Below are 144,179 nucleotides of genomic sequence, written 5' to 3'. Positions count from 1 at the left end.
TAATTTATTAGATGACCTAAGGTTTCAAGCTGGAATATAGGTATGTACCATATCTTGTATTTAAGGGCAGTAGTGTGGTTTATATATTAAGTTTATAGTTTGTGAGTAAGAGTGGGCTGGGTGTAATATAGGTAATGGGGGAATTCAAGCCGATTTAATGTTTTAATGGCTAGGGAGTGATATGTGCAAGTTGGCATGTTGGTGGCAAATGTTACTATTTTGTAGTAGCAGGATTGTAATTTGGTCATGAGTGATGTGTGTAGCTTGGACAAAAATGGGACGCAATGGAGGAGGAAGGGAGAAGTAGACTGTTTACAAGCTTTGTTTTGGTAGATGTATTTAGGAAGATTTTATGCCTATAGACCTTCCCTAGCTTGAAGTGGGTCTTTTTGACAGTGCTGAGTATGTGGTTCTCAAAAGAGAGTTTGTCATCAGTTGTAATGCCTAGTAGTTTTGCTGTTTTAACAAGGTCAGTTTCAGTATTGTTAAGTGAGACTATCTTAAAGTCAAGAGTTACGGGTTTAGAAGACAATAGTAAAAGATTTACTTTTTTGGGATTGAGTAGCAGTTGTGCATCTCTTAGCCAGGATTCTATGGATGTAAATGCCTTTTAAGTTAAGGTATGGAGCTCTGAGAGATTGTTAGAAGATATGATAAAGGTCGAATAATATGCATATTGGATAAGGGTGCTTTGTTGGGATGCTTTATGGAGATTGTTAATGAATATATTAAAAAGCAAAGGGCCAAAAATAGAACCTTGGGAAACTCCTGTGTTGTTGGCTAGATATTTTGCTTGTTTATTTTGCCATTTGACAGATTGTTTACTACTATGAAGGTAGTTTTGGAACCAAGTAATAGTATGTGTGGAGCAGTTTAGAGACTCAGATTGTAAGAGCAGTTTATGGTGTGATACCGCATCAAAAGCTTTTGATAGGTCGAACAGAATAACAGTGGTTAATAGACAGACTGGTTGCAATTCTAGCTGCCTTGCTATAATATAGTTCTAGTTTTGTGATGAGGGGACATCATACAGTAAGAACCTACTATTACGTATGGGCAGTTTACTATCATCTCTCTCTGACCAGCCTGATAGACGTGGGCATCCTGAGGCAATGTACCAATTGTCTGATGTATACCGACAACCACTTACTCAGTGCTTTATGTGAGAGATGTAGTTACACTATGAAATTGGAGGCAAGAATCTCACATAAGGACAAATACGATGTCAAATAGGTTGTCAGTACACACACACAGACACACACTTCCCACATTAAATAAGACAAAACACATAAACCCACATATGCGGAGGTACCCACTAGTAACTTAAGTAAAATCAGAGGCCTCCCAAACTGAAACCACCTGCACACGTAGCAATGCAAAAGACAACTACAACACATAATAACACATACACACCAGTGTCTCAACAAATAAGCCCATAAGGTGTAACACCACAACACCTAATGTATTGGTCATAGGTGGCTCCATCGTGAGGCACACAGATGTTCCCCTCACCAGGCTGGATAAGAAGCTTGTTACAGTTAGCTGCCTGTCAGGTGCCAGGATCTGTCAAGTCACTCAAGCACTCAAGTCACTCAGCCACAAGTACTGGTATGACTTTGTCATATCCATGTGGTGGTGAATGACCTGTGACATGCCTCACTGGACTATACAAAGAGAGATGTGACTGAACTCTCAGATTATGTGTCACAGGCACATATAAGCCTAGCCTTAAACAGCATTCTGCCTTCTCCAAGGATGATGCCACAAAACAAACAAAAAATGATTGACTTTAACAATTGGCTTAGCTTCTGGTGTTAGTCCAAGGGGATCCAGTATTTGTCAGCCTGGGAAGCCATGGTCAACAAGCCATGCTGTTTTACCAGAGATGGTCTGCACCTGAGTCCTCTAGGCTTTAGGATACTGGCAAAGGCATTGGCCACCTGTATTTTTCCTTTTTTAGGCAGTGTCAAAATAACCAACCTCCCAACATAACATAATCATCTTGCTGCTTAATCCTAGGAGTCTAAACATGAAACTGCACTCTCTGGAAGCACTCCTCACTTTGGAAGATGTTGACATTTGTGAAGTTACCGAGACATGGTTCAAAGGTGCGGAAAGCACTTCATCTCTGCAGGGCTGCAATGCCTTCCATACGTTCAGACCACAAACTGAGCATGAAAGAACCAAAGGAGGAGGAGGTATATACATCTTCGCTAAGGATAAGTTCACATTGACACTGGTGAAACAGTATGACTCTGTCTTGAGCTACTCCATGTCCAATTAACTATAAGCAAAGCCCCCTACCACATTATAGCTAGCTATAAGTCCTCCACCATGAAACAGGAAAGCATAACTCATGCTTTCTTATGGGTGATTTTAATTATCCTACTGCTGATTGGGAAACAATCATGACCACAAACATGCTGGCTCAGAGTTTCTTGGACTTTGGCAGTGCAAATGCTCAGAAACAGCTATCCAACACAACCACAAGAGGCTCAAATGTCGGCACATAGTACTCACTAACATGGGAGAGCACTGCAGCCCCCCCATGTGATGTCCTCCCTGGTAAGATCGCACCATAAATCAGTCTCAGTTCATGTAATTCTAAGACCAGATACCCCAATCAAGCTCAAAAATGCTTAAGAAGTTTTTAAAGACAAACTACCATCTACTAAGTGATGGTATAAGAAGTTTCAAAGCCACCTCAAACACAGATAACATGGACTCCTATGCAGAGGTTTACACCAATGCCCTGTATATCTACTTAAGAAGTTGTATAGAATTGGCTGTACCTGACCCGATTAAATCCAGGTCTTTGTGAAAAACAAGCCACCCTGGTAGACCCATAGAATAAACAGGTTATATAACAAGAGTAAGAAACTAATGTCCAAGAACAAGAGGAAACTGCCTCTGCAGGGGAAGAAATCCCTCTCTAGCTTAAACCAACACATTAGGAATCTTGTCAAGTCCTCTAGACCTAATTACATAGTAAAAATCCCTCCCTAGCTAAGAATTATCACAAGACATTCTTTAACTATGTCAGAAATCTAAAAGCGAATGCCCAGCTCTGTGCAGAACCTGTTGTGGATAGTACCATCCATACTCAAGCAGAGATAATAGCCAACCTGCTAGCTGACAGATTTGGAGCAAACTTCACACCCCTGTCCCTTCCAGTCATCTCTCAAATTATACCTGGCACCATTCCTCAGCCTATTATTTCAAAAGAGCAGGTCATCTCGGTGCTCTCCAAGGCCAAAAATACAACATCAATGGGACCAGACAGCATCCCAGGTTGCCTATTAAGCAACTTAAAACATGACCTAGTAGACTTAGTGGATCCCTGTTTAACCACAGCATGCAAACTGGCTATATTCCGCTGGACTGGGGGACAGCAACAGTAATCCCTCTGCACAAAGGGGGACCATCAACTGGCCCTGGGAATTATAGGCCCATAAGATTGACTAGCATTATCTGGAAGGCATGGAAAAAATCATTGTGGAGCTTATTAACAAAGACATAGGCAATTTCCAAACTCTGTACACAAACCAGTTTGAATTTGTTAGAGGTAGATCATGCCTGTTAAACATGGTTGACATCTTTGAGAAAGCCACCAAGGCTCTGGATGAGGGAAAAACTGATTACTACCTATCTTGACCTAGCGAAGGTATTTGACACAATCCCTCACTTAGGTATTATAGAAAAACTCTTCCAATTGGGAATTAACCCTCACATTACTAGATGGGTAACCAACTGGCTCACTAACAGGACACATCCTGTCAAGGTGGGTAACCTTTTTGCACACAGTGCAGACTAGAGAAGTTGTGACTGCAGCTGAGCTACAAAATATAAGTATCATCTTGATTTTTTTGATTATTTTTACAGATTACTGTTTTTACAATTTAATATATATAAAGCACTTTGTCTATTCAGTATCTTCACAAATCCTTATCTGTTTAAAAACTTTCATTTGTCTCTAGTGCTTGCTGTCTTGTAGGCTATTGTGTAAACTGAAACATTTCCTCTGTGTAATTATCTCTTGGCTAGTGGGGCTGGTTCTTTTGTGTTCTTGTAAAAAAAAAAAAAAAAAAAAAGTTTCTGTCTTTTGCACACAGTGCAGACTAGAGAAGTTGTGACTGCAGCTGAGCTACAAAATATAAGTATCATCTTGATTTTTTTTTGATTATTTTTACAGATTACTGTTTTTACAATTTAATATATATAAAGCACTTTGTCTATTCAGTATCTTCACAAATCCTTATCTGTTTAAAAACTTTCATTTGTCTCTAGTGCTTGCTGTCTTGTAGGCTATTTTGTCCATACTTGGTGGCTTTGCAGTTGCCTGCCCCTACTGTGACACACCTCCCAGTCTAGTGTCATTAGCTCATTCTGCTTAATACAGAGAGAACATTTGATAAGGCCTTCTGTTCCTCCTTTTTCCCTTTCAAAAAGTAAAACAAAACTTTTTTTTTCTCTTTCGCCTGAACCTTCTTGTGTTCTGACTGTCCTTCTCAAACATTTTGCAAATATACAGTATATTTTCAGAGCATTTGTTATAACTGTATTTGCTATAACTGATTTAAGTATTTTTTCTGGCTTTTTGATTATTTACTGCTTAGCGACTGCATTTTAGCCTGTTTATACAGCTCTGCATTCTATTTAAACGGTTTTTGTGTTGATTAACTGTTTTGCACTTTTAAAAAGTTAGTTATTGCTTAATTTTACCTGTAGGCTAACACACTCAAGTGTGCTAGCCGCTTAAAAGCATTTATAGCATTTACTGTCTGTTTTTCCTCTGTTTTCTGCAAAAAAGAAAAAAAAAAAAAAAAAATCTTGTTTCCCGCCTTACTGAACTAGAATAGTCCAGTCTTCAGAGTTTGCTGATCTCTGGGCTTTGTCTTGGTTCCTGTGCTATTCCATATCCTTATTTGGATAAAAGGAAGCGTCTTTGTTCACCAGTGGGAGTGGGGAGCACTGAGCGCCCTATTTGTCCCTAGAGGAGTGGTTCCAGCCAGAAACTTGTAGTCTATTGGCCATTTTGGGTCAATTCCTAGCTCTTTTCAGGCCCCTGTAATAAAGCCCGCTTTAGCGCGCTTTTCGCTTGTATTCAACTCAGCACAGCTCCTCGTGGTGTACTGCAGAGTTCTACAAGCAGCAGAGAGCAAAAGAGTGACTTTTTCCTGATTTAAGTATTTTTCTGGCTTTTGATTATTTACTGCTTAGCGACTGCTTTTTCGTCTGTTTATACAGCTCTGCATTCTATTTAAACTGTTTTTGTGTTGATTAACTGTTTTGCACTTTTAAAAAAGTTATTTGTTGCTTAATTTTACTTGTAGGCTAACACACTCAAGTGCGCTAGCCGTTTAAAAGCATTTATAGCATTTACTGTCTGTTTTTCTTCTGTTTTCTGCAAAAAAGAAAAAAAAAAACAAAAAAAAAAAAATCTTGTTTTCCCACCTTACTGAACTAGAATAGTCCAGTCTTCAGAGTTTGCTGATCTCTGGGCTTTGGCTTGGTTCCTGTGCTATTCCATATCCTTATTTGGATAAAGGGAAGCTTCTTTGTTCACCAGTGGGAGTGGGGAGCACTGAGAAGCCTATTTGTCCCTGGAGCAGTGGTTCCAGCCAGAAACTTGTAGTCTATTGGCCATTTTGGGTCAATTCCTAGGTCTTTTCAACCCCCTGCTATAAAGCCCACTTTAGCGCGCTTTTGCGTGATTTAGCGCGGAGTTGCCCATAGAGCACCATCGGGCAGCGCCGGTTAAACAAGGTTAAACTATTTCTGGCTCCGTAAAGTCTGCTCTTCAATTTTTCCCTTAGAACTTCTCTACTTGCAATCTAAACAGTCTATTCTCTATCTCAATAGCTCAGCACTTGCTCCTTAAGCATTTTATATAGGTAAAGTACTTGTATACTAAACCAAGTACTACATTAGCCTAGAATCCCCTTGAATACCCATTTCCCTATAGGTCCCTTCTGACTCAGTTACACAGCAAACTTTTTCACTTTTTCTAGCATGTCGAAGGGTCAGTTGCTAGCGTCCTCTCCTGTTCAGCTGGTGAATCTGGGCATCTTGAGGCAATGTTACAATTGCCTCATGTACACAGACAACCCACTCCTTCTCCCACAAAACACAAATACATGTGAGAGATGCAACTATATAGCCAAACTGGAGGCTGAGCTCTCTCAACTCAGGACTGGCAAGACCAGACAGGAGGAGAAGGAAACCACGCACACCACAAACCCAGTTTCACATAGAACTATCACAACTGCAAAACAAACACATAGACACACAAAGACATACTCGGAGGCACTGATCAAAAATCTACCAAAACTACAGAGGCCTCCAAAGCAGACACCCAAGCAACTGCCACCTCAAGACATAAGACATGCAACACATAGTTCTCAAAGTCAGTGTGCTAAACAGTCACAGCCCTTAAGGCCAAACACAATGCCAGACACACTTGTTATAGGTGACTCCATAGTCAGACACACTGACGTCCCTCTCACCAGACTGAACAAGGAAAAGATCACAGTTAGCTGCCTGTCAGGTGCTAGAATCCGCCACATAACACAAGCACTCAGGTCACTCCACAGCAAGTACAAGTATGACTCAGTCATTGTCCATGCCGGTGTGAACGACCTGAGACGTACCTCCCTGGACTACATGAAAAGAGACATAGAGGAGCTCTCAGATTATGTAGCCCAGGCCGGTATGACCCTGACTCTGAGCAGTATCCTACCCTCACCAAGAATGATGCCACAATACAGAGACAAAATGATCAGCTTTAATAATTGGCTTAATTACTGGTGTCATTCTAAGGGGATCCAATGTCTGTCTGCCTGGGATGACATGCTTGACAAGCCACGCTGCTTCGCAAGGGACGGCTTGCACCTGTCACTCCTGGGCTTCCGGATATTGGCAAAGGCTCTTGCCACCCCATAGTGCCTTTTTTAGGCAAGGCTCAAATGATAAACCTACCGCCCTAGAAAACAAAAATGGAGAAAAACTAAGGGTAATACTACTCAATGCCAGAAGTCTAAACCTCAAGATGCACGCCCTCGAAGCCCTCCTCAGTATGGAGAACATCGATGTTTGTGCTGTGACTGAAACCTGGTTCAAGGCTCCTGAGAGCACCCCAGCACTATCAGGTTATACCTCATATCATGCGTTCCGGCCCCAAAATCCGGACCGAACCACAAAAGGAGGGGGAGTATCCATATTCATAAAGAATACCCACACCTCCAGGTTAGTGGTAACGCACGAAGCATCGGAGACCATCCAGGTGCAATTAACCATAGGTAAAACTGCCCTACAGTTTGTAACATGCTACAGACCACCTTCTCAAACTCAGGAAACCCACACAGCCTTCCTGAAGACACTGGAGAGTATAAATGTCTCTCCAAACACCATCATATTGGGTGACTTCAACTACCCAAACATAGACTGGGAACATTACTCAAGCCCCAACACCCTAGCCCAAAGGTTCCTTGAGTTCATAAACTCAAATGCTATGGAACAACTAGTCACCATTCCCACAAGAGGAGAAAATATACTAGACCTGATCATCACAAACATGGGGACAAAATGCTCCACACCGGAAGTATATCCCTCATTGGTGAGATCAGACCATAAATTAATCTCACTGGAGATCCACATCACGCCCCCACCCCCAGCAAAAAAGACCACAGTGAAGAACTTCTCAAAAGCAAACTTCACACTTCTTAAAACTGGAGTGGTATCCTTCAATGCCCCTGAGCCAGTGGAAACCACAACCCACGCTGCTGAAACCCTTACAAATGCCTTCTACGAGCACCTCCAGGAATGTATGGATCAAGCAATCCCTAATAAAATCAAGACCCTTTCCACCAAAGGCAGGCGCCCAGTCTGGTGGACTCCAGCCATAAACAAACTCTACAACAAGAGGAGAAAGCTACTACATGACAGAGCAAAATCCTTAAATGGGAAGGCATCTCTGATCAATACTAGCAAAAAACTACGATCACTCATAAAATCATCCAAGGCCAACTTTGAGAGAAAAATCGCTAATGACACAAAAGACAATCATAAAGCCTTCTTTAGCTATGTTAGAAACCTGGGTGGAAACTCCCAGATATGCTCAGAATTAGTCCAAAATGATAAAAAATCACTGAACCCACAGACATTGCCAACATACTGGCAGACAGGTTCAGTGCAAATTTCTCCCTCCCTCCCCCAAAAGGAGAAATATCTATCCCACCAGAGTCTAGCCTCCCAAACATCTCAGATGCCCAGGTGAGAGCTGCTCTCTCTAAAGCAAAAACACAGCATCAATGGGACCGGACGGTGTCCCCGGATGTGTGCTACACGAACTCAATGAGGAACTAAACCCACACATAAGGCTGCTGTTTAATCTTAGCCTTACTACAGGATACGTACCCAAAGAATGGCGACGGCAACTGTGGTCCCACTCCACAAAGGCGGTGCTTCTACGGACCCTGGAAATTACCGCCCCATAAGCTTGACGAGCCTTGTCTGCAAAGCTATGGAGAGGATCATAATGGAACTCATAAATAAAGACATTGGGGACCTACAGACACTGGATCCTACCCAATTTGGCTTTGTCAAGGGCAGATCCTGCCTCTTGAACTTGGTCGACTTTTGAAACAGTCACTAAGGCCATTGATGAGGGTAAGGCAGTTCACACAGCCTACCTTGACCTAGCAAAAGCGTTCGACACAATACCCCACTCGGGCATCATAGAAAAGCTCACCAGCTTAGATGTAAACCCATATGTCACAAGATGGGTTGCAAACTGTCTCAAGGACAGAACACACAGGGTTAGAGTTGCTGGTGCCATGTCAGACTCTAAGCCGGTCACGAGCAGTGTCCCACAGGGCTCAGTCCTGGGCCCCCTCTTGTTCGTCATTTATTTTTCTGAAGTGCAGGCAAACATAGGGGGATTGTGGTTGACAAAATTTGCAGATGACTGCAAACTGGGCACCATAATTGACACTCCATCAGACACAAACATCCTCCAGAAAGGTCTCATAGAAATGGATAACTGGTGCCAGAGCCATGGCCTTAAGCTAAATGCCAAAAAATGTATAGTCATACCCTTTGGGAAAAACAAGGTAACCCCTAATTACCACATAGGTGGTAATCCATTAAACACGGAAGAAGTTATCAGGGACCTGGGGACCCAAGTTGACAGTAACCTCTCTTTTGACACTCACATTGCCAAAGTGGTTAGGAAGACCTTCTACATTGCCCACCTGATCATGAAGGGATTCACATCCAGATCAGGAGAGGTCATTGTACCCCTGTACTCTTCACTTATCAGACCAATGATTGAGTACAACGCCCCATTGAATATACCTTACCCGACACCTGCAGCAGTTGGAAAGACCCCAAAAGTTCCTCACCAAAAGGATAAAGGGGCTCAAACATATGTCATACGATGCCCGACTGAAGAAACTCCAGCTCTATTCAGTCGCATACCGTCTGCTCAGAGGTGATCTGTGCCTGACATACAAGGCCATGTCCAACCCGGAATTAATGGACATGCTCCACCTCAAAAATCCAAATCCACCAGAGCCACGAGCAAGAGACTTAAACCTCAACACGGATATAAATAGGACGTGCTGGAGGGACAGATTCATCACCCAGAGACTCCCTACACTATGGAACAGAATCCCAGTCCATGTGAGGCAGAGCCCCTCACTGACTCTGTTCAAGAGAAATCTTGACGAGTGGATGGGAGATCGTAGGTTTACCCCGGGAATCATCTCTGTATCACTGCTGGACAGAGGCACAGCAAATTAATGGGTATAGTATTCTCATCTTAAGGGGTGGTGAAAGCCACACACACTCTGGCTAGGCTTATAAATGCCCTAGGGCAGATAGCCTAGTATGAACCTATGAACCTATGAACCTATCCCTTCTAGCAAAACACCAATCACCAGTGGAGTACCACCGGGTTCTGTACTGGGCCCCTTACTTTTCAGAATTTATTTCTCAGAAGTCCAGACAAACATGTACAGCCTGTGGTTGAGCAAGTTTACTAATGATTGCAAATTGGGAGCAATCATTGAGACCCCCATGATGTTAATATACTGCAGACATGGTTAACACAGACAAATGACTGGTGCCAAAGTCATGGATTAAAGCTAAATGCAAAAAAAATGCATTATTATTCCCTTTGGGAAAGCTGACATCCCTGCTAATTACATTATAGACAGCACCACCCTAAGTGTAGACTCAGTGGTACTTGAGATCTGGGTACTCAGGTTGATAGCAATCTGAACTTTGACCATCACGTGTCCACAGTAGTAAGGAAATCCTTCAATGTGGCACTTCTTATAAGTAAAGACATCACATCTAGATCTCAGGATGTTATAATTCCATTATCGTCAGCCCTAATCAGATCAATAATTGAGTACAATTCTCCCTTTTGCATATGCCTCAACAGACACCTACAACAATTGGAGTGACCACAGAGGTTTTTCTCCAAGAAATTGCAGGGTACATAAAACAAGTCTTATATGGAAAGACTGAAAGCATTGTCACTGCATTCTGTCTCCTACAGGTTGCTATGGGATGACCTGTGACTAGCTTATATGGCAGACTTTGACCCATCCCTGATGGAAATGGTATGCATTCATAAATCAAACTGCAGAAGGGTCACTTGCTCAAGGGATCTGAACCTAGCCTCTGACATGAACAGGTCATGCTGGAGAGATAGATTCATCTCCCAGAGACTGTCACTTCTCTGGAACAAGCTTCTAACTGATATGAAACAAAGCCCCTCTCAGAATGTCTTCAAACGCAACCAATATCAATGGATGAATCACTGCAAATTCACTCCTGGGGTGGCACCCATGCCCCTCATGGACAGAGAAAGTCAGTAATAACTAATATAGGACCTTATCTCTGTGAACTTTACTCACATAATCACTGACATTTGAAGGAACTTGAGATAAATATGGCTAGGCTTGTAAGGGCTCTAGGACCGTTAGGCTAGTAACCTTCTATGAAAATATGAACCTATGAATATTGGTAAGAATTAGTGAGACATATGGTAAAGAAGGTAGAAGGTATGCATTTGCTAGAACAACTCTGGTGGAGTTGCTGGGGATTTTTTGGGATCTGTATGCCATGCTGGATTTTTGATGTATTTTATTACGCAATTTTGTATATGAAGACCACATTTCAGTTAATCATCAGTTGTGAAGCCTAGCAAGTTGGTATGAGATAGGACTTGTATATGTATGTGATTGAGGGAAGTTATTTTAAAGCTGTTTTTGAGAGGTGCTAGAAATATGTGGAGAAATACTAATAGCTTGATTTTATTGGGATTTAGAAATAGTTGGTTTTTACAGAGACAATGTTTAATGGAGCTGAAAGCATTTTGAGTAATGGAGTGCAAATGGGGAAGACTGCTTGATAAGCAGATGAGGGTGGAGTTTTGAGTATTGGGTGAGGGAAGTCTGTTGGAAGATGTATGTAACTTGCTAATAAAGATGCAACAGAGAAGAGGTTCAAGGATAGAGCCTTGGGACACAGCAGCATTAACCGGGAGAAAAGAAGAACATGTAGATATCTGCGTTACAGATTTTGCCAGTGAGAAAGGTAGCTAGTAAACCATCTGAGTGTTGTATTAGACAGATTAAGTGCAGACATTTTAGAAAGTAATTGGGAGTGATATACTATGTCAAAGACTTTGGAGTGATCTAACAACAGGGAAGAGGCAAAGTTATTTTTATCTCTAGCTTTGATGATGATATTTAAGAAGGCAACCAGGACAGATGTTGTACTATAGTATGGGTGAAAACTGTGTTGGGTAGAGCTCAGTAGATGTTCTTGAAGAAGGTATTGTAAGAATTGCTGATGTATATACTTTTCTAGAATTTTAGAGAGGGGGGATAAGATAGCAATAGGCCCAAAGTTTGTTATTTCATAAGAGTTATCACCTTTGTGAAAAGGTATGGTGTAGAATTTTTTTCCCTCGAGATGGGGCATGTGATTCTTGAATGGATCTATTGATCAAGATGGAGACTGGATAAGTAATGGAAGCAGCTGCAAGCTTTAGACATTCTATATGTAGGTTGCCAGTGGAAGGTGAGCAAGGTTTGACCTTAATGAGTAGTGATGCTGGGTATGACATTGTTCTGATGAAGTCCCAAGTTTGTGGTAGAGACAAAACGCTTAACCTGTATTTATTAAAGTTCTGTTTGTCATTTTATTTGCTTGGATGCCTGTTTTTTTAATACAGAATACATGCTTTTCCAGGAGTATGGAGCCAGTTTTGTTCATTTTGTTTACTGGTGGCTCTTTTCCAGCATTGTTTTGCTATTTGGTTTTGTGTCTTCATCTAGTTGGACTATTTTACTGGATTATGGTGACTGGAAGTAACCTTTCGAATACTGAATCAGTGTCTTTGGAAACTGGTGGTGATCTCACTCAATTAGTGATGATGTTGTCCCAGCAAGTTGCCTCCATTGATAGGAAAATTGGTGAACTACAAAAAACACAATGCATTGTGACATCCAGAAGGACAGAGGCAGTGACATTTCAGTCAAGATTAGCCAATCTGGGTAACTTTACAGAACCAAACCAATTGGGAATGGACATTCCTGTGCATTTACAACAACAGGAACTTATATCTAAGCCTAAGAACACACACAGCCAGGAGAGAAATGGTTTCAACTTTAAAAACTGGATTAAGAAGGATATTACCTTTTCAAGACATGACTTGAGTACTATGGTTCAGGAAACACCTAAGACATTTGACAAAAAGCTATTTGAACTTGAAACTAAATTATCAAAGGCACATAACTTACAATGTGATAATTTGTTTTTAAAGGAAAGTCTTAGCAATCAACATGTACCTAAAGGCCTCATACTGTATAAATATCCGAATGGATTAACTTCTGCAGATATTGAGATGGAAGAACTTTTTAAACTGTTTGATGGTTTTGGCTTTGATTTAATGTGTTTTATTATTAAATGTAATGAAAAACATATTAATGCTTTGTTTAGTGAACTAGAAAGACTGAATGATGAAATTGTAACAGATTTATTGCTTGAATTTAACACTGAACGATATGATGGCATTTTTAATAAGGTAGAAAAAAATGCTAATTTGAATTTAAGCTAGAAACACAAGAAGTTACAGAAGGATAATCAGGGATATAAGGCCCAGAAAATGAACCCCATCCCTAAATCCTACATAGTAGATATAGAACAAAGTACAATTAATAACAACAGTGTTAGAGGAGCTGTGAGGTATGAGAACAGACACCCTGACCCACAGAATGACTTTGAAACATATTTTCAGGATGAATATGTGGAACAAGATAACACATATTATAATAATCATTTCCCCCACTAAGAAGGTCTGAATGCCTGGAAAATAAGAATAAAAATAGGCAAAACTTTTTTTAGACCAGAACCAATTTCACGAGAGGCAGGGGGAGGGGAGAATGTGGAGGAAGTAAAATGCAATGACATTACACCCCTGAGTCAAAACACTAGGATTATAAGTACACATGATGGTAAATTTAATTCATTTAATGGTTTTAACATATTTATTTATACACATATCGTTGCTGGAGCCTGTGTCTAACAGAGCTGTTTTCAAACTATCTGGAAATATACAGAACTAAGTATATTTTTTTGGTTCTTCAGAATTGTGTACTGTAAATTGTTGCTGGACTAATTTTATTCAGAGTTGTGCACTGTTATTTTTGATTCACTGTATAGTTTTCAGATTCATAGGTTCATAGGTTGGTACTAGGCTATCAGCCCTAGGGCCTATACAAGCCTAGCCATAACAATTCCCTGGCTATTTCTTCCCACACTATTTACTTCCCTGGACTCCTGTCTAACAGGGCGACTGACGTGATTCCCGGGGTAAATTTCCTTTTTCCCATCCAATCGTCAAGGTTCCTTTTGAAGAGGGCCAAAGAGGCACTCTGCTTGACATGTATGGGCAATCTATTCCAGAGTCTGGGGAGTCTCTGGGTCAGGAACCTATCCCTCCAGCTTGTTTTGTTTATTGTGATGACAAGGTTTAGATCCCTGGAGCATGTGGCTCTGAGGGATTGGGATTTCTTTAAGTGTACATGTCCAACAGCTCTGGGTTTGACATGGCCTTGTATGTTAAGCAGAGATCGCCTCTGAGTAGACGATATGCGACAGAGTATAGCTGGAGTTTTTTAAGGTGGTCAGCGTAGGGCATCTGCTTTAGGCCTGTGATTCTTTTAGTGAGGTATTTCTGCGACCTTTCCAGTTGTTGCAGATGTCTTGAGAGGTACATACCAAATGGGGCATTGTATTCTATAATGGGTCTAATGAGGGATGAGTACAGTGGGACAATGACCTCCTTTTTTCTGGATGAAAAGCCCTTAGTGATGAGGTGTGTCACATAGAACAATTTCCTGACTGTTGTGGCGATGTGGTTATCGAAGGTGAGACCACTGTCCACCTGTGTCCCTAAGTCTCTTATCACACTTTCAGTGTTTAGTGTACTGCCACCTATATGGTAATTCACGGATACATGTTTTTTCCCAAAGGGGATAACTATACATTTCTTGGCATTGAGCTTGAGCCCATGGCTCTGGCACCAAGCATCTGTTTCTGTAAGGCCCTTTTGTAGAGTATCCACATCATTTGGTGATTCAATAATGGCTCCCAGTTTGCAGTCATCTGCAAACTTTGTTAGCTAGAGTCCCTTAGTGTTGGCCTGTACTTCAGAGAAGTAGATGCCAAACAAGAGCGGTCCCAGGACTGAACCCTGAGGTACTCCACTTGTCACTTGTCTGGAGATGGATTTGGAGCTGGCTACTTTTACAGTGTGGGTTCTATCAGTAAGCCAGTTAGCAACCCATTGGGTGATGTAGGGATTAATGCCCAGCTTAGTAAGTTTATCTATGATTCCAGAGTGGGGGATGGTGTCAAAGGCCTTGGAAAGGTCTAGATAGGCTGTGTGGACCACCTTACCCTTGTCCATGGCTCTGGAGACTGATTTGAAGAAGTCAATCAGGTTCAGGAGACACGATCTGCCCTTCACGAACCCAAACTGGGTGGGGTCCAGTGTTTGAAGGTTGCCAATGTCTTTGTTTATAAGTTCCATGATAATACACTCCATGGTCTTGCCGATAAGGCTTGTCAGACTGATGGGACGGTAGTTTCCGGGATCCAAGGTGGATCCCCCCTTATGGAGTGGGATAACTGTAGCTCTGTGCCACTTAGTGGGCATGAAACCTGAGATGAGGCTATGATTAAACATGACACTTAGGTGAGGTGCCAGTTCATATTGTAGTTCATGTAGTACACAGCCTGGGATGTCATCTGGTCCCATGGATGCTGTATTCTTAGCTTTAGAGAGTGCGTTTTGTACCTGTGTGGCCGTTATTACTGGAATTTGGCAATCTTCCGGTATTGAGATGGGCCATTTAGGGGTGAGAGGGGGGTGAAGTTGGCACTGAATCGATCTGCCAGGATATTGGCAATCAGTATATTTAATGCCATTCTGTTTTAGCTCAGAGCAGATCTGAGCATTGTCATTTAGATTCTTGACATAGTTATAGAATGCCTTGTGGTTGTCTTTGGAATCTTTGGCAATTTTATTTTCGTAACTAGCTTTGGAGGATTTTATGAGGGATCTCAGTTTCTTTCTGAGGCTGGTAAGGGAGTTTTTTGCATCCTGGGATTTTCCTATTTTCTGCAACAGTTTCTTCCTTTTGTTGTAAAGTTTGTTTATGGCAGGGGACCACCAGATTGGCTTCCTTTTTTGGATGAGAGCATCTTGGTTCTATTTGGGATGGCACGATTCATGCATGAGTGGATGTGCTCGTACAGTGCCTTAATGTAGGATTCAGCAGTTGAACTTTCAGTTCCCGTCTGCATGGGTGTCATGAAGTTTGTCACTTCTGACTTGAGTAGCATGAAGTTGGCTTTGGAGAAGTTTTTTATGGAGGTTTCCTTACTGGGGGGAGGGGGTGGGATGTGGATGTTAAGGGTGATTAGCTTATGGTCAGACCTGACTAACGAGGGGTGACCATAGGTGTGGAGCATCAATTTCCCATGTTGGTAATGACCAGGTCTAGGATATTGGAGCCCCTGGTGGGAGTATGGATTAGTTGATCCAGGGCATTGGAATTTATGAATTCCAAGAACCGTTGGGCAAAGGTGTTGGTACATGAGTAGTTTTCCCAGTTAATGGCAGGGTAGTTAATATCACCCAGTATTAGGGTGTTTGGTTCTATCTTAATATTTTCCAGTATATTTAGAAAGGTGTAGTGAGAATCTTGGGGTATAGTGGGGGATCTGTAGCAAGCTACAATTTGGATTGCAGTCTTACCTAGTGTTAGTTGCACCTGGAGAATTTCAGATGCATTGTGTTGGGCAACTAGCCTAGTGGTGTGAATATCCTTGGTGAATATTGACACTCCTCCACCTTTAGTGTTTCGGTCCTGGTTTGGTGGCCGAAAAGTGTGGTAAGAGTTGTAGCCTGGTATTGCAAGGGTGCTCTCTGGAGCCTTGAACCAGGTCTCAGTTACTGCACAGATATCGATGTTCTCAATTTTTAGGAGTGCCTTGAGAGAGTGCATTTTGAGGTTTAGACTTCTAGCATTGAGTAGCATTACCTTCAGATTTTGCGTGCTTGTACCTGTTACGGTGGTGGTTTTGTCCTTTGAACTTTGCCTAAAAAAGGCACTATAGGGGTGGCAAGAGCCTTAGCCAGTAACCTGAATCCCAGGGGCGACAGGTGCAGACCATCTCTGGCAAAGCATCGTGGTCTGTCAATCATGTCGTCCCAGGCAGACGGATACTGGATCCCCTTTGAATGATACCAGAAGCTTAGCCAATTGTTGAAGTCAATCATTTTGTCCTTGTATTGTGGTATAATTCTGGGCGAAGGCAGGATGCTACTCAGGGCTAGGGTCATACCTGCCTGGGCCACATGATCCGAGAGCTCTTCCATGTCTCTTTTTCATGTAGTCCGGGAGGTATGTCTCAAGTCATTCACTCCAATATGGACAATGACAGAGTCATATCTGTACTTGTTGTGGAGTGACTTGAGTGCATGCATTATGTGGCGGATCCTGGCACCCGACAGGCAGCTGACTGTCATTTTCTCCTTGTTCAACCTGGTGAGAGGGACATCAGTGTGCCGGACTATAGAGTCACCTATGACTAAAGTGTTAGGTACATTGTCTTGCCTTAGGGGCTGTTGCTGGGTAGCACACTGGTGTTGTGAACTATGTGACACTTTGGTTGTGATTGGTGTTTGTTTGCGTTTCAGCTTCAGAGGTCCTTGGTGCTTGGGCAGGTTACAGTTAAGTGCCTCTGCATATGTGGATTTAGTGTTGCTATATGTGGGTGTTGGTGGTGTGGGTTTAGAAGGGCTATATGTTGCTTGAGGTGTAGTGTGGGTGTTAACCTTCTCCTCTTGACTGTCTAGCACAATCTTGGGTGGAGAGAGCTTTGCTTCCATTTTGGATATGTAAGTGCATCTCTCACAGGTTGTAGTGTTGGCTGGTAGGAGGAGAGGGTTGTCTGTGTACATGAGGCAATTGCTGCATTGCCCCAGTATGCCAAGATTCACCAGGTGGACAGGAGAAATCACCGGAAGCTGACCCTTGGACATGCCTGGTTTGGTGCTTTTTTTTTTTTTTTGTAAAGTACAGGAAGCTATTTTCCCTTACCTTAGCAAGGTACTTTGCAATTATAAGCTCCTTATTAACAAGGAGAGTTGAGTGCTTGTATCAGTTTAAGGCTTCCTAGTGCTTTCCAGCAGGTATTAGAGAAAGTGCTAGTTACAGGGATGCTTAAAGGTAAGATAAAAAAAATGCACACTGCAGTGTGCACTAGACAAGTTAGATGTGAAAGTAGGTAACTTAAGTTTTACCTGTTTAAAAGTTACTATTTTTAAAACAGCAAGATGGGTTGAAAGTGGTGGTCACTTTTGTATTCTGGTACTATGGATCTCTGCTGTTCCACCTCTCCCTATTTTCTGCTGTGTCTTAATTTGGTATAACTGGCTTTTACAGCTTGTGTCATCTGACTATCTGAAGGAGTACTTGCATAATAATAGACCCTGTTAGTTAACAGCCTGCATTTCATTGCTGGAACCTGTGTCTAACAGAGCTGTTTTCAAACTATCTGGAAATATACAGAGATAAGTATATTGTTTTGGTTCTTCAGAACTGTGTACTGTAAATTGTTGCTGGAATAATTTTATTCAGAGTTGTGCACTGTTATTTTTGATTCACGGTATAGTTTTTCAGATTTCTGCTGAAAGTGTTTTGTCCCACCCACCCTTCCTATCTCTGGTTTGTTGTTTAAATTTGGTGGCTTTTGCAGTTGCCCGCCCCACTGTAGATTTGATCTGGGACACTCCCATCTCTTTACCACATTCTACCTAATACACTCCTTCTGCACCTGTCTTTAGTCATTTTTATTTTAATTACATTTTTTTAAACTGTGTTTGATCTAATATTGTGACATAATCAAGTGTGCTAGCTTGCTCTGCATCTCTGCATTTGAATTGTTTTTACTGCTGTTTTAGCTAGTTTTCTGTAAAAAAAAAAAAAAAAAAACTGTAAGCCTGTTTCCTACCTTTCCTGTAACTAGTGTAGTCCAGATACAGATTTGCTGTATCTAGGACTGTATGTAAGCTTCAGTGCCCCCCCCCCCCCCAAGTCTTTCTGTGTTGGAGGGAAGCCTTCTAGCTTGTCAGTGGGAGTGGTAAGCACTAGGTAACCTGTCTATCACATAAGGAGTGCTTCTGGCCCAGAAATTGTATTTATTGGCCGTCTGGGCAATCTTTTCCATCTCTCTCAACTTTCTGATTTGAAAGCCTGCATTTGCACTTGTTTCTTTCCTGTAACTAGTCTAGTGCAGATAAAGATTCTTAGTTTTAGCACTTGAATTTGCTTATTCATGCTCAGCACTAGTTCAGAATTTGTTGTAAGCACTAAATAAGCTACTAATTACTATAGCACTAAACCTTCCTCATTACCTAGAGAAAAACAGTTTTTGCACTTACTTTTCTCACCTGCTTAGAGAAAAACAGCTCTTGTACTCACTTTCTTCACTTGTCTAGAGGAAAATAGTTTTTTATTCAGGCATGTCCAAGGGTCAGCTCTCAGTGTTCTCCCCTGTCTATCTGATGAATCTGGGCATCTTGGGGCAATGTAGAAATTGCCTCATGTACACAGACAACCCTCTACTCCTACCACCCAACACCACAACCTGTGAGAGATGCACTTATCTAGCCAAACTGGAGGTAAAGCTCTCTCCAACCAAGACCGAACTTGACATTCAAGAGGAGACGGTAAACACTTGCACCACACCACACTTATCACATAGTCTCACTAAATCTACACCACCAAAATCCACACATAGAAACACAAAAACATTCGCGGAGGCTCTCAATAATAATCTGCCCAAGCAACAAAGACATCCAAAGCAGAAACGCAAGCAACTTCCACCCCCCAACACAACCCAAATGACACATAGCCCACAGACTCAGTGTGCCACTCAACCACAGCCAATAAGGCAAAACAACGTATCCAACACACTAGTCATAGGTGACTCTATAGTCAGGCACACTGATGTCCCACTCAGCAGGCTAAACAAGAAGAAGGTGTCGGGTGCCAGGATCTGCCACATAACCCACACACTCAGGTCACTCCACAACAAGTACAAATATGACTCTGTCATTGTCCATGTTGGTGTGAACGACCTGAGATGTACTTCCCTGGACTACATGAAAAGAGACATGGAAAAGCTCTCTGATCTTGTAGCCCAGGCAATTATGACCCTAGCCCTGAGTAGCATTCTGCCATTGCCCAGAATGATACTGCAGTACAAGGACAAAATGATTGACTTCAACAATTGGCTAAGCTTCTGGTGTCATTCTAAGGGGATCCAGTATCTGTCTGCTTGCGATGACATGGTTGACAGACCACGATGCTTTGCCAGAGATGGCCTGCACCTGTCGCCCCTGGGATTCCAGATACTGGCTAAGGCTCTTGCTGCCCCTATAGTGCCTTTTTTAGGCAAGGTTCAAACGACAAATTCACCACCGTAACAGGAACAGGCAAGCAAAAACTGAGGGTAATGCTACTCAATGCTAGAAGTCTAAATCTCAAAATGCACTCACTCAAGGCACTCCTTAAAATGGAGAAAATTGATATCTGTGCAGTGACTGAGACCTGGTTCAAGGCTCAGGAGAGCACCCCTGCACTACCAGGCTATAACTCATGCCAAACTTTTTGGCCATGTAACCTGGACCAGAACACCAAAGGTGGAGGTGTGTCCATATTCATTAAGGATATCCACACCGCCAGGCTAGTTGCTCAGCATAATGTATCCGAGGTTATCCAAGTGCAACTAACTCTGGGCAAAACTGCAATCCAAATTGTAGCTTGCTACAGATCCCCCACCATGCCCCAAGATTCCCATTCCTCTTTTCTTGATGTACTGGAAAATATTGGGGTTCAACCAAACACTCTAATAATGGGCGATTTTAACTACCCCACCATTAACTGGGAAAACTACTCGTGTACCAACTCCTTCACACAATGCTTTCTGGAATTCATAAACTCCAATGCCCTGGATCAACTTATCCACACCCCCACCAGCGGCAACAATATCCTAGATCTAGTGATTACCAACATGAGTGACTGGTGTTCCACACCTGAAGTCAACTCCTCGTTGGTCCGATCCGACCATAAGCTAATCACCCTTGATATCCACATCCCGCTCCCCCCCCCATTAAGGAAATCATGGTAAAAAATTTCTCCAAAGCCAACTTAATGCTTCTTAAGACAGAAGTGGTGAACTTCATGACATCCATGCAGATGGACAATACAGTTACGACTGCTGAATCCTACACAAATGCACTCTATAAGCACTTACATGAGTGCATGGATCATGCTATCCCAAACAGAACCAAGATGCTATCTTCCAAAAAAAGGAAGCCAATCTGGTGGTCCCCTGCCATAAACAAACTGTACAATAGAAGGAAAAACTTGTTGCAAAAGAGAGTAAAATCCAATGAGTGGAGAAGCTCCCTGGTCAGTGTCAGTAAGAAGCTGAGATCCCTTATAAAATTCTCCAAAGCTAGCTACGAAAACAAACTCACCACTGATTCTAAGGACAACCACAAAGCATTCTATAGCTATGTCAAGAATCTCAATGGTAACACCCATATCTGCTCTGAGTTACAGCACAACGGCACAAAAATTACAGAACCAACTGATATTTTCAACATCCTGGCAGATAGGTTCAGTGCTAACTTTACCCCCCCACCCCCTAAAGGGCCAATATATATACAGGAAGAATGCAGAGTCTGTCTAATCACAACTACACAGGTAAAAGCTGCACTCTATAAAGCCAAAAACACAGCATCCATGGGACTGGACAACATCCCAGGCTGCATTTTACACTAATTTCCCCACCTAAGCACCATGTTCAATCATAGCCTCACATCAGGCTTTATGCCCACTGAATGGTGTACAGCAACAGTTATCCCACTCCACAAAGGGGGAGCCGTCACTGATCCTGGGAGCTATCACCCTATTAGCCTGATGAGCCTGGTCTGCAAGGCCATGGAACATATTATCATGGAACTCATAAATAAAGACATTGGTAACCTCCAAACTCTGGATTCCACCCAGTTTGGGTTTGTGAAAGGCAGATCATGCCTCCTGAACCTGATTGACTTCTTTGAGGCAGTCACCAAAGCCGTAGATGAGGGTAAGGTGGTTCACACAGCCTATCTTGACCTCGCAAAGGCTTTCGACACCATCCCCCATTCTGGAATTATAGCTAAACTCACTAGGTATAAATCCCTACTTCACAAGATGGGTTGCCAACTGGCTCACTGACAGAACCCACACTGTAAAAGTTGCACACTCCAAATCTGACCTCAAACCAGTGACAAGTGGAGTACCACAGGGTTCAGTCCTGGAACCTCTCCTGTTTGGTATCTACTTCTCTAAAGTACAGGCTAACACAGAAGGCCTCTGGCTAACAAAGTTCGCAGATGACTGCAAACTAGGAACCATAGTTGAGTTCCCAAATGATGTGGAAATTCTACAGAAGGGCCTCACTGAGACAGACTCCTGGTGTCAGAGCCATGGCCTCAAGCTCAATGCCAAAAAGTGCATTGTCATCCCCTTTGGTAAAAACTCTGTACCCATGAACTACTACATAGACAGCAGTCTACTTAACACCGAATGTGTGATGAGACCTTGGGACCCAGGTGGACAGAAGTCTGTCCTTTGATAGTCACATCACCACAGTAGTCAGGAAGTCCTTCTACATGGCACACCTCATCATAAAACAGTTCTCATTCAGGAAGAAAGAGGTCATTGTTCCCCTCTACTCGACACTCATTAGAGCCATTATAGAGTACAATGCCCCTTCTGGAATGTACCTCACAAGACATCTGCAGCAGCTGGAAAGGCCACAGAAGTACATCACAAAGAGGATTACTGGCCTCAAACAGATGCCCTACACTGACCGTCTCAAAAAACTCTAGCTTTACTTCATAGCATATTGCCTACTCCGAGGTGATCACTGCCTAACATATAAAGCTATGTCAAACCCAGAGCTGTTGGACATGCTACACCTAAAGAAATCCCAATCCCTCTGAGCCACATGGTCTAGGGACCTAAACCTTGTCACCACAATAAACAGGACATGCTGGAGGGATAGATTCCTGTCCCAGAGACTTCCCATACTCTGGAACAGGCTACCCATCTATGTCAAGCAAAGTTCTTCATTAGCACTCTTCAAGAAAAATCTTGATGAGTGGATGGGAAATAGGAAATATACCCTGGGGATCACTGCTTGACAGTGGCACAGGAAAATAACTTTCTTGGGTGGCATAAGCCAGGAAATCTTGTTGTCTAGGCTTATGTATGCCCTCAGACCGATAGCCTAGTACCTACCTATGAACCTATGAACATTTGCAACTGAATGAAACATTCTTCACCCTGTTTAACAAAGGTTTTAAATTTGTTCCCTCCTTTATAATAGGTTTGGTGGATACTATTACTAAATTAAAACTATTTACATGAAAACTTAATTTACAGCTTATGTTCCAGGATCAGGAGACACCAGGGATGGGAACCTTATTATTCAAGAGGAAGAGTTGATTCAACCTCCCTTTACACCCACTTATTCAGGCCTTTGAGAATGTGTGTGCTGCAGATATCTATTCTACTTTTACAAATCCCAGTTTTTATACCAATAAGAAAAACAGGTTTAACTTGCCTAAGAATGAGCACAAATTGATGCAAGACTGATTATGTTAACTCTTTGACCAAGGTTTTTTCAGATAGTACGAAATATCTTATTTCCCCTAAAAATGAAGTTTTTATAGCCTATAAAAAGATTCATTTATTGACTGAAGACACACTTTTTCAGGGTGCCATTTCTGAAGAGTTTTACGACTTTTTAAAAGCTGACCATCCATTGATCTCGGTGGTCTTTGGGATACCAAAGGTACACAAGAATATTTATGACCCACCTTTTAGGATTATCTCAGCCAGTGGTAGTCCCACCCACCCCCTCAGTTTTTTTATTAATAGATTATTGAAGAATGGTTTCGACCCTATTACATACCTCTTGAAGGACTCACTTTTTAACTAAAATCAATAAAGATTGGTTTTCTGAAGGTTGTGGTTTTTCAACTATCGATGTAATTGATTTATTTACATCTATACCCCATGAGGAGGGTCTTGGACTTTTTATAATGCTATCAGGAATCTTACAGCTTTTAGTGATACATTAATTAATTGTATTATGTTAGTCATGGAATTTTTACTTAAAAATAATTATTTTATGTTCGAGGATGTGTTTTATAAACAAATCCATGGTGTGGTAATGGGGGCAAATTGTGCCCCCTTGTACGCTAATATGCTCTTATATTCTTGGGAGCTTAAATATGTCCTCATTTCAAAATTCTCTTCACAATGGCTATGTTATTTTTAGATACCTGGATGATATTTTTGTTTTATGGAGAGGATCGTCTAACCAACCCCTATTATTTGTGGATTATTTGAATAGTTTGTGTCCATTTTTTAAATTTATCACAACTACTTCTGAACATTCTATTGATTATTTCGATGTCACAATATATAAAGATTACAGTAACCAGTCCTTTGGTTCAAAAATATTTAGGAAACCCACTTTTTCTAACAACTACTTCGATTTTAAGAGCTTTCATCCTAAGCACACCAAAATGAATATTTTTAAAGGGCAATTGGTTAGAGCGGCACAAATGTGTTCAGATCTCACCACTTTGAATATGGAGATGGAGAAAATTACTAATGTGTTTTTAGATAGGGGCTATCCTATTGATTTGCTTAGTAACATAAAAGTGGAAATATTAATGGGATGGGGAGCGAAATTTAAACCATTTTTATGTGATATTGAGTACTGGGACTCATACACCAACAACAACAGATGCCCCGATCATACCAACAACATGCTTATTCCGTATGGTCAAAGGGAGAGTGAGATTAGAAACATTATTTTGAGAAATTGGTCAATTTTTTAAAGTAATCCCAATGCACTGAAGACCTTAGGAGTTCAACCTCATTTTGTGTATAAGACCGGAAAGAACTTTATTTGAGAACATCAAGTTGCCAAGGAGACAACAAAATGTTGGACTTGTAGACAATGTCCATACATTTTAGACAAGGATAGTATGGTTTTAAAAGATGTAGGTTGTACAGTTAAAATGACTAAAGGCAACTGTAATACTAAAGGACTAGTTTATATTGCTGTTTGTGACCAATGTGGTAGTTATTATGTAGGTAAAACAGAAAGGAGACTTAAAACTAGGATTTACGAGCATTTGTATGCAATTTCTAAAAAGAACATCAATAACTCTCTATTCAAGCATTCTTTACAATGTCCAGGTTTTACCAAGTTTAGATTTGGTATTTTATAATTGGTACTTTTGAATTCAAGAGGAGGGTGGTGGGAACTTTTTCTTGAACTTAAGGCATTTTACTGGATAATTAATTTAAAACCCACTTACCACTGGGTATTAATGACTTGGTTTCTATTTCAGCTGTTTTAAAGAAGAGGGCTTTGAATTTTTAAGTTATTTAACTGCATTTTTTAGCTGCATTATTTAGTTGGAATTTTTATCTTGCATAACTTGCTACATAATACATTTTTATGTAATATGTGTTTATATATATGGTTTCTGCGGTGGTACGGCGGTAGCATTGCTACCTCACAGCAAGAGGTTCTCCCGTTCGATTCTTGGCTTGGCCTGGGAGTGCCTTCTGTGTGGAGTCTGCATGTCCTCCCCATGGTTGGTTAGTGTTCCAAAGACATGCGGGCGTAAATGGGCATGCCTTCCTTGAAGGTTGGCGTTGAGCTGGCACCTCGGCATTTTGTAAAAATCTACTGCCAGTCATTAGCAGACCGGATTTCCGCTGTGGCGACCCCTTACCAGGAAAAAGCCGAAAGACAAACAACAAAAACGTGTTTTTATATATATATATATATATATATATATATATATATATATATATATATATATATATATATATATATATATATATATATATATATATATATATATATATATATATATATATGTGTGTGTTTTGTATGTATATCTAAGTTTGTATTTGATACGGGTACAAAATAATATTTTTCTGTCCGTAAAGATTCATTTTAATTGCCATCTTAAATTGCTTTACTTAATAGCTGATTAAGTAATGTTTAAGTATTTAAGTAAGTGATTCTGGGTATGACACTGTTCTGATGAAGTCCCAAGTTTGTGGTAGGGATGAAAGTGCTTAACCTGTATTTATTAAAGTTCTATTTGTCGTTTTATTTGCTTGGATGTCTTTTTTTATACAGAATATGTGCTTTTCTAGGAGCATGAAGCTTATGGTGTGAAACTACCAAAGAGCCAATTTTGTTCATTTTGTTTATTGGTGGCTCTTTTCCAACGTTGTTTTGTTATTCAATGGCAGAGTTACTGGGGCAGGGGTTGGGATAGTAGGAGTTCCAGTGTGTAAGACTGCTTATTATTTTATTTATTTATTTTTTTTTGTTTATTTGTAGATCTAAGTAATACTGTTTTTTTTTATCAGCAGTGGCTTGAGTTTTAGAAAGGTTATAGATATGCTTATAAATTTGTAGGCAGGTAGGAGGTTTGGCTGTTTGCCATTTTCTCCAAGTTTTGTCTCTCTTGTTCATTAGTGTGCTACTAATATGAGAAAGCCAGACAGCTTGGGTGGAATTAACACATTTTTTTAATGATGGGGATATGGCTATTTAGAGTATTGAAAAATAGTAAATTAAATTTAAGTATAGCCTCATCAAGAGGTAAGGTGAAAAGACAGGCCCAGTGAAGGGACTGAAGAACATTGTTGAAAACACCAGGATTAAAGCTGGTAAGCTTATGGCATTAAGAAGATGATCTTTGGAGATGTTGCTTATTTATCTGTGGATATAGATAGGATAGTTGTTACTGAGTGAGTCTGTCAGGGTTCTGGGAGCGTTGAATTGTTCAGGATTTGAAATTAAGATCCTGTCTAGACAGGAGGCAAAATCTGTGGTTTTGTTGGGGTAATTATGGGAAGTTATAAGTTGTGTAAATCCACACAGGTTGATGATATTTGAGAAACAGTTTGTTGAAAGGTGGTAACAGTCACTGTTGACATCATCAAGAAGGATTGTAGGTTCATAGGATATGGAATTCGATATCCAGTTAAGGATGTCTATCAGGATAGGGATATTTAAACCTGGAGGGATACCCAGGGTAATGATACATAAACATAGGTTTTTATGACTGTTTTGTTTCAGGTGAGAAATTAGTACTGAAATCTAGTTGGGATATAGAAAAGTTGTAAACATTCTGTGAAATTAGAAGTCATAGCCTAACTAGCGTTTAAACCTTCAGCAAATGGGGGGGGGGGTCTTCTGATTTTCTTAATATATTATGCCATAATGTATCATGTTTATTAAGCCATTCTGACCACCTAAAAGTTTAACTATCTATATAAACATGTTTAAAAGACAATATTTCATTCCTGGTACCATGCAGCTCTGCAGCAAGGAATATTTTCCACAAATATTCCTCAGCCCTATCCAGATTCCATCTGATGACCATCTTTTCAGTCAGTAACAATACTGCTTGTGAAAGAGCATATGTCTGCAAGACTCATACAGAAGATGCTATTTGTAGATATACTTTAAAATCAAGTAAATTAAGGCCCCTGTCAGAACTGAGGATGTAAGGCAATTTGCCGCCATCTTCTGCACTTTGATAGACACGTCTAAAATAGCTACAGTAGGTAATTAAGATGTCTGACTTAAAGCAACAATTTGGGCAGACAAATTCTGATAGGATTAAATGCTACTAAAAATTGAAAGGGAAGGTGGTTCCAGCTGCTAGGTGTGGAAAAGATTTCAGATTAATTTTTTCTATATGTAACTTGGTTATTTCTGTGAATGATATAATAATGAGTATTTCCACATAACTGATATTTTCAAACTTTTGGATGTCATATTCGTTTCTTCCCACAAGCCTTACTTACAAAACAAGTTATGGGTATTCTTATCATTAAGACAAAAGCCAGAGATACCACCAAAGCACTTCAATAGGAATAAAATGTACCCCAGTTTCACTTATGGGCACCACACATATAGTACAGTATCATTTGTGAAGTATAACATGATAGAATGTGCTACCATGACGTCATTGCTTACTTTTCTCATATTTTATTGCAAGGAAGAAAGTAAGTGGGAAGGGTAAGCCTGCTTACCATGCCAAGCTTTACGTATTAAAGAAAAGTAATGGGGTTACATTTGTAATCACATTGGTTTGCAGGTTAGTACAGAAGAGTTGACACATTGCAAAGAAATAAACATTAATCCATTTGCCTCTGCACTGGTCATGAAAAATACCAATGCTAGTGTATCAAATGACTTTTTGTAGAACAAGTCATAGGGTAGACATAAAGAATGAACCCCCTTTACTCCATTCCAGCATATTAAGCTGTACCCTGAGAAGATATGGCCTACAAGTCTTTGCTACACATAAAACTTAATAGGAAAGATGAATGAATATAAATAGCAGGGCTCTGAGTCTAGCAGCAAGAATTTGCATACATTTTACTTCAGGCTGAATCAATGATATGGACGAATAATTGGAAGAATTGTGCAGCTCTCTACACTCTTTGGGAAAAAGTATTACTGCTGCAGTTTTATGTGGCACTAGTAATCTGTCATTCTCTGTATTATTCTGCATGAAGTACACAATGTGGAAATTATGAAAAAACTAGAATTTCTTATAATAAACAATGAGGGTCCTATTGGGTCCTTGAGCCTTTCCTGACAGCCGTGCCTTGATGGTGTCAGTAACTTTGCATTTGATAATTGGCTGGTTCAATTTGCTGTCTTCATCTGTTTTTTTTACCTGGTATTTATATTTTATTGAAAAGGTCAACAGTCCCTGCCTTCTGAATATCATCAACTAATGTATATAGAGTTTCATATTTATGCGTATAGAGTACATTTTGCATGGGTTATATACACTATCACCTATGGAGCCCCTTAATGCTGTAATCAGTACTTCTTTCTTAGTCATTTGTTTTTTGTGCAAGAAATTTCGGATAATTATTATTTCTCACTCAATAAACAGATCACATTCACTCCACACTTTTCTGTAAGTTAGAAAATTGTAATGATTTCCAATTGTGTTTAAGTTAGTGTTGCTGTAATAAACCCTTGGCTGAACAGTTGCCCTTTACATACCATTTGTTTAATTTGTGCTTCCATTCCCCTTATCTTGGTCATGTTCCATTTCTTATACTGTGTTTTTAATCAGTAGGCAGTTCAATGTATCTTACATTCCAAACATTCTGCAAACTGGTGTCACTGTTCACCCACTATTGCAGTGTAATGCTGTCTAACTAGATCTATCTAACGTTCTATTTAATAAAAGTGGGAGCAGTTTCAATTGCCGAAAAGACTTGGGTTATTTAGGTTTTGATAGCTTAACAGTCATATAACTATGGTAAGAGAGTGGATTGGGGAGCATGTCTACAGTGCTTGTCTGGAGCTGATAAAAAATGTCCAGTCTCCTAGCTGCTCAGGGTATGGAGGCTTAAAAGAGTAATAATTTTTTGCTGGGTGATTAACACTCCACATATCCCAGGCATTAAGACCAAGAAGTAGACCATTCCATTCTTGCGTGCAATGCAGTGATCCAACCCTGCCCTGGGGAATTTGATCACTGATATGGCCAATGGCAGCAACAGTAAAGTCTTAGCCAGTGATAAGGAAACAATGCTATTCTCCCAGTGTCATAATGGTTTGTGCAGATGCTTCCACTCTGAACACCAATCAGTAGGAAGGCCATAGAAATGGCCTAGACAACTCTGACATTTACTGTTATTACCTGGACATGAATTCCCTCTTCCTAACATATCACTCATATCTCTCTTGCAACCAAAAACCACTGTAGACTTTTGTGTATTAAAGGTATCACTCCCTTTGTGGCTGCACTACAATAACTAGTCAATACTATGTATGTGATTTATCTCACAACTTTCTGTCATTAACTTTATTTCCCTGCAAGGAAATAGTTTTGACTGCTGAGCACTAGACAAAACATAAGCATGTATTTTGTTTTTGTCATGATTTAAGTACATGTATGTTTCATGTCTCAAATGAGATACTAGTTGTTCCCTGCCCAGAGTCCATTGATCACTTTGATCATCTTTGGCACTGATCACTTCATAAGAAAACTAGTATAAACAACTGCTGTGCTTAACCAATGCATCTAAGAATAGTAGCAGAGTACTAACAGTATGCTAGCATATATCTAAAAATGTTTATACAGTAGTACTGAACTCATAATGTAGTGACTGCAAGGGGACAAGAATGTAAGAGAAAAAAAGTAAGGTCAGTCTTTCTCTATTCAGAGAAAGTACAGTGTAATTTTTAACATCCCTGGTGAAGTATACTGACAGTACTGCTGAAAGACTTATAAGTTTTGTTTAGAATACTGTGTGTGTTATAATTTTAATAAGCATTTCAAGGACAGCACATGCAAGCACGTGCTAGCTTCAGTGCCATTTTTAGAGTGCAACCAGAGAGTGAGCATGTATGAGTGTGACAGCTAGTTTGTTTATAAGTTTCTACAGTAAGTTAAAGTTATTAAGCCTCAATCCTGATGTGTTTATACATAATAAAGCTTCTTGAACGGAACCCACAGATGTTCTTCTATTTTATCCTGACCAGACAAGTGACATGGTGTCAGAACCGGGATTCCAGAGACTGCTTTTTAAGTGAATTGAGTACAAAAAAGGGCCAGAAATGAACTAAAGGTAATGAAAACTTGCCTGAACAATTTATTTATTAAAAAGATGAAACAAAGCATTACAAGGGTACAAAATCCATTATTAAGCAAGCGAGTGGCACAAAATGTTTATTAATTAATTTGTTTATTAATTAAAAGAAAAGTTTAAAATTACGATATTTGATAAAACGATTATCAGAAAAGCACATAAGAGGGTTGGAATTACCTCAGAATTACAAAACAAGCATGTTTAAAGTAAAACAAGCATGCTTAGAGTAAAATGAGCACAAGAAAACTACAATGGGCATGAAAACAGATTAAAAAAGCAAAACAAATATAATAAAGGGCAAAAAAGGCACATTACGCATAAATAAAGCAAGGCAACTGCATGTTGTTTTGCAAGATACTGTGTTTTGGCATAAACTACTGTTTTGCATTGATTTAAGCTATTCAGGGCATAACAATAATTACTCAAAGTATCTCAAAGTGTGTAAAAGTGCTTACAGTGTGTTTATGATTGTACATTTATTCTGAAGAGTTTATTGTGGCAAAGTGCAACTATTTCGTAAAGTGCAATCAGAATACAGCCGTTTTGAAAAGTTCTTGTGCTGGGTGTGTATATTCGCAGAGTGCCACTATTACAGAGTGTTTCTTGCACTGCACAGAGTTATTTAGCAAAGCAGAGGCATTTTGGGAAAGTTTCAGTGTGTTGTGTACTGTTTATTGACAAAGTGCAATTACTTTGAAATGTTTTTTACTCTGAATGTCTTCTGCCCAGTTTATTCACACAGTGCAGTTATTTTGAAATGTTTCTTACACTGATAAGAGGTGATTTCTTACAGTACAATGATTTCAAGAGTATTCTTGTGCCCAGTAGACTTATTTCACAAAGTTCAGTTATTCAGAGGCTTGTTGTGCTACTGGGCATAGTTATAAGTGCTGGCATAAATTTCTGGCATTTGTATAGGTGTGTGTTCGAGTCTTCACTGGTATGTTTTAATATGGCAAAGGCATTTTGCATTCCAAATCCACTTGTATTTGATCAGAATATTGCAGAGAATTGTAGGATATTTGAGCAAGAGTATGATATTGTTAAACAAGCAGCTTATTCTGACAAAGATGCATGCACCATGGCATTCATTTTGCTAAACTTAGCTGGGTCAGAGGCCAGTGAAAGAGAATGTTCATTTATGTATCCACCAGCAGTATATGAAGGAGAAGGAGAAAAACACATCGTATTGTTGTACAGGCTGAATCAAGGGAAGACCTCAAGTGCTTGAAATGCAAATTCTGGGAAATCTGCAACACCCAGACAAATCTTACATTAGAGAGGCATTTGTTTTACACAAGAGAGCAAAAACCAGGAGAAACTTTATCAGCTTATATTACTGACGTGAGAAGCAAAGCTAAAACATGCAGATTTAAGTTAATAAAGGACAGGCTTATGTGTGGTATTAGTAGTGCTGCAGTGAGAAAGAGTTTGCTTTGCAACAGTGATTTAATGCTGAGCAAAGCTATTGAGAGTTGTCAAATCCATGAAATTACAGAAAGGCACACAAGTATGCTTGCAAGTGATAAGAGCAGGGTTTCAGCAGGCTCCAGTGCAAATGGAGACAGCATGCAACACGTGGCTAGCAGAAGCAGACCTAAGCACATGGCGGCTGTAACCCCTGCACGTGTGGCAGGTAAAACCTGTAATTTTCCAGCAAGTTCTAAGACTAGATCAGTGAGAAGGACATGTTCAATGCAGTACAAGGGTGAGTCAGCAAAACCAAAATCAAGCAAATGTGGTGCCAATCATGAGTCTAAAAGAGAAAAGTGCTTAGAATTTAGTCAGCAATGCCACAGGTATAAAAAATGGAACCATTTTCAAAAGTTTAGCAAATCAAGTAAATCTCACACAGGTATAAAGAAGGGTAATTTAAAAAAGCAAGCTGATCATATAGAGAACTGCAACTTTACTTTCTATGCAGATGGTACATCATTAATTGGTGAAAAGGTTGATACAGTAAATTTGTTTGGCAAAGAACGACATGTTTTGTACTGCCCAAATCAATGGTAAATCCACCAAGCTCAAAGTAGACACTGGTTCAAAGTGTAATGTTATGTCAGCAGACACATTTGCTAAGGTGAGAGCTGATGAGCAACTTAATGTGACCAGCTGTGCGAAACTTGTTGCTTATGGAGGTGAAGAAATTTAAACCTCAAACAAATGCCCTACACTGACCGCCTCAAAAAACTCCAGCTTTACTCCGTAGCATATCGCCTACTCCAAGGTGATCTCTGCCTAACATATAAAGCTATGTCAAACCCAGAGCTGTTGGACATGCTACACCTAAAGAAATCCCAATCCCTCTGAGCTACACGCTCTAGTGACCTAAACCTTGTTGCCACAATAAATAGGACATGCTGGAGGGATAGATTCCTGCCCCAGAGACTTCCCATACTCTGGAACAGGCTACCAATCTATGTCAAGCAAAGTTCTTCATTAGCACTCTTCAAGAAAAATCTTGATGAGTGGATGGGAAATAGGAAATACACCCTGGGGATCACTTCTGTGTCTCTGCTCGACAGTGGAACAGGATAGTAACTTTCTTGGGTGGCATAAGCTTGCTGATTGATTATTTTAAACCTTTGGAAAAGGAGCTTGTAGATACTGTTAACAAAAAATACACTGAACTGCTTGATCAGTATAAAGATGATTTTTTTGATCAAGTTAGATGGGATCATTGATGGGGTCTCTTCTTATGAACAGCGACTGACAGCACAAAAGTCCAATAAATTATTAAGAGATACTACAGATTTCCAGAGAGGGAATGTCTTCACTTGGCCAAAAAACTCTGGGTCTACTGAATATGGGAATACAGTTAAGAATACCCACAATATTAGAGACACTGGTGCACATACTACCAGTTCTACTGCTTCTCACTCAGCAGTTGTAAGTGACATTGGTGTGAGAAGCAATGAAAGATCAGCTCTTAATAACACTTCTAATGTTCCAGCTTCTTCTCCTTTAAACTGCGTTGCTCAGAACCAATCCTAAGATGTGCAACCCAAAGTGTGCAACGTGATTGATCCATCGGATGCACTCCCTTTTCCATTACCCACCCATCAGAAGGAAAGGGGATACTACCCACGCTCGTTGAGTCGGGGAAGAAAGAGACAGCATCTTATGGACGATACACAAATACAAACCATAAAAACAATGTGGACGAATGTGATAAATTGGTAGTTTACAACATCTCCAGCAAACCATTGACGAAAGCACAGGTACTGTTATTAGAATGGGGTCTGACATTTATTCTGGCCCAACATTCTATTTTGAGTGAGACTATAGTGGATATTAAAATGTATGCTAGAAGCGTGATGCTCAAAACCATGTTTCAGCCTGTTAGTAATGATGCACTAGTAGGTCCGCAGTCCAGGAAACCTAATTTTTTTCAGCCTATCTTGAACCCAGTATTGGAGACTTTTATGAAGAAATGTGAGCAGGACATTATGACTGTTTATAATACTGACCATAACAAAGGTTTTCTTTTAACATAACGGCCGGAGAGAGACAGGCGTTGTCTGAATTATAGAGGGACAATGATTTGATTATTAAATCTGCAGACAAGAGGGGTGCAATTGTTGTCATGGATTTTAACTTTTACCACAATAGTATTTTAGATTTGTTGAGCGTCAGCAATGTTTATGACAAAATTGATTTTAATACTGTGATTTTGTTACATGAGAGAGTGAATGCAAGTATTTCTGATTGCTTTCAGAGTAAATTGATTTCAAAAGACCTTTATACCTATTTAACAGTTGAACACCCACTTACCCCCCTTTTTCAGGGGCTGCCTAAGATACACAAATGCTTGACACATCCCCCTTTTAGACCGATTGTATCTGGGAAAGGGTAGATTATGGAACCTTTCTCTATATTTATAGAGAAGAAGCTGAGACCAGTGTTGAATGAACAAACACAGGTGTTGAAAGATACACAGCAGTTTCTGGATGGCCAGGTTGAGCACAATAAGGATGTGTGCTTCAACGGGCAGTATCTTTTAGTGAGCCTCGATGTAGTGTCTTTGTTCACCTGCATACCTCATGATCTGAGTATAAACATGGTTAAGGAGTTCTTGAGCTTTAACAGTGAATATGACTTGATCACTATTGATTTTATTTGTTCTTTTTTGGAGATTGTACTAGAGAACAATATTTTTATTTATGATGATCAGTTGTTTTTGCAGAAGATTGACGTAGCTATGGACACTCGTTGTGCCAAAAGCTACACCAATGTGGTCATGGCTCAATGGGAGAACACTTTTGTTTTTGGGTCTATTTATAGTCCACTTATTAAATTTTACAGGAGTTTGTGGACAACCTCTTTTTAATTTGGGATGGCACATGCCAGCAATTGGAAGAATTTATTGGTTTCATACAGAACACAACACATTTTTTATCTTTTACATCTAAAGTGTCAGATAGGGAAATTGATTTTTTGGATGTTAAGATCACGGTCAATGATTCCTGTGGACTCACAACCACTTTACACAGAAAAGATTGTAGGAAGAATACATTGCTGCAATGGAATAGCATGCACCCTGGCCATGTGTTTAAAAACACAGTTAAAAGCCATGGTATGAGACACTTGAGGCTCAACAACAATGATGCACTATTTGAACATGACCTGCTTGGTTTGAGGTCAGTATTTTTGGATAGGGGCTATCGTCACAAAGAAGTTGACGATGCAATACATGACACTGTTAGGCATAGGAAACATAGGAGCCAAACATCTATCTCCGATGTCATACATTCAGATCATGTTTCCATGGCCTCTAGAAATGAAGCACTTTCTATGTTTCTGTTTTACACTAGTGATGTCAATAGTATCATAGAGGTTGTGAAAAATAATTGGTCCATTTTACAGCTTGATGACCAGATCTGGAATGTTGTAGGTGGACATCCGAGGTTCACTTTTAAAAATAAGAAGTCATTAAAGAGGCAACTGTGTTATAAGAAGTATACACCAGCAGGAAGTGTGAAGCCTATATCAGCTTTTAGCATGAGACATTGTCCGAGATGTCATTTTTGCTCACATATTGATCCATTAGTGAATTTTGTTCATCTGACCACACATCATGAGTATTGTTTTAAAGTGAATGCTGACTGCTGCAGTAGAAATCTCATTTATTTGGCTAAATGCAGGGTATGCACTTGCTTCTATATAGGCAAGACAAATAGATCCCTTATGGAGAGAATGAGGGAGGACGTGTATTGTGTACATAATTTTGATGAGCGTAATGTTTTGGTCAAACATTATATGGAATATGACAGTGACCATATTTTTGGTTTTAGGGTTGGTGAAACTTTGACTCAAGACAAGCGTGGGCGTGACTTTAGGAACTACATGGAAAGCCGTGAACTTTCTTGGATCATTCCTATGCAGGCGGATAAGTTTCCAGGCATCAATGGCAGAACTTCCATTAAACCTATCCTAAAAGCTAGGGGGCTCTTTAAATGATATCCTGTTGTTTTAATTTATGTCTCAGTGCTTGTTTTCTATTGGATGTTTTGAATGGTTAATTGATGATGTTCTTTATTTAACTGTTGAGTTGTTTTACTACTTTTGGTCTGATGAAGCACAGTCAATGTGTGAAAGCACTCACCTGTTCAATAAAACTGCTATGAATTTTATTGGTTTTAGCCGTGTTTGGGTGCTGTTGTTTTCTTTTCTACATTTCTACACTTCCCAACATTTGCTTTTAATACTCTGTTTCAGATTCTGGTACCGTTCCCAAAGCTATGCCTGGGGTAAATACTGTCCTCTGCTTCTCGCTGTTTCCACTAAAGAAAATAGAAGTGCTGTTGGCTTTCTTCTTAGAGCTTCTCTCCTGCCCATGGTTTCTACACAGCAATGCTCTTGGTGTGAAAGCTGTTCCCATCTCCTTTACAGATGCATTTTCCATTCCACTGCACTGCTACTACCTGAGAAATGGTTATGAAATGACTTACAGTTTCAGAGCAGTCCTTGGTCAGTTGTGATTGTTTCTTAAACATAAACTTGTCTTTGCTTTGGCTCATTAGCAGCAGTACAAAGAACTGCCTGCTCACTCCCTTGTTCTCCCCTCCCCCTTCCCTGTTTATTACCTTAAGACAATCCCAAAGTTAATAAATATTACCTGTGGCAGGCACCATTTTTAAAACTACAACCACCCTTGTCACTATCATATGTTCATTTATCAGTTAACTCTGTTACTTGATTCTTTCCAGCCCCCTCATAAAAGCAAGTAACAGGGTCTTTACCCACTTCGCTCCCCACCCTGCCCCTAATTCCTCCTGCCCCCAGTGGTCCTACCTTTATTACACTCACAAACCCCTCCCATCTTTCCAATAGCCAACCACAGCGCTAACCCAACACTACCTCCTCCATCTTCCCACTACTATCACACCTCCTCAACTAACATGTACAAGCATACCTTACCTATGCTCACTGCATGCACTCTCCTTACATATCTTACATCCTACCAAAGCTCCATCATTCCTGCCATGCAACCACTACCACTGTACTACTACTCACACCACCACTCATGTCTCACCCTCACTCAGCTCCCCTCCCACCAACTCAAGAACCATCCCTATGCACCCCCCACATATTCTACCAGCTATATTACTCAAACATAAATCATCCCTACAACTTAACATAGTACCCCTCCCACCATACCTATTACCCACAGAGCACAATCATAAAGTTTCCCTTATAAACAAACACATTCAAAAACTAAGAAAACTAATAACCTCATACATATTAAAACTAGCCCTAAGTGGAGACATCCACCCCAACCCTGACCCTACCATCTCCAACCCCAATCCTCATAATCAGACTAGAAACCACAACTTCTCCCATATTACAGCCAGTAGAAAGCCAAGTGACTTCCTTCTGCTAAGCCTAAATATTAGAAGTATATCCAACAAAGTCCATGAACTCCATGCCACCATAGACTTGTACTCCCCAGATATAGTCATCCTGACAGAAACCTGGCTAAAACCTCACATTACCAGTGAGCAAATACTCCCTACAGGTTACGGCATACTAAGAGTAGACTGGCTAAACAAGAAATGAGGCGGTGTAGCTATAATATTTAAACGGCATCTAAATATCCAGATCTTAAAATCATCAGCTCCACAAACAGGCAGTGAAGAAATAATATATACCAACCTCAAAATAAACCAAAACAAAACCATCAACATAACTGGATGCTACTTCCCACCTGGCCAAAACATCCCTCCACTAGAAAACCTCCTCAGCTGGTCTACCCACCATCTCCCCCAAGAAACTATCATTTTAGGTGATTTCAATATTAACTGGCAATCCTGTTCTGGCAACCATCCAACCCATCATGTAAACCTTCATGGCTTCACCCAACTAGTCCAGTCGCCAACCAGGATAAATAAAAACTCCAGCAAGCACACTACTCTGGACTGGATACTAGTCAGTAAGAGCCCCCAGTCATATATAACAGGCTGCTTATCAGATAGCCTCAGTGATCACTCCCCAACATTCCTACTCAAAAAATACCTAAACCAAGCTAAACCTGTCATCTACCGTCAAATACGTAAAAAACTAAACTTTAACCCACTCACATTCATCTCATCCCTCAATGAATGTAACTGGCATCCTCTAAAGTACCTCAGTCTTGATGACACAGTTGAATTTTTTAATACTACCTTTCTGAGCATCCTTAATTACCAAGCCCCCATAAGACTTTCCAGAACCAAAGCACAACCCTCCCAATGGCTACAGAAAACCACTAAGTTAGAAATGAAAAACAGGGATAAAGCCTGGGAGCACTGGTGCAAAACCAAAACCCCCTCAACTAGACAGAAATTCCTAGAACTACACAATAGAGTCAAAAAGCTAATAAAACAGGACAAATTTCAATACTACCAGTCTGCCCTAGACTCCTCCCAACACAGCCCCAAACAATTCTGGTACTCCATAAACTCCATCCTCCACCTAGATAAAGTCAGTACCCCTCCTCCTAACATCCCTCACTCCTCAGAAAATATTGCTACCTCATTCAACACACACTTCACACAAACCATACTATCACTAACTAAACAACACAACCCCCATCCCCTCCAACCCACACCTTCAACTAGTAATCTCCCCACTGCCTTCTCATTTTCTCCTGCACCTACCTCCAACATAAAAAACTCTTAACTAAACTTAAGCCTACCAAATTAGCAGCAGACAACCTCCCAAGTGAATACCTTAGAAATCGCAGCTGATGCTCTGGCCTACCCAGTATCCATCTTGATTAACCGATCTCTGTCAGAAAGTTACGTTCCCACACTGTGGAAAGTATCACATATAATTCCCCTCCACAAAGGCTGACCCTCCACAGAACTAACCAATTACCGCCTCATAGCTATTCTCTCTCCACTCTTCAAAATACTAAAGAGATGCATACACTCTCAGGTCTCAGACTACCTCCTTACTAACAACCTCCTTTCCAATACTCAGCATGGTTTCCAACCAAACCATAGCACCACCACTGCCTTACTCTCCTTTACTAACACTATCCTTCAGCATAAAAACAATGGCTATCTCTCCTCTGCTACTTTCCTAGACCTATCTAAAGCATTTGACATGGTCCCACACAAACAACTTATCTCTGTCCTCAATAACCTTTCCTTCTCTCAATCAGTCACCAACTGGTTTCAGAGTTACCTGTCTGACCGCCAACAATCCATTGAATGGCAGAATGACATATCTCCCCAACTACCTGTCTCCATAGGGGTTCCCCAAGGTTCCATCCTTGGACCCCTACTCTTCTCTGTTTTCACCAATAATCTAGCCTCTGCCACCAAACATGGCACACTCATACAATACGCAGATAACTCAACCATCATCTGCTCAGCCCAGTCCCTACCCAAACTGCAAAAAGTCACACAGGAAGCATTTCCTCTGTTGAAACTTGGTTATCAGATGCCCAATTAATACTCAACCCTAACAAAACTAAACTACTCATCTTCTAACCCACAAAACATACTCAAAACAACTCTCACTTTAACATCACAGCAAAAGACAACACCACTATATACCCAACTGAACACACCAAATTGCTAGGAGTGGAAATAGACAATAAATTAAAATTTGACATTCACATATCCATGACCATAAAAAAGTCCACAAAATGCTAGGAGCATTATACAGAAATAAGCAACTTCTCACCAAAGCAGCAAAAATTTCAATAGCAAATTCCCACCTTATCTCCACCCTACTTTATGCCTCTCCAATATATACCAACCTAAGGCAATGCAATCTAAACAAGCTAGAGACCTGCTACAACATAATCGTCAAATTCGCCACAGGGGTATCCTACCGTAGTCACCACTGTCTCTCACTTGCTGAACTGGGCTGGCTTGAACTCCTTCACCTCCTTCAATGGTATCAACTCTCACTCGTCCACAAACTAGTAAACCATCCACTAAATGTCCCATCCCTCCAGAATCTACTCCAACCCTATCGCACCACCAGACCACTAAGATCCAGCAACAAAAATCACTTGCAGATCACTAAAGCCAATACCTCTGCTGGTGAAGCACTATTCTCTTGCACCATAGCCAAATTATGGAACTCCCTCCCACCCACAATTACCTCCATACCATCATGCACCCACTTCAAAACTTTACTAAAAGTGCACCTAAAAACATGCTGGCTATGCCCTTGCAACTCCCACTCTAATATCACCCACCCCAGCCAACCACTACCTTTCTTTCCACTCCACTAACTACCTTGATTATAGCAAGCTCAGATGCTCATAAGCCTAGTACTTATTATACAGCAGGAACTTCTTATTGTAACATTTGTTAATGTCTGTTATGTACTTCACAGATAAATGTACTATGTTCTTCATCTGAAAATATGTTGTAAGTAATTGCTATGTTAAATTGTTAATCGCTATGTAATCCAATGTAACTACTGTCTGTTTATTTTAACTGTGGAGCTTTTCTCCCCGGGCCTCCTCTGAAAATGGACCTACATCCAGTCGGACACTCCCGGTCAACAAATGTAAATAAAAAAAATAAAATAAAGACTACTGTTCTGTCAAAGTAGGCTATTTAAGGTATTCCTTCTTCTCATTCTGCAACTCAACACTGATTGGCTACCTCCTCCAACAGGTAGACCAGACAACATATTTGATTACTTAGGAACACTTTTACTTTTCTATATTAGCAATCCTAGACATTTTATGTCTGCTCACCTGCTCCCGAGTGGGAGTGAGACAATGACCTAGGTGCTGCTCCTTTTTCATGTACAGCTATGCACTGTACTCCACTGAATTAGTGTCATTGTTCTTCCCAGCTGAGCTGCTTACAGCTTCTAGTCTGCTGCTATGTCTAAGTCATCTGGAAGACTGTTAAACACTCTATCCCATGCTGCTGTGTACTTTTACAATTAGTAATGAAAGTCACTGTTTGTTTCTTCTCTACTGCACATAAACTCTGATTTAAAATCTCTGCTGCCTTGTAGCAATACCTAGTCATGGTGAAGGCTTCCAGAGTAAACCCCTGAGGAAAAATCCAGAGAAGGTGCCACTAAGGCAGTTTGTGGATGTACTCAACCTCACTCTGGCAGCTACTGGTCTTGCTTTTCCCCCTTGGATTACATCAGTGGCATGGAAAAGGGGAACCTGCTGCTGGGCATAAGCTGTTTCCTCAAAAATTCACTTGCTCAGGCCTGCACCCTGGAGAGGACACTCCAGCATCATGGTTGATCCATCACGGGAAGCAGCAGTTACCAGTAATAAGCCAATGCACCCAACTGGCACAGAGTGTAGTGCCTCCGATGGTGGGAGAGATCTTCTCATCTCACTGAGCAGCTGTTGCCCACCTTAAGATGGGCAGCACCCAGCCAAATAGGTGGTGCCTTGAAACAGTCCACTTACTGCACTGCGTGTGTGGAACTTAGGAAACCCCCAACAGGCAGATCTTTAACCATACACCTGGGGAAAAAAAACAACAAAGTAAACCAGCCTTTAGGCTGGTCAGATAGAATATAACAGCAATGTTTTCAGGCCTTACAAAAGATCTACAGAACATTTATTTTTATTATTATTTTATTTTAATAAATAAATAAGTAAACAGTAAATGAAATAAGGACAATGATTTCAGACCTTACAGAAGGCCTACAGAACATCAGTGATGCTTGGAAGACAGCTGTCATTAACAACAAGTTGAGCAGATTGTAGAGGGATATTGTGGGTCTTCAGGAAACTGTCGTCCATTGAATGTTTCAGGGAGAAGGATTTAACTTTCTTTTTGGCACACAAAGCTTCTAGAAGAGACCAGGGAACATGGTGCTGGTTTTCATAATCAGAAACAACCTTTTTGGGAAATGAGAGAATACTGATAATTAAACTATGAGCATCAGTGGCCATGATCAACATCTTCAGTGTCTACACCCCTACTTTAGCTTCTACCCAGGAAGTCAAGGACAAGTTCTATGATGAACTTAGTGCTACCATCAGTGATGACCCTTCCTATGAACCATTATTCATTCTTCCCAATCTTAATGCCAGAGTTGGCAATGATAATCACAGATGGCCATCCTGTGTAGGACATTACAGAACAGGAAAGATGAATGAAAATGGTCAGCATCTCCTTGAACATTGTTCCCAATATGACATCTGTACAACAAACACCTTTCTCAATGTCAATCTTCCGCACAACGTTTCATGACAATACACAAGATTGAAACACGGGCACCAGCTTGATGTCATCCTCACCAAATGCAGCAGTATAGGTAGTTTCAGGGTAAGATGCAGTTACCACAGTGCAGACTGTAATACTGACCACATGCTCATGTGTAGTAATGTGAACATCCAGCTGTAAACGTTCTTTCACTCTAAAAAGGAAGAAAAGCTGCTCACTGACATAGACAAGATTTGTGACCATTCAAACGTATGCAAGTTTGTCCAAACACTTGAAAAGGGCTTGCCCCACCCAAGTGGCATTGGTATCAGCAATAGATGGGGAAAAACTAATGGATGATGGCTATAACACTGCAATATCTATCTCTGGTAAGAAGATGGCCAAGTGTGCCGATTGGTTTGAAGCCCGCACTGAAGTGCTAACACACCTGATTGAGAAGAAGACACTGGCTGCATACAGGTCCTCTCCCACTGAGGAGAAGGTAGGAGTCTGAATGAAGACATAATAAAATCAGCAAGCAAAGGAGAGTAGTATTGTTGGAACTGACTTTATCCTCAAGTCTTGGTGAATACCTTCATGAGGCAGACCATGTTTTTACAAAATCTCACCAAGACAACACTGATATATGGCCTATATTTTATACAGCATATGTCATTGACAGAAGTAGGTTAAAAAAAAGACAGCTGGGTGCACAAGCCCAGGATAAAAAAGTGCCCAGTCATGGTAGGTGCACTGGAGCCAGGACTGGAAAAAACAACAGTGTAAATCTTCAAGGCACAGAAACATTCCTATATTGGGGTTAGGCCCAATTCCGAGGGATGATGGATGGCCCTGTTGTAGAATGTACAAGTAGTAGTCAACAAAAAACACAAAAGTTGACAGATCAAAAAAAGAGCCATAAAGAGGAAAAAGTGGACTATTGAGGATAAGAAAGATATTATGTATTGTTACTGTTATGCAAGATGCCCAGAATTTCTGGATAGAAAATATTCAAAAAGTTTAAGACAGAAATTAGAGGAAAGAAAAATACTTACTCAAGAAAAACTGTCAAAAGCTTCAAATGCAAATTTTTGCTCATTAGTAGAACAGATTCACGAAAAGCATTACACGGACCAAGAAACCTTGGGACATTTGGAAAAAGAAGCGACTGAAGGAGCAAGAAAATATAAATAATAAAATCTTAACATTTTTGAAAGGTATAAAAAAGAAACATGTACACGGGAAAGAAAGAGAGATCTGATATGGTGCAATATTTATGCAAAGGAGAAAACCAATCAATAAAAAAGCTACTCCAAAGACATTTGAAGAGAAAAACAGGCAAAGGCACCCTGATATGAAAAATTTCACAATGCAAGACATAAAATCACAAAAGGAGAAAGTAGAAAGGAAGATTGGTGGAGTAGAAGTTAAACAAGCAGAAGCTGAAGTTTGGAATACCTGCAAAGTGAAGAATTTAGTGTAGAAAGTCTAACACAAGTTATGTCACGGTATGATGGAGCAACTAGGCCCCAAAGTAAGGAGAAACATGTGGCGCTAGAGACATTTCAAGAACAAATACAGGCATGGGAAAGAAAAATAGATTAAATATGGTGCAATATTTATGGAAAGGAGAAAAGAAAACTAATCAATACAAAAAAAGGCAGCACTGAAGATATTTAAAGAGAAATGCAGGCAAAGGCATCCAGCTATGGAACATTTTACAATACAAAAAAAATAAGAAAACAAAGGGGGGAAGCAGAAAAGAGAAAAAAGAAGATTGGTAATGGAGAAGTTAAAGAAACAGAAAATGATGTTATGAATTACCTGTGAAGTGAAGGATTTAGTGTTGAAAATCCAGCTCTGGTAATATCAGAGCATGGTAGAAAAATAAGTCCTCAAAATTAAGGTGAAACAAGTAGAATGGGAAGCATCTAATCAGTTGCCACATGAAGATAGTGTGTGGTGTTCAACAGAGCACTGGTACAAAAGTTCATTTGCACAGCAAGGGAAGGAGCAGGAAACAGTGGCAACTCTGATGCAGTCAATGTTGTGAAGGTATAGGCCAGTGAGTTCCCATATGAAAGAGCAATGGATGACACAGGATGCAGCTAAAGAGAATATGTCACATGAAGATGTTCTGGAACTTTCTGTAGAATACCTGCAGGAAATGAAGACTAAATAATGTGCCCTCAGCTTAGAAGAAAAAAAAGTAAGGCAATAGCTGCTTGATTTTATAGAGATGGATAAACATATTAAGACTGATGAAAGACATAGATTACAGAAAGTGAATAAGACACACAATATTAGAAGTTTGATAAAACAAATGAACAGAGTAATCAAGACTATTAACAGAAATTCATGTGATTTAACAGAATTAAATAGGATATATTACTGTGCAGCTAGATTACCACAAAAAATGCATGACCATAAGAGAAAGGAAGGGAAGAAATCAAATGCCATCATGGAAGTATTACGCAGGAAAACTATAAAGTAGTTGAGACAAGAAGTGTGACTGTTAGAAGGGTATAGCAGAGGGAACAGTTTAACAAAAATACTTAGAAAGATAGATGTGATAAAAGCAAAACACCATATTAGAACAGACCAGGCTCTGTTGTATACTATTGCAAATAATAAACTTAAGATATCAGCACAGGCACAAAAACTTAGACGATATACAGATAAATATAAATATGATGGAAAAGTACAAAACAAGCAATTCACTGATATCCCAAAAGAGTTTTATAGGGAATTGGGACACAAATCAAAAGAAATAGAAACACAACCAAAAAAAGATAAAAAATAGACATGTTTTTGGAGAAATATCTATGAAGACCCTGTGGAACAAAATGAAGATGTTGAATATACAGAAGAAGTAAAAGAAACAGTAAGAAGTTCAAATGTACAGAATATGAAACAGAATGAAGTAACGGCCGGAGAAACTGAAACAAAATTAAGAAAAGCTCCTTACTGGAAAACCCCAGCCCTGGATGTAGTACCTGACCTCTGGCTACAAGTATTAACATCTTTATAAGAATATTTAGCCCTAAGTAAGAACTACTTATATGATCACCTTGAATAGACACCAAACTGATTAACAACAGGAAAAATGATACTCCTTAAGAGTGAGCCTGCTAGCTATGCTAAAAACTATAGACAAATAACTTGGCTTCCAAAAATGTAGAAATTATATACTGGAATTTATGCTGGCAGAGTTCATAGTCATTTAGTAAAAAACTCAATTATGGCAACAGAGCAAAAGGGTAACAAAAGAAAGTCATATGGAGCAAAGGATCATTTGTTGTTAAAGAAAGTATAATGGAAAATTGTAAAAAGGGGAAGCATCTAAGTACGGCATGGATAGATTACAATAAAGCATCTGACAACATCCTACATTCATGGATAAACGAGTGCTTATAACATACATCCTACACTGATCAACTACATTACAGTGACTATGGAACAGCGACAAACCACTCTGCAGCTAAGTCTTGATAATGGACACATTATTATCCCAGGGATAAAAATTCAAAGGGGGATATTCCAGGGTGACTCTTTGTCACCGCTGCTCTTTTGTAATGCTCTTGACCCATTAAGCTTTTTATTTAACAGATTAGGTCATGGTTACAATTTGGCTCCCAGACAGCAACAAAGTATAAAGGCATCTCACCTTCCTTTTGTGGATGATTTAAAACTATATAGCTCATCAGATGAGGAGCTGAAAGCACAACTGCAAGTGGTCAAAACTTTCTCAGATGTTATAAGAATGACATTTGGTCTTGATAACGTGCAAAAACAACTTTAAAAGCAGGAGAGCTGCAGCACCAAGAAAATATCAGTTTTGGACAGGAATGTGATATAAAGGAATATGAGCAGGAGGGAGTCTATACATATTTGGGAATTGATGAAGGATCGACAATAAAAATGAATAAATGTGAACAAAACTCAGTAAGGAATATTTCAGAAGACTAAAATTAATACTGAAAACAACTCTGACATCTAGGAACAAAGTCCAAGCTATAAATCAATTTGCACTTCCTGTTCTAACTTACAGTTTTTGGGTGCTTGACTGGCCCCAAAAGATATTGGATCAGGTGGACAGGAAACAAAAAAAATGCATCACACTTATCAAATGATATATGCAAATCAGTGTATACCAAGATTATTTATTCCTCATCTGGCAGAAATATGGGCCTCCTCGAAACTGATTACATGTATAGATCTGCAATTGTGGGACTGCATACATGTCTGCTGACCTCACCAGATCCAAAATTATTGAAGGTTTTGAAACATGAAAAGATTAAATCAAAGATGCCGCCCCTGCTTAGTTTAGCAGATGCATATTGGTATCACCTGGGAAAGGAGACCAAACGAAAAGTAACCAAAATCAGGTAACAATTGAATGTGCCAAAAAAAAACCCAAAACAAAAGAAAGAATATAAGGAGAAGGATCAGACTAGAAGGCAAGAAAAGTGGAAGAGGCATAAATACAGGTGCAAGTACAGAAAACTCCTCTGACAATCCCATGTCAATCAGGATCTGATGCAGGAATGGTTAAGGAGAGGTGAATTTACACAAAAGGTGAAAGGTTAATATTAGTGGTCCAGGATAGTGGAATACATACATATTGGTTTACAAAGGCCATTGATTTTGTGGGAGAAACAGACAAATGCAGTTTCTGTAAAGCAGAACTCGAAACAGTCCACAGCTTGTTGCAGGGTATGATACAGTAATGGCAAAATACCTGTATAATGAAAGGTATAATAATGTGGCAAGACTGTTGAAATATGGATTGTGCAAACATGACAACACTGAAGTAGCTAAGAAATATTGAAAACATGAGACCGAAACATTATAGGAAATAATGAAGTTTATATCATATGGGATCACCCATTACCAACAGTTCAAAAATAGATGTGAGAAAACCAGATCTAGTAGTGCATGAAAAGAAGACAAAAGTAGCATCGATCATTGAAATTGCTCTACCCAGCAATTATAGTGTCTTACATACAGAGAGACACAAAGTCATAAAATACCAGGATTTGCAGGCAGAAATGAAAGCAGTGTGGAAGAAGGATACCCAGACAGTTCCGATAGTAGTCAGAGCAATGGGTCTCATAAAAAAGAATTTACAGTTGTATTTAGATATGTTACCGATAGATATGAACTGCAGATGGAGTAATTTCTGGACATACTGCATATGCTGTGAAGAGCACTTCTAGCTAACATCAAAAACTGAAACAATATTAATTTCATGAACTTTAATCATATTTTGACTTAAAATGGGAAAACTTGAAGGCACGATTGTGTGCTCTGTTTCAGGTCCAGCAGGTAGCTCAGTGGTGAGCAAATGATTATTGGCAACAACTTTGCTTCAGTGTTCAGCAGGCCGTGGATACTGGTAACATGCGAAGAGTATACGATGGGATCAAGCAAGCCATTGATCTGTCACAAAGGAAGATCACCCCACTTAAGTCAGCCATAGGCAAAGTTTTGAAGGACAGAACCAAGCAGATGGAATGCTGGGTGCAGCACTACTCACACCTGTATGCCAGAGAGAAAGCAGATACGGAAAGAGCCCTGAATGCTATTGAGCCTCTGCCAGCTTTGGCTGAACACAACACTGAGCCCACCTTGGAGGAACTCAATGATGGGTTAAAAACCCTTTCTTCTGGAAAAGCCCCTGGGAAAGATGGTATTCCCTTAGAAATCCTTAAATGTGTCAATGGTACCCTAATCTCAGAGCTGCATGCAATACTTTACCAATTCTGGAGAGAAGGCAGTGTACTGCAAGATATGAGGTATTCTAACATAGATACTATATGTAAAAATAATGATGACAAAAAGTGATCGTAACAACTATCATGACATCTCCTTTCTCAGTACCATGGATAAGTTGCTTGCACTTGTGTTTTTGAAGAGGCTCCACATTTCTTTCAGAGAGAATTTACCCTGAGTCTGAGTTTGGGTTCATAGCTGAACAGTGTACTATAGACATGGTATTCTCTGTTATGGAACTACTAGAAAAGTGCAGAGAGCAGAACATACCTCTGTATATTGCCTTCATTGATCTGGCCAAGGCATTCAACTTCAACAGTAGGAAAGTCTGTTCAAGATTCTGGCAAAGATCGTCTTTCCCCCAACACTGCTTAGCATTATCTGGGCCTTTCACTAAGGCATGAATGGGACCATCATGTATGATGGATCTACATCTGAAGCTTTTGAGATTCTCAGTGAAGTGAAGCAGGGGTAAGTACTGTCTCCAATATTATTTGGTATCTTCTTTTTAGTTCTGTTGAAATTTGCTTTCAGAAATGCTACAGAAGGTATCTTTCCAGAATCCAGAATGGATGGCAACCTCTTCAAACTGTTGAGGCTTACATCAAAGACCAGGGTGTTTAGGAAATATCTAAGGGGGTTCTTGTTTGCTGAAGATGCAGCTATTGCTCCTCACAGTCAGCAGGAACTTCAATTACTCTTGACTCGCTTTGTGGATGCAAGTATGGGATTTGGTCTCGTAATCAGTCTAAGGAAGACCCAGGTGATGGCGCAAAATGTGGGCAAGGAGACATCTATCAGGGTGAGTGACTATGAGATGGAGGTTATGCATGAGTTTATGTACCTAGGCTCTATGATCTCAGACAACTTGTCACTTGATAGCAAACTCAACAAATTTGTTGGAAAAGTCACCACAATGTTTTCCAGGCTGACAGAGAGTATGGGCTAATAATAAGCTCACTGTGCAGAACAAGGTGTAGCTTTACACTGTATGTGTTTTAGTCACATTACTGTATGCCAGTTAAACATGGACTTTCTGCTCAAAACATGAGCAGCAGCTCAGTGTATTCCATATGCGGTGCCTTAGGCACATACTTGGTATCTCATGGCAGGACAAGATCTCCAACAGCACAGTGCTTAACAGAACAGGCACCACCTCCATATTCTTCCCCCCAAAACAAAGGTATATGCGGTGGTTGGGTCATGTCTCACACGTGATGTATGGCTGAATACTAAAAGACCTCCTTTTTGGAGAGCTGGAGTCAGAAAAGAGACAGAAAGGATGATCCAAATTGCTCTACAAGGACATATGCAATGCAAGCTTGACCTCAGTGCTCTCTCTCTATCAGTGTGAACACCTGGCATTCTTTTTCCTCAGACAAGTATGCTGGGAAACAGAAAGTGAAGGAAGCTCTCTTTAAGCATCACATCACCTTGGCAAGGAGAGCAGTGGATAAGAGTGCCCTCAGGAAGATCTGTGCCCATGATACCAGACCAATATCTACCTATTGCTGCTCAGAATATAAGAACTTCTGCCACTTCTGGATTTGATTGCACAGCCACAAATGATGCTGCTCAAATCAGTCCAATGGGGCAACCATGATCCTTTGGGATTGAATGACACCTACTAGTATTAATCCAGAATATGTGTTCATAGCCTAACCTAGTTGTTATTTTACTCCGGATAAATTCCACAAATGTGGTAGGAAAGGGTTTATTTTTGAACAGGCAGTTTAACTATTGTTGCCCTTAAGAAGCTTGTTGCTCATTATTTCAAAAGTAATTTATAATATATAATACATATTCAATTATCCAATCAGAATTAAGTTTTAATTAGTTATGACAGATATTCAGAAAAAGATTTACACAAGCACCTCTGTTAGACTGTGAATCCAGATAAGGACAACAATTGTTCCAGAAGAAAATCTTTACAAATTATTGCACTGTTAAGCTTTAGTAAAACTTATATATATATATATATATATATATATATATATATATATATATATACTCACTTCTCAATTGATGCACATAAACAGAACCCAGCACTAGTTTACTGTGTTATAAACAGTTATTAAGTTTGAGCAAAATAAGGTTTGACCCATATTTCTTTATCAGGTTTATTAATCCTTCATTACAGTGGCTTCCGACTGCCATGACTCCACAGCAAAGAAACCGGTTTCACCCAATAGGCTCCCTCAGTGTTCAAATGCCCAGATCCACTTGCAACACATTCATATACATTTTTGCAGCACTTATTTAAAGTGACAGATCACCCTACAACAAAATCCATGTGAAAATGCACTTCTAATTTTAGAGAGACTAAATATGCATATGCAAACACTTCTGCTCACAACATAGTTTTAGTGTACTTGCTGCAGATTACTTTTTAGAGGAGTCTCAAATACATATCCGTCTAGCTGACTATATTAGTATATTTGCATACTCCTTCTATCGATGGCTGTTGGTTCAGATTTGGTTTTTAGTTTCCTCTAACCAGCAGTACTATGGTGTGTGGGAGAGGTGGAGTTGTCTTTTAAAACATGTTATTACTTTACTTTACTTTCATTTCTTCACTTAGTGGCATGGAAAGTATGGCGGTTAGAACTTTTATTAATAGGTCAGCTAGGGTTGCAGCAAATCCTGTTATTTTGCGGGTAGACTTTTTTCTATCTAGTAATGCTCAATTTATAATGAGCACATACAGATGAACAACTGCAGATTACTTTCAGTTGTTTCTTTAAACAAAGAGTATTCAACTGCTCTCACATTTTGGGTAGAGTGCCTGAAAGAAATGGTAGCATTTATCAAATTTCTTTTCTGTGGTAATTAATATTATTTGCTCTGAGCTCTCTACAGGGTTAAACCTTACCTTACACAACAAGCTAGACTTACTACTGCTAGATCTCACTTGCTATCCACTCTCCTCTACTGCTGTCAGATCTTTACCATCCTATCCAAAGCTGACCTTAATAAACTAGAATCCTGCTACAACAAAATAGCTAAGTTTGCTACCAGTCAACTCCATAAAACACATCACTGCACAGTTCTCTGACAACTCAACTGTGTGGAATTTCCCAATCTTTTAGCACTACAGCAACTGTCATTTGTCCATAAAATCATATATAATCCCACTAACTGCCCAGCTCATTCTAACTTGGTTCAGCTTAACACTAATTGTAGACTGCTTCGGTCTTCAAACAAACTAAAGCTAAAAGTGACCCAGTCTTGCAACTAATATGGCGACTCTCTCTATTCCAATAAAATAGCCAAAGAATAGAATAATCTTCCTCAGCACATCCTAAAAAAACCCTAATCTGTCTGCATTTAAAACTACCCTAAAAGATTACCTAAACACTAAGTGGCTTTGCACCTGTATTACATCTGGCTAGTTTTTATTTCTTATAATTTGCTGCTTATCCCTTGCATGAGATTCCTATTACTGCTCAGCTCTTGCATAACTTGCATATTATCTCTTTTCTTTTGGATGTGATTCCATTATATAACTTCTTAAGATTTGTACCTAATGCATATTGCATACTATGTAACAGTTTGCTATTTCCTTTGTAATTCTTGTGTGAACTTGTAATATGCTTTTTGTTATTTTTTACGAATTATTTGTACTTTTAACTTTAATTTGTACTACTCTGGAGATTTTCTCCCTGGGTCTCTGCTGAAAATGGGTTTTTCCAACCCAGTCAGACACTAGCCGGTTAACAAATGTAAATAAATAAATAAATGCATTTGGTCATTCAGTCAAATGTATAACTTTATTTTATGTTGGAGACAAGTCCCCATATCCCCAGTCCAGTAATCCCGCAAAATACTTAAATCTGAGGTAGCAGAACCATTGTGTCAATATTTAAAGTTAAAAAAAGTGGGCAGTGTCTTGATTTGTTGAAAAGTGACATAATGAGCTAAATTAATGCCATTGTACTCTTTTTTTAAATGAGTCTGTACATGCTTAAAAGCATATTTAATGAATTGCGGTAAAGTAATTAATTTCTAGTGAGTATAAATGAAGCAATCTAAAGATAAATAATGCAAAAAATGCCTAATCTAACCAACAGATTACCCACCACTGCAGGCTCATGGGAAATTATCACAATCACCTCTATATGTTTAAGGTAAAGGAACTCCATTTTCAGAATATGAATCTTGAGGAAATATTCAATGCAATAAGAGAAACATGCAAACCATAGTCCAAGAAATAGATACAACATAAATTAACTCTCTCTGCACTGTGTGTGTAAAATTGCATTAAAATATCATATATGTTCATTATTTATATAATTGTCAATATTTTAGATTTTGTGATAACCATGACTTTATTCACCTGCAGGAAAGATGACAAGGCATTCCGTACTACTGCAATAAAGTATCGTGAGATATATTTCTGTATTCAGCCCATCACAGTTGGAAAATGCATTCAAAAACAACTGTTTAATCCTCTGTTGGAACTGATTAAAGGTACTGTAGGTACAATGCCAACCAGAGATTATTTGGTCTGTTAGTGCCAAAGAATTGTGGGAAGCAGCACATGTCTGTCAAAGGCATGGCAAATGAATATTACCGACATGTAAACGGGAAGAATGAACGTCAGTATTTTCCTCACGTGTGTGCGTGCGTGTGTGTGTGTGTGTGTGTGTGTGTGTGTGTGTGTGTGCGCGCACACACACACACACACACACACACACACACACACACACACACACACACAATTTTGTGGGAATTCCTGAATGATTGACTAAAATTGACAGTTCAGATAGCCATTCACAGATATTAAACAGTGTGACAGGTTTTATAAGCTAAATCTTTTGTGCATGTCTTGTGAACAGGTGCCTGTCTGTAATGAAATGTTTAGAGCTACATATGATTTTTTTCCTTATTCAATATAAACTTCATGCCATGCTTTCTATCATAATGCACAAGCATTGTTTTTCATTAATAAAGTTAATACTTTCATACATTGCCTCAGACCTTCAACTTAAGTACCATGTGCACTGCAGAACTGTTAGCTCATAAAATATATTGTTGTATTTATTACTCTTAACAATCTTTCGAATCGCACCATAAAAAAGGCAGATGCTGTTTTAAAATCTTATTGTTACCAGGGGCCGGCTTCTTCAGTAACACCTGTTTCAGGGTAATCTGCTTGTTTACCATATTTCTTTCTGAGGCAATAATTTAAAAAGACTGGCCTTTTGTTTAAAGGATTCCATTCTAATTTAGCAGAGGTGGGGTAGGCAGAAAGCCTACTTTTTCACTTCATCCAGTGGTATAATGATGGGGTCAGAGGTTCACCTGTGATTTTTGCATGACAGCTTCGCTACACACATCAGGACCTGCCAAATGCTCCACCATTAATTTATGATTTAAAGTAATTAACTTTTGCTGATTAAAGTAATTATTTCAAGTGCACTGCACTCAGGCCCAAATGATGTACACATCCCCCTTTCCAGTTTGAGCTAGCAGCCTGCCAAGTGCTTAAAAGCTGCACCAGGGAGCTCACAGTGGCTTCTGCCAGTCAAACGGATCTGCCATGTTTATGGCTGACTTGTACTAACTGCTCATTTTAATGCTACATTCTGGCAGAATACTGACACAGTGTGAAACTGTCATATGGTAAACAAAGCAATAGCTTTAAATCTGTTCTACTGATGGCACTGAAAACTCTTATTAAGTCTTGCCATCAACTTTACACGTCTATTTATTTTCTCTCCCAGCTTATACATTAAGCAAGTCATTTGGTAAACAACTGCTGGCTTTACAAAACTGTTGATTTATGCAGGCAGGAAATACTCTCTTACAGTTTTACTATGCATCAGAAAACAATGTAATTTAGGCAGTCTCAAATCCATATTTCTTACAATACAAATCTATTTTTACACATTACACATCAGAACATAAATATCTGTGATATTTCTTTACAGCTCAGTTATGTCTCTGTAAGAATGTATGAATCTGCATCTTCTATTTAGTAATAAGGTTACTAAGTATATCTTTCAGTTTCTTTCTCTCACATATATACATGCATACAGTTAGGAGTCCACCTGTCTATCAACCTGTCTGTCAATGTGCATTTGGCATCAAGCTGCATATCTGTCTTCGACACAACAAAGTTCATATGGCTTATATGGCTTTAGGCTTAGTACATGTAAAAGATGGATATTAACAGTTATATTCCAGTTGTAGTAAACAATATATAGATTCTGTGTGTATGCCTGTGTATGCATGTATGTATATAAACACACACTCACGTATGTAATTACATATATTTTCACTGCATGACAAAGTGGTACTGGTAACCTATGGAAATGTTGGGACCTGCTAGAGTAACTTCTGAAACATGTTGACTCAATGGCTGAAAAAATGGGCTTACATGCACTAAGCCAATATGGCCATTTCTTGGAATAATCCCATTTCTTAGCGGTATGGTAATCTTGGATTTAGTATGCACAAGTTTGAGTGGGGGCGTGCCTCCACATTAGGGAGGGCTTGCTTCTCTGTAAAACAGAAGTTCAAAGTAGAAGAGTGATGTTCAGGATCCACTTTTCTACATTTTGATCTTTGTTTTTCATTGTCTTGGCACTCTACATTTCAAGTGACAACATTTTAGTAGGAAGCCTTCCTAGGTATCAGATCACAGGACATTAAAAATATATCAGTGAAAAAAACTCAGCAAAACTCAGGAACAGGCTCTGACATGGGTCCAGCAGGGATTTAAGTCCATCTCAGCCATGTCAACATTTCAATGTAGCATAAGTCAACAACATGCATATCGAGACGAGAGAGCAATGCTCAACCTTCTGTAGTGATACTATATATACATATATACATGGTTTACTATAAAAACCTTGAAAGGCATTCCATCGAGTAATGATTTACTCAACAAATAAACCTGAAAATACAAACATCAGAAAGGCACAAAGATGAAACTGGTAATGTCAAGTCCATTTTCGACACAGTCGACATTATCCAGCATACCTTATCAGCCAGACATGTCCAACTAATGTTTTGCAGGGGGGGTAAGCCCCCCTGCACCCCCACACCCCCTACTAATTATATATGCAAACTCCAAGATCGCACTATAATGAGGAAAAGGGTACAGGATTTCCTGATCCCCACTGTAGTGCGATCTCCATGCAGAACATTGACTTGACAACAGCGAATGCACATGTGGAGTCGTTCATTTTTATGCACATTTCCAAACTGCTGTTCAAACATTTGCATCTCGATAACCTGCACTTCGTCAAGGTGATAGTAAACCTATATATATATATATATATATATATATATATATATATATATGTATGTATATATATATATATATATATATATATATATATATGTATGTATATATATATATATATATATATATATATATATATATACATATATATATATATATATATATATATATATATATATATATATATACATATATATATATACATACACACACACACACACACACACACACATGAGTATATTTAAAAATGTAGACACATCAAGATGTAGACACTTTCAGTATAGAAAATTCATAGTGTAAACAAAATACAGACAAAAAGCACTTAAACCCACATTAAATTACTAAGAAAAAGCATACACACATTCTACTTCTGAAATTAATTTACATTAAAAATAGATGAAAATTAAACAGACTAAAAAACCCTAAACCATACCAATACCAATGCCATACGACATGGTTTTCTGAATAGTGTTAGTGTTATGGAAAGTGTTTTTCCAAGGTAAGATGCAGAGTAAGTGTCAGGGATGGGGTGGAGTTAGAGTTTGGGTTAGTATTTATTAGAAAGATACAGCTGCAGACTACCTCTATCTCTAACCATACACCTTACCTTAGGAAAAAATTTCTGTAACATTACCATTACTCAGACATAGTATGTTAGGGTTATGGTGTATGGATCATAAATAGAATTTGTTTTACTTTTGCAATCCTTTATTTTTATTTTTTATTTTTTTTTGCATTTGTTTTGTCACTGAATGATTGTTCAACATGGTCGGTATGTTGTGGTCAATATTATGTGTGTTGGAAATAGCTCGACCAGAACAAGACAATACTTACAATGCCACTGTTTTAAATACCTGTTTGGCAATACTGACTATCTGACTTTGTCCCTCTTCTTGATCCATGTTAGCACTTGCTCCAGGGTCCAGAGCTGTAGTTTACTTTGGGATTTGAGGTTACAGTCAATATGGTGCATCTTTGGCATTATGTATTTGGGCAATTTGTTTTCGGGGTAGTGGTAGTCAAGCTTCCAAGCTTATTATAAATAGTCATGTTAAATGATTGTCAGGAAAAAAATGACAAAAACATGTCAATCATTTATAATATCGACAGCACTAAACAGAGAAACTCAATGCATCAAAAAAGGGAACAGATTTCCTTTTCCCATGTACTACCCATAACACTACTATACATTCAGCTCAACCTTAGTAATGCATAGTAACTCTACCTTTACTCCTAACTCTAACATTACCTTAAAAAAAGTCATTTCCACAGCACTAATAGTACAAAAGATAGCTTAGACACTGACAGTCCACTCACACATGCACATGCAAACATGCACAGTAAACCTATCACCTTACCTAACCCTTACCATAACCTTAAAGCACGCACACTCACACACACATGCAATGTTTACCCTTACCAAGCCATTACTCTTAACCTTAAACATTCACACTAGGACACAAACTACCAGCCACACCACTTACTTTTGTTGACCAACCACAAATCAGACAATACAGACTTCACTCAAACAACCTTTCACACAAAATGAACAGCAGATCACTTACTTTGTACAAACTAGCACTGACCAAGTGAATAGCAACCATATATTTCTAAACATAGACAAATGCATAGGTACACATACACACATACACACACACGTGTGTGTGTGTGTGTGTGTGTGTGTGTGTGTGTGTGTGTGTGTGTGTGTGTGTGTGTGTGTGTGTATGTGTGTGTGTGCATAAAAGCAAGCCATGGCATTAGAACAATGAGCACCACTGATATCCAGTAACTTAGAAATAAGAGCGGAAGAATTCAGAGCTCAAACACAGCTCTAAAAGCATTTCTGTGGTTTCCTTTTCAGATTATTAATATTTAACCTGTTGATAGGGATCAAATTAAAACAAAGCAAGAACTACAGCTATACTGAAATTACATAATACACAGCACAGCATATCTTCACTTATGCCATGTGACCCCTAATCATATTTACTCACCCTACTTGAGACTACAGGACACACCTAGAAGCAAGCCTTTACTTAGCTTTTGCAGCCTGATATGAGAAATTGTAGGCTAGATAAACCAAGGCATTTAAATACTGCCATCCATACTAAAAGGTATCAAAAAACAACAAGACTTAAACATGTTCAAAAAACTAGTCCTTATCTCACTCAAGAAAGAATACGAGTGTCACTCTTTTGCTACAACCTATTCTTCATATCTCCTGCAGCTACTCGCTCACACTCTCACGTACATACTGCCATATTCCATATCCAAGCTACCAGAAAATTCCTAACCTCATACACATGCATGACAACTATTGTTATTAGCCATTTATAGTGTAATCTCCAAGTGTTTGTATGCGATAGTCACAGGATCATTGGATCATAGGAGTCTACTAAGCTAACAGCTCTAGAGCCTTTTTAAGCCTAGCCATTTATGCTCCAATTTTTCCAATTATCAATGCCCACAGGCTAAATCAGCTTTTGTATATGCCTGTGCCTTAGGGCATCTACAAACTGCCCCTGTCCATAAAGACCACAGGCGACAAGCCAGAGTTGAATTTACAATTTACTATCCATTAGTCCAAACTTTTGAATAGGCTTAGGGAAGATCTCTGTTTCACATGAATGATGAGTCCATTTCAGACAACCGTCAGTCTCTGAGACACAGCATGTTTTGTTTATGTCAGAGATGAAGTTTCGATTCTTAAATTGGGTTATTCTAATGCTGCTTGTTTTGCAAATATGTAGCAGCTCCATCAGGGCTGGATCAAAGAATGCCTTGTAGGTTAGGCATAGATCGGCCCTCAGTAGCCCATAGGAGACTGAGTATAGGGGCAGGGTTTTGAGGTGGTCCGCATAGGGCATGTTATTTACACCCTGTGTTCTTTTATTGAGGAATTTCTGTAGCCACGCCATCTGTTGCAAATGTCTGGTCAGGTACTTGCTGAAGGGTGCTTTGAACTCAATTACTGATCTTATGAGGGATGAGTACAGTGGGGCTATGATCTCCTTAGATATGGGTGCCATGCACTTACTTATAAAGTGTGCCACGTAGAAGGATTTTCTCATTACCATGGACACATGGTGATCAAAGTTTAGGTTACTGTGAACCTAAGTTCCTAAGTCCCTTACCAATGGTTCTACTTTTAGGGGAGTGTTATCAATTTTGTAATTTGCAGTGGTGGTCATCTTCCCAAATGGTATGTTTATGCATTTTTTGCACTGAGATTTAGACCATTTTTCTGGCACCAGTTATTTGTCTCTGTCAGACCTTCTTCAAGGACATCTACATGTTTGGGTGATTCAGTGATTGCACCCATCTTACAGTCATCAGCAGATTTGGTCAGCCAAACGTCTTCCACATTTGCTTTAATTTCAGAGAAGTATATTCCAAACAGGATAGGTTCCAGTATTGAGCCCTGTGGGACACCACTAGTTACAGGCCTCTTGGTAGTAGTGGTGGATTCCCTCACCCTAACTCCATGTGTCCTCTCTGTGAGCCATTTGGCTATCCATTGGGTAACATAGGGATTTTTGCCTAAATTTGTCAGTTTGTCTATAATACCTGAGTGAAGTTTGTTTGTTTGTGTCTTTCGGCTTTTCCTGGTTAGGGGTTGCCACAGCGGAACTCCGGTCCACTAATGATTGGCAGTAGAGTTTTTACGTGCTGGCTTGCCAGGCCTAACGCACAACCTTCAACGAAGGAACGCCCGTTCACGCATGTTACCACACGGAAGATGCTCTAACTGAGAATCGAACACCTGAGTGAAGTATTGTGTCGAATTCCTTTGTCAGGTCAAGGTATGCAATATGTTCCATTTTGCCCTCATCCATGGATCTACTGACCTTCTCAAAGATGTTTAGGAGGCATGAACTACCCTTGACAATACTCAACTGGGATGGGTCCAGTGTTTGAAGATTTCCTTTGTCTTTGTTATACAATAATCTTTTCAATGGTCTTGCATATAATACTAGTCAAACTTATGGGTCTGAAGTTACCTGGGTCTGTTGCTGGTCCTCCTTTGTATAAAGGGATGACAACTGCAGTCCTCCATTCCTTAGGGATGAAGCCTGTCTGGAGACTAAGGCTGAATAGAGATTCTAGTGGGCCGAAAGATCACATTTCATGCTGTTTTGTATGCATCCTAGAATATTGTCAGGACCCAGTGATGCAGTGTTTTTAGCTCTGGACAGTGTAAAGAGATCCTGTTCTTTAGTGATTATTGGGGGAGAAAAGGTAGAGGGCATTTCCTAGGGGAAAATAGGGGTGATAGGGGGATGAAATTGGAGTGAAATTGATCTGCCATAAATTTACTATATCTCCTGGTTTGGTATAGGAAGTTCCATTTACTATTAGCTCAGCAGACTGTTGGGTGTTCCCTTTAAGGATGTGAACATAACCAAAAAATGGCTTATGGCTATTCTTAGCCTGGGGGCTATTTTTTGCTTTGAGGTTGGCTTTGGTGGACTTGAATAGTCCACTGAGTTGCTTGATGAGACTAATGAGTGAGTTTTTTTGTCTTTTCGGTAAAGCTCTTCCTATTTTTAGACATGATTTTCTTTCTATTGTTGTAAAACTGTTTATACTGGGGTTTCACCAAGGGAGCTTGTTTTTGAAGTTTGTCTTAAGTTTATTTCAGTTTGGCACCACTGTTTCTATGCAGTTCTCTACATGCATGTACAGGGTTTCAATAAACATTTCTGCATAAGCAACCAAGTTCTCTGAGTTTAGGGCGGGGCTTGGAATTTTGCTTTGTTTTCACTTAATAGGAGGTAGTTAGCTTTGGAAAAGTTCTTAAAGGTTCTGGCACATGCTGGCTGTTCAGCCTTTATATTTATTTGAATGGTAATCAGTTTGTAATCTGTTCTGACTAGTTACGACATTACACAAGGGGGGGATCAATGTTCCCCTCATATTTGTGAGTACCAATTCCAGGATATTTGCACCTCTAGGAGGTGTGCAGACTATCTGTTCTAGGGTGTTTGCATTGACAAATCCAGGAATCTTTAAGCTTGCAGGTTAGTGGTTGTGTATGTATCCTGGTTTATGGTGGGATAATTGAAATCACCCATTAATATGGTGTTGGGATGAATTTCAAATGAGTTTAGTGCATTCAAATATGTGGTATGGTTATTCTAGTCATTCTATAGCACCATATAGTGTAAATAGCACAAAGTTCTGAATGTTGTGTTTTATTCACAAGAGTACATTATACAACAGTTATTCTAAAGTAATACTGAATTCTAGATTGTATGTGTTATATTCAGCATTTAATACTCCTTTTTTATGTACTCTGTTTATTATATGATGTATGAAAACATTAAATGTGTGTCACATTTCTGTCTGCCTGTTAGGCCTAGATTGTGGCTGAAAATAATCTGAAGACCGGGCAACAAAGATAATAAACAAGCGAACAAATAAACAAATAAGCACATCTTCTATCAAACTGTGCATCATGTGTTTGGATGATGAGTTTTCTGAAGTAATAATAAAGTCATGACAGGAACAAGTGGAAAGTTTACACATTATACCAAAATATTCATACAGATACAACTTCTTAGATGAACACTTCTATTTGAATTAAGAGTAATGTTAATGCTGTCCTTTTGTAGTCTATGTCTATTTCCAGTTTTCACTTTGTACTTTCAAATCAGAACGATTGTCTGTGTAACAAAGAATGGGATAGTAGTCCTATATGGACTAATGTCAACATATTACATGGATGAGATCCATATCAAGAAGCCATGATAAAAAGAAAAATGCAGTGTATGAAATATGATTATTTCATTAAATACCCTGTATACGTGGTTCATCTATCCATCACCCCTTTTTTCCCATTTTTTTCCACATGGGGTTGGGGGTATGACTTCAACAGTGACAATCATCTAGAGCCAAGGTTTACACTACCAGGTGGCTTGCCCTGCCATGGTCTGGTCATCAATTCTAAAAATGACGGTTCCGCATGAAGCTTCTATTAGTATGACATATTGAAAAATCACAACATCTTGATAATATATTTAGCTGTTTCACATAAAAATGTTCCCATATAGATAGATATGTACACACACACATATATATATATATATATATATATATATATATATATATATATATATATATATATATATATATATATGTTATCTATATATATATCTTACATATATCTATATCTAATCTATAGTACCTGTGTGTGTGTGTGTGTGTGTGTCGGTATCTATCTATCTAGCTATGTAAAAATCAGTTCTTAGTATATCTATGTAACAATTTATCTATAAAAGGAAAAACTAGTTGTACAGGAATGATATCGGTAAACAAATTCCTAATGTCTTATGTAAGATCAATTTCTTAGTTTACTTTGTACTCTTATTAAAGTACTAAATCAGGATTCAAGCTGGTATTACTTATTTATAGGTTCATAGGTTCATAGGTTGGTACTGGGCTATCTGCCCGAAGGCATATATTAGCCCAGCCACGTTGTGTGGTATTCACCACCCCTTTAGTAGTTCCCTAGACCCTTGTACTAGCAGCTAGTACCCTTGGCCCCTATCTAGTAGTGCTGTTGGTGTGATCCCTGGTGTGAACTTTCTGTTACCCATCCACTCATCAAGGTTCCTCTTGAAGAGTGATAGTGAGGGGCTCTGTCTTATATAGATCGGGACCCTGTTCCATAGTAAGGGAAGTCTCTGCGAGGGGAATCTATCCCCCCAGCATGTTCTATTCATTGTTGTGTTGAGGTTTATATCCCTAGAGCGTGTAGCTTGAGTAGATTTGGTTTTGCTAAGATGGAGCATGTTCAACAATTCTGGGTTGGACATGGTTCTGTACGTTAGACAGAGATTGCCTCTGAGAAAGCGGTATGCAACAGAGAACAGTCTTAGCTTTTTCAAATGTGCTGCATAGGGCAACTGTTTGAGGCCAGTAATCCTCTTGGTTAGGTACCTCTGTGGTCTCTCCAGCTGCTGGAGATGTCTAGCCAGGTACATTCCAATTGGTGCATTGTACTCAATAATGGGTCTGATGAGGGAAGAGTAGAGGGGCACCATTACATCCTTAGATCTTGATGCGAACCCTTTTGTGATCAGATGGGTCACATAGAAGGATTTTCTAACCACTTTGGCAACATGGTTATCAAAGGAAAGCTGACTATCTACTTGGGTCCCTAGATCCCTTATTTCTTCTTCAGATTTCAGGGGATTACCTCCTATGTTGTAGTTTGCGGGTACTCTGTTTTTTTCCAAAGGTTTAACCAATGGTTCACTTAGTTAAAACAACAGGTGAGTGCTTCTGCCTTGTTACACTTTCATTAGACACAGATCTTACATAAGAAGTTATGGCAACTATTTATATAGATATATATATATATATATATATATATATATATATATATATATACACACACACACACACACACACACACACACACACACACACACACACACACACATATGCACACACACAAGTCTTTCTGGATAGCCATAGCCTGTAGACATTCAGAAGCATCTGTAAAACTCCTTGAAAGGAACCAGACATTAAAAGATAATAAGCATATGTGTACCACAAAATGGATTTCATGATCCACCATTTTGTATAACTATCACTGTGTTCACTTTAAATGCGATTGTAGTTCAGAAAAAAATTAAATACATAATTTTGATAAGATTCACAAGCTGGAAGTCCACTTCACATTCTGAAGGAAGCTTTTCTTTCCAGTCTTTTAGCTTTTAGATTCATAGGTGATTAATAGGCTAATGACTCCAAAGGGCCTTTTTAAGCCTAGACTTGCTTCCCAGTTGTAGTGGACAGGGTTTAATACCATAGGTTTTTATGGGGTGTATATATAAGTTGGGCATATGAATGGGACATGAGTGGTCAGGCATTTACATCTACTCTTTTTCTAAGAGTGACAAACCAAGAGCAAATTTTCAATTCCCCATGAAATGGTCCAAGTTATGCTTGAACAAGTGCAGGGAAGATCTCTGCTTCATTTGGATGAGGACCCTGTTCCAGAGAAGGGCTAAGCACTGAGAGATATACATATCACTCCAATATGCTTCTTATTTTTATTAGAAATGAGGTTTAGATCCCTGAATCTGGTACTACTGATGATATTTATTTTGCAGATGTGCAGTAATTCCATCAGAGCTGGATCAGAGGATGCTTTGTAGGACAGTCATAGATAACCTCTCAGCAGACTGTAAGAGACTTAGTATAGGGATACAGATTTGAGCCAGTCCATATGGGACATGTTTTTACATCATTTTCTTTTTGTGAAGAACTTTTGTGGATACTACAGTTGTGTATGTCTGGTGAGGTGCAAATTGGAGGGGGCATTGTACTCCATGACAGGTCTAATGAGGACCGAATACAATGGAACATTGACATCTTTGGATCTAGATGCCATACCCTTGCTTGTAACTTGTGAAATAGAATGATTTTGTTACTGTAGTGGACATGTGATTGTCAAAGGTGAAGTCACTGTCCATGTGCATTCCTAAATCCCTGACCACGGGGTCTACTCTCAGGGATGTATTATCAATGTAGTGACTTCTCAGGATAGTAATCGTACCAAAGATTTCTATCATACATTTCTTGGCATTGCGTTTTAGGCTATAAATCTGGCACCAGTTATTAGTTTGTGTCTTTGGGGGATTCTATGACTGTGCCAGGTTTGCAGGTGTCTGTGATCTTGTTCAGCCAGAGGGCATTGACATTAGCCTTCACTTCAGAGAAGAAGATGCCAAAAAGTATGGCCCCAGAACCAAGCCCTGAGGGACTTCACTAATGATTGGTCTTTTTGTAGCATGAGTTTATCTATGATGCCCTAATGGGGTACTGTTTCGAATGCCTTGTACAAGTCAAGGTAGGTCATATGCTCAGTTCTCCCTTCTCCATTATCTTGGTGACCTTTGTGATGTCCCCATTCTGGGCCAGTAATCAAGGAGCCTGAATTCTCACCACTGGCACTGGAGAGGGCTATTCATTTGGAACAAAAATGGATACACCTAGTATTGCCAGATGCAGCTCTCTGCATCAAGCGCAATTTCCCTTAAGAGCACACAGGGAACACAGTCAGTCCAGAGGCTGGGTCCTCCCTCTCTCTCTCTCTCTCTCTCTCTCTGCAGATCTCCAATAAGACTTCCCACTGGCACAGGTGTTGGGTTGAGTCCTCAGCTGAGTGTCCAAGCAAGATCTTCCACCACTCTCTGTGAAACCAGTGCTTCATGTCCATGTTCCAAGCAGCTAACACACACACACTGCTTGAGATATGATTTTCACACACACACATACACACATAGGAAAGGCTGGCACAGATTTACTAGGTATGCCTCTTCTGCCCTGATTATAAGGTAGTTACACCACCATCAGACACTCCAAAGCCAGCTACTCCAAGGCTCTTACAAGGGTACCCAATTATACTGAGTGAAATTAATATTAATACAAATGGTAGTGTTTGGCTAATGGGGTAAGGCTTTCATGAGTGGCTAGAGCTGTCACCAAAAATATATATAAGTACTGTCAGAGATTAAAATATTATCTAAAAGACCAGCCACAATGAAATATTTAAATATATTTAATAATAAATAAGAAAATAATGTGAAAATACTAAATATCTATTTACAATAACAACCAGAGTTTCAGTCTCAGGAGATATTAAAAATAACACAGGTGGACAGATTCAAGCAGTTTCAGAAAAAAACAATACTTAACTAATCTCACTATATTTTCCTGACTGGTCTAAAGAATTATTATTCCCTGGTTACTTACTTGAGCAAGGCAAGATGAAGTAGGTGAGAATTTTTTCTTTGTCAGGCTACAAAAACAGAGTGCCATGAGACTTCTCTGTCATCTGGCATTAACACATCATTTTTGTACTAGATTACAGAATGAAATCATGAACATCTGGTCATCTGACTTCTGGTTCCCTTGCTTTCCCTCCCTGGTTAAAAGATGTCAGGATTTAGCACATATGTGTCAATAATACACACACACACACACACACACACACACACACGCACACACGCACACACACACGCACACACGCACACGCACACACACACACACACACACACACACACACACACACACACACACACACACACACACACACATGCTTGCTAAGATCTGCTGCAGCTCCTGGAAGTCATAAAACAATTTCAAACCTTCACCCTTCCAGAGTAGCAATTAGTGCACCCCAAAGACAATACAGGAAGCTTCCTAGTACAGATTTTTTCCCTCTGGATGCAGTAAGAACTGTAAGATGCAATCTTTATGGCCTAAGCCAAGTAATTTCATTTCAAACTATTTTCAAGGTTTGAGATTAGCTTGTTCTCTTCCAGTATCATCTGTTACAACACATACATTTAAACATTTACAATAATGCATGCATATTTCTTCTTCTGTCCAACAGGGCACACTGTTGGTACATTTTTAACAGAAGCAGCTTTACAAATACATTTTTCAACACAAGCATCTGTACAAATCAATTTGATATATGAATAACATATGATTTTTTACAAAATTCCAGCTAGCTGTGCTGGCATATGTTACACATCCACTGCCTTACTTCTCGTATCATAGCTGGCAATACCTCACATTGTCAAATCTCTCCCCCTTTGAAGACTCAAGCTAGTTTTTCAAGTGACCCTTGAGAAATGTTGCTTGAGAGAAATGAACCTGTCTGGGAATAAATTAACCCATACCCTGTCTTGAGATCCCATCTGCCTTGGGATTGCTGACCCCACTGTCATATCATATGGATGCAATCCTAGGCTCCACCATAGTAACTTGGCCTTTTGCTACCTGGCTCACTGTAGCTATAGAGCTCACTCAGACTCCTCCTGCCTCTTACTGCATATACTTAGCATGGGTACTCCTTAATATGGCAAGGTTTCATCATGTTAAGATGGTACAATTTGGGCCCCTGCCTCCTTCCTAGCAGTTGTACCATGTAGTTAACATCACTGAACATCCTTACCACATTGAAGGGTCCCTCCCACACTGCCTGCAACTTATTGGGTCTAACAGGAATGAGAACCTTAACTTACTGTCACACAGCATACTCTCAGGCTCAAGCATTCCTGTCATACCAGACCTTTTTCTGTTGCTGGGCTCCTGCCAAGTTCTCCTGGGTCAAGCCCATGAGCTACCTAAGCCTTGTCCTGAAGTTTAGAACATATGCCACAACAGACTCCTTGTGGGATTCACACTCACCCTCCCACTCATCAGGAATCAAATCTAAAGGCCCTCTCACCCTATGCCCATACAGCAACTCAAAGGGTGAAAAACCTGTGGATTCCTGGGGTACCTCTCTGTATGCAAACAGTAGATGGGGCAAATATCTGTCCCACTCTCTCTTAAACGGGTTTGCAAATGCCCATAGCATGGTCTTTAGTGTAGAGTTTAACCCCTTCACAAGACCATTACTCTGGGGGTGGTAGGGGTGATTTTTTGGTGCTTCACTCCAAAGTACTTCCACAGACATGCCAGCAGGTCTAACATGAAATTGGCACCTCTGTCAGTCAGTGTTTCTCTTGGGAAACCTACACTGCTGAAAATCTCTAACAAAGCATTTGACACCTTCTCTGCCTCAGTGGAGTACAGAGCCACTGCCTCAGGGTATCTAGTAGCATAATCTACTACAACCAGGATATATTTCTTCCCTGGGTAACTCAGGGTACTCAGAGGCTCCACAATATCCATACCTACCCTCTGAAATGGCTCCTTAATCACAGGCAAAGTCATCAAAGGAGCTTTGACCTTAAATCCTGCCTTCACTACTTTGTGGCACTGTTTAGAAGTCCTGTAGTATGCTGTTACATCCTTTGAAATCTCAGGCCAATAAAAGTTCTGCATAATACATCTTTTGGTATGCTTTATACCCATATGACCTGCAAAATGAATGTTACAGGCTATGGCTAGAAGTGGCAGATGGTAGGATCTAGGCACTACAAACTGCTGTATTGCCTCACCCTGTAGGTCTCCCTCAGGGGTCCACTATTTATACAGTAATCCTTTGCTCCTGCATACAGACTGCCCTTTTCCTTAAAAATCAGACACCTCCCTAGCTACCTCCTTCAAGCATCTTAGTGTAGGGTCCAAGAGCTGAGGCTATCTCAACTGTACCTTTGTGACTTTTCCCAGGTCCACTCCCACAGGAAGTCTAGTATCCTATGACAGTGTTTACTCACTGTGAGCCTGAGTATTACCACTCACCTCTGCCCTTATAGTCACCCTGTCCAAGGGAACACCGATATCTACCAGCAGCTGTGGCTCACCTTCAGGATCACTGGTACAGGTTAGCTCCCTTCCTGAAATAGGCACCTCACCAGCCCTGGCTTCAGGTGTGAGGTCTGTATGGATCTCCCCCAGGCTACCAGGCACACATGCCTGTCTCCAAGCCTGACTGCATGTAACTACATGCACACACGGTACTGCATTATCAAAATCATTCCCTACAGGACATCTGGAGTGATATCCTCAAACACATCTACTTGCTTGCTTCCTTTTCCATCCTCCCAGTCAAGGTGAACCCTGGCCAAAGGCATTTGGAATGGGGTCTCTCCTAAAGCTCTGAATGGAGTGGACTGCCTAAATAAGTACTGCTCCTCTTTAACCAGTGCAGGCTTCACAATGGTTATGTCAGAGGCTCTCTCTCTCTTAGCAGTGGCCTGTTTTCCATCCACTAAGATAGGATATAACCCCTGGTGATAGTTTGGCACTCCTGTTGTCTCCAGACAACTTACCACTGGCATAATTTTATTCCCACTTGCTGGCTCCCCCACCTTTTGTTCTCGACCTTGCCTCTATGGACACCTATATGATATATGGCCCCACTGGTTACATTTAAAACATTTAACCCTTGATCCTGGCTGTGTACCAGAACTAGTGGCTTCCCCTGTGACTGATGGACACTGTTGGGGTGGTTTAGGCTGCCCACCATGGGTTCACTTATGTCCATGTGCAGCACTGGGTACCCCCTTCCTGTGAACTGATGCCCTGTTCACTAAGTAGAGACCCCCCTTTTGCAGAGTTACATTCTTGGTTTGCCATTCAGATTCTCATGTCCTCAAACAAAGTGCTAAGGGCTTGTTCCCTCACCAAATAGTCTGCCAGCCCTTCAAAAGTGGTGACCTGACACACACGACTCCACCTACGAAAATAAGTGCTTAACTCAGCAGTATAATCACATGCATTTTCATTTGCCTTGTGTCTATGCTCATGAAACATTTTCTGTAAGCTTCTGGTGTTAACTTAAAACATTCAAGTAAACATTTCAATGCTTTATCCTAGGTTAAACAATCAATATCAGACAATTTAGAAACAGCAGTTACAGCTTTACCATGGAGTAAAGGGGTCAGGAACCATACCCAGAGCCCTTGGTCAACATTATACTGTTTACATACCCTTTCAAATATATGAATAAAACTATCAAAATTATCACCCTCTGTAAACTGTGGAAGAATTTTACTTTTTTTATTGCTTTTGAGGTTTGGTTATTACCTTCACAATAACCTCCATGACCTGATGAAGAGTCAGCATCTCCTTCTCATGTTGATGCTGCTTCTCATTTTCTTCAGGCTCCAAAGTCCGCAGTCTCTCATTTTCTAAAGCCTCCAAATGTCACAGTCTTTCTGCTGATTCTAATTTCATCCGTTTTTCCTGCTGCAGTTTCTCTGCTGATTCTAATTCGAAATGTTTGGCCTCCAGTTCAAGGCTGTTTAATTCCAGATGGATTTTTAACTCCACTGGGGAAAGGGTGAACTGTCCTGATTCTGAGGGCTGCAAATTCCCATCACCAGACTGGTTATTCTCCTGGTTTCTGGTCTGAGTTGCAATTAAGGTTGAAATAATTTCCTCTTTAGTCAGGTTGGCATGCAACAGCCCTTTGGCTTTGCACACTGTCGCCAACTGGTTCTTTGTCAGCTTGCAATAATCCTCTGCTGACACCTTTGCCTGCCTTCCCTGAGTAAACTAAACTAGCAATAAATAAAACTGTTGTGAAATGAAACTCTGAATGTTTACCTTGTGGCTGTTGAAATGGCACACCTTATGTGATAACTGCCTACAGGCTGCAGAAGCTCAATTAATACCTCACCACTGCCACCAATATGTGATGTCCTCACTCTTAACCAGTAATTTAGGAGGCTGATTCCTCACCACTGGCACTGGAGATGTGCATTCATTTGAAATAAAAATGGCTATACCCAGTATTTTCAGATGCAGCTCTTTGCATCAAGCACCATTTCTCTTAAGAGCACAGTCAGTCCGGGAGCTGGGTCCCCCCCCCTCTCCATAGATCACCAATATGACTCCCCACTGGCTCAGGTGTAGGGTTGAGTCCTCAGCTGAGTGTCCAAGCCAAGGCCTCCACAACTCTCTCTCTGTGAAACCAGTGTCTTGTGTCCCTGCTCCAAGCAGCTGACACACACACACACACACACACACACACACACACACACACACACACACACACACACACACACACACACACACACTCTTTGAGATTTGATTTTCACACACACACACACACACACACACACACACACACACACACACACACACACACACACACACACACACACCTGGGAAAGGCTGTCATAGGTTTACTATCTATACCCTCTTCTGCTTAGACTATAAGGTAGTTACACCACAACTAGACACTCCAAAGCCAACTACTCCAAGGCTTTTACAAGTGTACCCAATTATACTGAATGAAATTAATATTAATACAAATGGTAGTGACTGGCCAATGTGGTAAGACATTCAGAAGTAGCCAGAGCTGTCATCAAATATATACAAGTACTCTCAGAGATTAAAATATTATCTAAAAGACCAGCCACAATGAAACGTTTAAATATATTTAATAATAAATAAGAAAAGAACATGAAAATATTAAATATCTATTTACAATAACCACCAGAGTTTCAATCACAAGAAATATTAAAAATATCACAGTTGGACAGATTTACACAGTTACAGAAAAAAAACAATACTTAACTAATTTCACTATATTTTCCTGACTGATCTAAAGAATTATTATTCCCTGGTTACTTACTAGAGCAAGTTAAGATGAAGGAGGTGAGAGATCTTTCTTTGTCAGGTTAAAAAAACAGAGTGCCAAGAGACTTCTTTCTCATCTAGTATTAAAACAACATTTTTGTCCTAGATTACAGAATGACATCACATACAGCTGGTCATCTGACTTCTGGTTCCCATGCTTCCCCACTTGGCTAGAAGCTGTCAGGATTTAGGATTTAGCACATATGTGTCAGTAATGCACACACACAGAGCCTTCCTAAGAGCTGCTGCATCTCCTGGAAGTCATAAAAAATTTTAAATCTCCACCCTTCCAAAGTAGCAATTAGTTCACCCCAAAGAGAATGCATGAAACTTCCTAGTACGGACATTTTCTCTATGGCTATATTGAAAACTGTAAGATGCAATCTTTATGCCCTAAGCTAAGTAATTTTAATTTCAAACTATTTTCAAAGTTTGAGATTAACCTCTTCTCTTCCAGTATCCTCTGTTAAAACATATACATTTAAACAGTTACAATAATGCACGTATATTTCTTTTTCTGTTCAGTAGGGCACACTGTTGGTACATTTTTAATATACGCAGCTTTACAAATACATTTTTCAACTCAATCATCTGTACAAATCAGTTTGATATACAAATGACATATAATTTTTTACAAAATCCAATGCAATTACACATTCCTAAGTATGTGCCACCAGATGAGGTTATTCAAACCCATTTGTTCTTTACAACTAAATATTTAAAGAGGTGCAACACTCTAAAGTGCCAATATGTAGAACATGTTCACTCATGATGGTTAGAGTTCCCTTTGTGTTATATTTCATGTTCAAAGTACATGAAACACATTGTGTTATATTTGTAAGAAGTACAGTATTTGGTATTACTCAGGGGTAGTGCCCTCAGACAACAGCTGTGCAATGTCCTGCACTATAGTACATCCCGTGATAAGAAGTATTGACTTTGTAATAATTCTGGCCTTGTTCAGTCATCTATGCATATGTCATTGAAGGCCCATGGTTTCTCTAGCATCACATCTTCATAGAGTCATAGATTCATAGATTCATAGACTGTTACTAGGCTGACAACCTGGAAGGGGGAATCCTAAGCCTAGCCAAGTTTTTCTGAAAGAATAATGATGTCCTGCATCCAAATAGGACATTGAGGGCCAGATATTTATAAGCTACCTCTGTCCATAAGGGACATGGGTGCCCGGCTCAGTGTAAATTTCCTATTCCCCATCCACTTATCTAGGTTGTGTTTAAACTTGGTAATAGACAAACTCAACTTCACATGGATGGGAAGCCTGTTCCTTAGGAGGGGAAGTCTTTAAGACACATACCTGTCTCTCCAGCATGTTTTGTTGAAGTCACAGAAAAAATTCACGTCTTTAGACCTTGTATTTCTGGTACTCCTTGACATACGAATATGTAGGAGATTCATGATTGTGGGGTTTGTGGCTGGCTTGTAAGCCAGTCATAGATCACCCCTCAGCAATCTATAGGAGACTGAGTAGAGGGAAAGGGCTTTAAAGTGCTCTTCATAAGACAGGTTTGTTACACCTTGTGTTTTTTTTTTTTTTTTTTTTGTAAGGAACCTTTGAGGTCACTCTAATTGCTGCATAAGCCTGGTGAGGAGAACTGTACTCTATGATTGGTCTGATAAGGGCAGAGTATAGCGGTATAATGACATCTTTGGACCTAGATGTCATGCCCTTACTTAGAAGCTGCACAACATAAAAGGGCCTCCTCACCACTATGGCCAAAATGTCTTTTTATTTTTATTAGAAATGAGGTTTGGATCCCTGGATCGGGTATTTCTGATGCCATTTATTTTGCAGATGTGCAGTAGTTCCATCAGAGCTGGATCAGAGGATGCTTTGTAGGCCAGGCATAGATCACCTCTCAGCAGACTGTAGGAGACTTTGTACAGGGCTAGAGACTTAAGTCAGTCCACGTAGGACTTGTTTTTTACACCATGTTTTCCTTTTGTGAGGAACCTTTGTGGATACTCCAGTTGTCACATATGTCTGGTGAGGTACATATTGAAGGAGGCATTGTACTCATTGACTGGTTTAATGAGGACCAAATACAATGGAACATTGACATCTTTGGATATAGATGTCATACCCTTGCTTGTAAGTTGTGAAACAATGATTTCCTTATTGATGTGCACAGTAGTTCCATCAGAGCTGGATCAGAGGATGCTTTGTGGGCCAGGCATAGATCACCTTTCAGCAGACTGTAGGAGACTTAGTATAGGGATAGAGTTTTGAATCATTCCACATAGGACATGTAAATCTATTGGCTACATGTGTATCCAGATCCCTGACCACTGGGTCAACTCTTAAGGGCGTATTACCAACATGGTAATTAGCTAGGATGGCTGAGTTCCCAAAAGGTACAATTATGCATTTCTTAGCACTGAGTTTAAGGCCATGGCTTTGGCACTATTTGTTAGTCTGTCTTGAAGAATGCTAAAGTCTGCAGGGGAGTTGATGATAACCCCCAGCTTGCAATCATCTGCAAACTTAGTCAGCCACAAACCTTCAGCATTTCCTTCCATTTCAGAGAAATTGATACCAAAAAGGAGTGGGTCCAGTACTAAGCCCTGGAGGAATCCTCTAGTGACTGGCCTCTTGGTGGAAGTGGCCTCATCTATTTTGACCTCCTGGGTCTTATTAATGAGCCAGCCGGCTATCCAGCAGGAGATTAAAGGGTTTATACCTAAATTCGTGAGTTTGTCTATAATACCTGAGTGGGGTATTGTATCAACAGCTTTGGCCAGATCAAGGTAAGCTGTGTGCATAGCCTTACCTTCATCCAATGGTTTGGTGACCCTCTCAAAAAATTCAGCCAGATTTTATAGGCATGACCTTCCTTTAACAAAAACAAGCTGTGATGGGTCTAGCATTTGCAGATTACCTATTCCTCACTTTAGCTATTGTGTCCCTCTTTGTAGGATTAATGTGGTGCCTATTTCTAGCCATCATTTTAATATTCCCTAGTGTGTTATATGTTTTCAGTCTTCCCAGGTTATATATCACTTCTTTTTTCCCTCCCTGAGATATCATGTAGTGGATGCCCTTAAAGACATGCATAAGGGTTTACCAGTGGTTAGTCACTACTGCACAAAATGGATTTATGGAGCTGTAGCTGAGATGCTGGTTATACAACAGTGGCAGTAAACAGTGGAAGTACCACTAGGTGAGATTTTTTTCTTAGTTGGTCATGGTGTAGAGTCTTACTAACAGTGTAGAGGAGGATTTGTAGATCAAGTGACCATCTTTCCATTCCTGAGGGTATTAACTTAGATCTTTGTGTAATTAGGTATATTCCTTGGTGAAGGTCAGCTGGTCAGTCAAAAGGTAGCTGAATAGTGGCATAAATATCTGTAGTAAGCATGCATGAATCTGCATTGATTCTATTATATTTCTTGCACCAGGGCTATGAGAACATTACAGTATAAATAAAAGATGCACTATCAAAGAGTCTAATAACCTTGAAGGTCTTCTATCCATCCTTCACCTCTCGAGGAAATAAAGGCATATTGTAATGGGTGTACCTTCATGACTTTATGCCCCTGGGAATGTGGGTGTAGAGAAGGAATAAAAGAATGATAAATAATATATTTGGCCACTTTGTTGTAAGACAGTGATTCACTGAAAATGGGAGTTGGATCAGTAGAATAAGAAAAAGTGATACTAGGGTTAACACAGAGGAGATGACTGAACGTTTACCATAGATGATTACTACTGTGGTGGTACAGAGATTGCTGCTGGGAATCCAAAAAGACAAGAAGTAGCATGTCACTAATCATAATAAAAGAAAACCATGGCACTGACAAGAATTACTGCCATGAATTTCAGAGAAATGAAATGACTAGTATACTATAAAGAAGTTGTGCAGATGTGTTAAATGAATGAGGCTGTTGAGCTTGCAACAAAGAGATGAAGCTGGCACTACAAACATACCTCTCTACCTCTTCGAGTAAGAAATCTGGACAGAGCCATAAAAAAGTGGTACAAATAGGGACAATTTTGAAATATTACTCTTACAAACTAGAAAGTTGATAGAATAACGGGTTTTGCATTAGCATGAATTTTCTGAAGGGTATGACGTCTAAAACTCAAATGTCTGTCATTATTTTTCTAACTTCAGTCCTCAATGATTTTCCAGTAATTTGCCAGAAAGCCACAATTTTATGAAAAATGGACCAAAAATATAAGCCAAAAATCTGGACATTCTGCAAAAATCTGTACAGTTGAGAGGTATGGTACAAATCATTAGAGACAGATCAACATACATTAAGATCCTAGCATTGCTGAAGTCTTTGGCAGTAATCTTGTAGGCACATATTCATGAATGGACCCACAATGACTCTGCTTTAAAATGATTAGCACCATGCTGACCAGTAAAACAGCTGAAATTCCATATCTTAAATGTTACATTCAAGTAATGTAGCATATCAAGTGTGACACCTTTTTTCTTTCTCTTTTTGTGAAGCCATATTAAGCGTGTTCCTGTGATGGTCTATGCTGTTTTCATATGTTTTAACAGCTGCTTTCCTTGTGGTGTGACTGGCTTTTAGTTATCCTTGATTTTTCCATACATTTTTGTCTTTTCCCTCATAAAATGTTTGCTTTTCTAGTAAATCACTTTGGATTACATTCAGTCAATAATGGCAAACATTAGAGTTGGTTATGTTTTATTCTTTAGAAAATGCTCATTGATATAAAAACTATCATTCTGTGTGAATCAGTATAATATGTAAAAATGGTCTCTGATTTTAGGCCTTTGCACCCCACTAACTAATAAGGAACTTAAATAAAACTAAAGTAAAAATGGTGAGCATTTTCACGGTAATAAGACCACTTCCTCAGACCAAACAATTCATGAAAACTAGTGCATTTAAAAGCTGTAACAACAAATCCAAAGCCTCTAAAAACTCATGTGATTATATGTACCCACCCACTTCCTATTCACAAAAACTTCCATTCATAGGAAAATAACCAATCACATCAACGCCTCAGTTCACATCATTTCAGAATTGGTTTGACAGAAGATACCTCATTCAGTCCTGGGGGCGTACCTGCTTTAAAGTGTACAATCCAACGTAATTCATGACATTCAGTTCTATTAGTCATATCTCCACCTCTTACACTAATATCCAGCATTTCTAATACTGTAAACATAAAAAAATATTCAGAACCTACTTCTATTACATGCTTTGCTAAAGCATTCTTCGATCTTCCATTATGAATGTCACCAACATGCTCAAGGATATTATCTTTAAATGGTCTGTTGGACTTCCCAATATAAAAACAATCACATTTCTGACATTTCACATAGTAAACAATATTAGCAGTTCAACAGTCTGCATAAAAATCTAAAAGCACAGTATAACCAAATAAAGGATGTTCAATCACAGTTATCATCCATATAAATTTACAGTTTGTAGCTGCCGTGTTGGTAATGTTTGTTTTATCCATATTACTATGTAAGACATGCCATCTTGAAAAATGGCTAGAAAGGGGGAGGCTTATTTGGATTGCTACCTGGAGTATTGAGGGAGGGATAGGAAATCCTATCGAGAGAGAGAGAGAGAGAGTCAGAGAAAGAAAGGGGGGTATGCAGGCTAGTTAAGGAAGGAGATGAAGTTGTTCTTTTGTCAGCGCTGAAGTTGAAAAGGCAGAATTAATGAAAATATAAAGGAAGTGATATATGTGGTAGGATAAAAGTGGTACAAAGGAAAGCAGGAAAGACATTTGATTTGGTAAAAACATTGGTAGAGCTGGGAAGTGAGGGCAGGTAGGTGGGAAACAGAAGAGTGGGGGATGGTAACAGCTATTTTATGTGCCTGATGAGGACTGGAGAGAGGTGATAGAAGAACATGTAGAATGCATGGATGGATATAGAGGTGAAGGAGATCAAATCATTTTTTGGGGGTGGGGTGGGGGTTAATGTATTACTGAAGCCAAGTATAGATAGGTTGTCTGGCATGAACAAATTCCTTTTCGGGTGCCAATAGTCTCTAAGGGTAGGAATAGAGAAGCTGCATTTGGTGGATATCACGAGGGTGCTAGGGAAGGAAGAGTGATATACTTTCTCAAGGACTGAAAAAAGTGAGGCAGATAGGCAGGTTAAGATATTGGTTGATAGGGCAAAGGCAGGGAGACAGAAGATGTAAGATTTACAGAAAGGAATATTCAGATCATACTATGGCTATTACAGACTAGGAGGCAGAGAAGCAGGTTGAGATAAGATGGAGATGGAATCCAGGTTACTGGTGGGATATAAAGCAGGTAGAATAGTTACAGGGACTGATTGTTCAAGTGATAGGTGAAAATCTGGAGGTAAAAGGAAAACTGAGAATTATTGTTGGGATGTTATTACAGGAGCATTGAAGGAGAGGATAATGGCACGTGGTGGTGAGAAACAAGGAGGAAAAGACGATGATGGAAATGGTGAATAGGTTAAATCTTTACAAGAAAGGGCAAAGGTGACAGAAAAATAATGGAGGAGGATGACATAGCCAGTCTGAAAGAGCACTTAAAGCAATACAAGAGTTCCAAAGGCTGGACAGAGATAGGTAGATGAGGAGTGAGATGTTGGAAGAGCGGTGAAGTAGTTGTGGAGATGTGCTGGAAATTAGAAACCAAAGGAAGAATCGTATTTAAGGAACTAAGAAGCAAGTAGGGTAGTGTATAGTAGGGCATAGATATGATAGAAATTTACAAACTTTATGAGACATTACACAAGGGTTAGGTTGGAAAGAATGAAAGGTTGGCTGTTGCTTCAGCATGACCAAAGAAAGACGCCGAATACAGATATATGGGTTGAAGACATGGTGGAAGCTAATAAGTATTTGATAATTCTCAGGGTCCAGGTGGCTTCCTTATAAATTTTTTTTTATAAAAACATGTAGGAGATATTGACTAAGATATTTACTCAGATTTGGTTAAGGAGGAGATGTCTGAATCTATGCAGAAGGCTATAGTTATATTTTTTTTTATTAGGGGAAAGGAAAGAAAGAGAATCCAGACACTTTTAAGCTAATATTGCTATTTAAATTAGATGGAAAAATATTTGCTTGAATTTTAATAAATAGATGTGAGCATTTTTGCTGCATATTTAAGGAGTGGTACAGGTAGGTTTTGCTAAGGGAAAACATCTGTGGATCACTTTGATTCATTTTATCAAATGGGCAGAGGTACAAAAAAACGGGGAGATTTTCGTTTAATTCATGGACATAAAAAAAAGCTATTTGACAGTGTCAATTGGGAATTTTTATTTTGGTTGTTAGGACAGATATTGGGGAAGGTAAATGGATGAGTGGGGTGAAAGCAACTTGTATAAATCTATAGGTAAGGATTTTACTCAGTGAAAGAAAATTACAGAGAATAAAACTGCAGAGAGGGACAAGGCAAGGGTGTTTACTCTCTTTTAAATAGTTTTTTTGATGGGTATAGAGAGTTCAATGTACAGAATAAGGAGGAGGATGGGAAAAGGTACAGATTTTCAAGAAATATGGTACATGCATATTTTTGCTGATGACTAAATGACTTATTGGAAAAGATGGAACGACAGTTGTCTGCAGCATCACTGATAGTTAAGAAGTTGGAGAGGAGCTGCAATCAAAATTGGAGGGTAAGAGAGGTACAATAGAAACATCTTAGTTGAGAGTAGCTATGTTTGGGGTTAACATGTTTGCTACAGTGCAGGATAATAGGAAGAATTTTACAAAGGTAAGAAAAGAATTGCAAAGCTGTTGGATAGATGGTCATGTAGAGTGATCTCATTGTAGGGAATGATAGAAATGATAAGGGTCTTGTTCCCCCTGATATGACATGCACAGGAAGGTACATGCACATTTGTTCTCAAGATGAGCTAATTCAGGATGTGTAGAAATTATGCAATAAGTCTGTGTGAAGGAATAAGACATTCACCACATCCAGACAATAGCTGAAGTTGGAAAGGCAACACGGAGGGGGAACACCAAACATTGAAGAATATGTGACAGCTAAGAATTTGCCACAGTGACTGTGGTGTTCTGAGAATGGAGAGCTGAGAGTAGTGAAGTGGGGGTGGGTGAGTCGGGATGTAGAGTTTTAGACTGACAATGAAACAAACAGTGATGCAGTATACAAGTATTTGAGAAATAAAAACATGAGGTAGGAAATCAAAATTTGCCTTTAAGATGGTTAGGTAGACATGGTAAAAATGGTGTGTGTGTGAGGAATATGTGGAAATGGCTTCAAATGGAGGGTGAAAAGGGTGCAAGATGTTTTAAAGTCAAGGTAATAATGATAGTAGAATAGAATTTAGGGATTTTCAGGTTATGATGAAAGGGATGGAATAAGGAAAGAGGCTGACTCTTTCAGGGGAGTTTGGTGAAACAAACTAAGGAGAAACCAAGCACCAGAGAGAGACAGTGGAGGGTGGCTAGATGGAGCAGAAGACATGATAACATGCAAAAATGGGGCAATATGTGGGAGTGGAGGACAGAGGTGATCTATCATTCGTTAAGTAGAAAGCAGGTGGTGAAAGCAGTGGGACAGGTGACAAAGAGGTGGACAAAAGAGAATATTGTATGTGGAGATGATGCATTTTAGTAGGAGGTTTGAAAGGTAGCGAGAAAGGCTGAGGTATGTGGTTCAACAGGGAATGTTTATATGAGATTTCTAAGTAGATGATATAGAATGCAAGTGAGGATAAGGGAGGATGGATGTTGGCTAGATGATTATTGTTGTAGAAGTTGAGTGAAGGGAATGGATCAATAAGACAGATAGATAGATAGATAGATAGATAGATAGATAGATAGATAGATAGATAGATAGATATGATGGAAATGAGGGAAGTGCAGAGGGTATAGGAAAAGGCTTTAGAAATATGGAAGGAAATATGAGAATGATGTGGAATGTCCTGGGAGTTTTTGTTGTGTGGTATAGAGATGAGATGAAAATCATAAAATAAAATGGAAAAAGTAGAAATGTTGATAGCAGCTGCATGGCATAAAAGGAAATAGCACAAAGATAGAAAGAGGGTAAAATGGAACCATAGGGAAAGAGGGAGATGACAACTAGAATGGCATAGGTATGGGTAGGGTTAGGTACAGTCGGGCATTTATTGCGAGCTGGCACAGCTGTGGGATGTGATGAATGGACAAAGGGTAACATTAATGGAGTGCTGCGGTTCAGAATGTCTATATTACCTTTATAGCAACAAGGTGCACCTACTGGTTAGGAGGGAAGTGGAAGCGGTTGTCCAGATATATAAAGAGTGGTGTGGGAGAGACAGAGGAGTTAAGCTGAGTGTTAGTCGCAACAGCTTACTTTACAAATGACTTGCTGGATGAGTAGGTGGGTGTTATTGTTGATATTATTGCTGTTATTGTTATTAATTCTATTATTGCTGGAGATTTTGATAATATTGCATTATAAAACATTTGGTGTCCAATTTGTATGTCATTAGATGCTTTAATTTTGCAACAAACAACTGAACAGCAACAAATATGAAGTTTTATACTTCTAGCCATAACTGTTTTTTACCCTTATACTTTTTGTTATTTTTTGTTTGTCTTTCGGCTTTTTCCCAGTAAGGGGTCGCCACAGCGGAACTCTGGTCTGCTAATGATTGGCAGTAGATTTTTATGAAACGCTGAGGTGCCAGCTCGACGCCCAACCTTCAACGAAGGCACGCCCATTTATGCATGCATGTCTTTCGAACGCTACCCAACCGCGGGAAGGACATGCAGACTCCACACAGAAGGCACTCCCAAGCCACGCCGAGAATTGTGGCGAGAATTGAACTGGTTGCCTGCATGCATCTTTTACTGTAAGATTTTAACATTGGGAGTTGTATCCTTACAATAAAAACATCAGTTTTATACATCTCCCTTCATCAGCCTCAAGTCCTAAATCTTTTGACACTGAAAAGTTGCAGCAGCAGAGATTCATGGTTCTGACATCCCAAACAATTTGCTAAAATACTCAGCACCAGTAAATACAGATTATACCAAGACTACATCAGCTGATTCCATAAAACTTATTTAAATAAAAATGAGTGTTCTGTGGGATTCAGAAAAATTAGATAAATTGTGGTAAGCAATTTGTGTGACGAGCAGCCATGCCAGGAATGTGGTCATTACAGAGACACACACAGTATGCACAGTGCATACCAAGCAACAGAGCTGTTATATGCTAATTGCCATATAAACAGATGGTAATGAGCAACGGTATTAAAATGAGCCATGCCATGTATGCAAATGAGGCAAATCAAGATGGAAGAGTGATTCAGAAATGTATAAAGTGCTTGGCACTGGGCTGTAACACTGTTGTTAAGGCCCTCAGCTGATAGGGTCTATATTATTTGAACGAAAGTTCAAAATGTTGATTGCTATAAACAGCGAAAATGCCGATAATCGATGTCTGTTTTGTGAGATCGTGGTACAGTGAAGATCAGGAAATTTGCCCTTTCCTCACTGTAGTGCAATCTCAGAGTTGGTGCATATTATTAGCAGAGGGTGTGTGTGTGTATGTGGGGGGGGCACCCCCCCCACAATACAGGATTCGATTATCGGCATTTTCGCTGTTTACAATGATCGACATTTTGAACTTTCATTCAAATAATACAGACCCCAGGTGATACCACTATTTCTTACTGCAAACAAGGTTCATTATGGAGTGTGTGTTTGGGATGCTGAAGGCACAAATTCACTATATGGATTCATCCAGTGGCACCCTGACACACGTGAAAAATTATTTTCTGTATATGCAATGTTATACATGTCACATTAGTGAGTCAGTTACTGCAGAAGGGGGAGTTACAAGAGGAACAGCTCCCAGATCAGCAGGCAGTAAAGGCTGAGCCTGATAAGAGATTATAGAGGAGCCAACAGTAGGAATTTAATATGTTAGATGGAGGGGGGCACAGTGTACTGTGGCACTGGCAAAGACAGAAAAGCTTGCACATAGCTTTGGCCCATAATAAAGTATATATACACTAGTATAAAAGTGGTGCATGCAAACCCATGAATAGGCTGTCCACACTGGGCATCATACATAGGAAAACAAAGAAACAGAATATAAAGCACAGGATACAGATATCATAATTTGTAAAGGTGAATGAGGGAGCACAAGTGTGTCTCTCTTTCACAGGGAAATGTGTGAGTGCTGAGGACAAGTAAAACCAAGATTGTAATTGTGTGTAGGGGCTTTAGGGAGCAATTATGTAAAAATCTTTGTGAAGGGCAATTGTTACTGGATGTTTGTGTGTGTTTACCTGTGTGTGTGAAAGAAGGGGGTTGTGGTGTTGTGAGTGTGTGCATGCTCAGACACTGCCTCAGCAGTAGTTGTTGCACTGTGGTTTGATCTACTGGACAGGTCCAAGGCATATATGGCAAAGGAATGGGTATCGTGTGAGTGCACCTACTCATAAGAGCTACTTTTACCAGGATTTGCAATGGTCATACATGTCAGCATGCTGTATGACTGTGAATGATATTCATTACCAGATGTGTCACTGCCGTGACTTCCATGACCCCAGGGTTGTCCTCTCCTTGTGTGATCACCTTCACAAGAGATGAAGCCATAGAAGTCTTAGCACTGAATGACTATGATCTAGGCCATCCATGACAACAATGGCCACCATCCATGGAGAAAATTATGGAATGCCTTTGTGCATGGCACACAGCATGTGAGCATGTGAGGATATGGCAGGTTCTTGTATGTGATTTATTCTGTCCAAACTATCATGTATATGGTGTCTGCACTCCCAGAAGTCATATTGCACAGCCAGCATTAGCCTTATTAATTCTGGAATGGCTGGGGTGATAGTTGTTTGTGCCTCCATGATGGCCCTGCACATTTATTGGGTTGCAGTAACTGACACAGCAAGTTCATGGAGGAGGGCAGTGACATACAGGGATGCCACCCCAATCTCCATGGCTGGTGAGAGGCTGAGAGTAAAGCTGCAGCCCCACGTGTGTACTGTAAGCACCATTTGTGTTACCTACACACAGAGGCTGCTAGTGTGTAGCATCCTCACATCTTACACACTCCTGTTTCTCTCTCCTTATGTCCAGAAGTTATTGCAGATAATGTGCAGCTGCACAGCATAAACCTAGAACACCTTACAAGGACCAGGGTAATTACACTTGCTTCACAGAGTACAAATTTAAATACTGACACATCTGTTAAACTGTAAAGTATGTGGTTTAAGTGCCCAACACTATAACAAATAAACCAAAAGTAGGCACCGGAGACCAGCGGATCCACCACACTAGTAGTTTAATGCAAAAAAAAACAAAATGAAACGAACACACAGCACATGAAGCATAAACACAGTTAAAACAATTCCCCGTACATTTTCGTCTCAGAGAACTTCAACAGATGGGCATATACATCCTAATTACGTCTTTAAAAACCTTTTCCCCTTTTAATTAACCAATGAAATACTTAAATCAATTCATTTCTAAGATACAAAAAGACAGTTTAAAATAGTAAAACTTCATAAATAAGTCATATAGTATTATGTACATATAAATAAACATGTTAAAAGGATTTGTATCAACTTGAACAATAAATAAATGTAATAAATGTGAATAAATAACACTTATAAAATGTCATGTTTTAAAAAAAATGTCATGTTTTAAAAAATAAAATGTATAAAATGAGATAATAAATTGGCACCATCTAGTGGAGAAAATTGTGAACCACATGTTCAAGGATTATAACTTGAAATAAAATAAAATTCTTCCACTTGATGAATGGACAGTTTGTGTCTTTCGGCTTTTCCCGGTTAGGGGTCACCACAGCGGAACTCCGGTCCGCTAATGATTGGTAGTTGATTTTTACGTGCCGAGTTACCGGCTCTGACGCACAACCTTCAACGAATGCACGCCCATTCACGCATGTCTCCACGCAGAAGACGCTCTAGCTGAGAATCGAACCGGACAGCGTGTTGATGAATGGGTAGTAAATAAACTAAATAAATCTAATGTTACAGTTTTGCAGATCTAAGCTTTAGTACAGGTTTTAATGATACCATATCATTTAGCCCTGGATAATTACAAGCATCCAGGACTAGTTGCCAGTATAATTCCCTATACTTGAGTCTAGTCTCCCAGGGACCACCCCTGGGGTCTATAGGGACAACTTCTATTACAAAAAATTGATACTCTGCTTTTTCACATAACTGAGAGTGTTTATACAGGGCATTATTCTCATTTTTATTCCTTATATCGTATCCGTGTTCGTACATTCTCTGTTTTATCTTTCTTTCTGTCTTTCCCACATAGAAGGAGTCACAGACACCACACAGAACAATGTGTATCACACCTGTAGTGTTACAATTTGCATACCCTTTAGTTATTATATATTTATTTCTACATTTCAAATGTATAGTGTCACCAGTCCATATATACAAACATTGAGGACAACTTCCACATTTGTGTGTACCTTTTCTATCACTGGAGAAAATTCCGTAATTGTTGTGATGTGGACCTCCTTCCAAAATGTTTTTGATATTTTGCACACCCTTGGCTCTAAACATTTCCATTATGAATTCACATTCTCTTTGAAAATCTTGGTCATCCGATGTCATTCTGCTAGCCCGGACCAGCTGACCTTTTATCACCCCTCTTTTCTGATAAGGAGGGTGGGCACTAATATAGTGCAAATAAGAATTGGAGAATGTATGTTTTCTATGTATTTTGGATTTAAAACCATTGCGAACCCTTTGTATATTTATGTCTAGATAATTTAGCTCCATATTGTTAAGTTGATATGTGAATTTAAAAAAAATAGTGGTCTTTGAAATATAATAAAAAAAATCTAAAAAATTGTTATCAGTACTGGCCCAAAGAAGACATATGTCATCTAAAATGCACCTGTAAAAGTTCCAGTGTTGCTTAAACTCTGAAGTAAATACATATCTGTTCTCTCAATATAGAAGAATAATGTTGGCATATGTTGGGGCACAATGTGCCCCCACTGCCACTCCCTTCAATTGTTTGTAATATTCTCCCTGAAAGAATATAAAGTTGTTCTTAAGAACTAAGTCCATTAAGGTTAAACATGTGTGAAATACACCACAGGGAATGGCATTACAATCAGCTAAAATACTGAGACATCTGTGTTGCAGTAGGACTTCTGAGTCTATTAACATTGTATAGTTGTTTTCTGCCACTCTTTTTTTTCCAGTACTGCCAGTTCTTTGCTAAGTTCCATAATTCAAAGTTATAGTATGACTCGTTCTTGACGTGACTGTATGTCAATGGGATTGTACAAATAGAACAACTCATTAAGACATTCGTTTCAGACTGCATGTGCTGAAGTATGTGTGTTTGATTCCCCCCATTGGCTGTGTATCCTGCCATGATTTGAAATTTTGTGTGGGTGTTTATTGCAGTTTTGTGTAAAATACCTATAATGTTACAAATGAAAAAATAAGTATGAGCTGCATTTTTTCATTATATTTGTGCTTTTCTCTCCTACACATTATTTCTCAGTATTTTTTGAATTACATTTATTTATTTTATTTTTCTGTTAATTTTACAATTATATACAGACATAACAAAACCTGCACCAATAACTCCAGCAATAGCTGTCAGCCACCCCATACATAGCATAACTATCCTTACCATCTGTGGTTCAAAATACCAGGGTCACCTCCCTACCTCAAACATTAACTGAAGTGTTCATACCAGCCAGCTAACCTTGCACTGGAGGATGAGGCTGTTGTTCCTGCTGGAAGCAGTAACTCTGGGGGTGACACCTTCATAACACACCAGCAGCTGAATGACATTGTGGTGCAGCTGACTGATCGATAGTTAGATGCTTGCATTGGCCATCTAGAGAACCACTAACCTTCTGAGGCAGGGTCAAGTAGTGAAGGAGCCCAGGGTGGTGTCTATTTGCCTCACGTCTCTTTCTCCATTGTGTCCTTCCCACATTGTGTCAGCATCTCCCCTGTCAGCATTTCCTGTCTTTTGTTTGTTTCTGTGCACCTGCTATCTAACATAATCCTCTTAACTTCCTCTTACTTCCCCTACTTCTCCCCCACTTACCTTGTTGCCACAATTCTCAATTGTACAGCATTTGGGGAGACACCCTTAATCTGTTCTACAACTTCTGCTCCATCCCTGCTAAAACAAAATTACTTTTTAAATTCTAAGTTAATGGTGGAAGCATTTAAAACATGCCTAATCTGTGGCCTATAACATAGTTCCTTATTGTCTTATCCTTAACTCTGCAGGTGAGAGTTGAAAGCTATAATTTGTAGGTTATGTTCTAGTTAAAGAACAGCTTGTCACACTGGGGAAAAAGCCAGTGCAGCTGATTGAAAATTAGCAGTGGGGATCAGGGGATTTTGCTCTTTTCCATCTGTAGTGTTATATTGGATTTGATATATATAATTAGCAGGGGCTATGGGGGTGAGGAGTGGCTTTCCTCTCTGCAAAACAATGTTTTTTCTTTTTTCTTTTCAATAGGCAGCTGTTTGACCATTTGTGGATAATTAGTTGCCCTTTAAAGTTTTAATTTTTTGAATTACAGATATACATTCACACACACACACACACACACACACACACACACACACACACACACACACACACACACACACACATATATATATATAGGTATATAGATATTTACACGTGTGTATGTGTGTGTGTGTATATCTATACACATTGATATCTATCTATAAATGGGTACCAGACTCACAAAAACATTTTACCTACCTAAGTTCTCCATCTCCATCCTTGTCATTCCATATGTTTTCAGCTTATGTCCTACTGTTTGCTTGTGTCCCAGGTTTTAATTATTTTCTAATATCCCCATTTTCTCCCTTTAATTTGGTCAAATAGATAAGGACACTAGTATGACAGCCATTTAAAACTTTTAAATGAGTTGTCCTTCTTGCCCCTTCTTCTCACTCATGATCATATTGAGCTTCTAGGAGGCACATAAATGAATGAGTTGCAGTACTTTTACTTGTATTCCCCTGGGGCCACACCTCAGTAGTATGTGTTGTTCCCACATAGCATGCTGCAGTGCAGAGGGCAGCATTTAATGAGTTCCCTATCTTGCAGTGATTTCCCCCAGTTTTAACTGTTAATGCACTCTAGGCTTAGTCATGCAAAACAAGTAAACAGTGTCAGTCTGGACAAAACCACGCCTACCATGTTTTTGAATAGCAGAGTGCAATAATATGCAGACACTGCACACTTGCAAAGTACTACATTTCAAGGGAGGTGATGCACAATGAACCACATAGCTAATGAGAAGTGTTAGACAGTGATTACTGTTGAAAGAGTGAGCAAAGGGCTGCGTGACAAATAGAGGCATAGAATTACTGGGATAGTCCATTTGGATGCTGATAAAAAGCCTGGTTTGAAGTCTAAAATTAGTATTAAACCATTATTAAAAAAGAAGCACATGAATTTATGAATATTAAATGAAGCAAATGAATTTATGAACACTGATCTTGCTACGTTATTTATTTATTTGCTACTTATACATTATTTGTTATATTTATGTATAATGTTTTTAAAAATTTTTTAATATAAGAAAATGTATCTATGACTTTAATTTTAGATTGCGTGAGTGCGGGACACCATTGCTTAATATTATCATGTGACTCCAGATGGAGTACAAAGAGTGATGTAATTACCTGTGAATATATACATTAAAAAAGGGTGTTTTAACCAGAAAGCATTGCTACTGCCTGTAATAAATTTGCGCTGGTGCTGGAATGCTCCAACACTGTTTTTTTGGATTGTTTTGTACATGCCGTTGACCCTTCTTTTTGCAACATATGTACTGTTTGTTTGAACTTTTATATCTATTCTAATTATTTCCTTTACCCCTTGCTGTACCTGGATTGGTGCTGGTGGTCCTGTAGCATCCAACTCATTCATCGAATATCCAACACGAAACTTAGGCACTTCCCCTTCATTAATTTGTGGTCATGAAAAATGTGCCCTTTCCTAAAATCAATGATATCGCTAGTCAACTTACATTGTTTTAATCTGTTCAAGCTTTTTCTCAAAACTAATCTTATCACTTCAACATATCATTATATAGTGATGAATGTTCCTGAAACATAGGCATAGATACAAGGTTGCTTTCCAAGGCAGCAGTCTCATTAAGTAATTTGGTTTCAGTGTCCATAAAAAGGCATTCATTAAGTTCATATACTCAAAGATTAGTTTAAAATTAAGCTCCTGCCACTTTTAAGTAAGATAGGGTATGTATTCTCATAGGTAGGCATCTTTTCAGATATTGCTACACAAAATAATACCCATTGTTACCATTGTCACAAAGGAAATAGTGTCAGCCTAGCTGTCTAGAATTTTGTTGTAAATAATCTCATTTGTGAATATTAATATGATTTATATAGGTGTGGCAGAGAGAGATACTGCTAGCACAGCTGCCTGGAATTTTGTAAATGGTTGTGTGTCATTTGTGAATATCAACTCAGTTCATATGCTTGTGTCACAAATGTATTAGAACTGTATGTAAAGCATATATCCAATTGCTGGTACAGAAGTTTGTGTGAAAAGGGTTTGTACAGTACTGAGCTTAAAGGTGTATTCACAGTGTACCCTACTGGAAAGGAACACAAATGTATATAAACTATTGTAACTGTGTAAATCTATATGTTTTAACAGTAGGAGCTGACACATAGAAGGTTAACTTGCAAAACGTCAAGAAAATAGTTGAAATTAAATTGTTTTATAACTGCCCCATAAAAGATGGTTTCAAGGCAGCAAGGAGACAGGATGTCTAAAACTTGGGAGCCTTCTGCATTGTCTTGTAAGTGTTTTATTGTTTTACGTCTTCCAGCAGCTGCAAATGTCTGAGGGATATGTATTTTTCACAAGGAGATGCTAAATGCTGGCAGTTTCTAGCAGTGGGAGTTTTCACCTGGGATAGTCAGATGACAAAAGTGATGTCATCCTGCAAGTATTCCAGCAGCAATATTTGAGATATTAATTTAAGAACTCTCTGAGAGAGAGACTGTGCATTTTTATTTGTCTTTGACCTGACAGCATCAGCTGGAAAAACCCACTCACCACATTTGCCTTGCTTGCTCTGCAAGCATTTTAAGTAAGGTACAGTAATTTCTTTTAGATTCAGTAAGGAATATAGTAAAGATTAGTTTAGGTATTTTCTGTATTTATTTAAGACTGTCCTGCAATGTTGTTTTAAATATTTCCTGTGATGTTGAACTGTGTTTAAACCTTTCAGTTGTGGCTGGTCTGTCTAGATATATTTAAGCTCTTAGAGTACTTACATATCTGTTTATTAACACTGTGCAGGCCACTCTTAATAGCCTTGCTCTTGGTCAAACTACCATTTAGATTAATAGTAACATTACACAGTAAGATTGGACACTCTTTGCTAAGGTCTTTAATGTAGCTGATAAGTAGTGGCTGGTGGCAGTGCAAACTACCTTATAGTCTGGGCAGAAGGGGTCATAGCTAGTAAACCTGTGCCAGCCTTTACCAGGTGTGCGTGTTTGTGTATGTCAAAGTGTGGGTGCGTCAGCTACTTGGGTAGGGAGACGAAGCACTGACTGGACAGAGAGGGTGCTGTAGGTCTTGGCTTGGCCTCTCAGCTGTGATCTCAACCCTATAGCTATGTCAGTGGGAGTCTTATTGGGGATCTAGAGAAAGACGGAGAAGCCAGCCCCAAACTGACTGTGGTCTCTGTGTGCTCTTACAGGAAATTGCACTTTACTGTGTGTGTACTTGTCATCCTCCCAGTGTGTACATCCCCTACTGTTGTCAGTTGTAAGCATTGAGGCTCTTTGATTTCTGGGCCAGTGCTGGGGCATCACATATTAATTGGTGGGCAGTGGTGAGATATCCACATCACACATTAATTGGTTGGGAGTTGTGGGAAAGCCGCATATAAGGATTCAGTGGTGTCAATATTGAATTCCTGTAGCCTGTAAACGGTGGTCACTGAAGAAGGTGAATACATTGCTGAGGTAAGCACTTATTTTCCTAGGTGGGTGAGTGGGTGACAAGTCACCATTTGAAGGGCTGGCAGACTTTTTGGTGAGGGAACAAGCTCTTAGCACTTTGCCTGAGGACATGAGAATCCAGTTAGCAGATAAACAATGCAATACTGCAGATGAGTTGGGGAAGAAGGGAAACCTATACCTAGCAAGCAGGACATCACTGCACAGGAAAGGGATACCCAGTGCTGCTCATGGGTCTAAGGGAACCCATGGTGGACAGCCTAGACAACCCCCAAAAAAGTTTGCCAGTAGCAGGGGAAGCCACTAGTCCAGGTATGCATTCAGGACCAAGGGTTAAATGTTTTAAATGCAACCAGTGGGGCAATGTAGCATATAGATGTCCATGGAGGCAAGGTGATGAACAAAATGTGGGAGAGCCAGTATGTGGGATTGACAGAATGGCAGCAGTAAGTTGTCTGTAGACAACAGTGCTATCAAACTACAACAAGAGGTTATATCCTATCTTAGTAAAGCGGAACAGGCTACTGCTAAGACAGACAGAGTCTCTGACCTAACCATTGTGAAGCCTGCAATGGATAAAGAGGATCACTACTTGCTTGGGCAGTCTACTTCAGTCATAGCTTTAGGAGGGACACCATTCCAAGTACCTTTGCTTAGGGTTCACCTTGACTGGGAGGGTGGAAAAGGAAGCCAGCAAGTAGGTGTGTTTGAGGATATCCCTGCAGATGTCCTGGTAGGGAAAGATTTTGATAATGCAGTGCCTTGTGTGCATGCAGTGAAATGCAGTCAGGCTTGGAGACAAGCATGTGGGTCTGGTAGCCTGAGGGGGACCCAGACAGACTGCAGACTTGAAGCCAGGACTGGTGTGGTTGTTACTTCAAGGAGGGAGCTACCCTGTAGCAGTGAGACTAAAGGTGAGCCACAGCTGTTTGTGGGTAATTATGTTCCCTTGGACAGAGTGACTGCAAGGGCAGTGGTGAGCAGTAGTACCCAGGCTGACAGTGAGGCACCATGTCAGAGAAAAGCAGACTTCCTGTGGAAGGGGAACTGGGAAGGGTTACCAAGAGAGAGCTGAGACAGGCTCAGCTCTTGGACCCTACATTACAAGGCCTGAGGGAGGTAGCCAGTGAGGTATCTGATTCTCAAGGGAAGGAGGAATCTGTATACTGGGACAAAGGATTACTGTATAGAGAGTAGACCCCTGAGGGAGGGCTAAAGGGTGAGAGAATACAGCAGTTGGTAGTGCCCGGAGCCTACCATCTGGCACTTTTAGTGATAGCCTATGATATTCCCTTTGCAGGTCATATGGCCATAAAGCATACCAAGAGACATATTATGCTGAACTTTTATTGGCCTGAGATTTACAGAGATGTAACAGGCTACTGCAGGACCTGTGAGCAGTACCAACAGGTAGGCAAGGCAGGAGACAAAGTGAAAGCTCCTTTAATGCCTTTGCCTGTGATTGAGAAGCCATTTCATAGGGTAACTATGGATATTGTGGGGCCTCTGAGTACCCCAAGTTCCACAGGGAAGTAGTATATCCTAGTGGTAGTAGATAATGCTACCAGGTACCCTGAGAAAGTGGCATTGTCCTCCACTGAGGCAGAAAAGGTAGCAAATGCTTTGTTAGAGATTTTCAGCAGGGTAGGTTTCCCAAAATAAATACTGACCGGCAGAGGTGCCAGTCTCATGTAAGACCTGCTGGCTTGTCTGTGGAAGTATTGTGGGCTGAAGCACCTAAAGACCACCCCATACCATCTCCAGACTAATGGTCTTGTTGAGAGGTTAAGCTCTACTCTCAAGACCATGCTACAGGCATTTGCAGACCATTTCATGAGGGAGCAGGACAAATATTTGCTCCATCTGTTGTTTGCTTAGGGAGAAGTGCTCCAGGAATCCACAGGTTTTTCACTCTTCAAGTTGCAGTATGGGCATATGGTGAGGGGACCTCTAGATTTGATCCGAGATGAGTGGGAGGGTGAGTGTGAATCCCACAAGGAGTCTATTGTGGCATTTGTCTTAAACCTCAGGACAAGGCTCAGGGACATCATGGGCTTGGCTCAGGAGAACCTGGCTGGAGCCCAACAGCAGAAAAAGGTCTGGTATGACAGGAATGCTCAAGCTAGACAGTATGCTGTAGGGCAGCAAGTAATGGTTCTCATTCTTGTCAGACACAACAAGCTGCAGGCAGCTTGGGAGAGAGCCTTCAAATTGGTAAGAAAGGTCAGTGATGTTAACTAAATGGTAGAACTGCTAGGCAGGAGGCAGGGGCACAAACTGTACCATGTTTATATGCTGTAACCTTACCATGATAGGGAAGCCCTGGTGATAAGTATTTGCAGTAAGAGCCAGGAGGAGCCTGAGGGGGATCTATGGCTTCAGGGACTTTGGGAATTTGGGACTTTTCTATGGTGGAGCCTATGATTGCAGGCGTATGATAGGACAGTGCAGCACTGTACTGGGGTTAGTAATGCCAAGGCAGATGGACTCTCAAGACAGAGTATGGGGTAGTGTATTCTGAGATAGGCTCACCCTCTCAAGCAATGTTTCTCAATGGTCACTTGAAAAACTAGCTTGAGTTTTTTTTTTTTTGGGGGTGCCACAAAAGGAAATATTGTCAGCTTAGTTATCTGGAATTTTCTTAATAATTTTATGTCATTTGTGAATATTAACATGATTTATATAGAATTATGACAGAGAGAAATACTACCAGCACAGCTGTCTGGAATTTTATAAATGGTTATGTGTCATTTGTGAATATCAGCATGATTTATATGCTTGTGTTACAAATGTATTAGAACTATATGTTATGTGTATATCAAACTGCTGGTGCAGAAGTGTGTGTGTGTGTGTGTGTGTGTGTGTGTGTGTGTGTGTGTGTGTGTGTGTGTGTGTGTGTGTAAAAAGGGTTTGTACAGTACTGAGCTTAAAGATGTACCCACAGTGTACCCTACTGGAAAGGAACAGAATGTATATAAACTTTTCTAACTGTGTACATGTATATGTTTTAACAGTGGGAACTGACACATAGAAGGTTAACTTGCAAAACATCAAGAAAATGGTTGAATTAAATTGTTTTGTGACTGCACCATAAAAGATGGTTTCAAGGCAGGAAGGAGACAGGATGTCTAAATCTAGGGACCCTTCTGCATTGTCTTGTAAATGTTTTATTGTTTCATGTCTCCCAGCAGCTGCAAATGTCTGAGGGATATGTATTTTTCACAAAGAGATGCTAAATGCTGGCAGTTTCTAGCAGTGGAAGTTTTCACCTGGGATAGTCAGATGACAAAAGTAATGTCATCCTGCAAGTATTGCAGCAGCAATATTTGAGATATTAATTTAAAAAATCTCTGAGAGAGAGAGACAGACAGAGAGAGAGAGACAGACAGAGAGACAGAGGGACTGTGCATTTTTATTTGTCTTTGACCTGACAGCATCAGCTGGGCAAACCCACTCACCACATCTGATTTGCTTGCTCTGTAAGTTAACTAAGGTTCAGTAATTTATTTTAGATTCAGTAAGGAATATAGTAAAGATTAGTTTAGATGTTTCCTGTATTTATTTGAAACTGTCCTGCAAGCATGTTGTTTTAAATATTTCCTGTGATGTTGAACTCTGAAGTCACCGTGAATACATATTTAGTATTGTCTTGTTCTTTTATTATTTATTATTAAATGTGTTTAAACCCTTCAGTTGTGACTGGTCTGTCTAGAAATATTTAAGAACTTAGCGAACGTGCATATCTGTTTGGTGACACTGTGCAGGCCACTTCTAATAGCCTTGCTCTTGGTCAAACTACCATTTGAATTAATAGAACATTACACAGTAAGATTGGACACTCTTTGCTAAGGGCCTTAAAGTAGCTGACATAAAACACTGGCTGGACAGAGAGAATGCTGGAGGTCTTGGCCTGGTCACTCAACTGAGATCTCAGCCCTATAGCTGTGCCAATGGGGGAGTCTTACTGGGGATCTGGAGAAAGAGGGAGAAACCAGTCTCTGTGTACTCTTAAGGGAAATTGCACTTTACTGTGTGTGTACTTGTCATACTCCCAGTGCGTACACACCCCACTGTTGCCAGTGGTGAGGATTGAGACTCATTGATTACTGGGCTAGTGCTGGGGCATCACACCCATAATGAACTAAGGTATAATAATAATAAAAAAAAAGTTACACTACTTGACAAAATATATCCCTAGTATGACAGGACTTATAAATATTATTAAACAGAACTGGCTGATATTAACTTCTATACCAGAGATAAGAGAATATCTAGGAGAAAATTCTCAATTTGCATATAAGAGATGTAAAAATCTAAAACAACAGCTTTGTTATAAAGATTTGAATTGCAGAATGGATGGATCTATTGTTATGAAGAAAGCTACTTTTCCCTTTTATAACTGTACTTTTTGTAAATTTATATTTAAATATACAAAGTTTGTTCATCCATTTACTAAGAAGCAATATTCCTTTAATTATTTTGCAACATGTGCTACGGAAAATATATCAGCCATTGTTTGCTATCTGTTGTGTTTTTTATATAGGAAAAAGTAATAGGAGACTGAAATATAGAATTTCAGAACATCTATCTGATATTAGACAGAATGTTCTAACTAATTCATTGGCTAGGCATATAGAAGAAATGGGAGCAAAACATACAAATATTAGCTCTGATTTTGAGGGGGATCTTAATTTGGAAACGGATGTTCAAGAATATAATTAGATAGTTTGATTGGATGCTGACAAAAAGCCTGGTTTGAACGCTTAAAGTTAGAATTAAACCATTATTAAAAAAGAAGCAAATTAATTTACGAATATTAAAAAATAAGCAAATAAATTTAAGAATATTGATCTGGCTGCATTATTTATTTGTTACTTATACATTATTTATTTGTTATAATTATATATAATGTTTTTAATATTTTTTTATATCAGAAAACATATCTATGACTTTAATTTTAGACTGAGTGAGCTATGGACATCAAGATAGCAGAGTGGCACAGCAGATAGAGTTGCTGCCTCATAGCAAGAGGTTCCCTGGTTTGATTCTTGGCTGGAGTGCCCTCTGTGCAGAGTATACCTCTCAACTGTACAGATTTTTTGCAGAATGTCCAGATTTTTCCATCATATTTTTGTTCTGTTCCTTATAAAATTTATGATGTTCTGGATTTTTGTGGTAAATCAATAAGGAATGAATTCACTAAATAATGACAGTCATTTGAGTTTCAGACTTCATACCCTTCATAAAATGTATGGAAATACAAAATCATTTAGTCTAGCAACTTTTTAAGTTTATAAGAGTAATGTTTAAAAATTGTCTATATTTTTTAGGCTTTGCTCCCCCTTTATTTTTGACTTTGTCCAGATTTTTTGTGCTAAGAGGTTGAGAGCTATTGTCTTCATGTCCTCTTTGTGTTCACATGGATTTCTTCCAGGTGCTCCAGTTTCCTCCTTTAGTCCAAAGACATGCAGTAGGTGGATTGGATACTGTAAATTGGCCATAGGTGTGAGTATGCATGTATGTGTGTGGTGTGGAAGAATTACCATGGCAGGGCTAGCCACCCGGCAGTTTAAACATTGGCTTTAAATGATTGTCACTGCTGAAGTGACACCCAGACCTCGTGTGTAAAGATGGGAAGAAGGGATTGTGGATGGATAGATGGATTTCCTTAATATTATCATATGACTCCAGATGGAGTATAGAGTGATGTATCTAAATGTGAATATATGCATTGAGAAAGGGTGTTTTAACCTGAAAGCTTTGCAACTGTCTGTAACAGATGAAGTAACACTCTAGTAGTGGGGGTGTCACTACAATATTCCATGTCTTCCAACCATGTTGAATTTTTGCAACTTCACCACTGTAAGGCAAGAAGCATTGTTAAACAGATGCATAAACAGGTAGCATAACAGACCAAACCTACTGGAAAGCGATAAAGACTTTCTCTACCTATCCCTTGCCTCCTACTGTCAAAGCACTGCAGGTCACTGTAGCAAGGCTAGCACTGATGCCTAGAGTAGGTAATATCATATCTGAAGAAGTCTGTGTCTCAGACGAAAGCGCTCATTAATTCAGCTTTTTCAAGTTATTAAAATAGACTGTTGCACTTTCATTGTGGCACTGGACTCTTGTTCATTTTTTTTTTATAGGTAATATCAGTGACATCACTCACGATCCTGGCAAGCTGATGTCACACATGCACCATCACACTCCATGGAAGTAACTTTCCAGGAAGAAAAAGCAAATCAACCTCATTAGTACACTGTGAGCAATTAATTTCACTGTTGCTCACACAAATCAGTTTAGGAGCAAAATAGTAGTCACATGTGCACAGATGCAAGTTTTAGATCACAGGTTGTGCAACACAGCACTGCTGTAGTTGAAAGAGCAGAGGTTAGTAGTAACTGTTAAAGAGATGCTTCCTGTAGTGTACAGTTTGATTTCCTCAGCCTATAAATGCATACTGTGTGACTTTGCGCAAGTCATTTAACTAGAAAGTAGGGTGATTGGGAAATTAGGCTTAGCTTGTTTGCATTATCTCCTGGACTGCATGCTTACTATCTACCTATTAAACTATGAGCCATGGCACTATTATTGGCTTTTCGTGTGTACACAGGTCTTATGTATAAGCATACTGGTGACATCCATATTCACCACAATATGCATGGTTACTGCCAACATGTCTGGATAGTTCAATGTAACTAGGAAGGCAATTAATGAAACTTGAAAGCAGTGGTCCTAGAGCAGATCTTTTGAGGAGTCCAGTTTGTGGGGTAATTATGTTAAATAGTTAGAGAAAAGAGCTTACACTGGATGCATATTGAGATAATTAAAGAACCAGTACAGCCAGTAGAAGAATGCTTTTGGATAAGAAGAGGGCAAATGACAAAATCAAAAGCCTTTTTTTGATCATTGAAGACTGAACTAGGTAAAATATCTTTGTCCATATTTCTGACAATTATGTTAATGGCTTGAAAGAGTACAATGGCTGTAGCATTGTTAGGCTGAGAACCAGGTAGGGAAGGGCTGAGTATACTGGTGCTGTTTTTTCCCCTAAGGTATTCAGTCACTTAAAAAAATATATATTTTTTAAATACTTTCACAAGAGGGTGGGAAGGTTTGTAGTAACTGGTACTTTTTGTACAGCAGTGATTATGGATGTTGTCCATTAATTGTGTACAGAACCATTGTAGGGTGTTATGTTAAATATGTGGGTACTGGTCAGGCAATATAGTTAGGGGCTTTACAAAGGCATATAGAGTAAAGTAAAAGGTTTAGAAATGGTTAGTAAACAAAAATTGAATAAGTAATCTGAGTACTTGAGGGTACTTTTAATGACAGAAAAGTACGGTAGGAATCAATTTGTGGAACACTGGTCTAGTGTTTGGTGGGTTACTAGAAGAGATTAACTGGGGATGACAGAAAATGGAAGAATTAGAGATTTTCAATTATTAAAATAGAGATAGATTACTTATTGAGAAGGAAAGATGCATTTTAAAAGAAAAGTTCAATATATATATATATATTTTTTCATTTCTGATAGTAGCCTTTAGGATTGAAACCAGCAATGTATTCACTACACATGCTTGAGTCTGAAGGGCTCAGAAACCACTGTCAAGAAGCCAGGGACTTGAATGCCTTGTAGCTCGGCTATGTAGCTTGTCATGCTCAGACCTGAATATGAGTTCAGGCATGCAGCTGTGGGGAGGGAGCTCTACACATGCTCAGTCTCAAATATGAGTTCAAGCATGCAGCTGTGGGGAGAGAGCGCTACACATGTTGAAACTTGAATATGAATACAGGCATGCAGCTTTGGGGAGGGAGTGATACACATACTCATACTGGAATATTAGTTCAGGCATGCAACTGTGGGGAGGGAGCAGGGGTAGAATTATGGAGTGGTAGGAGAGTTTAGCATTAGGAAGCAGGACTAGTATTTTTGGGTTAGGGAATGGGAAGGAAGTTTTAAGTATGGGGAGTGATCAATGATCTTAAGTTTAGGAGGCTGGGGTTTTAGGTTTAGGGAATGATCAAGGAATTTTGGTTTGGAGGGTTGCAGTTTTAGCTTTAGGGATTGATACTGGACGTTAGTATTAGGGAGGTGGAGTGGAGGTTTAAGGTAAGGGACTGAGAAAATGCATTTGGAACTGGGTGAGAGTTTAGGGTTAGGGCTATGTAGTTTATAGGGTCAGGTGTTGGATGTTCTTTGTAAAAATGGGAGATTGGGCTAGTGGGAGTTAAAACACTTGGTTTTCGAGTAAGTGGCAGCCATTAGGTGCATTGGGAACTACTTACACTTGAGTACCTGTAGTGACCCACAAATAACAGTATATATCTCAGGAATGACACACTGGATCCATATAATAAAAGAAGACAATATTAAAAGGTACACATTTACACATGGTGTGTTTTCTCAGGCATCTTAAATACACCAGAATTAATATATGACAGTATTATGACATAACATTTTTAATAAGTAACAGTGCGCCATCACCACTGGTATCACTTAGGGAATGGGCTAACTGTACATCATCACTCTGACTGGAGAATAAATTAATTTTCTCCAACAGAGTGTTAATGTACTGGTAAATACTGCATATTAAACTGGCGTGAAGCTCAAGGAGAACAAAATGCAAATGGCTGCCATTCTTTTGCATCACTAATCCCAGCTTTACATTTGAATAAGTGTAAATTTAAAAAAAAGTAACTTTATGTGTGTGTGTGTGTGTGTGTGTGTGTGTGTGTGTGTGTGTGTGTGTGTGTGTGTGTGTGTGTGTGTGACAGATAAAATGAGACAGAGAGGACAGGACACACCTCTTAAATTCTTTCTACTACCACAGGCAGTTTATCAGCACACAATGTCGAAACAATAAGAAGTATGCATTACTTCTGACTGTAATCCTCAGTGATTTACCATAAAACCAAACACTGTGCAAGGGACAGAGAAAAGCTATGCAGCAAAATTATGAATGTTTTTCAAAATCAAGGGCAGTTAAGAGGCATGTGCAAGAGATTGTTGCAGTACCTTCCACTGTATGATTTTTTTTTCTTTTTCACCTGATGACAATGAGATATCTGAGGTATGACTCATTCAACAGCATGGCTGTAACTGTTGGGCACGTGTATGTCTGTATGTGAGTGTGTAAGTGTGTGTGTGTGTGTTTGTGCGTGTGTAAGTCTGTGTGTGTGTGTGTGTGGGTCTTTATGTGTATATGTGTGAAGTGTGTCTCTTTGTGTTTCTGATTGGACGTGGAAATTAACTGCTTGATTATAACTTGCATTTTGGATTTAAAATACTTCCTCCAACAACAATTATGTATGCAATAGCATGCTTGAAATACTGGGAGGAGGAACTATATTACATGAAAAATAACAAAAAAAGTATATTGTAATAAAAAAAATAACATATAGCTATTTTTCTAATTTCAATAATGATCTCCAGGGTGAATGTTATCAGAAAGTTAATGTCCTTCCTGGGATGGTAAGGATGTCTACTTACTTTCTTTTATATTGCAACTATGTGCAGTTGTTAGGCATATTGTATAAATGTTAGAAGGAGTTACTTTTGAATAAAATGGAGTGATCTAGTAGAGAGTGTGGAACAGTTTTTAAGTGTTTGTCCCAGTCCCCTTCAATAAACACATCACAACGAATGACGTTTGGCAACCTTTATTAAACTTACATAAATATAACATTGTTAATCAATATTTATTAACTATTTATTAATTACAACTGAAACATGGTATAGTTGATTTTAATCACAGCATAAACATCCATGTAATGTTAACCAGGACATCATGACCTCGCTCATCTTGACCCAGTAAGCAGCGTCCATACCTCCCATAGCCGGCCTTAGGCATAGGTCAACTAGGCGGCCACCTAGGGCGCCGCTCTAGCGGGGGCACTTTTTTCAGTGTTTATTTGGTGTACGTAGACCAGGATGGGGGCACCAGCTGGTGTGGTGGGGGCGCCGTGGAGTCCTTTTGCCTAGGGCACCAGTCGACCTAAGGCGGCTCCGACCACTCGCTTACTTTACTTATGAAGCAGAGTCCCACCACTCACTTCAGTTACCATTTATTGTATTATACACCCAACCAAATAAACAGTGTCCTTACCTCCGCTTGCTTAATTTATTTATCAAGCAGTGTCCAACTGCTCACTTTCCTTTCTCATCTCATTGAAATAAACATCCAACACCAGAGGCAGAACAGAAGAGGGCAAGCCTCTCCCTTTTTCCCGCCCACCAGCCTGACCAGGGTCACCCCCCCCCCTACTAAACTTCCAACAACCTAACTACTCATTAAAAGCCCTTAAGCCAAACATCATTCGGTGTAAAAGGGGTCTATATCACGAGCTCTAAAAGACCAGTGAGTGAACGGCTTAAACATCGAAAATGTCATTCCTCGAAGTCGCTAATTATATATATACCAGCTCCGAGATCACACTACAGTGAGGAAAGGGCAAATTTTCCGATATTCACTGTACCGCGATCTCACAATAAACACATCGATGAATGGCATTTTCGATGTTAAAGCTGTTCGCTCTCTAGCCTGTTCAATTTCATGATAGGAACCCGTGTAAAAGTATCTATACATATTGAGTATAAAAGTGGAAAAAGTGAGAGATGATAAAAAGGCATAAAAGGGCTTGATATAGAATGAAAGTAAGCATTAATAATACAAAAAAGATGCTGAGCATAGGGATAAAAAGGTGGTAAAGTTAATATGACAGGAGATACAGGTTAACAAATTCTAAAACCGATCACCTTTTCCCACCAGAATGGTCACTATGAAGTTTTATGTATTATGAAGTAGTTAATACAGTAGTGGAGAAAAAATGCTAGAAAAATAATGAGGTGCTGTTATACAGAAGGGGAAATAGAGGTGATGAAAAAAGAAGCAAATGAAGCAACAAGTAGGTAAATTAGACAACAAATCTCACCTACATCTCAAGGTGATGGCTGCATTCTAATATTTGTTCATTTCAAGGGATTTGAACTGTGCATGTTCAGTCATTTTTTTTTTGTGGAGTTTGAGGGTGTTTTTGGTATGTCTTTTGCATGTGCAGTGTTTGACATTTTTACACAAAGGGGCTAACAGACAGATAATGTTGATTTAATTTAATGCAAAGTTAGCTTTTGCTCCTTCATTTCTAAACGTTTGCATTTAGACAAGATGAGTGCTATAGAGAGTTATCTGACCAGCCCAGTTACTAGGTTAATGAATGAATAAATGAATGAATGAATGTACACATACAATTCGATCATTAAAACACTGTTGGATATATTTTGCCATTGTTACATGCAAGAAGTTAATTAAGAGATCATAGCTCCTTGGGTAGAATGCACTCTGCTAAATAAGACAGAAAGGACTGCTGTGCTATGCCACTGCTGAGTATAATAAGGAGGATGAGTTGCTTTCACTATTGCCATCTCTCTCCACACAGGTACTGTATACTGTCTACAAGATATCGAGTCTGTCAGTGCTGTTTGCCTCCCAGACTCGCACATGGTGCCATTTCTGTTTGCCTTGGATGTCATTTATATTCTGAAAACAACAACTGTGATGTTTGGAACACAGCAGTTAAATGTGTGTGTGTGTGTGTGTGTGTGTGTGTGTGTGTGTGTGTGTGTGTGTGTGTGTGTGTGTATACATACATACATACATACATACACACACATGAATTTAGATAAATATACAAAATATAATGCTCAAGGCTATGGCATCTTGGAGTATTTCCTCTACTCAGGGGTACAACACTTTTAGAGTTAGTAAGCAGAAGTATCATGGATGTGGGTGACATAGTCCCCCATATCAGGCAATAAATAGGAGCTTTGTTTGAAAAATGTAATGACAAGTTTTTGAAGTTGCTGTTAGTTATTTTGGAGTTTATATATACACAGGATTGGATCTTAGGCTTCTGACAAGGAGCCATATAACAACCACACCCAAACAAAATACTTTACACCAGAGTGTTTCCTGGACAGCAGTGTCTGATTATATCAATCTGCATATTGTTGTGTATATTTTTACATGCAGAGCTCATCTAATGATAAAGCTTGTCATAGCTGCATGGACGTTAGGAACTTCTGTTCTAACAGTTTTACTTTTGGTCTGTCTTACACTGTCATATGAATTACAGCCGGAGATGTGCATGATATGTCAGAAGCATAGCTTTTAGACTTATTCATCCATGCAGTTGTTATTGTGTATTTTAGTGCAGGACCAAGTTTCCCTCACTGTTCTACCCACTGTTCAGGGTACGAACTTTGTAATCATCATGTGTGTAGCAAATGTAATGAAACATCTATCTGTTCGCCAAAATGTAGTAGAAGTATTTCATATACAGTGGATATACTTGCAAACTATCTGATATATTTATTCAGACTGAACTATTGAAAGGAGTGTGTACCACATGATATACAAACTTCCTATAGCTAGACATTAACATTAATAGCATTTAAAGGTATATACTGCATTTATTACAAGGCATGACTAACTCTGGATATGTGTGTGTTAAATTTGTGCAGTATGTCTATTGCTTATAAGACAGTGCTTGAATCATTACTTGCATTTGACTTTTGTATTGCTTTAGTTTCATTGAGTTAGTCTTGCTCATTTGTTCCTTACAGTGCAGATTATTTGGACAAATAATTGAATCCAGCTATAATTATTTTAATTCCATGATATACCATGTTTTTGCAATATATGAAGACAGAAAGACCATGGCCATTAAGTGTACACAAGAAGTGTTTTTATATGTAGAGATTAAATGAAAAAGTCTGTCACGGGTCTATATTAAATCAGCAAATGCTTAAAAAAGTGAACGCTGATTTATTGACCCCCATGTAACCGAAAGCTTACAATCCCAAACACTTAGAACAGCGATTGTTTTCCCCAGGGAAAAAATTGCTGTTCCAAAAAAGAAAAGGCAAACCCCCCCCCCAAAAAAAACGTTAAAACATTACATAAAGTGGGGGGCCTCACCCCCCACACACCCCAATGTGGGGGGCTGTACCCCCACACCCTTCTACTTAAATATACCAACTCCAAGATTGCACTACAGTGACAAAAATGGCAAAATAACGAAGGTGGCCAAACGATTTCTTTCCCAGGGAAAGAATTTGCTTTTATGCCGTTTCGGTATTTTGCCGTTTCTTGCTTTCAAGTTTGATCAAGACGCATTCAAAAAGAATGCGTATTCAATCATATAATAGGGAACCTGTGTCACACCACTATATTTATAGAATTAAAAAGAAATGTTGCAACATCATTTTAAGATATAAAGATTAGATAGACAAACGTCTGTGTCAGAGTTTTGTTTTACAGATATTTTACTTTATGAGATGTGTTTTATGTAGTGACCTTTAGGTAGTCCTAGAGTAAGTAATGGTATATGAGTAAAGGACATGGAATCAACTGATTCACAAGTGGGCTTGTAATACCTTACTCAGAAATGAGAATGTGTTTTCCTTTCTTAAAATACGTGTACCACATAAAGTTACTTAATCCAGTAGCTGTGAAGACAGCATGGAACTAAAAGAATTTCTGCTCCTTGAAGCATTTCAAACATTTATTCTTTATGCATCGACTGTGCACAATTGCCATTGTGACCTGCAAACAACCAAAAAGCAACTGCATGCAAGACCAGCCATGGGTACTCATAAGATGTATTTAAAATGCTCCGAGTATACAGCTTAAACAGGTTATTAGAAATGAGCAAACATATATACATTGAAATGAGTAGAATACACTTAGCTGGCCCACTGGGGTTGATTAAAGAATGCTTTATGTCTTTTTATCAGAATAAATAAATAATATAAGTTCACATGTATAACAAGCTAATTTAAAAATGAGAATGGCTACTGATTAAACTCCTACTATAAAGAATAACATTATATTAGGCTACACCACGAAAGTTATTTGTAAGACTACACAATAAGGTTACATTAAATCTTATTAGCTTTAAAACATTTCTGGCAGTAGAGGATATTATAGCACAAGGCCACATTTACAGATTCTGTAGCTGCAGTAGTCTTCAGACACCAGGGATTGCTGCTCTACAATGATTCTTTCAAAGCAAACCTAGCATATAACTCATACTCACTAACTGCCTCTATCAGCAATGTGTACCGAACATAAAGCAACCACTACACATGGTACAACCAAAACTGTTATACAGAGAGGAAGGCAATATTTTGGTTACTGCTTCCTCCTCTGCCCCATTCTTTAAGTGAAAGGGAATGCATAAAAATGCTCTTCAGCAAGTCAGAGTTAATTAAAATAACTAGGCTGTCAGAAAAGGATTAAAACAGGGTAGCAGAGGGGAAACAAAGTAAATGCACTGCCAGCTGAAATAATCTGCCCCTACTGCCCTCAGTACAAGCATCCTGTATAACAGCTCGTACTGCTTGCTCATGTGGCATAAGGAAAGTCCATCTGGGGTATTTAAGATAGTTAATGTACCTTCATTTGTTGGAGTCATTTATTTCATAGTAAAATTGGAACCTCAATGAACTTCTCAGTGTATTTATGCATAATACTCTAAAGTTGTACTTTATTCTTTTTGCAATCTTACCACCTAAATCCTTAAAGAAATGTATGGAAGGAATGTGACAGACAACTCCCTATATTTTCACCCTGGCATGCTCTTGTAGAAACAAATTGCTAATTTACTGAGGTTACACTTGCTTTTATGCTGCTTGCCAACTATTTTATGAGCTGGTACTGACTGGGCCAAAAATGTGGTGTTAAATGCATTCATCACATTAATGTGAAAAACAACAGTGAGGCCACATGGTTTTATAGAGAAAGCTACTACATCAGAATGTGGAAATTAAGAGAGATTTCATTGTGAAAATGTGAACAAAAATTGTTGATGGTTTAAAGCAAAATTCTTTAATTTGTCTTCAGATGGAGTTCAGTGACCCTATTCATTTATACTGGAGTATGAAGTAAACATAATAAATAATTATAACGGTTAATGCTTTGGCAAACCTAGCTTTGCAGTCTTTGTTCACGTGAGTCTTTAGCGCACCTTTCAGGTTAACATGGCATTTTTTAGGTTAAAAAAAATGCTCTTCTAAAATAATAAATAATGATCCCATTTTCACATTTGACTGTAGCCTGCAGTCTACAAGCGATATTAAGAGCAATTTGTAGTCAACATGCAGGTCTGTTCTATCTAAAACATTATCAATGAGGTTGTCAACCTGAGCCCTAACCTCTTTTATTATTTTCATCTGCTCTCTCCTCAGATGTCTTTCCTCATACCCGTAACCCCTGAAGACTAGCAACAGGAAGTCATACACCTGTTTTGCTTAAGGCTGGGGCTTGGAGCTCAGTGCAGGCATTAGATTGCTCGCTGCTTTGCTCAATGTATATGTCAGAATGTCAGATGATAGTTGTTGTATCCACAGCTGTTGCTTAAGAACAATGCCAGGGGCGCAACTTTCCTGTGGTGAGCATTAATTTGCTCTCACCTCCCAGAAGAGATTCCTCTTGTCACCTTGCTGAAGCTGCTGCAGCTGTAGAAGAATGCAGTCCATGTGCAGCTGAGACCATTGTTTTGGAGGTGAGGAATATGCTAATGTCCAGGGCAAGAGTATATATAAGACAGGAAGAACAGAGAGGGGAAGGCATACATTCAAATAAAAATATTTGAACACAAGTTATAGAACTTTAACACTGCAAGCCAGTTAATTCATTTTATTATGTGTTATACATTTTCAACTGCACTTTCTAAATTTTGCACAAAAAACATGGAATTTCTTATCATTCTTTAAATTACTGTACTGAAATTTGTGAATGCATCTGTGATTTGCTCAGTGACCTGAGAAGGTCGCCATAAACCTTAGGAGATGGCTGCCAAAATTAGGCTGGAACAGCAGTGCTTAGAAAACATGATAATTATGTTAGTCTCTGATAGCTAAAATGTCTCACAGTAGCTTGACATGACTATATGCTTGTTTCCTGTTTGGAAATTATATAGTAAGTGAACAAAAACCTAGGAACAAATAAGAGTTCTGCTATTTAAATAAATAAAAAAACAGGATTTAATCCAATGAAAATAAAAACAAAATATTACTTTCAGTACTTCTTAGCATTTTAAAATGAATGCAGGATTTCCCCAAAATTCAGGTTTATGTTTCATAAATCTATTTTAACTTATTGCCTAGACATTTGGAAACATTATGCGATGGTATATTCTCACAGAAAAAAAATTTGAATGCTGCCTGTTTCAGGTTTCTTTAGTCATATATGCATAATATATTGTGACTCATTACTTTTTGACATTCAGCAGAAGCCTTCATTCACCTTGAAAGAGAAATCAAAGTTGTTTCAGTTTTCTTTTCTGATTGGTTAGTTCTGTACTTAATGTGATTTTTTGGAATGTATTTTTTCTCATTTCAGGTTCTTTACCTGAGTGGGTTAGTTATAATTGATTCATACTCCGTGTGACTGAAACCTTAGTTGTGCAGTATACCACATTCATGTGGTCCCTTATAGGAGGGGCCTGCAGCCATACAGCAGTCTTAAGAGGCCCTGTAGCATGTTCTCATTAGTAACATGCCTTTTTTTATAGAACTATCTAATATTCCTCTGCCAAAAACATATTCCTTATTGTGAATTTTGATGATTCATAAAAAAGAAGTGAATACAGATATTCTTTAAAGTTATCCACTGATATATATAGATGTTCATTTAAGTTGTCTACTGATGTTACTAATAGTCAAATTCAGGTTTTTGTGCTCAGGTTGTAGGATCACCAGAGGTCATCCAGAATACATGGTAAATGTGACATAGACATTCCACATTCTCAAGAAATGTGCTTCATTTAGAATGGCCATGAATAAATAAGCAAACAAACTAATGAAAAAAATACAAAATTTGAACCAGAAAACACAGTTTTGATGAATACAATCAGTATAACACTGTATTTACAAAATGGCTGACCCCCCCCCCCCCCCCATGCACACTTCTGAATTACTTTCATCTAAGGTCACACATACCTAGAAATATGAGCAGTACTCTGGTTAATTTGAAACTGAGCATTGCACAAATCTAAGAAGTCATATGATCTTAGTCTATGAATAATTATGTAGTGGTTTTGTGGGGGGCCTAACATTTATTTATTTATTTTTATTTTATTTTATTTTATTTGTATTTTACATTTGTTGACTGGGCTAGTCTAACTGGCTACATGTCCATTTTCAGTAGAGGCCCGGGGAGATAAGCTCCAAGATCACAATTCAAAGAAATTTGCAGGTAAATACAATTTAGAAAATAATAAGAGGTAATTCCACAGGTAAATCATAAACCACTCACATACATATAACAAATAATAAGAAAGAAATCACTACAAACAAAGGTAGTATCTACAAGAATAGACTTCTCTTTGTTATTCAGGAAACTGGATATAGTAGAGAGAGGTAGAGTGTAAGCAGTAGCTAGTACTAAAAGGAGGAAGTTAGTCTGGGTTAATATAGGGGCATAGCCAGTGTGTTCTAAGATATAATTTCAGTTTAGATTTGAAAAGTGATTTTGAGGATAGTGATACAAGTTCACTGGGGAGTAGGTTACAGTTGTGCCCGACAATATTGGAGAACAGAGACTCTCCAGCCAGGTTGTTGGATTTACATCTTGTAACAAGTAGTTTATTTGAAGAGCGTAAGGTGTTAAGATTTTTATAGGGGGTAATGAGGGTTGAAAGTATTGGAGTATTAGTAGGTTGGTAAATGGTCTTGTGGGCAATGGTAAGTTGGTGAAATTTTAGTTGATTTTGTAACTCAAGCCATCCTAGCTGCTTTAGATTATAACAGTGGTGGGTTCTAAATGGATTGCCAGTGGCAAATCTGGCAATGTTGTTGTTGGAGTTTTCAAGTTTGCTGAGGTTATTTTTAGACAGCTTAGTATATACTGGTGAGGCATCGAGGAGTGTAGACATTAGATGAGTATGGGCAATAGTTATTCTGGCTGCTGGAGTAAGGAATGGTTTGATCCTATAGAGGTGCCCAGTTTTCTATTTGCAGTTTTTATTGTATTGTTAATATGAGTGTCAAAGTTAAGATTGTTGTCAATTGTTATTCCAAGGAGTTTGGTAGTTGGATCGGGAGATATGAGTGTACCATTATGAGAAGTGACAGTGAAATCTACTGTGGAGGACTTCCGGGTAGGAGTGAAGATCAAGAGTTTTGTTTTTTTGGGGTTCAGAAGGAGGCAGCGCTGAGTAAACCATTGTTCTACTGTATTAAATACCTTTTGGGTTAGGGACTGTAGCTCAGATGGTGAGGAGGCTGAGCATATTAGTGTGGAATTGTCTGCATATTGAATACAAGTAGCTAGGGGAATTACTGAGTGAAGATCGTTAATAAAAACTGAGAATAACAAAGGTCCTAATATGGATCCTTGGGGGACACCAAGGGTAATGGGGAGGTGGGTAGATATATTATTATCCCATAGCATAATATGGAGGTTACCTGGGGGCTTTCCTCTCTATAAACATGGATCCATTTGTTTTGTACTGGTAACAGTGATGGTAATGCAGTGGCTTTATATGCTGCTGTTTGTAATTTTCTATTCCTTAATACTGCTCCTCTCAGGGTATTGTGTTTTAAGTGTATGTATATATATATATATATATATATATATATATATATATATATATATATATATATATATATATATATATCAAAACAGTCATAAAAGTGTGGGTACCTAATGGCAGTTCAACTGGTTTCAATTGTCAGTTCTCACCACGTCACAGGAATAAAAGTCCTCTTCAGGAACACAGGTCATAAAGTCCTCTTCAGGAACACAGGTCATAAACTCTTTCAAGTATCCAAGTAAAACGAGACACCGAAGTAAAAGGATAATAATTTATTGTAGTTAGCGCTTTCGCCACGTAGGCTTCATCAGACTTTATACAAAATGAAAAATCAACTTATTTAAAAACTAATGAAACGAAAACCATTGGTCATAAATTATCCAATGAAACAGCAAGGTCATTAACTCATATCTAACACATGAAAAGCCTATGCTGAAAAATGCTGCAAACAGTTGCCTCAAAGCAATACTAAAAAATATTAAATATATTGCCTAAAATACAATGTCATATAAACTACTGACATATATACTAACATTCAATATCTAAGCTAAAATCTGCACTGAACAAATACATGTAATTAAAACACGTGTGTATTTTTCTGTTAGTTGCTCAGTAGGGACTTTGATAAGGATTGATAGTTAGTTGTGATTTCTCACATAGTTCTGTGTTCTTGGGCTTTGCTTGATAGTTATTTGGTTACTATCTGTTATGTTTCCTATATACCCCTCTTCTTGTTTGGAGCGTTTGGGTTCCACTATGAGACCTAGGTAGATAGAGCTGATTGCATATCCATCTAATATATTTATATTGAGTTTATGTATTATTTGTTACTGCTTTTTAAGGACTAGCGCAGAGTCGTGCATTCAACAGCGAGTGAAGTCTTAATATCAGACACGATTGAGTGTGCTGTTATAGTGAGTTTTTGTCAAATGGTGTACTTTTGGTTTATTTATTTTTTAACCTGCTTTACTGCTGATGTACACCTTAAGTGTATGTTACAGCTTGTAACACAATGCTTTCACTTCTATATATGTCAAAGTATTGTGTGTGTTATGTTACTTTAACATTATGTAAACCACCCTATGATGAATGCCTAGCAAGCTAGAGTGAGAGCCAACACAAACTGCTCTCTATAATGGATTTATGAGCTGCTGTAACATTAAGGTGCTTAGTTAGCAATCAAAATATATATAAATATATGTATGCTGGTTCTTTTGAATGGATTTTCAAGCTGTTATGCTTTCAGGTTAGTGACTTTTATTGTCATATGGTTCTGTTTTCGTTTGTATTCAGTTAGAGTTTTTATTGTGTTTACCTAATGTTGTCTTTTTTGCTTTCCTGGATACATCATGAACTAGAGTGTGATGTTTGTTTTATTTTAGATAATCCAACACTTTAAATAAGTTAAGTGCATTATGTGAACTTTATGTGTTTCTGCACGCTGCAGTATTTGAAGCGCTTGTAGTTCAGACTGTTTTTATTTTATGTTTGCAACTCAGCTGCATTAGAGTTGCTGTCATCCAAAGGTGTTTATATGGTAGTTGTTCGTATTAATCACCATATATAATGTTTTAATTACATGTATTTGTTCAGTGCAGATTTTAGCTTAGATATTGAATGTTAGTATATATGTCAGTAGTTTATATGACATTGTATTTTAGGCAATATATTTAATATTTTTTAGTATTGCTTTGAGGCAACTGTTTGCAGCATTTTTCAGCATAGGCTTTTCATGTGTTAGATATGAGTTAATGACCTTGCTGTTTCATTGGATAATTTATGACCAATGGTTTTCGTTTCATTAGTTTTTAAATAAGTTGATTTTTCATTTTGTATAAAGTCTGATGAAGCCTACGTGGCGAAAGCGCTAACTACAATAAATTATTATCCTTTTATTTCGGTGTCTCGTTTTACTTGGATACTTGAAAGAGTTTATGACCTGTGTTCCTGAAGAGGACTTTATGACCTGTGTTCCTGAAGAGGACTTTTATTCCTGTGACGTGGTGAGAACTGACAATTGAAACCAGTTGAACTGCCATTAGGTACCCACACTTTTATGACTGTTTTGGTTTATGAACTTTTTTCCTGTATATATATATATATATATATATATTTTTTTTTTTTCTGGTTCATACCATAGTTTACTGCCATCACCTGTATCTTGGATCCCCTGCTCTGTCATCTAATCTTTTCTGCATGACATCTGTCCAAGGAACTCCTTTAGACCTAGGTTCCAAGTAGGAATTAGAAGCAGTCAGCAATTGTGTACAGAAAAGAGATCAGGGTGTTCCAGTATGGAAACACCCTGACAGCTGTGGAGGGTTTTATTTTTTATGCCCTACCCACTATTCCATGCAAATTCCCAATGTGCATTACCTCTGCACACATTTCTGGACTGGTGGTATTGGTCTCAACCAATGACTGCTTTTTCTTTTCTGTAAATGCCTCTCTAGGATAAGTGAGCTTGCAAAAATGCTACTTCACCCTATTCCCTCAACTAACTTCTTAGGGTTTGGGTTCTCTAATCAAACCAAGTCACCTAGGTCATAGTTAGGTCTCTAGCTGTCTATGCTATTTAACCAGATTGTTTTACGTATTTCTGATTTCATCTTTTTTGGCAGAGAGAGTTGTTGTTCAGTCTGAATAGTAGTGTCTACTACATGCACATGCATACACACACACACACACACACACACACACACACACACACACAAGGATGTGTGTGTGTGTGTGTGTGTATGTGTCTGTGTGTGACATATACCGGTTATTGTACTTATGCATATGAAACATCAAGCTGTTCAACCATACTCTCAACCAGACAATTTTGTTCACACTCTCTCTCAGTGGCATCGTATAATACAGTAACGTGATGTCCTTCATTTTAAGGAAGAATCAGTGTGTGTGTGTGTGTGTGTGTGTGTGTGTGTGTGTGTGTGTGTGTGTGTGTGTGTGTGTGTGTGTGTGTGTGTGTGTGTGTGGGGGCGTACATTCTCCAAACTCTTTTTTCTGCACAAATGGTCTGATTTTGTAGCACAGGGGGATGAAGCCCTGACTCTGATCCAAATGACTGGGATTCGATTATTTAATGACTGGATGAGCCAGGTAGGGAGGAAGACGATCAAAAGGGTGTGGCCTACAACAACACATCATTTGGGTGTGTGGAGGGTTTCATCTACCTAGTCGCACACTTAATAGTTGTGATTTCCCTAGTAGAAACCACAAAAAACACCTCCTGTGCTTGAGTGGGACTGCCTGAAGGTTAAATCCTTTGTAGAAGTGAGGAAACATCCTTCATGGGCAGCCCATTGCATTCCTTCTTCCCTTGCACAACTGAGTAATCATAGAGATTTCACAGGAAACAATAAATAAATAAATTTAACTGAAAAACACATAAACTAGCAGTGATGCAGCCTAAATGATGTCCCCTCTTACCTGGCTCACCCTTGGTCATGAAGGAATTAAAAGGTCAGTTTCCAGAGAAGGGGCTACTGATCGCCAGGTAGTTTGTGCAAATGAACCAAAATAAGTCTTTCTTCTCGACAGAGTTTCATTGTGTCAGCTATGATAATACTATGAATTTTGTTTTCTCTTTATGTTACTCCTCCTGTGGGCTTAATCCTGGACCTACATGGCTAGTAACAATTTGCATGGGCTCTGTTAATAACAGTTATTTACCATATCATGAGGTCTGCTCTAAAGATGGCTTGGTAAAATTTCCATCTTTACATAAAGGGGCTTTAATTGCCACACCATTTAAAATATATTTTGATCCTCATAATTTGCTGAACTACCGTTCATCACTAACCTTCCATTAATTTGTCATTAATTAATTAATTTAATTAGGTGGGCGGACAGGGCCAGAGACTGTTTTTCAGCTACAGTCCAGGCCCTTTGACAAGAATTACAGGACATTTTAAACAGCAGAAAGGTATCTTTTTAAACAGATACAAGATATTTATCACATTAGGTAAGCAGTTTTGCAAACAATTATGAGGTACTTATTTACTTATATTTGTTAACTTAGGTAGAACTTTGATTCAAGTGAAATATGTTCGGGTTCAGCCTTGGGATAATAAAGGAAAAAAACTAAGGGTAATGCTGCTCAACGCCAGAAGTCTAAATCTCAAGATGCAGGCTCTTGAAGCACTCCTCAGTATGGAGAGCATCGATGTCTGTGCAGTAACTGAAACCTGGTTCAAGGCTCCTGAGAGCACCCCAGCCCTACCAGGTTATACCTCGTATCATGCATTTCGGCCCCAAAACCTGGGCCGAAACACAAAAGGAGGGGGAGTGTCCATATTCATTAAAGACACCCACACCCCCAGGTTAGTGGCAACGCATCGGAGACCATCCATGTGCAACTAACCATAGGCAAAACTGCTATACAACTTGTAGCATGCTACAGACTACCCTCGCAATCTCAGGAACTCCATTCAGCCTTCCTGAAGACACTGGAGGATATGAATGTCTCACCAAATACCATCATATTGGGAGACTTCAACTACCCAAACATAGACTGGGTGCATTACTCAAGCCCCAGCACCCTAGCCCAAAGGTTCCTGGAATTCATCAACTCAAATGTGATGGAACAACTAGTCACCTCCCCCACAAGAGGAAATAATATACTTGACCTGATAATCACAAACATGGGGACAAAATGCTCAACACCGGAAGTATACCCCTCACTAGTGAGATCAGACCATAAACTAATAACCCTAGATATTCATATCCCACCTCCACCCCCAGCACAAAAGACCACAGTGAGAAACTTCTCAAAAGCCAACTTTACACTCCTTAGGACTGAAATAGTATCCTTTAAGCCCCCTGGGCCAGTGGAAACCACATCCCACACTGCTGAATCCTTCACAAATGCTTTCTACGGGCATCTCCAAGAATGCATGGATCATGCAATCCCAACTAAAACCAAGACCCTTTCCACCAAAGGCAGGCATCCTATCTGGTGGACCCCAGCCATAAACAAACTTAATAACAAGAGAGGGAAGCTACTGCAAGACAGTGCAAAATCCCATAAAGGGAAGGCAACCCTGATCAGCACTAGCAAAAAACTATGTTCGCTAATAAAATCATCAAAGGCCAACTTCGAGAGAAAAATCGCTAAGGACACTAAAGATAATCACAAGGCCTTCTTCAGTTATGTTAGAAACCTGGGCAGAAACCCTCAGATATGCGCAGAGTTAGTTCATAATGGCAAAAAATACACTGAACCCACAGATATTGCCAACATACTGGCAGACAGGTTCAGTGCAAATTTCTCCCCTCCCTCTCCCCCAAAAGACGAAGTAAATATCTCAGCTGAATGCAACCTCCCTGAAATCTCAGATGTCCAGGTGAGAGCTGCCCTCAGCAAAGCTAAAAATACAGCATCCATGGGACCTGATGGTGTCCCGGGTTGCGTGCTACGTGAACTCCTAGAGGAGCTAAACCCGCACATAAGAACGCTGTTTAATCTTAGCCTTGCTACAGGATACGTCCCTGAACACTGGCGTACAGCTACAGTGGTCCCACTCCACAAAGGTGGCACCTCTACAGACCCTGGAAACTACCACCCCATAAGCTTGACCAGCCTGGTCTGCAAAGCTATGGAAAGGATCATTATGGAACTCATAAACAAAGACATCGGGGACCTACAGACAATTGACCCTACCCAATTTGGCTTTGTAAAAGGCAGATCCTGTCTTTTAATCCTGGTGGACTTTTTTGAAACCGTCACTAGAGCCATCGATGAAGGCAAAGCAGTTCATACAGCCTACCTGGATCTGGCAAAAGCCTTCGACATAATACCCCACTCAGGCATCATCGACAAGCTCAACAGCTTAAATGTAAACCCGTTTGTCACAAGATGGGTTGCAAACTGGCTAAAGGACAGAACCCACAAAGTCAGAATAGCTGGAGCTATGTCAGACTCTAAGCCAGTCACAAGTGGAGTCCCACAGGGCTCTGTCTTGGGACCCGTCTTGTTCGGAATTTATTTCTCAGATGTGCAGGCAAACATAGGGGGGTTGTGGCTGACAAAGTTCGCAGACGACTGCAAACTAGGCGCCATAGTCGACACGCCAGCTGACACATGCATCCTCCAGAAGAGCCTCACAGAAACAGACGACTGGTGCCAGAGTCATGGCCTTAAACTAAATGCCAAAAAATGGATAGTCATCCCCTTTGGAAAAAACAAAGTACCCACAAATTACCACATAGGTGGTAATCCATTAAGTACGTAAAAAGTAATCAGAGACCTGGGGACCCAAGTTGACAGTGACCTCTCATTTGACACCCACGTTGCCAAAGTGGTTAGAAAGACCTTCTACCTTGCCCACCTTATCATGAAGGGATTCACATCCAGATCAAAGGATGTCATTGTACCCTTATATTCCTCCCTTATCAGGCCTATGATTGAGTACAATGCCCCATTTAGTATGTACCTCACCCGGCACCTGCAGCAGCTGGAGAGATCCCAAAAGTACCTTACCAAGAGGATCAAGGGTCTCCAGCATATGTCATATGCTGCCAGACTGAAAAAGCTCCAGCTCTACTCAGTAGCATACCGCCTGCTCAGAGGTGATCTGTGCCTTACGTACAAGGCCATGTCCAATTCAGAATTAATGGACATGCTCCACCTCAAAAAATCCAAATCCATCAGAGCCACGAGAGCTAAAGATCTTAACCTCAGCACAAATATGAATAGGACATGCTGGAGGGACAGATTCATAACCCAGAGGCTTCCCACACTCTGGAACAGGATAACTGTCCATGTTAGGCAGAGCCTCTCACTGACTCTCTTCAAGAGAAATCTGGACGAATGGATGGGTGATCGTAGGTTTACCCTGGGGGTCATCTCTGTGTCATTGCTAGGTAGAGGCACAGTAAACTAAATTTAATTTAAATTGTACACTTTTGTATCATTACATGGGGTGGCAAAAGCCACATACACTTTAACTAGGCTTATAAATGCTCTAGGGCAGATAGCCTAGTACTATACTATGAAACTATGAAACTAAGTAAAAAAAAAACCAAGAGTATGCCAACAATCATAGCAGTGTTTTACAGAGACAGTTTGGGTAACAATGAAGATACATGAAAAGGTGTACAAAATGATGTATAAAATGCAAGAAAGATAACAAAAAAGTATACAAAATGATATACAAACAACGAGTCAGATAAATACAGGGAAATGTATAGAAGCTAGGCAATGTCTGAACAGCCATTCTTGGAAAGAAAATGCTTTGGATGTCAATCTTTTTTTTTTCAAAAGCCTTTAAGATATTTGCAGTACATCCTCTGGAGAAATGTAATTTTGGAAGGCGTTTGGAGTAGTAGGAAACAGAAGGAGAGGAGAGAGTAAAGAGTATAGTTTGGGGTGAGGCATGAAGCTATGCAGTATAGGTTAAAGGTTATGTTACTGTGTACTTGGTAATGAAGGATATTAGATGCAGTACCAATGATTGAAGAAACCTACAAAGGTAGTATATTTAGGTTTTTTTTTTCCATTTAGGCAGCACTAACATTATATATCTTTGAATAAGTAGTTCTTTATTTCCATTCAGAATCTAATGTAGAAGTGAATATATTTATGTTGTGCGAGTTCTTTCTTTTCTGAGCTAGGCAAGCGTGGTCCATAGATTACAGTTTGTTGCATGCTATGTGCAAGTTGCATAAGTAGGAGGAGGAAGTGAAAGATGACTGCTTTAATAGTCTTCATACAAGGAAGGAGAAAGTGTCTTAATTAACTTTGAATATCTGAGATCTATTAGAAAGGTGGACCAGTGTTTGATGCTAAGCCAATTGGCCTTAAGTATGGACTGAAAAAAGAGCAATAGATCTGGTTATGTTTTTCATCAAGGATTGGAAAGTGGACAAATTCCTTTAAAATCCTGTTTCAAGGATTGGGAGTCCATATTCTAATTTAAGGAAAATGACTTCTTTCACAGTGGGAGATTTCTTCAGCCCAGAATAGGAGTGCACTGACTTTTTTATGTGGCTATCCTACTAGGAATTGAGGCAAGGATTAAGCCATATCCATAAGTACTTGTACTGTTTGGCTGCTCTGATACATTCTTGATTAGGTTGCTTGATAGCCCCATTTTTAGGTGTTTTGTTTACACTTTTGTGGGTACTGAAAAGCACAACCTTGTTGCTGAAAATGAGGCCATAGGCTTTTATCCAGTTAGGGAGTGTGAGGTGTTTTTTTTAAGTTGTTCTGTATACGTTTTGGTGAGGCAGTATGCATAAAGATGACTACATCATCCACAGAGAAGATGAAAATGGAGAAGGTGAGATCAGCTGGGAGCTTGTTAATCAACAGAGAACTGGATTAGAGAAATGATTGCGTCTTGTCATACTCCCTTATACATTGGAATGGGGGCTGGGGGGGGTAGTGACCCGTTTCTGCTCTGAGAAATTCTGGTTGGTTTTGGAAAAATTAGGCATTGTATTGCCTTGAGACTAATTCCTGATGAAAGCATGAATCCAATCAGGATTGCATGGTCTGTTAAGTTCTGTGTATAGGCAGCCTGTAAGCTGTCTTTTGTTTATGATTTAAACAATGTCATCTGTGAGAGTTCATATGGCTGTCATAGTGCTTCAACCTCTCCATAATACATGCTGTTGTTAAAAATTACATATTTTCAGATATATTCTGTTGTATACAAGTTTTCTAGTATTTTCCGTAGTATGGGTAAGATTGATATCAGGAAGAGGTCTAAGTCTTTGTCATGTCTCACAGTTCTATGGGTTGGCTTTACAATTGCTATTTCCATTGGACTGGCACACCATTGTTCGTTTGGCAGAAGCTGTAAAGGTATGTAAGTGATAAAATGATGTATTCACTGTAAACAACAATGAGCCATGAAAGTAGACCATCAGCATCAGATGGGATTTTTTTCTAGGAGTTTTTCTATTTTTTGTTTATATGAAATATAATGAAGTATAATATTTCAAAATCATTAAATTATGCACTGAAATTAAATGCCAAGAAATGCATTACTGTATTCTTTGGGAAATCATCTGCCTCTGGGAACTATCCCATTAACAATACACCCATAAGAGTTTACACAGTTAGTCAGGATTTGGAAGCATATGTGGACAGTGACCTATCTTTCAATAAACATGTGTGCATTGTCATAAGAAAGTCCTTCTATAGTGTGCAGCTTATACACAGAGAAATTGTGTCTAGGATGATACTAGGCTGTTGGCCCAGAGGCCCTTAAACCCTAGCCATGAATTTCACCCATGTTCCCACAAAGTCAGCACCTGTTTTCCCTGTCCAGCAGGGACACAGGTGGGACCCCAGGGGTACATTTCTGTTTCCCATCCAGTTGTCTTAAAGAGGGCTAGTGAGGTACTCAGCTTGACATGCAGAGAAAGTCTATTCTACAGATGGGGGAGTCATTGGGACACAAATCTATCTTGCCAACAGGTTCTATTAATGTCACAGACCAGGTTGAGACCTTGTGTGCAGATTGCGTCAGTGGAGTTTGACTTACGGATATGCAGCAACTCCATCAAGGCTGAGTCTGAGATGGCCTTGTATGCCAGACACAGGTCACTTCTGAGCAGTCTGTATGAGACTGAGTAGAGGGACAGGGATTTTCGCCTATCTGTATAGGATAGGTGTTTGAGACCCTGGATTTTCCTGGTGAAGAACCTCTGTGGTCTCTCCAACTGCTGCATTTGCTTCGCAAGGTACATGCTGAAAGAGGCATTGTACTCAATGGGTCTAGTAAGGGAAAATTACAGGGATGGTATGACCTCCTTGTTCCTGGATGAAATACCCTTACTTATGAGGTGGGCCATGTAGAAAGCTTCCTGTACAATGGAGGCAATATAGTGGTCAAATATCATGTTGCTATCAACCTGGATGCCCAAGTCCCTCATGACTGATTGCATGCTTAGTACATTGTTATTATTGTGATATTTAGTGGGGACACCATTTTCCCCAAAAGGGATAATGATGCATTTCTTGGCATTCACTTTGAGGCCATGCTTCTGGCACCAGTCATTAGTTTGGTTAAGGCCCTATTGGAGGATGTTCACATCACAAAGGGGAATTTATGACAGTGTCCAGCTTGCAGTCATCTGCAAATCTGGTTAGCCACAGACCACTGGTTTTGGCTTGCACCTCAGAAAAGTATATCTCAAACAGTAGAGGCACCAAGACCTTGGGGTATGCTGCTTATTACTGGTCTACTACTAGAGGTGGCTTCTCCTATTTTGACTGTGTGGGTTCCATCAGTGAGCCAGTTAGCTACCCATCTGGTAACATATAGGTTGATGTTTTGCTGGGAGAGTTTATGTATTATGCCAAGTGGGGAATAGTATTGAAGGCTTTGGCTAATTGGTGATGTGCACTGTTTTGCCATCATCCTTGGCTTTTATGACTGTTTCAAAGAGGGTGACCAAGTTTAACAGGCATGATCTCCCTTTGACAAAACCAAACATTGTGGGATCAAGTGTTCGGAGGTTGCCAATGCCCTTGTTTATAAGGTCCATGATAATGCGTTCCATGGCCTTGCAGATCAGGCTAGTTAGACGGATGGGCCTATAACTGCCTGGGTCAGTGGACACTCCACCTTTGTGCAGAGGGATGACAGTGGCTGTCCTCCATTCTGCTGGGACAAAGCTGGTGCTTTGGTTGAGTAGGGTGCCTAGTGGTGCTTAGAGCTCTTGCCTGAGTTCATGTAGGACACAGACAGGGATGTTGATGTTGTCGGGTCCCATGGAGGCTGTATTTTTTGCCTTTGAGAGGGCATTAATAACCTCCTCCCTGGTGATGAGGGGGGGAGGCAGGTGCTGGGGATGTCCTGGTTTACTGATGGGGGAGACGGGGGGGGGGTGAAGATTTCACTGAACTTGTCTGCTAGCAGGTTGGCTATATCTATGGCATTTGTGTATGTGGTGTTCTTGACCACCAATTCAGAGCAGATTTGGGTGTTACCTTTGAGATTGTGGATGTATGCAAAGAAGGCCTTGTGATTGGCCTTAGTGGATGTGGTCAATTTGGACTCAAAGTTAGCCTTAGAGGATTTCACCAGTGACCTTATTTGCTTGTTCAGACAAAGAAGAGAATGCTTCCAACTTGGCATCTGCTCCTTCTTTGTCCTAGACAGCCTTTTTTTACTTTTATTATAGAGTCTGTTTATTCCTGCTGTCCACCAGATAGGTTTACTTTTCCTTGAGGAAGATGATTTGGTTCTGTCAGGTAGTGCTAAGTCCATGCAGCTATATAGGTGCTCATATAATTCTTTGGTGTAGGCTTGGAAATTATGCTTGATTCAACTGAAGGGATGGTGGCTGTGAAGTTGTTTATACCTGCTCTCAGGATGTTGTAGTCAGCTTTGGAAAAGTTTTTTTTTTACCCTGACAAGGGGGGGGGGGGGGTCAGGGGAGATGGTGACCTTGAAAGTGATTGCTTTATGGTCGGATCTTACCAAGGAGGATGACACTGTAGGGGTGCTACAGTGGCTACTCATGTTGGTTAGTACCAGGTCCAGGATATTTTCACCTTTTGTGGGGGTGTCGACTAGCTGAGCCAATGCATTGGCACTGACAAAGTCAAGGAATCTTTGGGCATTCATGTTTGAGCTAGAATAGGTCTTCCACTCTATGGTTGGGTAGTTAGTCACCCAGCATCAGGGTAAGGAGTTAAATCTTGATGGATTCAAGTGAGTCCAGATAGGTGGAGTGGGCCTCCTGAGTCATGGTTGGGGGTCTGTAGCTAGCTATGATTTGACTAGGGGTTTTGTCAATAGTTAATTGCACCTGGAGTGTCTCCTGTATGTCATGCTGTTTGACTAGCCTGGAGGTGTGTATGTCTTTGATAAATATTGAAACTCCACCTCCTTTGGCTTGGTAGCCCTCTGTTTGAGGTCTGAAAGTATGGTAGGACAAGTAACCTGGTAAGGCTGGGATGCTCTCCGCAGCTTTGAACCGGGTTTCAATGACTGTACAAATGTCAGCATCTTCCAGGGTGAAGAATGCTTGCAATGAGTGCAGTTGCATGTTAAGACTCCTAGCGTTTAGCAGCATGACCTTTAAATTTTGTTTAGATGAATTTTTCACATTGGTAATTTTGCCCTCATGACTTTGCCTAAAAACGGCACTATGGGAGAGGCAAGAGCCTTTGCCAGAAGTCTGAAGCCCAAGGGAGACAGATGAAGGCCATCTCTGGCAAAGCTTCATGGTTTGTCAGTCATGTTCTCCCAGGCTGTTAGTTGGTGGATCCCCTTGGAATGACACCAGAAACTAAGCTAATCATTTTCCATTTGTGCTGAGGCATCATTTTGGGTGACTGTAGGATGCTACTTAAGGCTAGGGACATACCTGCCTGGGACACATATTCAGCGAGCTCAATCATGTCTCTCTTCATATAATCCAAAGAGGTATGTCTCAAGTCATTCACACCAACATGGGCTATGACAGAGTCATAACAGTACCTGTTGTTGAGAAACTTGAGTGTGTGAGTGATATGTCGGATTCTAGCACCTGACAAGCAACTTACCGTGACTTTCCCCTTGTCTAGTCTGATGAGGGGCACATCTGTGGTTCTCACGATAGTCTCCTATGACTAGTATGTTGGGTTTGTGGCTGGGCCTTTGAGGCTGTAAGACACAGGCATGTGTACCATGTGTGGTGCTTGGTGTGGTGAGTTGTGATGTGCATGTGTACTTTTGCCTTGGAGGTCTCTTTTCTTTAGGTATGTTTTTGTTGAGAACCTCCACATATGTAGGAATGTACTGTACAGGTGTGGGTGGTGTTAGAGGTGTGGTGCTTGTGGTCTAGATCTAGGGATGTCATTGTCTCCATTAACCCAGCCCTCATTAGGCCAGTCATTGAGTATAATGCACCCTTTGACATGTATCTGCCCAGGCAAATGCAATTAACCTAACACCCACAAAGATACCTTACTAAAGGGATACAAGGCCTAAACAACATGTCCTACATGGACTGACTCAAAGCCCTGTCACTATACTTGGTATCGTACATCTAGGGACTTAAACCTTTTCTGCAATATCATCAGTGACAAGTATATCATGCAGAAGATACTACTGCTCTGGAAAAGACTCCCTGTCCACTTAAAACAAAACTCATTCCTGTCCATATTAAAGTACAATTTGGATCTGCGGATGGGTAATAGAAAATTTATCACAGAACTGCCCCCGTACTACTAATGGACAGCGGTAGCTGCTAAATGCTTTATCCCATGTATGGTTTCTGTTGCTAATTATTTTCACTAGGGGTAATATATAATTATAGAACATGGGATGGGTAAGGCCAATCTAACACCAAATTGGACAGGTTCATTCAAACATTAAACTGTAAATCGGCTAAGCTTAAAATATCTCACAAGGGTAGCTACTCTAGACTTACCTGTGAACCTGTCAAGACATGAGGTGAGTTAGATGTACTGGGTGTGGACAGTTAGGGGGTGAAATGGTAGAGAAACTCAGTACGCAAATCAGGTGGGGTTAAGGACTCCTAAGACTGTTGTATTTTCTGGTAGTGTTTTTTTATATGGTTCACACAGTAATTTTATTAACTACGTTGCAAAACTTTTATTGAATGAGATTTGGTTGGCATTTAGGAAGACAGATTTGAAACTTCTGGTATTCCTTTAAGGTAGATTTCTTAGTAGTATGAAATGCTTTCTATCTTGGTTTGTACAGGGATTTCAGTTCTTTGATTAGCTATTGATTCTGAATGAGTTTAATGTGTGTGTGTGGATACTTTTGGGAAGCATTTCTCTATTAGAGTGAGAAGGGTGTTGGTGAGGGAGGATGATGCAATAATAAGAGTTTTCCTCAAGAGAGTAATGGATTCCAGTCATATTTGGTGAGCTCATTTTACAGAGCTGCAATGGTTTGTTGTGCTGCTGGTAACATAGGTTCATAGGTTGGTACTAGGCTATTGGCCCTAGGGCCTATACAAGCCTAGCCATAACAATTCCCTGGCTATTTCTTCACAGAATATTTACTTCCCTGGTCCCCTGTCCAGCAGGGTGACTGACATGATCTCCGGGGTGAGTTTCCTATCTCCCATCCAATTGTCAAGGTTCCTTTTGAAGAGGGCCAAAGAGGCACTCAGCTTGACATGTATGGCAGTCTATTCCAGAGTATTGAGAGTCTCTGGGTCTGGAACCTATCCCTACAGCATGTTTTGTTCAATGTGATGACCAGGTTTAGATCCCTGGAGCATGTGGCTCTGAGGGATTGGGATTTCTTTAAGTGTAGCATGTCCAGCAGCACTGGGTTTGCCTTATATGTTAAGCAGAGATCACCTCTGAGTAGGTGATATATGACAGTCTAGCTGGAGTTTTTTTAGACGGTCAGCATAGGGCAACTGCTTTAGGCCTGTGAATTTTTTAGTGAGGTATTTCTGTGGCTTTTCTAGTTGTCGCAGATGTCTTGTGAGGTACATACCAAACAGGGCGCTGTACTCTATAATGGGTCTAATGAGGGATGAGTACAGTGGGCCAATGACCTTCTTTTTTCTGGATGAAAAGCCCTTAGTGATGAGGCGTGCCACATAGAAGGATTTCCTGACTGTTGTGGCTATGTGGTTATCAAAGTTGAGACCACTACCCACCTGTATCCCTAAGTCCCTTTTCACACTTTCAGTGTTTAGTGTACCGCCACTTATGTAGTTATTCATGGGTACATGTTTTTTCCCAAAAACATTTCTTGGCATTGAGCTTGAGCCCATGGCTTTGGCACCAAGCATCTGTCTCTGTAAGGCCCTTTTGTAGAATATCCACATCATTTTGGGAGTCCCTTAGTGCTGGCCTGTACTTCAGAGAAGTAGATGGCAATCAAGAGCGGTCCCAGGACTGAACCTTGAGGTACTCCTCTTGTCACTTGTCTGGAGATGGATTTTGAGTCGGCTACTTTTACAGTGTGGGTAGTGTTAGTTATCCAGTTGGCAACTCATTGAGTGATGTAGGGATTAATGCCCAGCTTAGTAAGTTTATCTATGATTCCAGAGTGGGGGATGGTGTCAAAGGCCTTGGCGAGGTCCAGATAGGCTGTGTGGACCGCTTTACCCTTGTCCATGGCTCTGGAGACTGATTCAAAGAAGTAAATTAGGTTGAGGAGACAAGATTGGTCCTTTACAAAACCAAACTGGGTGGGGTCCAGTGTTTGAAGATTGCCAATGTCTTTGTTTATAAGTTCCATGATAATGAGTTCCATGGCTTTGCAGATTAGGCTCATCAGACTGATGGGATGGTAGTTCATGGGATCCAAGGTGAATCCCGCCTTGTGGAGTGGGATAACTGTAGCTGTGCGACACTCAATGGGCACAAAGCCTGAGGTGAGGCTATGATTAAACATGACACTTAGGTGAGGTGCCAGTTCATTTTGTAGTTCATGTAGTACACAACCTGGGATGTCGTCTGGTCCCACAGATGCTGTATTCTTAGCTTTGGAGAGTGCAATTTTTACCTGTGTGGCCATTATTACTGGAATTTGGCAATCTTTCGGTATTGCGATGGACTCTTTAGGGGCTGAGAGGAGGGTGAAGTTGGCACTGAATCGATCTGCCAGGATATTGGCAATATTCTTGGGATCAGTATATTTAATGCCATTCTGTTGTAGCTCAGAGCAGATCTGAGCATTGCCATTTAGATTCTTGACATGACTATAGAATGCCTTGTGGTTGTCCTTGGAATCTTTGGCAATTTTATTTTTGTAATGAGCTTTGTAGGATTTTATGAAGGATCTCAGCTTCTTACTTAGGCTGGTAAGAGAGCTTTTTTTTCATCTTGGGATTTTCCTATTTTCTGCAACAGTTTCTTCCTTCTGTTGTATAGTTTGTTTATGGCAGGGGACCACCAGATTGGATTCCTTTTTGATTCTGTTTGGAATGGCATGATTCATGCACAACTGGATATGCTCATACAGTGCCTTAGTGTAGGATTCAGCGGTCGAACTTTCAGTTCCTGTCTGCATGGGTGTCATGAAGTTTGTCACTTCTGACTTGAGTAGCATGAAGTTGGCTTTGCAGAAGTTTCTTATGGAGGTTTCCCTACTGGGGGATGGGGGTGGGAAGATGTCAAGGGTGATTAGCTTATGGTCAGACCTGACCAATGAGGGGGGTGACCACTGGTGTGGAGCATGGATCTCCCATGTTGGTAATGACCAGGTCTAGGATATTTGAGCCTCTGATGGGACAATGAATTAGTTGGTCCAGGGCATTGGAATTTATAAATTCCAAGAACCGTTGAGCAAAGGTGTCTGTACCCGAGTAGTTTTCCCAATTAATGGCAGGGTAGTTGAAATCACCCAGCATTAGGGCATTTGATTGCATCTTAATATTTTCTAGTATGTTTAGAAAGGTGTAGTGAGAATCTTGGGGCATGGTGGGGGATCTGTAGCAAGCTACAATTTGGATTGCAGTCTTACCTTGTGATAGTTGCACCTGTAGAATTTCAGATGCATTGTGTTGGGCAACTAGCCTGGAGGTGTGAATATGGACACTCCTCTGCCTTTAGTGCTTCATTCCTGGTTTGGTGGCTGAAACATGTAGTAAGAGTTGTAGCCTGGTATTGCAGAGGTGCTCTATGGAGCCTTAAACCAGGTCTCAGTTACTGCACAGATATCGATGTTCTCCATTTTTAGGAGTGCCTCGAGAGAGTGCATTTTGAGGTTTAGACTTCTAGCATTGAGTAGCATTACCTTCAGATTTTGCATGCTTATATCTGTTACGGTGGGGGTTTTGTCCTTTGAGCCTTGCCTAAAAAAGGCACTATAGAGGTGGCAAGAGCCTTAGCCAGTAACCTGAATTCCAGGGGGAACAGGTGCAGACCATCTCTGGCAAAGCATCATGGTTTGTCGATCATGTTGACCCAGGCAGATAGATACTGGATCCCCTTTGAATGACACCAGAAACTTAGCCAATTGTTGAAGTCAATCACTTTGTCCTTATACTGTGGTACCATTCTGGGTGTAGGCAGGATGTTGCTCAGGGCTAGGGTCATACCTGCCTGGGCTACATGATCTGAGAGCTCTTCCATGTCTCATTTCATGTAGTCCAGGGAGATATGTCTCAAGTCATTCACTCCAACATGGACAATGACAGAGTCATATTTGTACTTGGGTGTAGGCAGGATGTTGCTCAGGGCTAGGGTCATACCTGCCTGGGCTACATGATCTGAGAGCTGTTCCATGTCTCATTTAATGTAGTCCAGGGAGATATGTCTCAAGTCATTCACTCCAACATGGACAATGACAGAGTCATATTTGTACTTGTTGTGGAGTGACTTGAGTGCATGTGTTGTGTGGCAGATCCTGGCACCCGACAGGTTGCTGATAGTAATTCTTTTCCTTGTTCAGACTGGTGAGTGGGACATCAGTGTGCCTGACTATAGAGTCACCTATGACTAAAGTGTTGGGTATGTTGTCTTGCCTTAGGGGCTGTTGTTTGGTGGCACACTGGTGTTTTGAGCTATGTGTCACTTTGGTTGTGTTGGTGTTAGCATTTCAGCTTTGGAGGTCCTTGTTGCTTGGGCAAGTTAATGTTAAGGGCCTCTGCATAGGTTAGTTTAGTGTTACTATATGTGGATGTTGGTGGCGTGAGTTTTAAAGGGCTATGTGTTACTTGAGGTGTATTGCAGGTGTTAACCTTCTCCTTTTGACTGTCTAGCACATTCTTGGCTGGAGAGAGCTTTGCTTCCAGTTTGGCTAAGTAAGTGCATCTCTCGCAGGCTGTAGTGTTGGGTGGTAGGAGGAGAGGGTTGTCTGTGTACATGAAGCAATTGCTGCATTGCCCCAGTATGCCCAGATTCACCAGGTGGACAGGAGAAATCACTGGAAGCTGACCCTTGGACATGCCTGGTTCGGTGTTTCTTTTGTAAAGTGCAAGAGCTTTTTTCCCTTACCTTGGCAAGGTACTAGGAGTGGCTCATGCTATAGGACTGCAGGACTGCAGCCCCCCCAGCTGTGGAAAAGGAAAAAAAAAACAGAAAAAAAACTGAATCAGTGAGTCTTGGAAAGTAATTTCCATGCATGTGCACTCAGCAATCACGGAACTCAGAGGGGATCCAGACTGCTGCAACAGCAGTCTGGAGTAGGAAGAAGGCACCTCAGTATTCTGATGGCCAGAATTCTATGCAGTGATGACTGCATAGAATAGAAGAGATCCAGACTACAACATCTGCGGGCTGGACACCAGGTACTATTAGAAGCTGTGTATGTGTAATGCCCTAGTTTATATATATTGGTGGCTAGAGATAACTCAGATGGTGGTGGCTCAGGCTTGAACCCTGTACCTTGGGTGCAAGTAGCAAGAGCCTGAATTCCCTACCCACCACCATCTGTGAAAACTTTGCAGAATTTTGTCTCATATTTTTTTCTGTTCTATTCTGTTCCTCATAAAATCTGTGGATTGTTGATTCAGAACATAGTTGATGGTCCAGTGGTAGCATTGTTGCCTCACAGCTAGAGGTTCTCTGGTTTGATTCTTGGCAGAGGTGCTTTCTGTGTGGAGTCTGCATGTCCTCCCTGTATTTGTGTGGGTTTCCTCTGGGTGCTCTGGTGTCCTCCCATGTTACAAAGGTATGTGTCTGGAGTGTTTCTCCCTGGGCCTCTGCTGAAAATTGGCTTTTGTTCCAAGTCAGACTTTCCTGGTTAACAAATGTTAAATAAATAAAAATGACAGGCATTTGAATTTCAGACTTCATATTCTTCAGAAAGTACATGGTAACACAAAACCTTTTATTCTAGCAATTTTCTAAGTTTATAAGATGAATATTTGAAATTTGTCTCTATTTTTGGGACTGTATTCCCCCATTATTGGCTTCATCCAGGATTTTTATACTAAGGTTGAGAGTAATGGTGAGAACTGAATTCACTGAATATGAGGTTGAACACAGCTATGGTTAGAACTGAATTCACTGAATATATTTGGGGGCTGTATTCCCCCAATATTGGCTTTGTCCAGGTGTTTTGTGCTAAGAGGTTGACAGCTATGGTGAGAACTGAATTCACTAAATGGTAGCCATTTAAGTTTCAGTCTTCCTCCCTTTTACAAAACAGCTGATTTGGCATAGTGGTATGTTGCTCTGACTGTTTTGTATAGGGTCCTGGGTTCAAGACTTGGCAGTGAAATGTATAGCAGTAACAGCATTTTATTCTAGCAACTTTCCAAGATTATACAAGCAATGTTTAAAATATGTCCCTGTTTTTTGGGCTTTTGTACCCCCAATAAATTTTGGCTTTTTCCAGATTTCTTGTGCTGCAACATTGAGAGATACAGCTGAGTGTCTAGTTGATTTTAAAAGGAGCCGAGAGCTGCTAGGGAAGAGAAGTTTAGTGCTGCTTATGCTGAATCTGCTTGCCAATGTTAATAGCACAGCAAGTAGTGTACTTGCTTGTGATGCAGAAGGTTGTGGGTTCTACTCCCACAATATGTAGATGCATTGCTGATACTGTGTTGTAAAGGGGGTGGATGCTGCAGTCCTAGTAACTATGAGGCTATCAGTTTGCCATCCATTCCCTATTAAAATATTACTAGCTTATCATTTTTTAATGTAACATAGGCAATTTATTCCTCAAGGGCAACAGGCACTTTATTCGTAGATGAAACAATGAAATATAAAGTTGTTTGCTGGCAGCAGCCTCTTCATTAGTTTCAGATCTCTGTAATGTGGAATTATTTAGATGACATTTACTTCTTCAGAGATTGTGCATATTTACTGATACTGGTGGATTGTTGAAGTTTCAGTAGACTTTTATGATGGAAATGTTCTAAATTAGGCAGTTTTGTCATTATTGGTGCATGCATTGTGTTTCATTGTTTACTGGAAAAATGTTCAAAACAATAAATTTAAAATGCCGTCTAACAACTGTACTGTATTATACAAGGGATAGTATTTAATACAATCAGGAAGGTGTATCAAAGAACACATGTATGTTTCGTGTGCAAGGGGACTATGATTTGAAAACAGCCCAAAGTTAATCTTTATCTGCCACTGGAGAAATGTATTTTCTTTGAATGTGGGTTTCAATCCTGTTTTAATGAATGTGAGTTTCAAGGGCAGAGACATTTTAATGGTGTTTATTTTCATTGTGAAACTGCATTATTTTGTTTAGCAGGTCTGTTAGTGTTTGTGCTGTAAAATGCAAAATAAAACTTTCAAATTAAATCCAAATCATCACAGAAGTAAAGCAGTATGCACATTACAGTGTTTATGGTAAATGGGGCGAAATAGCCAAGTAATGGGACATTGGAATGGCTGCAGGGGGAAGGTTCCATTCGACCAAGATTTTGTGAGGGAGTGAAGGGTGGCAAACTCAAAGACAGCCCCGGCTGAACTATACCTCTCAACTGTTCATATTTTTTGCAGAATGAATACATTTTTGCTTCTTTTTTGGTTTGTTCCTCATAAAATTTGTGGTTTTCTGTCAAATCATTTGGGAATGAAGTCACTAAATAATGACAGACATTGAGTTTCAGACTTCCTAACCTTCAGAAAAATGCATGCTAAAGCAAGACCTGTTATTCTATCAAATAAGTTTATACAAGAGAAATTTTAGTACTTTTTGTATGCTCCCCCAATATATTTGGCCTTGTCCAGATTTTTTGCATTAAGAGGCTGAGAGGTATGTGCAAATAAATCACTTTATAGAATTAGGAATATCTAAACCTCTCAGCTGTCCCCAACTTTGGCTCAAAATGTTGCTCTCCCCCTAATAATCTCACCGCAAAATAGTAGATTTGGAAAAAAACATGGAGGGTTTACAATTATAAATAACTGTAGTGATCAGAGTTATCCATTACTTTTACTTCAGAAATGCATGTAGATTCCCTTATTTTGTCAGCTTTTCAAGTTAACAGTACTAATATTAAAAAAAATGTCCCTTTGAAAGGTTCCCCGCTGTATTGTGTGGAAATTTTATATTTTTGCATCACATTTTTGGTCCGTTTTTCATAAAATTGTGGTTTACTGGCAAATTAGTTGCAGATCATTAAAGATTGAAGTTAGAAAATAATGACAGACATTTGAGTCTCAGATTTCATACCCTTCAAAAAATTCATACTAATGCAAGACCTATTCTATTATCTTTCTAAGTTTATAAGAGCAATATTTAAAAATTGTCCTTATTTTTGGGCCTTTGTCCCACTTCTATGTATGGCTTTGTCTAGATTTCTTGCTCTGAGGTTAAGAGGTATGACAAATAATGTCAGATCCATCACTGTCAGCCAGAGACATTTCAAATTGTGACATACTTGTTGCACCCCACTCCCCCCATGTAGTGACTCTAGATGTGTCCAAGCAAGGCAAGGAGCAGTTATGCAGTGTAAGTGTGCAGATATTCCCCCATCCAAGGTAGACACAAGTACGACAGTGGCTTTTCATCTGTCCTTGATTTTACAGAATGTTCTGGTTTTCTGTCATAATTTTATACTGTCAATTTATGCTTCTTATTATTCAGAAAATGCATGCTGCTGCAGTGTCCTGTTGCTCTGTGTTTAAGTAGCAATGCTTTAATGACCATCAGGTAAGCTTGTTTGAGTTTATAAGATGCAAGTAAGCTTTAATAAGCATACTGCTAAAGAATTACCAACATTGAAAAAGCCTTTTTGTTGTTGCCATGCAGAGAATATTTACATAACTAGATAACGTATAAGCCTTAGGTATTGAAATGCATATGACAGTATCTGTAATAAAGGACAAGATTACAGTATTTCAGAAGCTCATTACATTTGTTGGAGACTTGCAGTCATCTTTGCAGGCTTTACCTGTAAACTAAACAGAATGCCAATCTATCATGTGTGGTCCATAACCTGTGCAGTAATCCTTCAAGCAATTTATCTTGAGGTTGTTTCTTGTTTGCTGTTCATTTTTTTTTACTTTGATCATATGTCTTTTTTGGATAAGAAACATTTTTACAAAGGGGGGGGGTATCAGAGAAATTGCTACTTTTAGCATGTTACTTGGTACTTTTATAAAGCTGAATATAAATTATAATTAGAACTGCAGTGCAAGGAGAAGTGGTTTGAGTTAAGTGCTGCTTGTTTTTTTTATACTTGATTTTGACTGGCATTCCAGTAATGTATTTAAAAAGTAATTTATTTTTCATGCCCCACAACCATTTTGTTTCATCTAGATATTAAGTAAGCTGTCATGTAGCCAATGCATTGAAATATTTTTTTTTCTACACTTAATTTTGTCTTGATTGGATGCCCGTAATGACGGTTTGGCACCCAGGGCAGCATATTTAATTAAAGTTCCAGTTGTTGTGGTTCTGAGCATAGCTCTGCCTCTTTCTACTTGGCCACACCCCTTCCCATTGCCCCCCACTCATTTAGCTGTCTCCTGCAGCCCCCCTTTGATTTGAAGTCACCAGCTGCCACTGCAAGGTAATTTGTAATTATAGACTGTTTACTGCCCACGATTAATTTCTCCTTATTAACAAGGAGAATTGGGTGCTTGTATCAGTTTAAGGCTTCCTAGTGATGATTAGTAAAATGAAAGTGGGTTGGTGTTTACCAGTTTTAGGTTAAAGGTGATTTGGCAGTGGTTGCTAATGGATGGGGCAAGATGGAAAGATTATAGATTAAGATGAGATTATTTTTAATTATTAGATCTAGAAGTGAATGATTTCCTGATGTAGAGTTTGGTATAGTGGACTCTCTAATTATTTGGGTAAGGCCATGGTTAGTAAGGGAGGCAGAAATATCTGTATTTACAACGTTATAGGACATACTGAAATTGCCTAGTGCATGTATGTGTTTGTTGTTTTTGCAGTGCTGCATGATATCATTTGACTCATTCCCTCCAGTACAGGTGTTTTGAGTGTTCACTTTTACCTCCCAGTGGGCGTGGCTTGAGTCATTAAAAAATGAAGTTAACACCTTACAGTTCAAACAAATCTTTATATCTTTGTAACCTTAAGCATTACTAGAAAACAGTAACTGGCAAACTATTAAGGATAAATTAGTCTTTACATTAATGGTATTCATTAATTTCTATGCTTTAAACTTGATTTTATAAGCCAAAATGTTGTTGTTCTTCTTTCAGCTTTTCCCGGTTAGGGGGTTGCCACAGCGGAACTCCGGTGTGCTAATGATTGGCAGTAGATTTTTATTGTGCCAAGGTGCCAGCTCGATGCCCAACCTTCAATGAAGGCATGCCCATTCACGCATGTTTTTCGAAGGCCACTCGACCGCGGGGAGGACATGCAGACTCCACACAGAAGGCGCTCCAGCCAATTATTGAATGGGAGAATCTCTTGCTGTGAGGTGACCACGCTACCACTGCACCACCAATAAAGGCAGTGAATATTAATTTTGTAATGTTGTATAAACAGCTTATGATATCAAAATACCCATTCAAGCAAGACACATACTGCCAGCAGGATATTTTTATCATACAGCTGTGAGTTTTCATATCAGGCTATGCAGTTGTGTCTGTATTACCTGATTGTTGAGATATTTAGAGAAATATGAAAATTATTACAATACAAATAAAGAGTCTACAAATAATATTCAATATTAGCTGCAGTAGACAGAGGTTAAATATCAATACAATTGTGTTTGCCATCATGCATTCTTTAAGATGAAATCTTCTGATTCCTTGTGTGTAGCATGATTTTGGAAATATTAATGCAAATATGAACAAGCAATATTTGACACCTAGAGGCATCAGTAGGAGGTAACTGCGGAAAAGCTTGGATGCACACTCAGCTGTAGTGAGTTAAAAAAAAGAGCAGACCTTATTATTGTTGGTCGGTATGTGTGTGGGGGGTATGCCATTTTCAGAATCAATGTGATATAGCGTTTCATAGGGATAGTTATGCCTAACCACTTTTGGTTAATATCATTCTAATATGAGTTTTGAGTATAAGAGGAGAGGTTGAGATCTTTTCTGAGAATTAGCATTCTTCCACCTACCCTCAAGCCTAATCCAGCACTGAAAAAGTAGATGTAGCCTGGAAGGTCATAGATTATGCTTGGGCTATCTTCTTTAATTAACCCAGTGTTTTGTAACTGCAAGTACATCTAATGTCTGAGTGGTTAGGAATGACTGCAGCTGCAAATGTTTATGCAGCATACTGCCTGCACTGATCAGTGTGATTTTTATACTGTAGAAGGTATTTGGTTTTCTAATGGAGTTTAGTACGGTGGGGTCAAGGGTTTAGATTCCCTTCTAGGCAGCCACAGAGAAGGAAAATATTTAGTAGGGTGATTTAGCTTGACAGAGAATCTAAGAATTTTTTAACAGAATAAGTATGAGAAAATTGTTACAACAGGCAGCATAGCAAAGGAGCCTTTGTAGACAGTTATGGAGTGCATTGTTTGAATTGTGAGCCTTGTTAGATAGTATGATTGAAGATGTAATGGAGGATGGTTTAAAGCCATTTTAGAAAGAAAGGGTGGATGTTTTGTTTATCATTTTGTAAAAGTATACAGTTAGTGTCATACATGTAAACATGAGAGGGTTGAAATTGGGACTGACAGAGGCAGCAGTTGAGATAGCTGGAGGGGGTGTCTGTTGTGGAAGGAAAGGGTGTTTATTTGCTATTAGTAGCTATGCGTGTAATGTTTTGGTGGAGAGGGAAGCCTGTGCTGAATGAGGTTACTATTGGAAGATAGGAAGTTCAGTTGAAACTGCACTTGCTCAAATTTGGATTGTCGAATCCGCTGTTGTGGCGGTGCGCTATGTGGGATTTACTGTGTTGGTAAGGTGCGGTGTACTGTGGGATATGGTTTGCCTGCTGTTGTGTGGATATGTCTGGAGATTCAGGCAAGTGCTGTTTTTTTAAGGGTTTTGGGTAAGGGTTTGAGTATATGCGAGTGTGTTGGGAAGTTTTAGGTGTAGGTTTGGGTAGGTAGGTAAGAGTGTGATTGTGCAACTATTGAGAGTGGTGCTGTTTGTAAGTATATGATGTGTGTTTGTACAAGGGGAATATAGGGTATGTAATGGTGAATTTAGTGTCTTTGTCTTTTTAGTGCGATGTTGGAGTTATTATATATAGCCACCTACAATTTTTTTTTCATTTTTTTTTTTTTTATTGAAGTCAGTGATATGCATTGTCATCTTAACAGATTCATTATTGTGTGTGTGACATTTTGTTATAAATCCAGATAAAATGTAAAGGATGTCATGTTGGACAGAATTTCTATTAATAAAAAAAATGGTAGCCACTTAGCAATTATTTAGCGTATGTAAATAAAAGAACTTGGAAAATACAGGAAATTAAATAGGTGGGTTGATTGCTCTCTTTACTTTGACCATCACCTGGCAACTGTAGTTAGGAAATCCCTCTATATTATTCATCTGATTGCTAAGGGCATCGCTTCTAAAAGATAGGAAGTCATTGTTTTCCTATATGCTGTCCTAGCAAGAGCTATTATACAATATAATACACCCTTCTGCATGTATCTGGCCAAACATGTTAAGAAAAAAAAGTAGAGATGCCTAAAAAGGATTTCTTGTTTCACAAACATTAGCTACCAGGAAGGATTGGAATCCTTGTTTTTGTATTCGGTGCTGTACAGGCTCCTCTGGGGAGACCTCTGCCTAACTTACCTTGCCCTTAGAGATCCAGTTCTTTTTGAACTCCTTTTCCTAAACAAAACCAAGCATGCAACCAATACAAGAACTAGAGATGTGAACCTTCATCAGTGTGTAAATAACACTAGGTGGAGAGTAGCTTCATCACTGAGCTCCTCCCCTTGCTCTGCAGCAGACTCCCATACTTGTCAAGCAATGTGATTCCTTGTCATCCTTCAAACATTGCTTGGACAGCTGGATGAGTGCCCTTTAATTTGCATGTAGACTTACAGGTGCTACCCTCCTTGTAAAATGTGATAGAACCTGAGGGTTGATCTTGGCAAGGCACTTGCATGACCTCTGGTTAAGCTTGCCTTGTATATCCTGTGATCTTGTTGTGATTACTGTTAGTTCCATGTCAAACAGTAAGATGGTATCCAACAATTGACTAGTTAAAATGGTGATATCCCTGAGAAAAAGATGAAAGTACTGTTAAGCTATTCATCTTATCCTTATTTCATCTAATAACCAATTATTTATTTATATATTTATGTATTTGTTTGTTTGCCAGGTAGCAAGCTAGTCTAAGGACCATTATTAGATATAACCCAGTCTCTTGGACATACATATACAATTACAGCTGACAGGAAGCTACAGGCTGTAAGAAACAGTTTACTTAAATTCCCCCCTCTTCATTCAACCATACCATCAATGAGTTTTTTCCATGATTAAATAAGATTAAACATTAAGTAAGACACAAAACTTCTCAGGATTTTAAAGGACAGGAGTGGTTATTTGATTCTGTCCTACCTTGATGACCCTTTAACAAAGGATCACATTGCACCATTTGCATCCTGGGAACTTCTTGAAACAATGCATGTAAAGACAGCCCACTGAGGTTTACAAGAATCAATGGCATTTGTACTCAGAGACAAATCATAAGGTTACAAGTTTAGAACAAGCATGTAAGATAGAGATGGTTAATAAACCCAGGAGCAAGGAGAGATCCAGGATTACTGAATTAACATTGAAGAGGTTATTCAGCATAAACCAAAGATACACAAGAAGTCTTGTCACCCGCAGCACAACCATATACGGAAAAGCAGCATAACTCCAGTTCATTCAATCAAATTAAATCAATGCAGTCTCAGGGAATAGTCACTCTGTTGATATAATTCATTCAGACCAGGAGGGTCCCAGTTAAAATAATTTCCATTCAACATTCAGAAACTCACAGAAAGCTGTTGTAATAATGACTCCCTAAAATGGCATACAGATAAGTGAAGGAAATCCTCCACTTTAAGATTAATCCGCTCATGTACAAAAGATTCATATAATGTACCATTACAGGACTGGGAAAAATACCATCAGAATTATAACAAAAATGAGAAATTTATCTAATAGAATTTTGCTTTTTTTATTTATTTGTTTAATTTCTAAGTGAACTGGACACTCACATGTCTGAGCTACTATGATTTGGCCCTCAGGTTTAGCTTTGTTCCTCCTAGATGTACTGATGTTCTTCATGAAATTAGCCCTATTTAAGATTATATATGCTACTAAATAACTAAAGTAAGCATGTACAATGAGTCATCATTACAAGTTCTCAACTTTATTTTATCTATTTAACTGAAAAAGCCAGCTGGACAAAGGGGCACCATGCCACTGGTCATGGGTAAGAAATGCATGACTGCAATAGAAAGATAAACATGAGGAACACAAGTCCAGCATTATATCTTTAAAGGCAGTGTGACAATGGAACACAAAAATGTTTAAACAGCGTCCATGAGCTTTAGCTTCAAAGTGCAGTCATACTATAATTAAAACCACTATGAAAACTTCGGATTGGCCTCTATACCCACATTAAAACCTGTAAAAGCTTAAAATCCTTGTTATATGAAAAAAATAAAAGCAATCTACAAATCGTCTGCACTGGCTCATACATTTATCCATAGTGTGGTTATCCCCCAAACTAGACCAAGAATGTCTGACTAAACACATATTGTTTTGCATAATAAAAACTAGTCTAATACATGCATAGAGAAGGGTGCGGCATTTTGTTTTATCAGTAGGAATCTTACATTCTTCAGCCTCATGGTGCACCAAGGACCTAATGCAGTTTAAAATACATTTATGAAAGAAAAGATTAGGCCAAGTATAATAGCACTGCTACAAAAATTAACACAGTACAGGTACCAAGGCTGTTGGATTTCTTACTAACTGAGCACTTAACAGTACAGAGCACACAGAAAAAAAAAACACATGGAAAATGCAGTTTCTCCAATGAGCCTGGGAGCACAGCAAATCTGTAGCCTCATACTGTCTGTCACAGAATAAATGAAAGAATACTTATTTTTTAAAAATCTTCTTTCCATCCTTCATTTACAGGTAATGCAGTAAACAAAACAGGTATCAGGCCTTACATCTGTAAGGCAGTCAGAGGAACCAGCATCCCTTCAGGAAAGTGTTTAACAATAGAGTGCTGCAATACAACTGCATTAATATTAAATGGTCTCATACAAGTAACATTTGCTCAACTACAATGCATAACATATTCCCCACAATGAGCTTAACAATTAACAAAGCAACCAGTTACAACATGGTTTATGTGTTAGAAAAAAATGAAGTGAGAAAAGAGAAATCCTCATTGAACCTTGCAGTAAAAGACGTTTTTTGTTGCAGCTGAACAGATTTCTGTAAAGAACGTTTACTTATAAGTCACCGGCTATTTTGGCTGTCTATATATGTGATATCACTAAAATAGTTTGGCATATTCTCCAAATTTTCATGATATGCTACAGGTATAATTTAGTATAAAAACCCTTAGATTGTGGTTCTAACAGCAAAAGGAAAGGAGCAGCTGCATATTCATTTTTATTTAATTCTAACCTTTATAAAGAAAAATATCACATTTATACAAAAAAAAAAAACAGATTCTTTTGAAATTGAGGAAACATTGTATATTTTTGATTTTGATAGACATCATATTTATTACTCAGAAGAAATTGATACCTAATATTTTGAAAATGTTGCAGGTTGTCAATTTTTGATGGTCATTTTGGCTTGAGCTAAACCAATAAAGGAATGTCAGTGTCTTTAAATTGCTTCAAGATATTCTTAAAAAATCCTTAGAAGTCTTCTGGAAAGTTATCTTGTGTACTAATATGCTTAGGGCAAATATCTCAATGTCAAGTATTTGTCTAAGAACAACACGAGACTGCTGCTATAATATTTGAATGACAGAAGAAATATTTTTTAAGTTGCAACTGTATAAAACACAAAAATGATAATATATATATATATATATATATATATATATATATATATATATATATATACACACACACACACACACACACTGAATTTGCCAAAATGAAAAAAATATCAACTTTACATATTTGTTGTGAATAATGGCTATGCAGACCTAGTGGTGGCATTGAGCAATATAGACCACATGTCTAAAACAATTTGAAATTTCCTAGGAAACTTCTAAGACATGTGCACAACTCTCAGCTATAGAATGCACCTGAATAGTTATTTCATATCTAAAGATATGTACACAAGTTTATCTTCAAGTGTTGCTGTTTAGGAGTCCAGAATTTGAAAGGTAGAGAGGTTGGGTGCAAACCTAAATTCGATGACAGAGAGTTTTCTTACTCAGGACTATGTATGGTATTATTTACTTCTGTTATACTGATACTCAAAATAGATCTCTCTAGACATATGATGCATTCTTCACCCCGAGTAGATGTCATATTCTTAATCTGACTGAAAACTGGGTATAATCCAGCAGCTGTGCTGCCACTGTAATATGCCAATAAAATCCTGCATTTAGTACATATGACTAAAAGGGCATATGCCAGTCTCAACTGGAGTGCACTTAATGCAACTTTTAGTACATTATATCATGACAGAGATATGAAAACTATAGATAAAATAATCTTTCTACTATAAAGAATTTGAATTTAAATGCATCAAAGTGCTATATTTCACCTTACCACATTGCTCTCCCATCAGTATCGGGGCATTTTGCTCATGGCATTTTTCCAGTAACATAAAGTGTCCTTTGCTGTAAAAATAACTCAGCCTTTCACTTCTGATGTAATGAAAACTCAATGCAGATATATTCTAAATGGGTATTAAGTCAATGGTCCTGCATTCATTGGTTCATGGTTGATTACAAGGATAACTACCCTAAAGGGCCTTTTTAAGTATAGACATGCTTCCCAAATGTGTTAGACAGGTTAAGATACCACTCATTTTATAGGGGGATAACTTCTGCAAGAGTGGTCAAGCATTTACATGCATCTTCTTTCTAACAGAGATGTTAGGTTGACCTAGGGTAAATTTACAATTCATGATCTGATGATCAAAGTTGTACTTGGAAGAGTGCCAGAAGAAACTCTGTTTCACATGGATAGGGATTCTGTTACAGATAACTGATAGTTTCTGTGGCACATTCAACCTGTCTTATTTATGTTGCAGATGAGGTTTAATTCCCTAGGTCAGGTATTTCTGATACTGTTTGTTTTGTAGATATGCAGCAAGTCCATAAGGGCTGGATCAGAGAATGCTTTGCAGGCCAAACTGTAGGAAACCAAGTATAACACTTTGAGGCAGTGTGCATAGGACGTGTTGTCTACACCATATATTCTTTTTGTGACGGACCTCTGCGATTGCTCAACTTGTTGTATGTGCCTGGTCAGTTACATACCAAGGGACACTATACTCAATGCCTCTTCAGTATGTACAGAAGTGGACATTGTACTCGATGATTGGTCTAATGAGGGCAGAGTATAGAACAGTGACATCATTGAATATAGATGGCATACCATTGATTATAATTTTCTTAACACAGAATAATTTATTTACTACAGTAGACAGATGGTAGTCAAATACCAAGTCACTGTCTATATGCATTTGTAGGTTCCTGACCACAGGGCTAACTGTTAGGAGTGTATTATCATCAATGCAGTAATTTTCCAAGGTGGCCAAAATTCCAAAATACACTACCATGCTTTCTTTGGCACTAAGTTTTAAACCATGACTCTGACACCAGTTAGTAGTCAGTGTGAGACCTTTTGGAGGATAGTTTTGTCCTTGGCAGATTGTCTGACTGAACCTAGTTTGCAATCGTCTGAGAAGTTTGTCATCAGTGGTCTTTGACATTGTCATTGATCTCAGAGAAGTAGATGTCAAAAAGGTGTGGCCCTAGTACCAAGCCCCAGGGGGACTCCACTACTGACTGGCCTTTTTGTGGAGGTAGACTCCCCTATCCTGACTTCTTGTGTCCTGTCTGTGATCCAATTGGCTGTCCAGTGGGTGACGTAGGGATTTATACCTAGTTTTTATAAGCTTGATTAGAAAGCATGAGTGGAATATGCTTTGGCCAGGTTGAGATAGGCAATATGCATTGTTTTATCCTGATCTGTTGCTTTGGTGACCTTCTCAAATAAGTCCATTATGGTGAATAGGCATGACCTGCCCTTGACAAAACTAAATTGAGTTGGATCCAATGTTTGAAGGTTTCCTATGTCATTATTTATCAAGTCCATGAATATTGTTTCCATGGCCTTACATATGAGACTAGTCAGATTTATTGGTCATTAGTTCCTGGGTATGTGGACAGCCCACAAGGATAACAGTTCTTGTAATCGATTTCTTTGCTATGAAGTCTGTTTGAAGGCTATGACTGAATAGTATTTCTAGTTGGCCCAATAGGTCATGTTTCAGGCTATTAAAGAGGCATCCTAGGATATTATCAGATCCCATTGCAACTGCGTTTTTTGCCTTGGAGACTGCATTGAGGACTTGTTCCCTAATGATAACTGAAGGCTATGTTTAGAGGCATTTCTTCAGAAATGTCTGGGAGAGAAAGTGGGGTATGCGTTTACTGGTTGGTAGATTTGCTTTATGTGCCTACTCAGTACGAGTGGCTCCATTTATAGTTAGTTTGATTCATTGATGTGTATTGCCTTTGAGGTTGTGGACATACCTAAAGATTGGCTTTGGTAGTCCTTTGCCTGGGAGGCTAGTTTTACTTAAAATTCAAGTTTAGGTTCATAGGTTGGTACAAGGCTATTGGCCCTAGGGCCTGTGCAAGCCTAGCCATAACAATTCCCTGGCAATTTCTTCCCACAATATTTACTTCCCTGGACCCCTGTCTAGCAGGGCGACTGACTGATTTTTTTTTTTTTTTTGCTTTAGTTGAATTAAATAGTCCTCTGAGTTGTTCATTTAGTTTTATGAGGGATTTCTTACCTTACTGGGCATTGCACTTTCTATTTTTGCCAATGTTTTTCTTCCTTTTTGTTATACATCCTATTGATATTGGGTTTACACCAGGGTGGCTTGTTTTTTTGAGTTTGTCCTGTGCTTATTTCAGGTAGGTACTGCTGCATCTGTGCAGCTGTATATATATATATATATATATATATCTAAGACTGTAAAGTATTTTTTTGAATAACGTCATATAGGCAGCAATGTTCCATGGGTTTGGGGGTGGGGGTGTAAATTTTACCATGGTGTTGCATAAAATTAGGAACTTTTCCATGGAATAATTTCTAAAAGTTCCAGGTTACATGGTGTCCCAGGTTTTATTTTTAGTTTAAAGGAGACTGTTTTATGGTCTGACCAGTGAGGATGGTATACTTGTGGGTAAGCAATGTTTGTCATATAGGTGAGGACTAGCTCAAAATGTTGGCACCCCTAATAGGTGTACAAAGTAGTTGGTTGAGGGCATTTGTGTTGATAAAGTCCAGGAATCATTGGGCCTGCAAGCTGGAGAGCATTTATTATTCCCAGTTTATAGTGAGGTAGCCAAAATCTCCCAAGAGTATGGTGTTCTGTTGAATGGAAAGTTTTTTTAGTTCATTTAAGTAAGTAGTATGGATTTTCTGGGTCATTGAGGGGGACCTATATTTTGTAAAGATGTTATATGGGACTTTGTTTATGGTGAGCTCCACACAAAGAAGCCTGTCTGTGTCATACTGCTTAACCAGCTTTGAAGGGTGTTTATTTTCGATGTAAATCAAGGCACTTCCATCTTTTGTCACTTTCTATGCAGTAGCTGGTCTAAATGTGTTGAGGGATTTATAGCCCTTTAACTACTGGGGTGCTCTCTGTGGCTTTAAACCATGTCTATGTAACTACACACATCTACATTCTTCAGGGTCATCTTCAAGGGAATGGAGTTTTTTTTTTATTTAAACTCCTTGCATTGGGCAGTATCACCTTTATATTATCCTGGGTTGGTTCTGCCTGATAGTTTATTAGGTTGGCATTGCCAAAGAAAGACATTATGGGGGTGGACAAGGTTTTATTCAATATTTAAATGCCTAGAGGGGATAGGTACAGTCCATCCCTGATGAATCAGTGTGGTCTGTCGCCCACTTCATACCATACAAAGAAATATTGTTTCCCTTCAAATGACAAAAACTAAGCCAGTTTTTAAAGTCAGTTATCTTTTGTTGGTATTTAAGCCTCATTCTTGGAGAAGGTAGAATGCTGCGCAGTGCTAGGTTCATACTGACCTGGGACACTATTCTGACAACACTATCATGTCTCTCTTCATATAGTCTGGGGGGGGGTAGGTCTCAGGTCATTTACTCTCACATGGACTATGACACAGTTATACTGGTAGTTGTCATTTAATAATCTGAGTGTGTTCATGATCTGGCGGATTCTGGGTTCTGAAAGGCAACTAATTATGACCCTCTCCTTGTTTAGTCTAGTGAGTGAGACATTGGTATGTCTTACAATGGAGTGTCTTATGATCAGAATGTTGGATTGTGTGTTGGTCTGCCTTATGGGCTTAGATGCTGGGACACTATAATTTGAGGATTGAATGTGTTGTGGTGAGTGATGCCTTGGTAGTGTATTTTGGAGGATGATGGTACTTAGTCCACTTACAAAATCTGGGAGACCTTTGAGGCTTGGGTTTGGGTAGATTATTTTTAACAACTTCAGCATATGTAGGTCTATGTGCTTGTCCTTTAGTGTGTGTGGCACGTATTATGTAGTGTTGCGTGTTTCTGGCAACCTACTTGGTATTTTCAGGGAGTATGTGAGGGGTCTATATTACATTATCGAAAAGTAAATTAATAGAACGGCAATTTACATCGACATGCCATTCATCGAGTTGTTTATAGTGAGATCGAGGTACAGTGAAGATCAGAAAATTTGCCCTTTCCTCACTGTATTGCGATCTCAGAGTTGGTATATATAATTAGCGGGGGATATGGGCTGCGCAGCTCCCCACAAGAGTGAATTCGATAAATGGCATTTTTGATGTAAGTGCCGTTCGATTAAATTACATTTTGATTATGTAATATAGACCCGTATGTGACAGCTTTGCCTCAAGAGACAGTGAATAAGTGATCTCTCAAATACTGCATCAGATTGTTTGAAAATTTGGTGGTTGTTAGAAAACATGCAATAATTTCTACATTGTGTCATGATACCCATTTCTACGAAGCTGGCTATAGAAACAGTAGCAAACTGCAGACCCAGGTCATAATTAAAACAAATTGTATGACAAAGTCAAACAACATTGTAAACATCACATTTGAGAACTTTGAACTAGTATTAAAATAGTGAGAATAAGAGCTCCAGTAAGTAAGTACATTAGTTAGCAACATAGTCTAAACCCTTAAGAGTCAGTTATCAAGATGAATCTTTGAATTCACAGAAATAAATGTATCCAATCAATCTATTTTCCTTTCTGTTTCTTTGAAGAACCTGGAGAATGCTATCTGCCTGAATGAGAGATATTTTGGATCTATTGTTCTACAATTCCACAGATCCATTTTCTTCTGAACGTTCTTTGTCTCTCCCAGGTTGTCACAGATTAAAGTAGCTGTCTAAAGGATTATCCTTAAAGAAGTGCAATATAAAAGATGTACCTTATTTGTCTATTATTTTCACAATTTGTTTTTGCCTTTTACACCTCATCTGAATAGCATGAGAGTAAAAGTTCAGTCAATTGACCCATTATTTTAGGGTATAGTTTTCATAATTTGTTCTTTCTTGAATGGTAACAAGTGTGTTTTTTTAATTTTTCTGAGATTAAAGCATCACAAAGAAAGAGCAAGACAGCTAGAGAAGTGGGTTTTAGTTTTCTATGAAGTTTTCTAATAGTATTTAATGATGTTGGTTGAAGAGAGAAGCTGTACCTGTTTTGTTGGGGTTTAGGTGTTTGTGAGGTATTAGTAGGATTTTGGCTATTAGAGAGTTGTAGAATAGTTTCAGTGAAGTAGGTGTTAAACTATGTAGCTATACAGTCAGAGCTGTTTTTTGTAGTGGGAGGGGGTGTACCAGCTTTTCCAGGTCGCAGAACGTTAATTGTAGCCCAGAATTTTGGGGGTTATTGTGGTGTTTAGTTTGTATTTCTGAGTTATAATTTACTTTATCTTGTTTCATTTGCTTTTTTACTTTGTTTCTTAGTTCACAGTAAGGTTGCCTAGTAATGTGGGATTTAGTTTTTTGCCTATGTAGCCATGCTTTATCTCTTGCTTTTATTAGAGACCTGGAGTCATTGCTTAACCATGGGGCAAAATTTGATTTAACTCTAATAGTCCTGGGAGGGGCATGCTCATCTAGGATGGATAGGAAGGTACTAGTAAAGTAATTAGTGGCTTCAACTAGGGGTAGTACTATAAGAGGGGACCAGTTGCAGTGTCTCAGTATATAAAGAAAGTAATCAAAGTTCATATTTTTTTGTTCTTTATCTGCCGATATAGTGTCATTTTAGTGGGGTACAGCCATTCTCTTAGTAGGTATGTTGGGAGATGGTCACTAAGCCTGTCTGGGAGATAGCCTGAGTGAGGAGAATGGTCAGGTCTATTTATAAGTATCCAGTCTAGAATGGAGTACTTATTTGATGTTTTGTCTATTCTGGTGGGATTTTGGATGAGCTGGGTAAACCTATGAAGGGTACATATTTAGTGGGGTTTTGGCCATTGCAGTTTGTCCAATCAATGTTAAGATCTCCTAATATAATTATTTCCTGGGGTAATTTATGAGAAATGTAATCTAGGATACTTTCCAAGGAATATATATTATCTCCTGGGGGAATATATATGCCAATTATATTAATATGTTTTTTTGAATTTATGGTAAGTTTGCAACATAGTGTTTCAGCTTTAGTAAAGTTTAGGGTGGTTAGATCAACAGCTGTTAAAGACAGATCTGTTTTGTAGAATATTGCTATGCCTCCACCTTTTTTCTCCATTCTATCCTGATGAATAATGTTATAACCAGGGGAGAGAATTTCATCATTTGTGATATGGGTTTCATCCAGGTTTCAGTAACCACTAATATGTCAGGAATATATATATAGAATGATATTAGCATGCGGGTTATGGATTTTATTGGTGATGCTTCTAATATACAAATGCAAGAAGAATATATCACCTTTACTTCTTTGGGGAATGATTGTTAGTTGAGTGTGGTACATGGTAATGTTTATGTCTGAGTTTCGATTAGTGATAGGTCCTGGGTTTGGGTGTATATCACCACTTAGTTTTAGTTTGTTGACTAGGTTTGCAGTGATCTTTGTGATAGTAAGCATATGTTTATTAAATTTTACAGATGATTTTGAAATACTGAGGTGTTGAATAAAGAAGAAATGCATGTAATGTATTATTGTGGTGTTTATGAGTGATGAAGAAATGTTAATGTTAATACACTGTAGTTTGGGTGCATAAGGGTTAGAGGTGACACCGTTTTTGGAGTGATGCATGAAATCTGTTTTGTTAAGAAATGATATGAGCAAGGGATAATAAGGTTATTAAAAGAGTAATATAACTACCATTTAGTCTCTTGTACATTAGGGCTTGAGTGGGAGTGATGTTTGAGTTTGTTAGCCATTGCATACATTGTATGGCTGATTTTGGAGATTTGGGATAGGTCTGGCTGTGCCTTAATATGAACTAAGTGGTAATTGGGTAATTGTTGAAGGGGTGTGGCCATTTAAGTATAAAT

Source organism: Protopterus annectens, chromosome 14.part0, assembly GCF_019279795.1.
Source record: "Protopterus annectens isolate FY-2018-M chromosome 14.part0, PAN1.0, whole genome shotgun sequence".
NCBI lineage: Eukaryota > Metazoa > Chordata > Ceratodontiformes > Protopteridae > Protopterus > Protopterus annectens.
The sequence above is the reverse complement of the archived record's forward strand: the minus strand, read 5'-3'. Positions refer to the sequence as shown.